The sequence below is a fragment of the Lissotriton helveticus genome, chromosome 3_1 (assembly GCF_964261635.1).
Source record: "Lissotriton helveticus chromosome 3_1, aLisHel1.1, whole genome shotgun sequence".
Taxonomy (NCBI): domain Eukaryota; kingdom Metazoa; phylum Chordata; class Amphibia; order Caudata; family Salamandridae; genus Lissotriton; species Lissotriton helveticus.
In genome coordinates, this window is record NC_136061.1 from 4,769,313 (window position 1) to 4,913,491 (window position 144,179).

The window sequence follows — 144,179 nt, forward strand, 5'->3', positions numbered from 1 at the left end:
TTTGTAGTAAAATGTTGAAAGTACCCATGTCATCAATAGCCAATTTTGACCCCGCCCCAAAAGGTAACACACTGGGCTGTAGTGTCAAGGTCTCAGTCTTCATGCTTTTGTCTCTATTAGCACAAATGACACATGTTTTAACATTGGCATCAATCTCAGAGTCCACACCAGGCCACCAATAACCCTCAAGTTGATCAAAATAATCTTGTGTCTTAACCCACTAGAAGGGAATTAACTTATCAAGTCCAATCAGCATTCCATTCTTTTCAACCGACAATTCATCAGCCACCTTGACCTACGTCCGTAATCCAACAGCAACAGACTTCCCTTTAGGCCGTCCTTGTGTCACCCATTTCCTTACAAATACCAGAACCTCATCTTCTGCTATGCTGTAATTCCACTCTTCCTCAGTGAATGTATTACCCTCGCAAACATCTGTACTCGCTATCAGGCGCTCTTCGTCCTCTTTACCCTCACATACATCTGCACTCGCTATCAGGCGCTCTTCATCCTCTTTACCCTCGCATACATCTGCACTCGCTACCAGGCACTCTGCATCCTCTTTACCCTCACATACATCTGCACTCGCTACCAGGCACTCTTCATCCTCTTTACCCTAGCATACATCTGCACTCTCTATCAGTCGCTCTTCGTTATCTTTACCCTCACATACATCTGCACTTGCTATCAGGCACTCTTCATCCTCTTTACCCTAGCATACATCTGCACTCTCCATCAGTCGCTCTTCGTCCTCTTTACCCTCACATACATCTGCACTCTCTATCAGTTGCTCTTCATCCTCTTTACCCTCGCATACATCTGCACTCGCTACCAGGCACTCTGCATCCTCTTTACCCTCACATACATCTGCACTCGCTACCAGGCACTCTTCATCCTCTTTACCCTAGCATACATCTGCACTCTCCATCAGTCGCTCTTCGTCCTCTTTACCCTCGCATACATCTGCACTCGCTGTCAGGCACTCTTCATCCTCTTTACCCTCACATACATCTGCACTCACTATCAGGCATTCCTCATCCTCTTTACCCTCGCATACATCTGCACTCACTATCAGGCACTCCTCATCCTCTTTACCCTTGCATACATCTGCACTCTCTATCAGGCACTCCTCATCCTCTTTACCCTCACATACATCTGCACTCGCTATCAGGCACTCTTTATCCTCTTTACCCTCACATACATCTGCACTCGCTATCAGTCGTTCTTCGTCCTCTTTACCCTCCCATACATCTGCACTCCCTATCAGGCACTCCTCATCCTCTTTACCCTTGCATACATTTGCACTCGCTATCAGGCACTCTTCATCCTCTTTACCCTCACATACATGTGCACTCTCTATCAGTCGCTCTTCGTCCTCTTTACCCTCACATACATTTGCACTCGCTATCAGTCGCTCTTCATCCAATTTACCCTAGCATACATCTGCACTTGCTACTAGGCACTCTTCATCCTCTTTACCCTCACATACATCTGCACTCGCTATCAGGCACTCTTCATCCTCTTTACCCTCACATACATCTGCACTCCCTATCAGGCACTCCTCATCCTCTTTACCCTTGCATACATTTGCACTCGCTATCAGTCGCTCTTCATCCTCTTAACCCTTGCATACATCTGCACTCACTATCAGTCGCTCTTCATCCTCTTTACCCTCACATACATCTGCACTCACTATCAGGCACTCTTCATCCTCTTTACCCTAGCCTACATCTGCACTCTCTATCAGTCGCTCTTCGTCCTCTTTACCCTCGCATACATCTGCACTCTCTATCAGTTGCTCTTCATCCTCTTTACCCTCGCATACATCTGCACTCGCTATCAGTCGCTCTTCGTCCTCTTTACCCTCACATACATCTGCACTCGCTATCAGGCACTCTTCATCCTCTTTACCCTCGCATAGATCTGCACTCGCTATCAGGCACTCCTCATCCTCTTTACCCTCGCATACATCTGCACTCGCTATCAGGCACTCTTCATCCTCTTTACCCTCGCATACATCTGCACTCGCTATCAGGCACTCATCATCCTCTTTACCCTTGCATACATCTGCACTCGCTATCAGTCGCTCTTCATCTTCTTTACCCTCGCATACATCTGCACTCGCTATCAGGCACTCGTCATCCTCTTTACCCTCGCATACATCTGCACTCTCTATCAGTCGCTCTTCGTCCTCTTCACCCTCCCATACATCTGCACTCGCTATCAGTCGCTCTTCGTCCTCTTTACCCTCGCATACATCTGCAGTCGCTATCAGTCGCTCATCATCCTCTTTACCCTCGCATACATCTGCAGTCTCTATCAGTCGCTCTTCGTCCTCTTTACCCTCGCATACATCTGCACTCTCTATCAGTCGCTCTTCATCCTCTTTACCCTCGCATACATCTGCACTCGCTATCAGTCGCTCTTCGTCCTCTTTACCCTCGCATACATCTGCACTTGCTACAAGGCACTCTTCATCCTCTTTACCCTCACATACATCTGCACTCGCTATCAGTCGTTCTTCGTCCTCTATACCCTCCCATACATCTGCACTCTCTATCAGTCACTCCTCATCCTCTTTACCCTCACATACATCTGCACTCGCTATCAGGCACTCTTCATCCTCTTTACCCTCACATACATCTGCACTCGCTATCAGGCACTCTTTATCCTCTTTACCCTCACATACATCTGCACTCGCTATCAGGCACTGTTCATCCTCTTTACCCTAGCATACATCTGCACTCACTATCAGTCGCTCTTCGTCCTCTTTACCCTCACATACATCTGCACTCTCTATCAGGCACTCTTCATCCTCTTTACCCTCACATACATCTGCACTCGCTATCAGGCACTCTTCATCCTCTTTACCCTCACATACATCTGCACTCCCTATCAGGCACTCCTCATCTTCTTTACCCTTGCATACATTTGCACTCTCTATCAGTTGCTCTTCGTCCTCTTTACCCTCGCATACATCTGCACTCGCTATCAGTCGCTCTTCATCCTCTTTACCCTTGCATACATCTGCACTCGCTATCAGTCGTTCTTCGTCCTCTTTACCCTCCCATACATCTGCACTCTCTATCAGGCACTCCTCATCCTCTTTACCCTCACATATGTTATGTTATGTTAAATTTTATTTCTATAGCGCACGGCTACTCAATAAGAGTGTCCCGGCGCTTTATTTAGGCAGCTCAGTGGAGAAGAACATAACACCGTAAAACAGACACCAACAAGGGAAAAAAAAGACATCCTAAAGGTTAAAAAGCCAGGTCTTGAGGCTCTTCCTAAACAGGAGCAGATTAGATGTGCGCCGCAAGGCCAGAGGCAAGGTGTTCCACAACTGAGGGGCCCTCAAACTAAGGGGACATGCATCTGCACTCGTATCAGTCGTTCTTCGTCCTCTTTACCCTCCCATACATCTGCACTCTCTATCAGGCACTCCTCATCCTCTTTACCCTCACATACATCTGCACTCTCTATCAGTCGTTCTTCGTCCTCTTTACCCTCACATACATCTGCACTCGCTATCAGTCGTTCTTCGTCCTCTTTACCCTCCCATACATCTGCACTCTCTATCAGGCACTCCTCATCCTCTTTACCCTCACATACATTTGCACTCTCTATCAGTCGCTCTTCGTCCTCTTTACCCTCACATACATCTGCACTCTCTATCAGTCGCTCTTCATCCTCTTTACCCTTGCATACATCTGCACTCTCTATCATTCTCTCTTCGTCCTCTTTACCCTCACATACATCTGCACTCTCTATCAGTCACTCTTCGTCCTCTTTGCCCTCGCATACATCTGCACTCACTATCAGTCGCTCTTCATCCTCTTTACCCTCACATACATCTGCACTCTCTATCAGGCACTCTTCATCCTCTTTACCCTCGCATACATATGCACTCGCTATCAGTCGTTCTTTGTCCTCTTTACCCTCGCATACATCTGCACTCACTATCAGGCACTCCTCATCCTCTTTACCCTCGCATACATCTGCACTCACTATCAGGCACTCCTCATCCTCTTTACCCTCGCATACATCTGCACTCTCTATCAGGCACTCCTCATCCTCTTTACCCTCACATACATCTGCACTCGTATCAGTTGTTCTTCGTCCTCTTTACCCTCCCATACATCTGCACTCTCTATCAGGAACTCCTCATCCTCTTTACCCTCACATACATCTGCACTCTCTATCAGTCGTTCTTCGTCCTCTTTACCCTCCCATACATCTGCACTCGCTATCAGTCGTTCTTCGTCCTCTTTACCCTCCCATACATCTGCACTCTCTATCAGGCACTCCTCATCCTCTTTACCCTCACATACATCTGCACTCTCTATCAGTCGCTCTTCGTCCTCTTTACCCTCACATACATCTGCACTCTCTATCAGTCGCTCTTCGTCCTCTTTACCCTTGCATACATCTGCACTCTCTATCATTCGCTCTTCGTCCTCTTCACCCTCACATACATCTGCACTCTCTATCAGTCGCTCTTCGTCCTCTTTACCCTCGCATACATCTGCACTCGCTATCAGTCGCTCTTCATCCTCTTTACCCTCACATACATCTGCACTCGCTATAAGTCGTTCTTCGTCCTCTTTACCCTCACATACATCTGCACTCTCTTTCAGGCACTCTTCATCCTCTTTACCCTCGCATAGATCTGCACTCGCTATCAGGCACTCTTCGTCCTCTTTACCCTCACATACATCTGCACTCGCTATAAGTCGTTCTTCGTCCTCTTTACCCTCACATACATCTGCACTCTCTATCAGTTGCTCTTCATCCTCTTTACCCTTGTATACATCTGCACTCGCTATCAGTCGCTCTTCGTCCTCTTTAGCCTCGCATACATCTACACTCACTATCAGGCACTCATCATCCTCTTTACCCTTGCATAGATCTGCACTCGCTATCAGGCACTCCTCATCCTCTTCATCCCAATTAATAGGCTGACCTTGATCATTGATGGAAGATTGCTATAAATTTTCTGCCTGGAAAGGTTTTCCCGGAGATGTGTTCTGTAATAAAAATCAATTAGCAACAATTTAGAAGTTAGGGGCATATTTTCAAGAGTTGCCACTGAGCCACATTTCCGTTGCTTAGCTGCATTTTCACAAAGAATTGTGGCTAAGTCTACAACATGATGCAGAATAGAGCAGCCAGAACCAAGTTCAGTACAAGTCAACCACTCACCACCCCCCCAAACAGTCAGGATGACCCACCAGAGTCCCAGGGGAAGAGGAAATGCAGAATGAAGGCCTCATTTATGAAAAGTGGCGTATCGCGGGGGAAAACAGCTATGCAGCACTTTTTATTTCACATCTTTGCGACACCCTGGAGGTCGAAGCCTGTAAGTGCAGACAGTCCCCAGTGGCTGGAGTCTTTACTAGGCCTGTGCCTGAGATGGTGGAGGCAGGCTGCATCAGCTCCAAGCCTGTGGGTCGTGACTGTAGAGATTGAGGCATCGGCGATTGTCCTTGGTGGCGAAGTCCGATAGTTGCTGACATTGCTGACCTGTGTGAGAAGACTGCCTGGTGCCCCTTGGAGCTGTGATCAGTGGAGACGCTCCTGTGCACCAACATGGAGAAGTCTGCTTTGTATACCCTGCACCACCACTACACCGGGGTGCACAGAGGAGATTGATGATGGTGGGAGTGCCTCTCTGTATCACAGGGCACAGGAGGTGGCGCTGACCAGATGCTGTGAAGGGTGAGGCCCCTAAGCTGTGGCGAACTTGTGTGGTGGGAGTGCCATGAATTTGGGCCTAGGAGGGACTTGTTGTATCACCTGTTTCAGGAGGTTCCCCAGCAGAATCGTTGGGAACTGCTATACCCAGGCTTGTGAAATCCAGCCTTACTGAGGACCGTGCCGGCTGAGTCACAGATTCGGAGAGAGCACAGTGTATTGAGCCCTGGTGTCGATGTACAGGTGAGGAGAAGGCGGGACAGGGTGGGGTAAGGCCCGGGGGTCATGTTGGTGTTGGGTCCAGGCCTAGCACCTATGGGTGGTGCACACTGTGCCATGAGCATTCCCTGCAGTGCAACAGACCTACATTGCTGAGGACACAGTACAAGACTGGTGAGGGACTCCACTAACTGTCTCAAGTCACTGATATCGGCTGTTGGTGGCAGCAGGTGCCAAAGGCACAGGGGTCGGTTTGGGCCAAGGCTCTTGGGTGTGCAGCTTGATCTGCAGTTACTCGCTGAGGCACTGGGAAACGGGGAATCTGGTCACCACTGTTAGAAGAGAGGAGGTGTCAGGGTGGTGCTGTCTTTCCTTGCCCTCAGGTAGTGATCTCTTCGGCGTATGGAGGATTTCCATTGGTGCTGCCTGAACGAAGCATATACCTGACTGGAGTAGAGGTGCTGGCTGGCCACGCTGCACTGCACTGCCTGTCATATATAGTGCCTGGGCGTCTGATGCAACGATGGCCAACGGCACACAGGGTTGGTGTCGACTAAGCATGGGCGGATCTAGCGGATCTCACGTACGCGAACTTGCGGATTTACGGATTCGCAATCCGCGAAGATCCGCGAACTCTAGCGGATTTGCGGATTTTTCCGTTTTTTGTGTTGGCGCGTGTTCGCGCCGATTTTGGGACAAGTTCGCAATTGCGAACTTACTTTTCGGCTCGCAACGGCCGCGACTATGTTGTTTCTACGTCTGGTTTATCATCACAGGTTCACAGCACCCTCTGTTTCACCACTGCCACCCTCTAGGACACCCATGCCACCCTCTGGTACATCCTCACTGGCACCTATTAGGTTTATTTATCACTGTAGATTATGGTGGTTGAAAAAAGCAAGCACACCTGCCCTTCTTCAACTGCCATCAATTAATTTGTGTTTCATTAATGTGTCAGTAATTTTGAAAGTTCCAGTCTGGCTGGCACCTGCTTCCTTCCTTATCTGTAATTTGCTTTTTGTTGCAGTGAATTTTTTTTTTCACAGGACCTTTATGGTGCTATTCTATGAGCCTGCTGTTTGGGTCATAGCAGGGTCATAGAATAGTTGCAAACTCTGGAGGGGCCCATCAGGAAGCACTACCTTGAATGTTACTAATGTTAAGTTTGAACTTTTGCACCTGCTCATTGCTTTCAGTTTAGCTAAAATCGTTTTTTCTGCAATTTCGCGCGTTTTTTGGGGCGCGAATCCGTGCGAGATCGATTTCGGAAGCCGCGAATACGTGCGAATACAAAATTGTTTTTGTTGCGACGTGTATGTTCGCGTGATCTTGCGTGTGTTCGCGAGGCGCTTCTAGCTATACGTTTGCCAAGTTACCCTATCGGTCGTACACGGGCGCGGCCATCTTGTTGGCGTGACGTAATTCCGTTTCCGCCCGCTATGTGTAATCTCGCAAAGTGTGCTGCTCGCTAGTACAATTTCGCGCGTACTCGCAAGGAAAATCTCGCGCGAACTTACCCACGCGGTCGTGAACGGGCGCGGCCATCTTGTTTCTCATTCATTGCTATGGTTCTGGGCATGCTTTCTCTATCCTCTCTCAATCTCTGCCATCCTTTGCTTGTTTGAAGTTTTTTTGATCTAATTTTACTTATTATCTATCCCTCTATTTTTCTACCTCTATATTTTTGTGTTTTCTGCAGCTTTTAGTTACTTTTAAACTACTTTTTTAAACTCTTTTCTTTTCTTCTTCACTATTCTATTTCTTCTTTATCATTTAAGTTTATTTCTGCCCAGACCATGGTAAAGGGAGCCGGGAAGCACCCTGAGAAGGGGAAGGGTCCCGCACCCCGTGCCCGGCTCCCGTGTGGGCGTTTAAGGGGGGAGCAAGTGGTCCCGAGGGAGATCTTCTGCGCGGAGGAAGTGGCGGCACTGATCTTCCACGTCCAGCGCCGCCTCCCCAAGACGATCCTGGGAGGCGGCAAGATCGCGACCGGCTATGGCATCCGGGAGCGTCGCAAGCGGTGGGAGAAGGTGTGCCGGGCCATGTACAAGATCTCTGGGGTCCGACGCACATATAACCAGGCCACCCACCGCTGGACCGATGTCATGGACCGGGAGCGGGACTTGCTGGACGCGCTCGGCGTAGAGGTCCCCGGGCTTGGTGAGTAGTAGTAGTAGTACATTTACTACTCTGTTTTATCCTGCTCTGTTATTTGCAAATCTTTGTTCTTTACCAAGAGCAATAATGCTGCCGATTACATTGAGGTAAATTATATTTCAAAATCTTCTATGCATTTCAGGTGCACTGCTCTCTTTCTCAGTAGCCTTGCTTGCTACTATGCTTCTTTGTTTTGTATGTTGTGTTCAGAAGCATTTCATTGGCCTGAGAAATTATGTATGAGTGTACTGTAAAGAAAAGAACTGCGTAATGCTAGACAGTAAGGGTCATATTTTCAATTACCGGCGCATCCCTGCAAAGTAGCAGGGATGCGGCAGTAATTGTGTGCCATGCCACCACCACCCATTGGCCCAAAACGTCACAGAAGCCTTACGCATCTGTGCCGTAAAGGCAGCGCATTGCTGGAGTTGCGTGGCAACGATGGCGCAGCTCCAGCAATGCTCTGGGGTACCCTATCTCCCCAATGCTGCATCAAGCCGTACGTCGGCTTCAAGCGCGCAGGGTTTGAGACATGCATCATTGTCCTAAAAGTGACTGATTGACATCTTGTAGATTTCCCTCAGCCACTTTTAGGATTCGTTCCTGCGCAGGTACGCCCTCCCTTGCGCCGGAACGCCCCCTGATGGCGCAGGGCTTTACAACGTGATGCATCGCCCATATGCCCATATGTGTTTTTTTTTTTAATATATACGCCGCACCAACACCATGGCGAGTCTTTTGTTCTGCCGCTGCGTCAGAAAAGGCACGCAACAATGGAGGAAAATCAGCCGCAACTTCCGCAAGGGACTTCTAAATCAGCCCCAACAGACTGAAGTCCAGTCCTTCCTTTAGACAGTCACATGGCTATAAGAAGAAATAGTGGCGGTGGTGGCGGGTGGATTGATAGTTTGAGTATTCACTGATCTGCAAGCAGGATGGACTTTGTCTGTCACGTGTTGCGCACTGCTGCCTGCAGTGCCAGGCCTAGGCAAACCTCTTTAGTAGTCTGTTTATTGAGTTACATAGGAACTTTCTAAGTCAACGTTCCGCAAATCAGGCAATACGAATAACGTAGTATACCACATGAGATAGATCCCGTGGAATAGTTGTCTATCTATTTGCTATTTTTCCAAAATATGTTGTTATTGTTCTTTTGAAATGTTTGATTTGGTTGAAAAATCTCATCCATGTTTTCTGGTTTTTCTTTCTTTCATGTTGTACATCAGCTCCCCCCAAGGGCAAGAGGACACAGGAGGAGGGTGCTGAGGATGCAGGCCAGGATCGGGCAGGCGAGGGCTCCTTTGCTGGCCCCAGTAAGTTTACATTTTAATAAACAGTACCTATTTTTTCCTAGCGTTCCTCATTCGATTTTTTCTAAATCGTCTTTGATCTTCTTGTAGACTGGATATAAATTCTTATCCTGCCTCGAATATGACTCCCTGTGGTATTACTAGACTATTCTTATTAGTCTGTCTGTGTAGCTAACTAAGATTGGACATTTGGCAATTCCATTGGACTCCCATTATATTCAGCAATACCTCTATGCACTGTCTCCTTACTGACTAGATAGTGTGGCAGAGTCATTCAGCTCCCGAAGTCACCGATTATAGATCCCCAATGATCTCTAGATTATCGTACGCAGGACAAGAGAGTAGTACGGAGTCACAGCACAGTCAAGAAGTGTCAGAGGCACTCATGCTTGCAAAAATTCCAAAACCTTTAGCTCATCCACTCTAGTCTAGAGGAACAAAAACCACAGAGTCTATTTAAGTTTAAAAGCTTTATTAAAAGTAAACACATTTATTAAAATCTACTTTGTCATAAAACTATTTAACTGTAAATGGAAAAGTGGTTAGTGCTGACGATTAATTGGACACATTTCTTGTGGTCGAGCCGAACTCTCACCTGGTTTGAACTTGATCCTGGTCGTGTTCTTAGGACTCAGGAGTCAAGCTTCTGTCTGTTAGGAGAAAAAGTGGTGCGTGTTAAAAATCAAAAGCAAGCATTCATCAGTTGTGCATAAAAGTGCAGCAAGACAACAGCCTTCCCTGGAAAATGGGACATTTTTACTATGGAGTAGACAGCCACAAATTATTACATTGTATTCTGTTTTTTTAACATTTCTCCTAGACCAAATATTATATAGTAGTGAGTGGTGTATTCTAACATTCTTAAATGTACTTTGTAGGTGTAACATCTGGTGACGGGGCCAGCGCGGAGGTGGCTGTGTTGGACCAGGACTCGGAGGCCTCTGGGGAGGAGGCGGCGGTAGAAGAGCTGGCGGACGTTCCTGTGGGGGATCAAACGGTGGTGGCGGAAACAGGTAAGCTATATATTCCTTACTTATTGAGATTGAAGACTGCATAGTGTGCTTTCTGCACGGGTGTATTACAATTACAAATCAACCAGGTAGTAGCCTCCTCGAAATGTACTTCGACTTAGCTGTGAAGTTTTTGGTGAGAAGAATCCCAATAAGTTCTTAGACGAACGTGATGGATGGGATGAACGAAAAGCGAAAGAAGGGTGTAAGTAAGTGGGACGCGAACTTGTATGATGGCTGGCAAAGAAGAACGATATGTGTTTGCTTGGCCCCCGAGGTGGCTGGGAAGGAAAGAATATGGTATGGTGCATGGCTGGGTCAATGATGAAGCAAGGATGGGTGGAAGGACAGCAGCCTGGGTGGGTGAAACAGAAACTGTATGTGTGCGTATACTTTGACTGAATGGATGCCTGGAGCATGGTATTCTCTGACTCTTAGATAGCACATGTGTATCTAGAGAGAGTAGATGGTCGCCAGGTGAAGTAAGTGTTACCTTGAAGAGCATGTACCACCGCACCCGCACGTCCGTTCCAGTGCAGGGAAGGCAAGGAAAAGAAATTGTAAATGTGTCCAATACTACCATGAATAGTAGCAGTACTTTGTATTGCGTTTGCATTCACAGCATATATCTGGTTATTACGGTGGACACTCCGTACCTCTCTTAATAACTTTAGTTTACTTGTAGTACGTCATTCATGTGTGGGTGTATCACTGTTCACTCAATATTAAGCAAAGCACCTAAAGTCATCTCATCTGTCATTAAATACGTCCCATGTGAAGTGATAGATAATCAAATTAGTTAGCTTCTTCAGTTTCCTTTTCTAGTACTCATTTGCACTGTAGGGTGAAAGGTAAATTAATTAAGCAGTAGCCCTTGTAACAGAGTATTCTCAGTGCCACCCGTAATAGAAAAGTAATAGCTTCACCACCTGCATGTACTGGACCGGTAAAGTAACGCAAGTCTGTCTCACTCATCATGGTGTGCAACTTTTTTTCTCGGGTGCAAGTTCACTGTGCTGTGTCCATGTCATTCTGCCGGCTTGCATAAGATAACGTACCCATTTCCCTAAACAAGAGAGAAGAAGAAGAATAAGACTGGTGTACTGTCATAGTCGACTGTAATGGAAGTCCATAGTGGTCGTAGAATTAGTTCATTAAACTACCACTACTGTTAGAGCAAGGATGCAGAAGTGGGAGGTTACATAGATACTGTCCTCAATAGTTATGTACTGTGCTTTCAATTTGCTACTTGTACTCTGTGACCCAACTTTCGGCTCAATCACTTTGTGTTATTAATAAGGAGCATTGGTTACAGACTATGTCTTTCTTTCTTCATATAGTTGCTCCATCCAAATCAACAACAAGGAGGGAGCAGGCTAGATTGGCCCGGCAACGGAGGCTGGAGGCCACAGTCGCCGAATATCGGCGGCTGGTGGCCCTGGAGGAGGAGGAGGACACGCAGTCGAGCGGGGCAACATCCTCGACTGTGACCACTGCATCCTCCTCCGTGACTAAGCCAGCGGGACCGAGCCGGGCTAAGAAAGACGACCGCCACCGCCAAGCAACCGAAATACCAGCTGCCACCCACAGGAGCTGCAAGGAACGCCAACGCCGCCTACGAGTCCGCATGTCCAACCTGGAGCAGGAGGTCCTGAGGTATAAGAACTTGGTTAAGGGCCTCCGCTCCGAGCTTGCCACCCTCCGCAAGGAGTATGATGCCCATGCCGCATCATGCACCAGCACCAGCACCCTCCAGTAGTGGAGTGTCCCTTGCCCTTTTTTTATAGACTTTTGGGGGGTGGGATTTGGGAGTTGGGATCGTTTTGGGACGTTTCAGAGACAATCGTTGGGGTTAGGGTGGGTGAGGGAGATTATTTTGTTAGGGCTAAATAAATATATTTTTCAACTTTATCTGACCATACCTGTTTTTTACTGCTTTTCAGTCTGGTGGGTGGGGGGCGGGGGTGTAACAGTAACTTTGTTTTCCTGAACAGTCGTAGGACTTTAGTAGTACAACCGTCAATCTCTTGTCTACTCCGAAATAATACTCCATTATACTACCTCCCACCAAACGCTTATCTTACCTGTAATTTGTGTTAGAAATTAGGGCTAGGCCCAGGGCTGGCTCCAGGTGAAATGGGGATTAACGTTGTCAATCCTGGGCGGGTGACATTTCCTCATTGCGGTGGTACTAGTGGTGTGACACAGTGGCAGTTGCATGCCTATGGAAAAAAAGAAAACGAAACCTTGTTTGTCCTCCTTACTGTAGCATTACAAATAGCAGGTGACAGTACACTAGAACAGTGCCATAATGTAGCCTAACAAATGGTAAAGTATTTGCTTGCAAGTATAACTACTACTTGTGTTGAATTTATTTGACATTGGCTACTACTACTAGAAGATATAGTACTGAAGCTGAGTAAGTCTAGAAGATATCCTCGTATTCCTTCACCAGCCTGTTGCTGCTATGACCTTATCCTCCCCAGCAAGTGTGTGGAATTATTGATGTCATTTTAGTCAGACATCAAGCAAAACAACACAGCCCGGGGGAAGAGGGTTAGGGTTTGTAAAATGGATGGAAATGGGGGTTTCTTTTTGGGTAGGTTTTGTTGAGAGAAGAAAAAAAAAGCAGAGCATGGACAAACAATAATTGAAGATACAGACAATCTTTGGTTACAAACTAAAGGTAAGCACATGCAGTCACACTCATAGAATAAAAGACAACAATGGATACTGTATCTGTATTGCGTATGTTGTTGGAGTTGTCCTGTTGAATTTGGTAAGTAAGTTGCATGCAGCAAACAATTCCTCTTATTGGCGGCACTCCTCCATTCCAGCTGACGCTTCGTCCATCAATGTGGTGACCACTGACAGAAGACACCCTGTCCACTGCCTGCCTGGCGGATGTTGACTGAAACCCGGCCTGTAATTATTGAACGGAAAACAGGAAGTGCTATTACAATACCACTGATAAATAAATAAAAGGTATGTACGCTGTGTGGTTCAAAAAGTTACACTTTGATTTCCCTAATAGACAGTACAATATTTTTGAAATTGCGTGCTCTGTCTGAGTCACCTTTTTAAGGATCAATAAGTATGGCCAAAATATTATAGCGGATCTTTCCCCTCAAGGTAGGTGTACTACTGTGTTTTAGAACAAAATTTGACCTTCCCAGCAATGCTCCCACCAAGACCCTTACTAAAGCCAGTCGCAAAAATGTAGAAGAACCCCAATCATATCTCCAAAAACGATGCCTAGCAGAAAAATGGTTACAAAACGTACTTTGAAAGTAACAGTAGGCCCAAATACAGACCGTGGATTGTATTCAAACCACTTGCAAGCAAGCAAAAGTATCCATAGCCAGCATCGCTCCAACAGTGCTCTACAACAACAGAACCGCGTTGCAATAGAACCCCCCGAAACACATGCAATCCTGCTGCTAGGGCTAACCCTAACGAACCCTAACTTACAAAAAGTGCCAAAACTGGTGTTTCCTTATGGATTTTGTCCAACAAACTTCTAGCCGGTATTAGACCTTCCCAGGAATGCCCCAGGCAAGACCCGCCAACCCACCCGCAAAAAAACACCCGACACAACACCCCCAAACAGCGAAAAAGCTAAATCTCATACTTACAATGTCTCTCGGCCTTCGGTCCAAACGCGGCGCTGTGCAGCTAGGTCGTCATCATCATCAATCATCATAACTCCTGTTTTCCACCACGGATTTCCTGAAAAGCAAATGCAATCAAGATTAGACTGTCGCAGCAGTGCTTCGACAGAGACCCCGGCCGCAACCCACCCACGAACAGCAGGAAGCCCCCCAAAACGCTACATTGAGCAAGATGTCAGAAGAAATAGCAAAAAAAAGGCTGTTCCTTATGGATTTTGTCCAAAACACTTCTATCCGGTATTAGACCTTCCCAGGAATGCCCCAGGCAAGACCCGCCAACCCACCCGCAAAAAAACACCCGACAACACCCCCAAACAGCGAAAAAGCTAAATCTCATACTTACAATGTCTCTCGGCCTTCGGGCCAAACGCGGTGCTGTGCAGCTAGGTCATCATCATCATCAATCATCATAACTCCTGTTTTCCACCACGGATTTCCTGAAAAGCAAATGCAATCAAGATTAGACTGTCGCAGCAGTGCTTCGACAAGACAGAGACCCCGGCTGCAACCCACCCACGAACAGCAGGAAGCCCCCCAAAACGCTACATTGAGCAAGATGTCAGAAGAAATAGCAAAAAAAAGGCTGTTCCTTATGGATTTTGTCCAAAACACTTCTATCCGGTATTAGACCTTCCCAGGAATGCCCCAGGCAAGACCCGCCAACCCACCCGCAAGAAAACACCCGACAACACCCCCAAACAGCGAAAAAGCTAAATCTCATACTTACAATGTCTCTCGGCCTTCGGGCCAAACGCGGCGCTGTGCAGCTAGGTCATCATCATCATCAATCATCATAACTCCTGTTTTCCACCACGGATTTCATGAAAAGCAAATGCAATCAAGATTAGACTGTCGCAGCAGTGCTTCGACAAGACAGAGACCCCGGCTGCAACCCACCCACGAACAGCAGGAAGCCCCCCAAAACGCTACATTGAGCAAGATGTCAGAAGAAATAGCAAAAAAAAGGCTGTTCCTTATGGATTTTGTCCAAAACACTTCTATCCGGTATTAGACCTTCCCAGGAATGCCCCAGGCAAGACCCGCCAACCCACCCGCAAAAAAGCACCCGACAACACCCCCAAACAGCGAAAAAGCAAAATCTCATACTTACAATATCTCTCGGCCTTCGGTCCAAATGCGGCGCTGTTCAGCTAGGTCATCATCATCAATCATCATAACTCCTGTTTTCCACCACGGATTTCCTGAAAAGCAAATGCAATCAAGATTAGAATGTCGCATCAGTGCTTCGACAGACACCAAAAATTACCCACAAACACCCGGAACCCCGCCAAAGAGCACCTCAAAGGCAAGCAAGTCAGCAAAAACGGCAAGAAATTTCCACCTCATATTTGGTCCAAAACACTTTTGTCCATTATTAGAGCTTCACAGCAATGGGCCCAAATCCGTCAACTCACCCGCAAAGAAGTACAACACCCCCACAAGTGCTGAGTCTTTCTTCATTGGGCGTAATCCAGCACTCTGCTTGGAGGGAAATCGCAGTCTGGAGGAGGAGGATAGAGGAGCATGTTCTTCAGAACTTGTGAACCTGAGGAATGTAGACTGCGGCACCTTCAAATCAATAAGCAAACAAGTGAAGACAGTTCTGATGATGGTCTTGTTTTTGGGATTAGGTGATTAAAGTTTGAATTAAATTAACTGTGCAAAACAAAGAAAGAGAGACACAAAGCACACAGGAATAAAAGTGAATAAGGACGAAAAAGAAAGTTCTTGATTGATTGTCTCATTTTCAGGGCTCGGTGTCAGGGAATAAGAACAAGATTTCGTCATCATACTCTGCGAATTCAGGCTGGATGAGGTCAGTGACACCGAACAGAGAACAAATCCCCTCATCTACGTTGCCGTCCTCCTCGTCTTCATGCGGCGTGCTTTCTCGTACTTTGTAATCTGGTGGTATGAGGTGCTGATTCATCTTGATCATTGTCAGCCGCTCCACATTTTTGGGCGAGAGGCGGCTCCGTTTGGGAGTTACAATGCCACCAGCAGCACTGAAAACACGTTCAGAAGACACACTTGCGAGTGGGCAAGACAAATAGTTTATAGCCAGGTTGAAGAGCTGTGGCCACAATTGTTTTTTGCCATGCCAATACTGCAATGGCTCATCATTAAGAAAGACCACTGTTGAGTCATTCAGATAGTCCTGCACCATCGACTCAAGGTCAGCAACGGTTCCTCCACTTTGCTTACTTTTTGCTGTGGCTGTGACATTTTTTCGAGAACCATACCCAAGCAAACTTAGCCAATCCTCTACAACAGCCACTGTTTTTGTTGTGTGTGGTGCAGATGATCCAGTTGCCGGTGTCTTTAACGGCTGAGAGGTCACTTGTGCCCCAGCCACAGGTGCAGAAGTGGATTCTTGTGACTGGGGATTGCCTGCTGATGCTGATGCTGATGTACTGGCTTCTCCTTCAATAACCTGCCGTTCTTTTTCAAACCTCTTGGCTGACCAGGCTAACCAATGTTTGTACTTTTGAACATCTGCATCAGCAAAAGGAAAGAATGCTTCGCCTGCCAGCGCCTTTTTGTAGCGTGGATCCAGAATAGTAGCACAAATGTAATGCTGATCTGACTTGATCTTTTGAAGACGTTCATCACCACGTAGGCGCTCTAATAATTTCTCAGACAAAATAAAATGGTCTTTTTTTTGTACATCTTTTTCAAACTCAGAAGACACCGCCATCAGTTGGTGCTCCAGCATGCACAACAATGGGATAGCTTTTCCCAAATTACAGTCCTCCTGGCTGACTGCACGCGTGAAGAACTCAAAAGGACGAAGCATGTCTGTAAGGCTTTTAACTATGTCCCATTGCGCCGCACTCATCCGCAGGTCCTCCTTCTGAGATGTACCCTCTGTGAAGAAATAGTGATCGAGTACCGTATACTGCTCATACAGACGCTCAAGCATGTAGAAGGTTGAGTTCCAACGTGTTGCCACCTCCTGGATGAGTGCTTTCACTGGCATTCCACGTTGAAATAGCAGTCTCCGCAGATGCTTCCGGGCCTTAAAAGAATGGCTGAAATGGTTGCACATTTTGCGGCAGGTGGCCATTACCTCGAACGCTGTACTGTCTTTATCACTCAAGAATTTTGAACTACCAGGTTGATACAGTGCGCCAAACACGGCACTCTAACATGGTCACCCTTCTGCATGGCTTTTACTACATTGGCGCCATTATCCGTGGAAACATAACCAATCTTGAGTTTCAGGGGGGATAGCATTTTCAAGACCTTTTTGTTAAACTCTTCCAAAAGGTTTTCTGCTGTGTGACTTTTCTCCAAGCCAAACATGGCTAGTGTTGCATGCTTCCGAGCAGCTTTGAAAACTTTGTCCGGGTCAACACCTGCGTTTAGCTTTGCTAAAACACCTGAAAAAGAGACCCAGTGTCCAGTGATGCACATGTAATCAGCGCCTGCGCCACTGGTCCACATGTCTGTTGTCAGATGTATTGTGTGAACAGCACTCTTCTGCAAAGCTGCCCCAATCGCCTGCAGCACATCTTCATGTAGTGCTGGAACCGCAACTCTGGCAAAATAGAACCGGCTCAGAACCTTCCATTTAGGGCAGAGCGTTGCCACTAATTCAAGAAAACCTACCGCTTCTACAAAAGAAAAAGGTAGAAGGTCCACAGCTAGCATTTTAGCCAGCTTAGTGTTATACAGACGCGTCAGTGGGTGGTTGCGTTCATATGGCACGTCTGAAGTAAGCATTGTTCTAATGTTGCCCTGGACCAAGCATTTACGGGCTGATAATGACTTCGTTGACCCAATTTTGCTCGCTGGTGAACTTTTGTGCGTTGGTGTCTCACTCGCTCCAACACTCTTAGTGTGCCTCACATTGGGTGTGCTGCTGACAGGGGTACTGGGTGTAAGGGAAGTGTTTGACACGTCTTCTTCCTGCTCGTCATCATCAGATGAAACATCAACGTTTCCTTGAATTTGGCCTTTCTTGATCGCATCTAGGTGCGCAAACCATTTGACAGTGTGCTTTCTCTCAAGATGACCTCTCTGGCCGCCGGTACCATAGTTGGTACCTGACTTACCACGACTAACTGCAAGCTTACAAAGGGTACAAATGGCAAACTTTGGATTTTTTGGACAAACAGTAAAGAAGTCCCAAACTGGGGACTTGAAGTGTCTGTGGGACATGGAGGAGGCGGCGATACTGGTGGTGGTGGTCATGAAGCTAATGCCAGATGAAGTGGAGGATGTGGATTGCCCAACTTTTGTACGTTTTGCACTTTCACCGCCACTAATTAAGGTCGAGGTTGACGGAGGTCTCTTCTTGCCAGAAAGAAATATGGAAGCGGGACGAGTTGGTGTACTACTTAACTCCAATGATTGTGTTGTTTCCACTGCCTCCTTATCGACAACATCATCATCACGCTCAGCAGCTCTTCGGGCTAGGGTCAAAATGTCTGTTTGCTGCATGCCCGCTGGGGCTGCAGTGACCTTTATGATGACTGGGTCGTCGTTGGCAGAGTCTTCATCAGCAGCAGTATCCGCCACTTCTTGTTGAGACTCATCACACTCCATAACTCTGAGACTTTGGACGAGCTTCCTTTTACGCTTAACTACCTTTGTTTGTTCCCAAGTTTGATCCGTATCATCAGAAGGAGGTGTGCTTGAAGAGGATGTAGACACCACCCTTGATCTCTTCCTTGCTAGGGGTGTGGAAGACAATGAAGGATCATCAGGAGGAGTGGCTTCCTCAAATGATACCTCGCCTTGATTGTCAATTTCCTGATGTGCCCCTACTTCGGGAGGAACAACTATTGTGGGCACTTGTTGTGACCCTCCATGCACCTCTGCTTGCGCATCTCCTTGCGCTGCCTCTCCTTCCACATGTACTTGGGCTTGTACTTGCACATGTGATTGTTGTTGCGGCTGTGGTTGTTCAACACTCGTCAGATGAGCTACAACAACCTGTGTTGATTGAGGGACATTGCTGCTGCTTTCTTGCGATGAGCCAACATCACTGGTCGATGGTGATTGAAGAAGTATACTGGCTGCCTCTGCAGCACTCAAGGGCTTGGACTTAAGTTGGTGTGGTGGTGGTGGTGGCACTGAGCCCAATGGAGCGGGGGTGCTGCTGCCAGCTTGGTCCCCAGCAGATCCCGCTGCAGCTGCTGCAGGCATACTTTTTTTTTTACTCCCAAAAAAAGGGGCGGGCGGCACACCAGTGTCCTTGGTAACTTGCTTCTTCTGCTCCTTACTGGCACCTTTCTTGCTAGAGGAGCTACGGGTTACTTTTTTTGGGGCCATCTTCTTCAGAGCAGGTCAGCAGGCAGCAGTTGCACGAGTTGCAGAGGGTTCTGTGTCCAGACGTGACGTCGCGTGACGTTATGCTGCACACACCGCTGCAGGACTTCTTCCTGGCACTGGTGGTTCTATTGAGTCTTCTTGTGCACCTAAAAGCAATGGAAGACAGAGGAACATCAGTTCAGTTATACACCCCAAAAAATCGACAAAACACAGAAAAATGAGCACAATCCCATGCCATCCATGATGTTTACATTGAAGACACCCCACAGAAAGACTAGGGACATGCAAGTATGCAACACTCACTACCCCTGGGCATAAGGGATGAAAAGTAGGCAAAATAAGTGCAGGCCACAGACACTGCCTCTCCTCAAAATGGCCCCCTTACACCCCAAGCACATGTTGCCTGTACCAGCCAGCACTCAAGATGGCCACCACCACCACCCACATGGCCAGTCCACATCAACAGTACACCCCCAAAAAACAGAAAAACAGCCAGAAATCACCACAATCCAATGCCATCCATGATGTTTACATCAAAGAGAGTGAGACCACACCACAGGCACACTCAGTCCATGCACCACCACCACCCCTGGGCAAGCAAAAGGCCACACCAGCAGCCCCCCAAAAACGACAAAAAACAATAAAATAAGCACAATCCCAGCCCATCCATGGCCTCAATTATGTTTAAATTCAAGAAGACACCCCACAGAAAGACTAGGCCCATGCAACACTCACCACCCCTGGGCAAAGGGCCACACCAGCAGGCCCAAAAAAACGACAAAAAACAATAAAATCTGCACAATCCCAGCCCATCCATGGCCTCAATGGTGTTTAAATTCAAGAAGACACCCCACAGAAAGACTAGGCCCATGCAACACTCACCACCCCTGGGCAAAGGGCCACACCAGCAGGCCCAAAACAACGACAAAAAACAATAAAATCTGCACAATCCCAGCCCATCCATGGCCTCAATGGTGTTTAAATTCAAGAAGACACCCCTCAGAAACACTAGGCCCATGCAACACTCACTACCCCTGGGCATAAGGGATGAAAAGTAGGCAAAATAAGTGCAGGCCTCAGACACTGCCTCTCCTCAAAATGGCCCCCTTACACCCCAAGCACATGTTGCCTGTACCAGCCAGCACTCAAGATGGCCACCACCACCACCCACATGGCCAGTCCACATCAACAGTACACCCCCAAAAAACAGAAAAACAGCCAGAAATCACCACAATCCAATGCCATCCATGATGTTTACATCAAAGAGAGTGAGACCACACCACAGGCACACTCAGTCCATGCACCACCACCACCCCTGGGCAAGCAAAAGGCCACACCAGCAGCCCCCCAAAAACGACAAAAAACAATAAAATAAGCACAATCCCAACCCATCCATGGCCTCAATTATGTTTAAATTCAAGAAGACACCCCACAGAAAGACTAGGCCCATGCAACACTCACCACCCCTGGGCAAAGGGCCACACCAACAGGCCCAAAAAAACGACAAAAAACAATAAAATCTGCACAATCCCAGCCCATCCATGGCCTCAATGGTGTTTAAATTCAAGAAGACACCCCTCAGAAACACTAGGCCCATGCAACACTCACTACCCCTGGGCATAAGGGATGAAAAGTAGGCAAAATAAGTGCAGGCCTCAGACACTGCCTCTCCTCAAAATGGCCCCCTTACACCCCAAGCACATGTTGCCTGTACCAGCCAGCACTCAAGATGGCCACCACCACCACCCACATGGCCAGTCCACATCAACAGTACACCCCCAAAAAACAGAAAAACAGCCAGAAATCACCACAATCCAATGCCATCCATGATGTTTACATCAAAGAGAGTGAGACCACACCACAGGCACACTCAGTCCATGCACCACCACCACCCCTGGGCAAGCAAAAGGCCACACCAGCAGCCCCCCAAAAACGACAAAAAACAATAAAATAAGCACAATCCCAGCCCATCCATGGCCTCAATTATGTTTAAATTCAAGAAGACACCCCACAGAAAGACTAGGCCCATGCAACACTCACTCACCACCCCTGGGCAAAGGGCCACACCAGCAGGCCCAAAAAAACGACAAAAAACAATAAAATCTGCACAATCCCAGCCCATCCATGGCCTCAATGGTGTTTAAATTCAACAAAACAGTTGTATCATGCACCCATAACCAACCCTGGTCCTACTGGATACTGTGGCTACCCACAATATAATGTATTTAATTTTCTGAAAAAGTTCAAAAATTGTACTTGCAGCAACTGTAATGCCCCAAACAAACTTACTTGTGAAAGTTGATTTCTAATCCAAAAGTGATCCAAAGACAGTCAAAAAGGCCTCAAATCCAAATATCCAGCAGCACCCACAAAAAGTAATCCTTCCAGCTCCAGATCCAAATGAAAGTGACCAGGAGATGGACAAAGCACTGGGAGGAGCCTGCTGGACAGGAACAGGAAGTTGGAGACTGTGGGGCACTTCCTTCCCCCCCCCCCCCCCAAAATGGACTCCTTGCAAAAAAAAAGGCCATGCAAATGTCAACCTGAGGAGTGATTCTGATAAAAATCATAATTTTCTGAAGGTTTATCCTGTTTGCTGGTGATTTTCTTGTGCGAAATTGCAAAATCTCTATTTCGCAAGTGCGAGATTGTTCCTTTCCGCCGCAACTACGTGTTCGCAATTGCGAACTCTCGCGAGGTGTGCTGTGCAAGGTGGCAAGCCGCGAGTACGTATTCGCGGGCGACAAACTCCCGCGGGAACACGCAGCAAGATCTAAAATGGCGCGTCACTCGCAAAGAAAAACAACTCGGCAAACGCTAAAATGACGGAAAGTGAACGCCGTGCACCACGCCGCGCGCCGCAACCAAGCAAAAAATCCGCCGCGAGCGGATTCACGGATTTTCGACAAATTCGCGAGAGTTCGCGGATTGCGAATTTGCCGAAAATCCGAAAAATCCGCGAGCAGAGCGGATTTTACGCCCATGCTTAGTGTCGACACCTGGCCGCTCCTCCTTGTCTGTGAACCTAGCAAATGGGAGTTGCTGGCTGCTGGAGCAGGTGGCAGCGAAACACCCTAGACTCCAAACTAAACTTGCAGCGAGTACCTCCCCCAAACAAACGCGTACTTCCCTTGATGGCCGCATTGACAAAATCACAGTTTTGATGCAGTTGCATATTCTGAGACATGGGTGCTTTACCTACTGCCAGCAGGTGAGCTTTCCCCATTCTTTGTTGTGGAGCGGGCCCATCGAGTGACAGGAGACTAGTGTACTGCCAGGGACAGGTCTAGATCCATTCTCTTCCGCCTCTCAAAGCAATAGTAACGCTGTCTTGAGAGAGGTACGCAAGCTGGGAAGGTGAAAGGGGTTAGCGCCGCAATACTTTTCTTCCCTGACTACCCCACAGGCTGCAGAATGGGTTGTCTCTAGTGGTTAAGCGACACCTCCGAGAGTTGGGCATAAAATACTCTCTTCCCGGCAAGGCTGCAAATGGTCCCAGATGGTAACATGTGATTCTTTGATGCTGCTGGACAGGTCTGGACCTGGCTGGAACAGGTGCTGCGGACAGGGAGTGAAGGATCTGCACAACAAGCTGTGATTCGTGGAACCAGTTGTAGGCGTAAGAAGAGCAGACGCCCCGGCCACTACTGCAAGCCACTCCAAATTTGGAACAGGTGATACAAGAGAGGTGGAAGGGGCAGCATGTGGTGGCAACGTTGCCCAAATGCACTCAGACATATAGGATTGCAACACTTCCACTGAACCCAGAATGCTCCCCCAGCGACGATGGCTCGACTGCGACATGGCCATCTGGGCCCCTGGAAGTGACTCCTCAGACGGCAGATGACCCTATTTAAGGTTGACTAGTTATACATCTCTCCTTCTTCCACTGTTACATTTCTCTTCTTTTTTTCCTTTTTCTATGTGTGCAGAATTCTGCAGCACAAATAGAAAGAGGAATTCACCTGGATTGATTGATGTGTGCATGAAGGTGTCCCTTCTTGCACAACATACATCAGCTCTGCAACGGAGGCAACGTGCCCTATGGTGCAAGGGTGTCTGTCTTGGTACTTTGCAGCCATTGGGTGCAACATAGGGGAAAAGACAGGACTGCCCCCTATCTAATTGATAGTGTGAATTCCTGCACTTTTGTTTTTTCGCAGGGCAGAGCAGCGAGGCTCCTTGCAGAGCTGTCCAGCACCAAAACCTCTTAAATGAGGCCCCAAGTGTGTGTGCACCCTTTCTAAGATTTACTGGTGTTGAAAACCTGCCTCTAATTGCACTTAGCAGCATTTTTTTCCCTTTAGCGACTTACAAAGAAATCCTTGTAAATATTGCGTTGTGTGTTTTGCGGGGCATTTTACCTGGGAATGCCTACCTTTCTTCTCACTTTCAGTAAGCCATGCTAACAGAAGTGGCACTAGGAAAAATTAACTTTAAAGCTAAAAAACATGCCGCTAACTAGAGTTACCAGCAACTTGTAATTACAGCGATAAAAAGAAGCTGCTGTAAAAATTGACGTTACAACGGCGTTAAGTCCTTGTAAATATGCCCCTTAGTCTGGCCAGTCTCGGTGTATGAACCCTGATGACGGTCCCACTGAGTATATTTCGTAATGGCTTATGATATGTTTTGAACGTGAATTTTCTCCCAAAAAAGAAACACTTGAAATGTTCCATTGCCAACAGCAGGCCAACAGTTCATTTTTGATGACTGAACAAACCTTCTAATTTGCCTTCAGAGACCTTGACACAAACCCCAAGGTAACTTCACTACCAGATCTATTCTTTTTGGCTAATGTGAGTCCCAACACTTCATTACTCACATCAACCATAACAATGCATTCCTTTAGGGAATAAAAAGGGGCCAAAAAGCCCTATGTTCCCATGTCTTGCTTAAGTGAAGCATATTGCTCCTGACATGCGTCACTACACTCAAACACCTCCCTCTTTTTTTGAGTAGGTCTCGCAAACATACAACTTGGGTGAGCCAACATCCATCTCTTCTCAAGGGTTCTCCTCCAATCTGAAGACATCTGTGTCTGCTGGATGCTGAACTCAAAGAGGCACCTCCTGTATCCGTCTCACTGATATGAATGTTGCTGCTCAACCAAGCTACCCACTGAAACCCTATTTCGGACACCATTTAGCAAATTCAAAGTAAGGACAACCCACCCTCCTTTGGTCATTTTTCATTAAGTTCGCAACCAGCATCCTTTCCAGTTAATGGTTGACATAAATCTCAGACCTCTGCTTCCAGTTGCTTTGCTTTGACTGGAAGGGATGTCAACAGAAGTGCACACTCTAAGAATAAACTAAACAACCCTTATTCTGACTGGACAATGATGTGGAAAAGAATATTTACTCTGCAAGGTTGGTGGGTTTATGGTATTTTTTATTAGAAAAATTCACTCATTTCAAATGGGCCACTAAATGTTAAGCATCTCAGTGGTTCCTCCCAATCTCCATATGTGGGATGTATGACATTACAACGCATGCTTTTACCACGCATGCCTTTTACAACGCAGTTTTTACAACGCATGCTGTTACAACGCATAGTGCTTTGGGGCGCTGGATAGTGAATAGTTTAATATACTATTCCAGCGCCCCCCAGCGCTATGCGTTGTAATGACATGCGTTGTAATAGTTGCATCGTAAAGGCACTGCGTGGTAAAAGTTGCGTTGTAAAGGATGTTTCCCCCATATGTGTAATGAGGTTACAGCAATTGGTTATGTCTGTGTAGTATTCTTGCATCTTGTTTATATGTATACATACTTTCTCCACTACCAGTCCAGCTTGTAGAATGTTGCAGCTATGATGCGCAAGAGACTGTTGGTATTCTGGGGGCTGAGGTCTTCAGTTGACATTGGGCTGAGCATCATGCTGGATGCTCCTGGTGGGGCTTTACCATCTTATCTACTTATCTGCTAATAAATATCTTGACATCATCATCTGTGTATGGACATGATTACTACATTATTTATGGCGACGATGGATCAACGAACCTACCACTTTTACTGCTGAAGTGCAACTAGACTCAAGCAAGTAACCAAAAGATACCTGTCAAGCAATAAACTTACGGAAAAAAAGTGTAAATATAGAAAGAGTAACCTGACAAGCAAGAGAGAGGTCACGCCTGTATGCCCCACCAGAGTCCACCACACCGGACAGCTCAAGAACAGGCGTGCTACATCATCTGGCAATTTGTTAACTAGCGGAAGCCTTCAAAGTCACAAGACACCCAATGCTACAAAAAGAAACGTTTACAGACTTAAAGAAAAAAAGGTAAACAGGGGCTGTGTGTGTGATATTGCCACTTGTCAAGGGTTAAAATTAGTTTTTGGGCAGAAGGCATCCACTTTACCAATTGTGACTGTACATTTAAATAGACTGTCAACCCGAGATCAAACAATAATCGAAAGCGTGTGAAGTAAAGTAAGGAAAAAGATGTAACTAAAGAATCTGAGCATAACTGAAGGCGAGTGATTTATCTTGACTGAAACAGTTAAATTATCACAGTTAAATACAACAATAACGCTCGAGCAGCCGAGTGTGAAAGGAATGAGCAAGCTGAAGGGAAAGGAAACTGTCATTGAATACATTTCTCGAGCAAACAAACGTAAGAGAAATGAGAGGCTAACCAGAAAGGGAGCTCGAGCTATCAAGCGTGAAAGTAATGGCTATGTGGAAAGGAAATTGTCATTTCATGTTTTTCACTATTTATAAACAATCCTCATGCTGCAAGTAATGAAGTGATTATTCTACTTAGTTTTTGCCGTTACTGAACTAAGGCGGTGAGTTTTTTGTCTTACGACACACAAACTGTTACATACGCCGGATGCCAGAATTTCAGCTTAACTTTGTGGGAATAATATATTTATCAAATTTGAGTCCCGATTTCTTTATTTGATATTTTTCCTTAAGCCCAATTGGAAATAACAGTTACTATTTGGATTCAAATATGAAATTGGCTTGCGCACCTCACCTTGTCAGTTGGGCCAGCCCTGAGTCTCTCATGACGTCTTCGTGTTTTCACGAACTACCATGCTGCCTAAGGATGTTTGGATGCATGAGCACGCCGAGAGCCACTCGGGATGCGTCTTCTGTACGTCCTGCCATTTTGTCTCCTTTTCTCTCAGTAATGTTATTTCTCCAGCGTCGGAAGGTGTCCAAAAGTCACCGGTCTTTCAATAACATTCTTGATTCATTCATCGCTCATTTAAAAAAAAAAAAAAACTGTATGTGTCGAGTTTTCATCTGTTTACTTCGGGAATGATGTGATCTGACCAGTGTTTTGATATACTGCAAGGTACTTTATTAATCTGCCAAGATCTTCGTTTTCAAACAAAAGTGGATATTGTGTGATTTTGAAATTGTTCTTTATTCCTTGAAGAGTTCTTCCTTTTGGCAGTTTAACATCTCGTGTTAAGTAAAGAGTAAAAAGTTTGGGGCAGATTTATGTTGGGAATGCGCCACGTTTGCTTCACGCAACTGCGGCGTAAACGTGGCGCATCCCTACGACCCATTTACAACGTGACGCATCTAGGCAGATGCGTCACGTTGTAAAGCCCTGCGCCACTTGTGGGCGTTCCAGCGCAGGGTGGGCGTTCCGGGCAGGTGCGCCTCGCAAAAGTGGCTGAGTGAAATCTATAAGATTTCACTCAGTCACTTTCAGGCCAATGCTGCATCAAAACCCTGCGCCTGCTTGAAGCAGGCGTAGGTCTTGACGCAGCATTGTAAAGATGGGGCACCCCCGAGCCTTGCTGAAGCTGCGTCGTGCTTGCGACGCAACTCCAGCAATGCGCCACCTTTACGGCACAGATGCGTCACGCATCTTTGCCGTTTTTGCCCCATGGTGCGCGGCATTGTAAATGCGGCGCACCATGGGTGGTGGAGCAGCGGCGCAAAATAACTGGCGCATCCCTGGGGATGCGCCAGTTATCATAAATCTGCCCCTTGATTTTTAAGCTTATGTGGTGAGACGAAGATTTTGAAACACAATCTGTTTACTATGCATAGAAAAAGGGTACATTGCCATCTAGTGTTTTAAATTGGTAATGGTGCATCATATTGCAAATATGAAATGTTTTCACATACGTAAAAGAATATGCTACATTTTAATATCTCGTTTTTTTTCCAACATGCCAACTTGGATAAATGTGTTCACTATTGATGTCCCATGACCCCAGGATGCTCCTGGAGTGGGTTGTTTAGTGATTAGTCACGTTTAGACTCATGTGTATGTATTTAGGGGGTTCCAGTCACACCCATGTAATTAGTATTGGGTGTTAGTCCCATATACTCAGTGTTTAGGGGGTGTTAGTCCCACCTACATTTCTAGTAATGGGTTTTAGTCACATATACTCAGTTTTCACATGGAGTTTCTCTACATGGGAAGCATCTTCACTGTCCCTCGTTGGGGCATGAATTGGGTTAAAGTCCCATTATCGTTTGTTTTACACTTACCGTCCCTCATTTTAGGGGCAGGATTTGGGTTACAGTCCCATTATCCTTAGTCTCACATTCACCGTCTCTTATTTAAGAGGCAGGATTTGGGTTAGAGTCCCATCATCCTCAGTTTCACATTTAGTGTCTCTTGTTTTTAGTGACAGTATTTGGGTTAGAGTCCCTTGTTTTTGGGGCAGGAATTTGGGCTATAGTCCCTTTTTCCCTGTTCTTACATGGAAATGTTTCTATCTATATGGTTATTATTATTTTTCTGGTGGGAAGATGGGTAATGTTGACATCTTTTGTTGTTTTAATTTTATCCATATTCTCATGTTTTCAAATTGTTCACTCTCGTGATATGGTATATTATTGTATATCTCTGAGAGTTGAACTATTTCGTACATTGGTTCTTGTACTATGTCTTTCCTTCTTGCATGCCTGTCTGGCCAGTAGGTGTGTCTGTCGGTTAGTCATCGGTATTTTCAAGCTTAGTTTTCCTCTTTGTTGTTTCTTTTTGTTAGGTTCTTGTTTTTCTCTTGTTATTAATGGAAAGGAGGATGAGTATGTTCTCCTGTATGTATGTTTTTCTTTTCTTTGGTTCTTTCTGACCAGTGTTCCTTCCTTTTTGTTTTCATTTTGGAAGAGAGGGGATAATGTAGTATTCTTGCATCTTGTTTATATGTATACATACTTTCTCCACTACCAGTCCAGCTTGTAGAATGTTGCAGCTATGATGCGCAAGAGACTGTTGGTATTCTGGGGGCTGAGGTCTTCAGTTGACATTGGGCTGAGCATCATGCTGGATGCTCCTGGTGGGGCTTTACCATCTTATCTACTTATCTACTAATAAATATCTTGACATCATCATCTGTGTATGGACATGATTACTACAGTCTGGTTATGACCAACACTGACCACACTGACCCATACAGGCAGAACCTAATGGCCTTCACTTCAAACAACAAAATACATATTTACATATTAATATAATATTAGATATCTACAGATCAAAACGTGCTATCCCTACCGGGTACTGATAGTGGTAAAAAGGAGCTGGGACCTGGTTACTCAGAAGCATGAGATCTCTGGAAGCAAGCTCCTGTTCAGGGTTCCCAGCTGCACAAATCTATAATCGTACCAGGGCGCCTTATATTGAGACTATCCGCACAGACAGGCGCTTGACTCTAGGCCAGAGAACCACTGATACTCCAGCTCGCTCGCGCCAACCTCGACACAGTGCAGCATCACCAGGGAGTCTTTGATACTATTCTCTTCTGAACTTGTAGTGTTTTATTGCACCTTCCACATATACATCTAGTTGTGAGATAATCCTTCTGCTGGTTCTGAATGTGGAGCAGTGACTGAAGCAAAGGTTGGGCACCGGCCTGGATGGAGGCTCGAGGCTTGGGCATTGCAAGGCAGAGCCTCATACATTTGGCGGAGTTTATGAATTCATTTCAAAACCAGTCCACAAAAACACATTTTTGAGGAAGCACAGTGAAGCCTGTAGAACAGGAGCTCATTCTCTCACTCCCTCTCTCCAAGCAGGACTTTGAATAAACAACAATGGTATAGGATCACTCTGAAAGGTCTGCTCCCAGAGGTCCAGAGGAAGGCAGGTCAAGGACTCATCCTTCTGACTGATCATACTGAGGACTCTTCCATGGTTCAGACTTTGGCATAAGGAGGATTTAGCCAGAGAAAAAGAAGGCAAAGCAGACGCCACAGCCATGCAGACTTTCGACATAAAGTGCCATTCTACACCCAATTGTCTCGAATTGGCGAAGATAGGCACATGGGGTACAAGAAACACTGCATTGTATGAATGGTTAAGCATGAACTACATCTCCCAGAATCCTCAGAGGAAACTTGCCATGGCACCTGACTGTGAATACTTAAGCCCGACCTGGATGTGTTAAGGGCTTGTCACTCGAGTATCTGATTTTTGAAAGAAGAATCTACACGCTTACTGCAGCGCTGAACAAGCTGCTATATCCTTGTGGATTCTTTATGGCATCCGCCTGTTGACGGCTGCCTAAATGCCTTTTATTTGTGCATGATATGCTTCGCTGCTTGCTCCGTGTCAGGGGAGAGAAATCACCGATGCGCAGAGACCTTCGCTCTCAACTGAAGAATTCGATCGGAACACCCTGAAGCGGTGTTTGTTTGGAAGTGCTGTACGCTTCTTTGTCTCTGGTCATTGGGCTACACTGAGTAAAGATTGCAAGGTAACAAACGGAGAAAGCGCTTTTCTTTGGAACTGCTCGAGTTCGAGTATTTAACCCCTGTTAGATTTGGGGGTCTCCAGTTGGCACAGGTAGGTACCTGTGACAAATAGGGACCCTATCCTCTAGTCAGGACACAGGGGATCACACTCCTAAGATAACCCCTGCTCACCCTCTAGTTTGCGTGGCGCGAGCAGTCAATACTTACTTCAGAGGCGTTGTAAGTTAAGCAGTTGTGACCACATACAGTAACCCAGGGGCATATTATCAAGGGGGTTTATCTCCGTTTTTTTGGCTTTAAAAGCCAAGAAAGCGGAGATAAAATTATCTCCCTATTACCTAGCTGTCGCTAACACCAGTTAGCGACAGCTAGTAGGAGATAGCGACCATCTTGTGCCCCACTTTGCATGTCAGTGATATTTATCACTAATGATATGCAAAGTGGGCGTGCCAAGATGCAAGATGTTAGCGACTGGAAACAGTCGCTAACATCGCTACCTCCTATTACCAACTTTTGGAGATATTCGCGCTAAGTGCGAATATCTCCAAAAGCTAACACCTGCCCTGAGCAGTTCTTAGCCATGTTATCCAATGGGAGGTGGATAACATGGCTAAGAGCATTAGCTCGGTAATGCATGAATATCACTGACTTTTCAGCGATATTCATGCATTGTGGCCGTTTTTTATCGCATTTGCGATAAACCTTGGTAATACCAAGGTTTATCTGCGATAAAAATCGCCGCAGCTTAGCGGTAAAATTTTGTCTCTAACCAAGCAATAGCGATAATTATCGCTATTGCTTGGTAATATGCCCCCCAGTGACAACACTACAAAGAGACACCACACAGTTTTTATATACAAAATAAGTAGACTTTACATAGAGTTACCATAAGACCATAAATGACAAAAATACACACTGTGATTACTTTAAGATGGTAGATTTAAGCTTAGTTCAGTTCTTGGATGCGTCACTCTGCGTCAATGTACCTTACGTTGCGTTGCGCTTCCACGACAAGCAATGTCGCAGCAATGGGAAATGCGGCAAAGAAATAAAGACATGAAGATCTTCCATATGCGGCACGCTTCTCGGGGATGCGAGAAGTACTCGGTTCAATGCGTGGACTGCAGCTGCCACATCCTTACGATGCGAAGGCAACAGCTCCAGCGGTGACGCTCTTCTCCCAGGATGCGTGAAGTTTCCGCTCGATGCGACAACTACAGCGGTGACATCCAAGATGCGATGGCAGCAGCTCCGATGGCGAGGCACTTCTTGGGGATGCAAGGTGCTCTTGGTCGATGCGGTGCAATGCGACAGTTCCAGCGGCGACACCCTCCTTCGGAGTTGCGACGGCAGGCAGAGCGACGGAGACACGCTCCGACCTCATTGCGAGATTCTTCTCCTGGTGTGTTGCAGTGCGACAGCTCCAGCGGCAACACCCTCATTCGGAGTTGCTACGGCAGCAGCAGCAGCGACGGCGACATGCTTCCTCTTCGTTGAGGCACGCTTCATTCCGGGGCGGTGTAGTGCGACAGTTCCAGCGGCGTCACCCTCCTTCGGAGTTGTGACGGCAGGCACAGCGACGGCTACCCGCTTCTTCTCGTTGAGTAGCTTTTTCAGCTGCTTGCAAAACGCAGTACCTCAGAAGGCACAAAACAGCAGCAGGCACTTCCAAAAGAACTCTGGGGAGCTGGGGGTGAAGTCTGCTGTCCCTAAGTCTTCAGCAAGAAGCAAGCTCTTTTCCAAGCCCTTGGAGATCCTTCACAAGTTTAAAGCAAAGTACACAAATTTCTTTTCCCCTTCCTTTGGCAGTAAGGCAACCACTGCAGGCCAATCCCCCAAGCAACACTTCAGCTTGGGAATTATCTCTCCTCAGTTTCTTCAGGTTCCTCTCCTCAGTAAAGGTGTCTTTTTGTAGTCCAAAAGTGATTTAATTTCATGGGATCTAGGTCCCAATATTTATACCCCTAAATCCTTTGTTCTCTTGAGAGGAGAGGGGCCTTTGCCAGCCGCGGGCCGTGGAGGGAGTAACGGTGGGGCAGGGAGGCGGGGAGGGGGAGGGGCAGGGTGGAGAGGGCTAAAAACCGGCACATGGATAATTACAGGTAAGTAAACAATTTAAATAATAAAACGAATTTCGTAGCGCGCACTGCATTGCAAAATGTGATGCAGTGCGCACTACGAAATTCGTTTTATTATTTAAATTGTTTACTTACCTGTAATTATCCATGTGACGGTTTTTAGCCCTCTCCACCCTGCCCCTCCCCCTCCCCGCCTCCCTGCCCCACCGTAACTCCCTCCACGGCCCGCGGCTGGCCTTTGCCCAGTCCAAACCAGTCCTGAAGCAGTCTGTTTACCAGATGTCTCCTTTCCTTTCACAGTGGAGGGCAGGCACATCAGACGCCCCGCAGGAGGTGGAGCCAGCATGGTGGAAGGCAAGTACAGTCCTGGAGCACTTTGTTTACAAGACTCCTTCTCTTCTTTCAGTGTGCAGGGCAGAGACATCAGCCGCTCCCCAGGGGGTGGAACTAGTATTGTGGAAGGCAGGCACAGCCCTATTAGAAGTTCAGGTGCAACTCCTCCCTTCCATCTAGATGCTGATCTCTCTATTCACCACTGGATGACTCAGCCTGTCTCCTAGAAATCCCCAGCCCTGTCACTCGCAAAACCAGACAAAGGAATACACAACCTAGCAGAGGCAGGTTTGAATGGTTAGACAAGCAAATACCTACTTTCAAAAAGTTGTATGTGCAACCACAGAATCTTCAAATAAACTTTACTAAAAAATGTATTTTATTATTCTGAGTTCAGGCATATTAAACTCGAATTTCTACCATGTTCTTTGAGACAGTTAGGATTATAAAATGTAGTAACTCTAACAGCCCATTCTGGCCTATGGAGAACAGGTAGCCTTGCAATAGTGAAAAACGAAAAGGGCTGTAATTCACTATTAGGACATGCCACACACATCAGGGCTTGTCCTACCTTATACTTACAATGCACCCTGCCCTTGGGCCTACATAGGGGTGACTGATATGAAGAACAGGGAAGGTGTAGTGACTGGGATGTGGGTGTACTTTCACAGTCAGCATGACAGTACCAGACTGCACGCAGGCTCTGCAATGGCAGACCTTAGACACATTTTACAGGCTGCTTCTGTGGGTGGCACAACCAGTGCTGCAGGCCAACCAGAAGCCTTTGGATTACACGTCCTGGCACACTTAGTGCACTAGACTAGGGTCTGACAAGTAAGCATGGGCGGATCTAGCGGATCTCGCGTACGCGAATTTGCGAATTTACGGATTCGCAATCCGCAAAAATACGCGAACTCTCACGGATTTGCGGATTTTTAAGTTTTTTGTGTTGGCGCGCGTTCGCGAGGATTTGTGGACCATTTCGCAATTGCGAACTTACTTTTCGGCTTGCAACGGCCGCGACTATGTTGTTTCTACGTCTGGTTTATCATCACAGGTTCACAGCACCCTCTGTTTCACCACTGCCACCCTCTGGTACACCCATGCCACCCTCTGGTACATCCTCACTGCCACCCATTAGGTTTGTTTATCACTGTATATTATGGGGGTGAAAAAAAGCAAGCACACCTGCCCTGCTTCAACTGCCATGAATTAATTTGGGGTTGATTAATGTGTCAGTGATTTTGAAACTTCCAGTCTGGCTGGCACCTGCTTCCTTCCTTATCTGTAATTTGCTTTCTGTTGCAGTGAAAGCAAGCACACCTGCCCTTCTTCAACTGCCATGAATTAATTTGGGGGTGATTAATGTGTCAGTAATTTTGAAACTTTCAGTCTGGCTGGCACCTGCTTCCTTCCTTATCTGTAATTTGCTTTCTGTTGCAGTGCAATTTTTTTTCACAGGACCTTTATGGTCTACTTGTAGCTATTCTATGAGCCTGCTGTTTGGGTCATAGCAGGGTCATAGAATAGTTGCAAATAGGCAACTGAACTCTGGAGGGGCCCCTCAGGAAGCACTAGAGTGAATGGTTACTAATGTTAAGTTTGAACTTTCGCACCTGGTGATTGCTTTCAGTTTAGCAAAAATCGTTTTTCTGCAATTTCGCGCGATTTGCGGGGCGCGAATCCGTGCGAGATCGATTTCGGAAGCCGCAAATGCATGCGAATACACTATTTTTTTTTTTGCGGCGTGTATGTTCACGTGATTTTTTGCATGTTCGCAAGGCGCTTGTAGTGATACGTTTGCGAACTTACCCACGCGGTCGTACACGGGCGCGGCCATCTTGTTTGCGTGATGTAATTCTGTTTCCGCCCGCTATGTGTAATCTCCCAAAGTGTGCTGCTCGCTAGTACAATTTCGCGCGTGATCGCGAGGAAAATCTCGCGCGAACTTACCCACACGGTCGTGAATGGGCGCGGCCATCTTGTTTCTCATTCATTGCTATGGTTCTGGGCATGCTTTCTGTATCCTCTCTGAATCTCTGCCATCCTTTGCTTGTTTGAAGTTTATTTGATCTATTTTACTTATTATCTATCCCTCTATTTTTCTAGCTCTATATTTTTGTGTTTTCTGCTACTTTTAGTTAATTTTAAACTACTTTTTTAAACTCTTTTCTTTTCTTCTTCACCATTCTATTTCTTCTTTATCATTTAACTTTATTTCTGCCCAGACCATGGTAAAGGGAGCCGGGAAGCACCCTGAGAAGGGGAAGGGTCCCGCACCCCGTGCCCGGCTCCCGTGCGGGCGTTTGAGGGGGGAGCAAGTGGTGCCACGGGAAATCTTTAGTGCGGAGGAGGTGGGCGCACTAATCTTCTACGTCCAGCGCCGCCTCCCCAAGACCATCCTGGGAGGCGGCAAGATCGCAACCGGCTATGGCATCCGGGAGCGCCGGAAGTGGTGGGAGAAGGTGTGCCGGGCCATGTTTAAGCTCTCTGGGGTCCGGCGCACCTATAACCAGGCCACCCACCGCTGAACGGATGTCATGGACCGGGAACGGGACTTGCTGGACGCGCTTGGCGTAGAGGTCCCCGGGCTTGGTGAGTAGTAGTAGCTATTCATCACTACTCTGTTTTATCCGGCTCTGTTATTTGCAAATCTTTGTTCTTTACCAAGAGCAATAATGCTGCCGATTACATTGTAGGTAAATTATATTTCAAAATCTTCAATGCATTTCAGGTGCACTGCTCTCCTTCTCAGTAGCCTTGCTTGCTACTATGCTTATTTGTTTTGTATTTTGTGTTCATTTCATTGGCCTGAGAAATTATGTATGAGTGTAGTGTAAAGATAAGAACTGCGTAATGCTAGACACTAAGGGTCATATTTTCAATTACCGGCGCATCCCTGCAAAGTAGCAGGGATGCGGCAGTAATTGTGCGCCATGCCACCACCACCCATTGGCCCAAAACGTCACAGAAGCCTTACGCATCTGTGCCATAAAGGCGGCGCATTGCTGGAGTTGCGTGCCAACGATGGCGCAGCTCCAGCAATGCTCTGGGGTACCCTATCTCCCCAATGCTGCATCAAGCCGTACGTCGGCTTCAAGCGCGCAGGGTTTGAGTCACGCATCATTGTCCTAAAAGTGACTGGGTGACATCTTGTAGATTTCCCTCAGCCACTTTTAGGATTCGTTCCTGCACAGGAACGGCCCTCCCTTGCGCCGGAACGCCCCCTGATGGCGCAGGGCTTTACAACGTGATGCATCTCCCATATGCGTTTTTTTTAATATATACGCCGCACCATGGCGACTCTTTTGTTCTGCCGCTGCGTCACAAAAGTCACGCAACAATGGAGGAAAATGAGCCGCAAGGGACTTCTAAATCAGCCCCAACAGACTGAAGTCCAGTCCTTCCTTTAGACACATGGCTATAAGAAGAAATAGTGGTGGTGGTCGGTGGATTGATATTTTGAGTATTCACTGATCTGCAAGCAGGATGGACTTTGTCTGTCACTTCGCGTGCTGCGGACTGCTGCCTGCCAGGCCTAGGCAAACCTTTTTAGTAGTCTGTTTATTGAGTTACATAGGAACTTTCAAAGTCAACGGTCCGCAAATCAGGCAATACGAATAACGTAGTATACCACATGAGATAGGTCAATATATCCCGTGGAATAGTTGTCTATCTATTTGCTATTTCTCCAAAATATTTTGTTATTGTTCTTTTGAAATGTTTGGTTTGGTTGACAAATCTCATCCATGTTTTCTGGTCTTTCTTTCTTTCATGTTGTACATCAGCTCCCCCCAAGGGCAAGAGGACACAGGAGGAGGAGGAGGAGGGTGCTGTTCAGGAGGATGCAGGCCAGGATCGGGCAGGCGAGGGCTCCTTTGCTGGCCCCAGTAAGTTTTAATTTTAATAAAGAGTACCTATTTTTTCCTAGCGTTCCTCATTCGATTTTTTCTAAATCGTCTTTGATCTTCTTGTAGACTGGATCTAAATTCTTATCCTGCCTCGACTATGACTCCCTGTGGTATTACTAGATTATTCTTATTAGTCTGTCTGTGTAGCTAACTAAGATTGCACATTTGTCAATTCCATTGGACTCCCATTCTAGTCAGCAATAGCTCTATGCACTGAGTGCAGTCCTCTGGGATTGTCCATAATCTCTTTTCAAGTCTTCTAAATGTTTATGCTTTGACAATTGCCAACAATAAAAAGGTGAATGACCACCAAGAAAGAATAAGATACTACTTTCTTTTGGTTTGGATAGGAAGACAATCCATTCTACTACTGTTGCAGGGACAAATCTGCACAAACCGAACTATGAACACTAAATAGTGCATTGTTTATCAATTATAATAGGCGCAGGTAGACTTTCTTTCCACATACCTCAGTGATATCAGACTTTGAAGAACCCCCAATCTCCTTACTGACTAGATAGTGTGGCAGAGTCATTTAGCTCCCTAAGTCACCGATGATTGATCCCCAATGATCATTAGATTCTCCTACGCAGGACAAGAGTACGGAGTCACAGTCAAGAAGTATCAGAGGCACTCATGCTTGCAAAAATTCCAAAACCTTTAGCTCATCCACTCTAGTCTGGAGGACCAAAAACCACAGAGTCTATTTAAGTTTAAAAGCTTTATTAAAACTAAACACATTTATTAAAATCAACTTTGTCATAAAAGTAAACGTTTAACTGAAAATGGAAAAGTGCTTAGTGCTAACGATTAATTGGACACATTTCTTGTGGTCGAGCTGAGCTCTCACCTGGTTTGAACTTGAGCTTGACCCTGATCGTGTTCTTAGAAGTCAAGCTTCTGTTAGGAGAAAAAGTGTTGTGTGTTAAAAATAAAAAGCAAGCATTCATCAGTTGTGCCAAAAAGTGCAGCAAGACAACAGCCTTCCCTGGAAAAAGGGACATTTTTACTGTAGAGTATACAGTTACAAATTATTACATTGTATTTCGTTTTTTTTTTATTTCTTTATTCCTCCTAGACCAAATATTATATAGTATTGAGTGGTGTATTTCTAACATTCTTAAATGTACTTTGTAGGTGTAACATCTGGTGGCGGGGCCAGCGCGGAGGTGGTGGTGTTGGGCGAGGACTCTGGGGAGGATGCGGTGGAAGTGCCGGCGGACGTTCCTGTGAGGGTTCGCACGGTGGTGGCGGGAAGAGGTAAGCTATATATTCCTTACTTATTGAGATTGAAGACTGCATAGTGTGCTTTCTGCACGGGTGTATTACAAATCAACCAGGTAGTAGCCTCCTCGAAATGTACTTCGACTTAGCTGTGAAGTTTTTGGTGAGAAGAATCCCAATAAGATCTTAGATGAACTTGATGGATGGGATGAACGAAAAGCGAAACAAGGGTGTAAGTAAGTGTGGAAGGACGAGAAATGTTATGATGGCTGGCAAAGAAGAATGATATGTGTTTGCTTGGCCCCCGAGGTGGCTGGGAAGGAAAGAATATGGTATGGTGCATGGCTGGGTCAATGATGAAGTAAGGATGGGTGGAAGGACAACAGCCTGGGTGGGTGAAACAGAAACTGTATGTGTGCATATACTTTGAATGGATGGATGCCTGGAGCATAGTATTATCTGACTCTTAGATAGCACATGTGTATCTAGAGAGAGTAGATGGTCGCTGGATGAACTAAGTGTTACCTTGAAGAGCATGTAACACCGCACCCGCACGTCCGTTCCAGTGTAGGGAAGGCAAGGAAAAGAAATTGTAAATTTGTCCAATACTACCATGAATAGTAGCAGTAGTTTGCATTGCAACTGCAAGCACAGCATATATCCGGTTATTACGGTGGACACTCCGTACCTCTCTTAATAACTTTAGTTTAGTTGTAGTGCGTCATTCATGTGTGGGTGTATCACTGTTCACTCAATAATAAGCAAAGCACCTAAAGTCATCCCATATGTCATCAAATACATCCCATGTGAAGTGATAGATAATCTAATTACTTAGCTTCTTCATTTTCCTTTTCTAGTACTCATTTGCACTGTAGGGTGAAAGGTAAATTAATTAAGCAGTAGCCCTTGTAACAGAGTATTCTCAGTGCCACCCGTAATAGCAAAGTAATAGCTTCACCACCTGCATGTACTGGACCGGTACAGTAACGCAAGTCTGTCTCACTCATCATGGTGTGCGTCTGTTTTTCTCGGGTGCAAGTTCACTGCGCTGGCATTCTGCCGGTTTGCATAATATAACGTACCAATTTTCCTAAACAAGAGTGAAGAAGAAGAATAAGACTGGTGTACTGTCATAGTCAACTGTAATGGAAGTCCATAGTGGTCGTAGAATTTGTTAATTAAACTCCCACTAATGTTAGAGCAAGGATGCAGAAGTGGGAGGTTAGATAGATACTGTCCTCAATAGTTATGTACTGTGCTTTCAATTTGCTACTTGTACTGTGACACAACTTTCGGCTCAATCACTTTGTGGTATTAATGTGAAGGAGCATTGGTTACAGACTATGTCTTTCTTTCTTCATATAGTTGCTCCTTCCAAATCGACATCACGGAGGGAGCAGGCTCGAATGGCCCGGCAACGGAGGCTGGATGCCACTGTCGCCGAATATCGACGGCTGGTGGCCCTGGAGGAGGAGGAGGACACGCAGTCGACCGGTGCAACCACAACATCCTCGACTGGGACAGCTGCATCCTCCTCCGTGACCCCACGGGCTGCCAGCCAGCGCAGTGCTCCAGCGGTACGGAGCCGGGCTAACAAAGCCAACTGCCACCGTCAAGCAGCAAAAAGACCAGCTGCCCCCCACAGGAGCTGCAAGGCACGCCAGCGCCGCCTAGGAGTCCGAATGTCCTACCTGGAGCAGGAGGTCCTTAGGTACAAGAACTTGGTGGAGGGCCTCCGCTTCGACCTTGCCACCCTCCGCAAGGAGTATGATGCCCTGGCCGCAAAATTCACCAGCACCCTCCAGTAGTGGAGTGTCCCTTGCCCTTTTTTTAGAGACTTTTGGGGGGTGGGATTTGGGAGTTGGGTTCTTTTTGGGACTTTTCAAAGAAAATCGTTGGGGTTAGGGAGGGTCTTGAGGGAGATTATTTTGTTAGGGCTACATAAATATACTTTTTTGAACTTTATCTGACCATACCTGTTTTTTACTGCTTTTCAGTCTGGTGGGTGGGGGTGTAACAGTAAGTTTGTTTTCCTGAAGAGTCATAGGACTTTAGTAGTACTACCGTCAATCTCTCGTCTAGTCCTAATACTCCATTATACTACCTCCCACCAAACGCTTATCTTACCTGTAATTTGTGTTAGAAATTAGGGCTAGGCCCAGGGCTGGCTCCACGTGAAATGGGGATTAAGGTTGGCAATCCTGGGCGGATGAAATTTCCTCATTGCGGTGGTACTAGTGGTGTGACACAGTGGCAGTTGCATGCCTATGGGAAAAAAGAAAACGAAACCTGGTTTGTTCTTACTGTATCATTACAACGGTTACGGTACGATCAAGAATATAGCAGGTGACAGTAAACTAGAACAGTGCCACAATGTAGCCTAACAAATGGTAAAGTATTGCAAGTATAACTAGTACTTGCGTTGAATTTAGTTGACATTGGCTCCTACTACTACAAGAAATAGTACTGAAGCTGAGTAAGTCTAGAAGATATCCTCAAATTCCTTCACCAGCCTGTTGCTATGACCTTATCCTCCCCAGCAAGTGTGTGGAATTATTGATGTCATTTAGTCAGACATCAAGCAAAACCACACAGCCCGGGGGAAGAGGGTTAGGGTTTGGAAAATGGATGGGAATGGGGGTTTCTTTTTGGGTAGGTTTTGTTGAGAGAAGAAAAAAAAAGCACAGCATGGACAAACAATAATTGAAGATAAAGAAATCTTTGGGTACAAACTAAAGCTAACCACATGCAGTCACACTCATAGAAGAAAACAATGGATACTGTATCTGTATTCTGTATGTTGTTGGAGTTGTCCTGTTGAATTTGGTAAGTAAGTTGCATGCAGCAAACAATTCCTCTTATTAGCGGCACTCCTCCATTCCAGCTGACGCTTCGTCCATCAATGTTGGTGACCACTGACAGAAGACACCCTGTCCACTGCCTGCCTGGCGGATGTCGACTGAAACCCGGCCTGTAATTATTGAACGGAAAACAGGAAGTGCTATTACAATACCACTGATAAATAAATATAAGGTATGTAAGCTGTGTGGTGCAAAAAGTCACACTTTAATTTCCCTAATAGACAGTACAATATTTTTGAAATTGCGTACTCTGTCTGAGTCACCTTTTTAAGGATAAATAAGTATGGCCAAAATATTATAGCGGATCTTTCCCCTCAAGGTAGGTGTACTGTAAACTGTGTTTTAGAACAAAATTTGACCTTCCCAGCAATGCTCCGACCAAGACCCTTACTAAAGCCAGTCGTAAATGTAGAAGACCCCCAATCAGATCTCAAAAAACGAGGCCTAGCAGAAAAATGGTGACAAAACGTACTTTAAAAGTAAAAGTAGGCCCAAATACACCCTTACCCACCGTGGATTGTATTCAAACCACTTGCAAGCAAGCAAAAGTATCCATAGCCAGCATCGCTCCAAGAGTGCTCTAAAACCCCAGAACTGAGTTGCAATAGAACACCCCGAAACACATGCAATCCTGCTGCTAGGGCTAACCCTAACGAACCCTAAGTTACAAAAAGTGGCAAAAGGTTTTGCCTTTTGGATTTTGTCCAAAACACTTCTATCCGGTATTAGACCTTCCCAGGAATGCCCCAAGACCCGCCGACCCACCCGCAAAAAAGCACGCGACAACACCCCCAAACAGCAAAAAAGCAAAATCTCATACTTACAATATCTCTCGGCCTTCGGTCCAAACGCGCTGTGCAGCTAGGTCTTATCATCATAACTCCTGTTTTCCACCACGGATTTCCTGAAAAGCAAATGCAATCAAGATTAGACTGTCGCAGCAGTGCTTCGACAGAGACCCCGCAACCCACCCACAAACACCAGGAAGCCCCCCAAAACGCTACATTGAGCAAGATGTCAGAAGAAATAGCAAAAAAAAGGCTTTTCCTTATGGATTTTGTCCAAAACACTTCTATCCGGTATTAGACCTTCCCAGGAATGCCCCAAGACCCGCCAACCCACCTGCAAAAAAGCACGCGACCACACCCCCAAACAGCAAAAAAGCAAAATCTCATACTTACAATATCTCTCGGCCTTCGGTCCAAACGCGCTGTGCAGCTAGGTCATCATCATAACTCCTGTTTTCCACCACGGATTTCCTGAAAAGCAAATGCAATCAAGATTAGACTGTCGCAGCAGTGCTTCGACAGAGACCCTGCAACCCACCCACAAACACCAGGAAGCCCCCCAAAACGCTACATTGAGCAAGATGTCAGAAGAAATAGCAAAAAAAAGGCTTTTCCTTATGGATTTTGTCCAAAACACTTCTATCCGGTATTAGACCTTCCCAGGAATGCCCCAAGACCCGCCAACCCACCCGCAAAAAAGCACGCGACAACACCCCCAAACAGCAAAAAAGAAAAATCTCATACTTACAATATCTCTCGGCCTTCGGTCCAAACGCGCTGTGCAGCTAGGTCTCATCATAACTCCTGTTTTCCACCACGGATTTCCTGAAAAGCAAATGCAATCAAGATTAGACTGTCGCAGCAGTGCTTCGACAGAGACCCCGCAACCCACCCACAAACACCAGGAAGCCCCCCAAAACGCTACATTGAGCAAGATGTCAGAAGAAATAGCAAAAAAAAGGCTTTTCCGTATGGATTTTGTCCAAAACACTTCTATCCGGTATTAGACCTTCCCAGGAATGCCCAAAGACCCGCCAACCACCCGCAAAAAAGCACACGACAACACCCCCAAACAGCAAAAAAGAAAAATCTCATACTTACAATATCTCTCGGCCTTCGGTCCAAACGCGCTGTGCAGCTAGGTCATCATCATAACTCCTGTTTTCCACCATGGATTTCCTGAAAAGCAAATGCAATCAACATTAGACTGTGGCAGCAGTGCTCCCAGACCCCAAAACTCACCCACAAACACCCGGAACCCCGCCAAAGAGCACCTCAAAGGCAAGCAAGTCAGCAAAAACGGCAAGAAATTTCCGCCTCATATTTGGTCCAAAACACTTTTATCCGTTATTAGAGCTTCACAGCAATGGGCCCAGAGCCGTCAACTCACCCGCAAAGAAGTAGAACACCCCCACAAGTGCTGAGTCTTTCTTCATTGGGCGTAATCCAGCCCTCTGCTTTGAGGGAAATCGGAGTCTGGAGGAGGAGGATAGAGGAGCATGTTCTTCAGAACTTGTGAACCTGAGGAATGTAGACTGCGGCACCTTCAAATCAATAAGCAAACAAGTGAAGACAGTTCTGCTGATGGGCTTGTTTTTGGGATTAGGTGATTAAAGTTTGAATTAAATTAACTGTGCAAAACAAAGAAAGACAGACACACAGGAATAAAAGTGAATAAGGACGAAAAAGAAAGTTATTCATTCATTGTCTCATTTTCAGGGCTCGGTGTCAGGGAATAAGAAGAAGATTTCATCATCATACTCTGCGAATTCAGGCAGGATGAGGTCAGTGTCACCGAACAGAGAACAAATCCCCTCATCTACGTTGCCATCCTCCTCGTCTTCATGCGGCGTGCTTTCTCGTACTTTGTAATCTGGTGGTATGAGGTGCTGATTCATCTTGATCATTGTCAGCTGCTCCACATTTTTGGGCGAGAGGCGACTCCGTTTGGGAGTTACAATGCCACCAGCAGCACTGAAAACACGTTCAGAAGACACACTTGCGAGTGGGCAAGACAAATAGTTTATAGCCAGGTTGGAGAGCTGTGGTCACAATTGTTTTTTCCCATGCCAATACTGCAATGGCTCATCATTAAGAAAGACCTCTGTTGAGTCATTCAGATAGTCCTGCACCATCGACTCAAGGTCATCAACGGTTCCTCCACTTTGCTTACTTTTTGCTGTGCCTGTGACATTTTTTCGAGAACCATACCCAAGCAAAGTTAGCCAATCCTCTACAGCAGCCACTGTTACTGTTATGTGTGGTGCAGATGATCTGGTTGCCGGTGTCTTTAACGGCTGAGAGGTCACTTGTGCCACAGCCACAGGTGCAGAAGTGGATTTTTTTGACTGGGGATGGCCTGCTGATGCTGATGCTGATGTACTGCCTTCTCCTTCAATATCCTGCCGTTCTTTTTCAAACCTCTTGGCTGACCAGGCTAGCCAATGTTTGTAGTTTTGAACATCTTCATCAGCAAAAGGAAAGAATGCTTGGCCTGCCAGCGCCTTTTTGTAGCGTGGATCCAGAATAGTAGCACAAATGTAATGCTGTTCTGACTTGATCTTTTTAAGACGTTTATCACCACGTAGGCGCTCTAATAATTTCTCCGACAAAATAAAAGGGTCTTTTTTTTTCATCTTTTTCAAACTCAGAAGACACCGCCTTCAGTTGGTGCTCCAGCATGCACAACAATGGGATAGCTTTTCCCAAATTACAGTCCTCCTGGCTGACTGCACGCGTGAAGAACTCAAAAGGACGAAGCATGTCTGTCAGGCTTTTAACTATGTCCCATTGCGCCGCACCCATCCGCAGGTCCTTCTGAGCTGTACCCTCTGTTAAGAAATAGTGATCGAGTACCGTATACTGCTCATACAGACGCTCAAGCATGTAGAAGGTTGAGTTCCAACGTGTTGCCACCTCCTGGATGAGTGCTTTCACTGGCATTCGACGTTGAAGTAGCAGGCTCCTCAGATGCTTCCGGGCCTTAAAAGAATGGCTGAAATGGTTGCACATTTTGCGGCAGGTGGCCATTACCTCGAACGCTGTACTGTCTGTATCACTCAAGAATTTTTAAACTACCAGGTTGATACAGTGCGCCAAACACGGCACTCTGAAATATGCACCCAGCGACATGGCCTGAACTACATTGGCGCCATTATCCGTGGAAACATAACCAATCTGGTGTTTTTTTGGGGACAGCCAGTGAAAGACCTTTTTGTTAAACTCGTCCAAAATGTTTTCTGCTGTGTGACTTTTCTCCAAGCCAAACATGGCTAGTGTTGCATGTTTCCGAGCAGCTTTAAAAACTTGGTCCGGGTCAACACCTGCGTTTAGCTTTGCTTTAACACCTGAAAAAGAGACCCAGTGTGCAGTGATGCACATGTAATCAGCGCCTGCGCCACTGGTCCACATGTCTGTTGTCAGATGTATAGTGTGAACAGCACTCTTCTGCAAAGCTGCCCCAATCGCCTCCAGCACATCTTCATGTAGTGCTGGAACCGCAACTCTGGCAAAATAGAACCGGCTAGGAACCTTCCATTTAGGGCAGAGCGTTGCCACTAATTCTAGAAAACCTACCGCTTCTACAAAAGAAAAAGGGAGAAGGTCCACAGCTAGCATTTTAGCCAGCTTAGTGTTATACAGACGCGTCAGTGGGTGGTTGCGTTCATATGGCGCGTCTGAAGAAAACATGGTTCTAATGTTGCCCTGGACCAAGCATTTACGGGATGATAATGACTTTGTTGACCCAATTATGCTCGCTGGTGAACTTTTGCGCGTTGGTGTCTCACTCGCTCCAACACTCTTAGTGTGCCTCACACGGGGTGTGCTGCTGACAGGGGTACTGGGTGTAAGTGAAGTGTTTGACACGTCTTCTTCCTCCTCGTCATCATCAGATGCAACATCAACGTTTTCTTGACTTCCAATTCGGGCTTCCTTGATCGCATCTAGGTGCGCAAACCATTGGACAGTGTGCTGTCTCTCAAGATGACCTCTCTGGCCTCCGGTACCATAGTTGGTACCTGACTTACCACGACTAACTGCAAGCTTACAAAGGGTACAAATGGCGAACTTTTCCCTTTTTTGGCAAACAGTAAAGAAGTCCCTAACTGGGGACTTGAAGTGTCTGTGGGGCCTGGAGGAGGCGGCGATACTGGTGGTGGTGGTCATGCTGCTAATGCCAGATGAAGTGGAGGATCTGGATTGCCCAACTTTTGTACGTTGTGCACTTTCACCGCCACTAATTAAGGTCGAGGTGGATGGAGGTCTCTTCTTGTGAGAAAGAAATATGGAAGCGGTACGAGTTGGTGTACTTAACTCCAATGATTGTGGTGTTTCCACTGCCTCCTCGTCGACAACATCATCATCATCACGCTCAGCAGCTTTTCGGGCTAGGGTCAAAATGTCTGTTTGCTGCCTGCCCGCTGGGGCTGCAGTGACCTTTATGATGACTGGGTCGTCGTTGTCAGAGTCTTCATCAGCAGCAGTATCCGCCACTTCTTGTTGAGCCTCATCATTACACTCCATAACTCTGAGACTTTGGACGAGCTTCCTTTTACGCTTAAATACCTTTGTCAGATCATGTGCCTCACTCTCAGACGGCAGTGGTGCTGGTTCCCAATTTTGATCCGTATCATCAGAAGGAGGTGTGCTTGAAGAAGATGTAGACACCACCCTTGATCTCTTCCTTGCTAGGGGTGTGGAAGACAATGAATGATCATCAGGAGGAGTGTCTTCCTCAAATGAAACCTCGCCTTGATTGTCGATTTCCTGATGTGCCCCTACTTTGGGAGGAACAACTATTGTGGGCACTTGTGACCCTCCATGCACCTCTGCTTGCGCATCTCCTTGCGCTGCCTCTCCTTCCACATGTACTTGGACTTGTACTTGCACATGTGGTTTTTGTTGCGGCTGTGGTTGTTCAACACTCGTCAGATGAGCTACAACAACCTGTGTTAATTGAGGGACATTGCTGCTACTTTCTTGCGATGAGCCAACATCACTGGTCGATGGTGATTGAACAACTAGACTAAGTGCCTCTGCAGCAGTGAAGGGCTTGGACTTAAGTTGGCGTGGTGGTGGTGGCACTGAGCCCAATGGAGCGGGGGTGCTGCTCCCAGCTTGGTCCCCAGCAGATCCCGCTGCTGCTGCAGGCATACTTTTTTTTTTACTCCCAAAAAAAGGGGCGGCCGGCACACCAGTCTCCTTGGTAACTTGCTTCTTCTGCTCCTTACTGGCAACTTTCTTGCTAGAGGAGCTACGGGTAACTTTCTTTGGGGCCATCTTCTTCAGAGCAGGTCAGAACAGCAGGCAGCAGTTGCAAGAGTTGCAGAGTTGTCTGTGTCCAGACGTGACGTCGCGTGACGTTATGCTGCACACACACACCGCTGCAGGACTTCTTCCTGGCACTGGTGGTTCTCTTGAGTCTTGTGCACCTAAAAGCAATGGAAGACAGAGGAACATCAGTTCAGTTATACACCCCAAAAAATCAAAAAACACAGAAAAATCAGCACAATCCCATGCCATCCATGATGTTTACATTCAAGACACCCCACAGAAAGACTAGGCCCATGCAACACTCACTACCCCTGGGGATAATGGATGAAAAGTAGGCAAAATAAGTGCAGGCCTCAGACACTGCCTCTCTTCAAAATGGCCCCTTGCACCCCAAGCACATGTTGCCTGTACCAGCCAGCACTCAAGATGGCCACCACCCACATGGCCAGTCCACATCAACAGTACACCCCAAAAAAACAGAAAAACACCCACAAATCACCACAATCCAATGCCATCCAGGATGTTTACATTAAAGAGAGTGAGACCACACTACAGGCACACTCAGTCCATGCACCACTACCCCTGGGCAAAAGGCCACACCAGCAGCCCCAAAAAATGACAAAAACCACAAAAAACAGCACAATCCCAGCCCATCCATGGCCTCAATTGTGTTTAAATTCAAGAGGACACCCCACAGAAAGACTAGGCCCATGCAACACTCAGCACCCCTGGGCAAAGGGCCCCACCAGCAGCCCCAAAAAAACGACAAAAAACAAGAAAATCAGCACAATCACAGCCCATCCATGGCCTCAATGGTGTTTAAATTCAATAAGACACCCCTCAGAAAGACTAGGCCCATGCAACACTGAGTCACTACCCCTGGGGATAATGGATGAAAAGTAGGCAAAATCAGTGCAGGCCTCAGACACTGCCTCTCTTCAAAATGGCCCCTTGCACCCCAAGCACATGTTGCCTGTACCAGCCAGCACTCAAGATGGCCACCACCACCACCCACATGGCCAGTCCACATCAACAGTACACCCCAAAAAAACAGAAAAACACCCACAAATCACCACAATCCAATGCCATCCAGGATGTTTACATTAAAGAGAGTGAGACCACACTACAGGCACACTCAGTCCATGCACCACTACCCCTGGGCAAAAGGCCACACCAGCAGCCCCAAAAAAACGACAAAAACCACAAAAAACAGCACAATCCCAGCCCATCCATGGCCTCAATGGTGTTTAAATTCAAGAGGACACCCCACAGAAAGACTAGGCCCATGCAACACTCACCACCCCTGGGCAAAGGGCCCCACCAGCAGCCCCAAAAAAACGACAAAAAACAATAAAATCAGCACAATCCCAGCCCATTCATGGCCTCAATGGTGTTTACATTCAAGAAGACACCCCTCAGAAAGACTAGGCCCATGCAACACTGAGTCACTACCCCTGGGTATAATGGATGAAAAGTAGGCAAAATAAGTGCAGGCCTCAGACACTGCCTCTCTTCAAAATGGCCCCTACACCCCAAGCCAGTCCACATCAACAGTACACCCCAAAAAAACAGAAAAACACCCACAAATCACCACAATCCAATGCCATCCAGTATGTTTACATTAAAGAGAGTGAGACCACACTACAGGCACACTCAGTCCATGCACCACTACCCCTGGGCAAAAGGCCACACCAGCAGCCCCCCAAAAACGACAAAAAAACACACAAAACAGCACAATCCCAGCCCATCCATGGCCTCAATGGTGTTTAAATTCAAGAGGACACCCTACAGAAAGACTAGGCCCATGCAACACTCACCACCCCTGGGCAAAGGGCCCCACCAGCAGCCCCAAAAAAACGACAAAAAACAATAAAATAAGCACAATCCCAGCCCATCCATGGCCTCAATGATGTTTAAATTCAAGAAGACACCCCACAGAAAGACTAGGCCCATGCAACACTCACCACCCCTGGGCAAAGGGCCCCACCAGCAGCCCCAAAAAAACGACAAAAACAACACAAATCAGCACAATCCCAGCCCATCCATGGCCTCAATGGTGTTTAAATTCAACAAAACAGTTGTATCATGCACCCATAACCAACCCTGGTCCTACTGGATACTGTGGCTACCCACAATATGATTTATTTAATGTTCTGAAAAAGTTCAAAAATTGTAGTTGCAGCAACTGTAATGCCCCAAACAAACTTACTTGTGAAAGTTGATTTCTAATCCAAAAGTGATCCAAAGAAAGTCAAAAAGGCCTCAAATCCAAATATCCAGCAGCACCCACTAAAAGTAATCCTTCCATCTCCAGATCCAAATGAAAGTGACCAGGAGATGGACAAAGCACTGGGAGGAGCCTGCTGGACAGGAACAGGAAGTTGGAGACTGTGGGGCACTTCCTGCACTCCCCCCCCAAAAAATGGACTCCTTGCAAAAAAAAAGGCCATGCAAATGTCAACCTGAGGAGTGATTCTGATAAAAATAATCATTTTCTGAAGGTTTATCCTGTTTGCTGGTTGATTTCTTGTGCAGAATTGCAAAATCTCTATTTCGCGAGTGCGAGATTGTTCCTTTCCGCCGCAACTACGTGTTCGCAATTGCGAACTCTCGCGAGGTGTGCTGTGCAAGGTGGCAAGCCGCGATTACGTATTCGCGGGCGCCAAACTCCCGCGGGATCACGCAGCAAGATCCAAAATTGCGCAGCACTCGCAAAATATGATCGAGAAAAACAACTCGGCAAACGTTTAATGACGGAAAGTGAACGCCGTGCACCACGCCGCGCGCCGCAAACAAACAAAAAATCCGCCGCGAGCGGATTCACGGATTTTCGACAAATTCGCGAGAGTTCGCGGATTGCGAATTTGCCGAAAATCCGAAAAATCCACGAGCGGAGCGGATTTTACGCCCATGCTTACTGACAAGTAAACCAAAGTAGCCAAACATGGAACCACTGACTAATGCATCAATTTACAATAGGGAGCACTTGCACTGTGGCACTAAACAGCAGTGGCACAGTGCCCAAAGCATACAACACCAGCAAAAATACATGAGGCAAAAGCAAAAAGAGAATTGAAACCCACGCCAATGGTGCCAGGTCTAACAACCCCTCATTGAACTTGCGTGTCTGTCCTGGAGTGGAGATTGAGTTTATTGCATGGCAGACAACAGGGGTCCGTGCTAAGGAAGCACTTTATTTTTGTTCATTAAAGCACCGGACTATCGCTCAAGGGAGCAAGGCGAAATTGGATGATTTATTTTATTAGTCCCCAGAGGGCTATTGCTTCAGCACCAGGAAGCACTTTGTTTTTTGTTCTTCAGTCACACTTGCTCACACACTCTGGAGAGTAAAACAGGCTGGACAATTACTGCAGTAGAGACCTGCCGTACTAGGGGGCACAGAACTGCCAAAAAGGATCGCAGAGTCACCAGCTTTGGGAAGATTATCTGAAGCGAGATAAGTACCTCATTCTTATAGTAGATCAGGGTTGTTGTTTCTAGAGAACACAAACAACTGCAAAACGATGGGAAGAGCAAGTAAACTTAGAGAAAGTAGGAATATGGCAAGAGGCACACAGAACACAACTCGGGGGGCTCCTAGGAGCTTTAAATTGCAGGGAAGGCCGCGCGCACAGGTTTGGTTTGCAGAGATTACAAGCTGCGCATTATAATGAGTGGTGTTTATTTTAGGTCCAAGATGCCCACATCTACACCAGTTTTCAGGCTATCCCCAGAAGATTTGTTACACAGGTTAATCTAGAGGGACATGGTTTACATAATCTGTGAATCAGAAATATTTTATATTTAGTATTTTTAGTGCCAGCAGCCCTCATTACATAGTATGTGTAAACTTACACATAAGAAGACTTTGAAGAACTTGCTGCCCGACAAGAATGGGATGCCACTAAGAGGTGGCAGCCCACTTCAGCTGTTACTGTACAGCTGGCACCGCCCTGCCGTTCCAGGTTCTGATGCCTTCTTGCATCTGTCATTGGGTGCAATCTGAGATCACACTTCAGACGGGGCATTGCGCTGATTACCACACCTTGATAGTCTACATTTATCATCGCCAGTGGTACTTTGCCCTCGCACTTTGTGCTTGCCACTTGTTGCTGTAGGTGGGATGGGGTGCCGGATCTGCGCCTTACCGGCATGTGCAGTGAGGTCAGCCGGCAGCTGACTGGCTTGTGCAGGCTCGCTTTATGATGCGCGGGTGTTTCTGATGTGGTATTTCTCAGGTGCGCGCAGCCCTGCATGCATCTCCTGCCCTCTCAGCATCAAAAGAACTTGGGGGCATATCTACATGGTCCCGCGATAAATATCGCTAATCGCGCTTAACGTTAATGAAATTATTGCCGGCTATCGCTGGATATTATCGCTGAGATAGCGCGTTATCAACAACGGCTATCTCCAAAGCAATAAAATATACTGCGATAGCGGCAAAATGCTGCAACATCGCTGGTAATCCAGCGATTACATGTCAGCGATAGGGTAGTCCTTGTTAATATGCCAAGGGGGATTCAGCATGATAATCCACCCCACATCGGGCAATATGGGTAAGTCAGCAATTAACCTGGTGTAAGGAACCAGCCTTAATCGGCTCTTTGCGCCACTTTCATGGTTGTAACGCAGGAATGGGGCATCCTTGTTGATAGCCCGAAGCCACGTTATTGATGTTCTGACATGTAGTGGATGTCAGGAACACCTACCTTGCATCTCATTAGCGATGAGATGCAAGGCGTTAGTGAAATGTGCGATGCCCCAAGGTAACACACGCTAAGGCCAATGAGAATGCCCTAGCTAATACCGCGTTAGCTTTACGGCTGATAACAGACACTAAAGCGGCGATAATCGTCTTCATAATATGCCCCTTGGATAGTGTGAGGGTGGACAGTAAACAGTGGGATAGTGCGAGGGTGGAGGGTAAACAGTGGCACCGAGGGCGGGAGTGACTGGTCTCTGGGAGGGGGTGCAAACTCGTTCTCTCACCAAAGAGGGCGAGGTCAGAAGATTAGGAATGCAGTCCCATTTAGAGTGAATGGAGAAAGAAAATCATTTTTGTTAGGTCATTACATGTTGTGTGGTCAGCAATATACCGCATCCCTGTTATCTCTGTCTCATTTATAGGGTATCACCTTCTTTTTACGTCTCTAAACAGCAGCATTCTTCCACTGACTTCCATATGGTCACTATTTTACAAAAGCTGCGTACCGTTACAATCCCATTGTTTTTTAGAGCCCGAACCTTACTAGGTGACGATATAACAGCATTCTGTATTGCCATAGGAAGCATCACTTTCCTAGACAGGTCCACTTAATGTATCGGACATTCCAGAGCTTGGGTCCAGCGTTGCGATCCGTTTAGGCCCACCGTGCGCATCAAGGCGCTTAAACAGTCAACATAAAAACAATATAGAAACCCATAGTCCAACCACTAAACAGTTCAGATTAAGCCAGATTAAACTCCTAAAAGTCATATATTGACAGTAATACAAAATATACAAAACAATGTAGTCATACATACATTTCACATAAAACAAATGCTGCCCACGTTCCCAATCAGTAATACTCATCCTATGTATGTGTCACTCTGTATATGAGCATTTATTCTCACTATGGATATGTACCTTCCTTTGGGTATTGCTTTGTATAAACATGTATAATAATTATGTTATAAAAAAAATCATCTTTGGTCTACATGAACTTGCTTCCATTGTGCATCTATGTCCCTTCCATGTACTTGGATCTGTGTGTCTGTTACTTTTCTCATCCTGTGCCTCTATCAATATCTTTAATCAATGGATACTTACCTCATTTTTGCATCTATATACATTCAATGTACTTATGGATCTATATATTTATCACTCGCTTCTAATTTAGCATTTCCAATGCACTACCCTAGTTCTCAGCCTATACTTCTCTCAAAAAATCTTCTAGCCCAACTTTCTGACGCATCTCAAATTTATGTCTACTACTCTTTCCAATGCACTACCCTATCTCTCACCCTATACATCTATCATTATATCCTCTACATCCACTCTCTCATTTATCCCAAACTCCATACCACTACTATGATCACAAAATAACCCTTTCTAGACTCTCTCCTACTCTACCCCTCCTTGCATCATCTGACACCTCTTTTACTATACAAATCCCCCAAAACAAACCTTTCTAAACTCTTCTCTCTCACTCTTTCCCTCCAAAAACCCTTTTTACTCATCCAAAGCCACCTCCTATTGCTATAACCACTGATATGACTTAAAAAAAGAAATCCTTCAATCTTCTATCCCTCCACTATCCTTTTCAATCTAAATAACAGACTAACATGTTCAATTCTCAAATTGCATATTCCACCATACTAATTCACCACTAATCCTTTATGGGTTCCAGAGTAGCGTGCTACTCGCCAATAAACCGTTTCAACACCCCATCAGGGTAATAAGCTCTATATATATGCAAACCTTGTTTCCCTTTTCTACCCCTCCCCAACCTTTCTCAATCCAAATAACTGACTAACATATCCACCACTCAACTTAATTTCATGTTTCACCATACTAATTCAACACTAATCCTTATGTGTTCCCTGAGTAGCGTGCTACTCTCCAAAATAGTGCTTCAAAACCCCATCAGGGGTAGCAAGCGCTATATAAATACAAACCTCTTTCCCTCTTCTATCCCGCCACCTACCTTTCTCTATCGAAATAACTGAATAACATATCAACCACTCAAATTACTTCATTTTTCACATACTAATTTTTCAACACTAATTCTTTATGGGTTCCTGAGTAGCGTGCTACTCGCAAGAAAAGTGCTACAACACCAATCAGGAATAACAGGTGCTATATGAATGCAAACCTTTCTTCCCCTTCTATCCCTCCGCTATCCTTCTCACTCCAAATAACTGACTAATATACACCATTAAAATTACTTTCATATTTCACCGTACTAATTCACCACTAATCCTTTATGGGTTTCCGGAGTAGCGTGCTTCAGCACCCCATCAGGGATAACAAGCGCTATATAAATACAAACCTTTTTTCCTCTTCTATCCTTCCAAATCCAAATAACTGACTAACATATACACGACTTGAAATGTACTTGCATGTTTCACTACAATAATTCAACACTAATCCTCTATGGGTCCCGGAGTAGCATGCTACTCGCCAAAAAACCTCTTAAACGCCTCGTGAGGGGTAGGAAGCGCTGTACAAATGCAACTATAATACAATACAATACAATAGGTACCCAAAGGCTTCCACGCAATGGTGAGTACTGTGCTGAGTAGGGCCTATGGTACATTAACATGGAAACAGGCATGTCTTAACTTTCTTCCATAAGAAAAGTTCATTTTCCAGTGCTTTGAGATTGGTTGGAAGATCGGTCCACAATTTCGGTACTATGGGCCCGATGTAGGTAAATCTTTTTTACCACTTCTTAAATACCGATTCATACTGAATCGGTATTTAAGAAGTGGTAAAAAAGAGGAGGGGAGATGTAGGTATTTCAGATTCGGTAAATACCGAATCGTTAAGATTCGGTATTTACCGATTCTGTAAATACCGAATCGGTAATGCCCATTGATTCCTATGGGCATTGAAGCCCATAGGAATCAATGGGCATTACCGAATCGGTATTTACAGATTCGGTAAATACCGATTTCAGCAAGGGTGCAGGGGGTGTCACTTTGACACCCTCTGGCACCCCAAAAATAGGCATGTGCACCATGTGGCACACAGACATGCCCTAAGGGCATGTCTGTGTGTCACATGGCACAGGTGTGCATGCACACATGTGCATGCACACCTGGATTCGGTATTTTATCACCCAATTGGATTCTGTAATTTTACCGAATCGGTAAATACAGAATCGGTAAAATACCGATTCTGTAAATGCATGCCCTACATCTGAAAACCCTAATACCAGTCGGAAACGGCCAAAATCGGCCGTTTCCGACCGGTATTAGGGCTCCTACATCTGGCCCTATGTGTGCAAACAATCTCCCTTCCAATCTCATTCTTTTTACCCTGGTTGAACTGAGGACATCAAGATGAGAGGATCTCAGGTGTCTACTTGGAACATAAATGATTACCAACTCTCTGAGCTTTACTGGGCCCTTGTAAACATACCCATTAGAAGTCAACTGAGAAGTCTGGATTGCAGTTATGAAAAAGAAGGACCCTTCCAAGAGGACCCTGAAGAAACCCTTTGGAGGATGGAAGGTTGAAGAGCAACCCCACCCGTGGACACCCCAGGAAGCAGGTTACATGCACCAGGGGAGTCGGGTGCATAGGGGTGAAGTGACGTTGGAATCAGCCGTAGAAGACAATGCGAGTCTCTGGAAGAAATGCATTTGAAGAAGCCTGTGAAGAAGTCTGGTTGAATCCAAGGGTGAACCCAAAAGGACTTGGGCTATGGGAACTTATAACGGAAGGACACAGCAACTACAGGAAAAACAACCATTATACATGCAGGGAAATATATGACAGCCAATAGAAATGGAGTAGAGGAAAGTGGCAAGCAGAGAAACCAATGAAAAGCCAGGAAAGCAAGGGGGCTGGATGTAAGTCCCTTTTAAGATTTATATAAAAAATAATTGTCAAGTGCAGTGCAAGCGCTGTGCCGGCGAAACCTAAAAATGTTAGCACATTTTTTTAAAAGCTGTTTCAAAAAACATTCGAAAAATGAGTTTGTTAAAACTATTTGATGGTTTGTATGAATGGTGGTGTTTTATGAACAAAGTGCCTGATTTAGAATCCAGCGGAAGTGTTACTCCATCACAAATGTGTCATTGAATATAATGCACTTGTAATACCGCAGGCAGGATACATATCATGTTTGTGACAGCGTAACCCGTCACAGGAACAATACATCTGGACCTAAACTGTTAAACCTGTTATGACATTGTAATAGTTTTCCTTCAGCACAGTCTGTGTGATTTTTAATGAGAGCTGCAAACGGCGCAAACTCATGATACGTTTGCTGGTGCCTTTAGAGTTGAATATTTGTGGTATTCACTGCCTCTTGCTTAGGATGTTGCCAGATTTTATTTAATGCTTATTTCACTCCTTTCTTCCTTGCAGATCAGCGACGGTGCTCAGATCCCTTTACTAAGTGACAGAAGAAGATTCCCAACCTTTTACCGGGTTGCCCCAAACGAGCTCTCCTTCTACGCTGGAGTTGCTCAGTTGTTAGAATATTTCCACTGGACGTGGGTGGGTCTTCTGACCACGGATGATGATGGTGGGGAGAGAGCGCTGAGGGAACTGCGGGCGGTGGTTGGCCGGGCTGGAGGCTGCATCGAGTTCTCCTATATGATTCCCTCATATATTACTGTCAATGACGCGGTGAACTTGCCCAATGTCATGTACGCCATCAGGATATCCACCGCTAAGGTGATCATTCTCCACAGCAGCCCAATGGCCCTAATGAGTTATTTCACAAACAAAGGTTGGAAAGAGCTACCTCATAAAATCTGGATTCTGTCAGCGTCTACCTGTAACGTTTTAGGCTCTTATCTAATCTCCAACATATTTAATGGAAGTCTAGCACTTTGTATCCAAAGAGGAGAAATTATTGGATTTCGAGAGTTTCTCGATGAAGTTACTCCATCAAAGTTTCCAGATGATCCAGCCCTGAAACTTCTGTGGGAGGTGAATTTCATGTGTGTCCTAAATGATGGAACCTATGAAAATGTGGCAGACACATCTAAATATTTTTGCTCAGAAAACAAGACGTTTAGGATGTTGAGTGAATATCAGCGCATGTACTTCAGAGAGACATACAGTGTTTATAAGGCCATCTACACATTGGCTCATGCCTTACATGACATGTATTCATCAGATCCTGGGCCAGGAGCTGACCACAAAGGCTGGAGCTCCAGGAAGGACCCATGGAAGGTAATAATGGATCCCCTGCAAAAGTGAAATTTATCACATTTACAATTATAAAAGGAAAGTGGTTTCTGTGATTACCAGGTTATCTGAGGATGGTGTAGATTGCAGATTTCAGAGTTTGGTCTGGGAAAAAAACATTGCTACTTTACTTTTTGCAGAATGTACAGATATTTATTAATGGATAATGTTTGACCAGTTATCTGGAGCCAAGGAAACGTATGAGGAAATAAACAATTCTGTAACAAATATTCCTAGTTGTACATACAATTATGATCTCACTTAATTAGCAGTGTCCTTTGAGGTGACCGACTGTCTGCTAAAGTAAATACAGCTGCAGAGCCTGAGTTCTCCTGGCTCAGTTATAAAGTAAAATCACTGTAGTGGTGGGCTAGGTTAAGTCCTCCATTGTTCATCTAACACATCCCCTTTTGGACACAACTGATGGTCAAGGCAATTTAAGAATGGTCCAAGGAGTCCCCTCCTCTCGGTTAATAACATTTTACACTTTTGTGAGAAAGTGTGTGGTGGAGTCTTGCCGGAATAGGCCTTTTGTACTTGGTAAATCCAAAGCAGTTTCTTGTACAGGATTGGACGGGCTTCTGCCTGATCTTAGGTGTCCACCACCGGGTCTTTGCATTATGATGTTCGCCTGGAAGTCCATGACATGGGACATTACGTTGACTATTTCACAGTCCGCATCCCTGGGTGTGACGGGGTGAACCATGGTTGACTTTGTAGGAAGTCCCCCTAGTGCAGCATCTTCATGCTTCTCTCTGCGCTTAGGCCCAGATAAGCAGCAGCGGGCAGGCTACCTGGGGAACCGAACCCTAAAGTAGATTAAAACATGGCGATGCTTCAGCGCCCATTCTTTCCACTCTATATCTTTGGGGTCCATCCAAAGTCTCTGCAGCATCTCATGGCTTTCCATCAAGGCATGTTCATTTTTTTGTTTTATGCTTCAAGTGTACAAAATACCACTTTGACCATTTGTTGGGGGTGTGAGAGTGAGTGTAATGCCGATAGCCTTGTGGTCCCTTATAATTCGACTGATCTACAGTGCTGCAGACATCATTGCATGAATAGTATTGGGGCAATAATTTAATCAGGCTAGCACCCTTCCTATCCGAACCCATGGAAATCAACTGCGGAATACCCCAAGGATCATCGCTCAGCCCCACGCTCTTCAACATATACATGCTCCCCCTCGCCACCATCGATGGACATGGGATAGGGGATGGGGCGACGTTCTGGGTGATCATGAATAGAGTCAGGCAGGAGGAAAAAAGATACGCACCATCCAGTTCCAATAAATCTAGAGAGCGTTTCAGCAGTTTTGCACAAGGTCGTAGCCACTGTCGATACTGGGGGATGAGGGACAGTGATGTGCAGAGGGATAAGGCAGGGATATCACGGTAGGCCCTTGATGCTGCGCACATGCCTCTGGCAGTCAGATGGAGCATCACCTGGGGTGGAGGAGACTCCCGGGATGAGTCAACGCATGGCACGTGAGGCACATAGCAGATGAGATGCATGCATATGGCAGTCAAACCGTGAGAAGATAATGGAGGGGCGCTAAAGAGCCTGAAGCAAGATGGCCGCACGTTAGTTCAGCTCTGCCGGTCGGGGAAATAATCTGTTCACTATCCTGCACTTCTCCTAACCGTCTACATCGGAGAGACAGCACTTTGGAAACCGCTTCATTTGCTGCATCAGTTCTAGTGTTTTCTGGTACTTCTGCGGCAGGTGGACGCTAGAAATGACATTTGTGTCCTGGAGGACAAAATGGCGGCCCTCGGGTACTGAGCCTGGTGACGCGGGCCGCTCGCTGAACTGCCACTGGTCATGCCTGCAGACTGCGGGTTCTGTGCCGCAGAGCGGTGACTGTTACTTGAGGGACGTGCTGGCAGGTCGAAACACTGCTTTGACCTGATCGGCGAGTGTCTTTCACTGAACAACGTAGTGAGTCGGATGGCTGCAGCGCGAGAAGTGCCTGAGGGAGCTACGATCTGCAGGTACGGCCGCTTTGCACAAGGACGGACGTACAGGTGCGGCTGCGGTCGTGGGGGGAGTGTTTGAACGTGCTGGAGCTGCCAGCAAAACGTTAACCCCTGACTGAGCGCACACGGAGACCCGGCGGCTGGAAGGTGCACATAGGCCGCAACGGCCGCCATATATAGTTAGGCCCTGTGGAAGCACGCCCAGATATACAGGGTAGAGATACCAGACACCCTTTCAAGCCCATGACGATTTGTGGAGGCACCCCGGGTTTAATAAAGGGCCTGGCCTGTCTGCCCTGTGTTAGACCTGGCACCTTGTTGTGAGTTTCCCTTCCACTTTTTGCTGATGTGCCTCAGATGTTTTTGCTGGTGTCTGCCGCTCAGGGCACTGCGCCACGGTCAACCCATGCCGCAGTGCAAGTGCTCCCTATGAAAAGTATCACTGTGATTGGTATACCTGATTGGTTCATTGGATTTACTGTCAGTCCCCAGTAGAGTGCACCAGGAGTGCCAGGGCTTGTAAATACCAATACTGCTAGTGGGCCTGCAGCGCTGGTTGTGCCACCCACAGAAGCAGCCTTAAAGTGTGTCTAGGTTCTGCCATTGCAGAACCTGCGTGCAGTCTGGTACTGTCATGCTGGCTGGGCAAGTGCACACACTTGCCAGCCCCTAAACCTTCCCTTAACTCCATATTAGTCACCCCTATGGTAGGCCCAAGGGCAGGGTGCATTGTAAGTGTAAGGTAGGACATGCTCTGATGTGTGTGGCATGTCCTAATAGTGAATTACTGCCAAATTCGTTTTTCACTATTGTAAGGCTACCTGTTCCCTTTAGGCCAGATGGGCTGCCGGAATTATTACACTCTATAATCCCAGCAGGCTCAGGGAACATGGTAGAAAATAATGCCTGGGACCATCCATGCCGCTACGGCTAATCGACCACTGAATATTGTAAAGGTTCAAGCCGACTGATCCTTTATACATGGTCAGGAGGAGGAAGCGACACGACTTCCCTGGCAAGAAACCTGTATAAATATAGGAATCGCCGGACACAAGTGGGTGAAACTACACTGCCCCCCATACCAGACTAATTTGAGGATCCGTTTTATCTATAAAAAAGAGAAAACACTATTACTGAACCCACATTTGAAGGATCCACACTACGTTTCCGGTGTACTGAATTTATTTTGCCCTGAAGAAACTCCTTGGAAGGGAGTGAAAAGCGTTGGCTGATCATTTGTACTTGTATTTTAAAGGAATGGATATAAACAAATAAAGAACTTTTCTATATATACAAGAACCTATCTCATTGGACTTCTTTTTGTTGCGCCCCCATATAAACTGAGTAAAACCGAAAATAATGTTTAGTATGCCTGAACTCAGAATAATAAAATACTTCTTTTAGTAAAGTTTATTTTAATATCCTGTGTTTGCAAATGCTACTTTTAGAAAGTTAGCATTTGCTTGCCTAACCATTTCAGCCCGCCTCTGCTTGGATGTGTATCTGACTGTCTGGGATGTGTGAGTGACAGGGCTGGGGGATGACAGGTGGTGAATGCAAGGATTACACCTTAGTGGGAGGTAGGAGTGCCCCTGGACTCTTCATCAGGCTGTGCTCGGCCACCACAATGCTGGCTCCGCCCCCCTGGGGGGCGACTGATGACTCAGCCTGCACCTGGCCCAGGAAGGGCGAAGCACTGTCAACAAGGTACTCCTGGCAGCCCCTGTCCCCACAATGCTGGCTCTGCCCCCCTGGCGAGCGTCTGATGTGCCTGCCCTCACACTGAAAGCAACAGCAAGAGTACACCCAACAAGTGCTCAGAGACTGAAAGGAATTATGCAGAGGCCCCCCTGGCCTGAAAAGACAAAGAAACTGGTGTATAAAAGTAGGAGCCCTGCTCCTTGTAAATTAGATCCTGTTTGCGCAAAGAAGCTCTGCCTGAAGAGAAGGACCCTGGAAGCTGCATGGAGAAGTACTGACTCTGACCCCAAGAGACTGGCCTGTGGTGGGTGCCTTGCTGCTGAAGGAGAGCAGGAGAAGAAAGACTGAAAGACTTTGCTTTATTTTGAATTGTGCCAAACTCCTGAAAAGATCTCCAAGGGCTTGTGGTGGAACTTGCCCCCTGAACAGCGCCCAAGGAACATTGGGCGCTACCCCCCTGAAAGAGGAACTGCTGTGAGTGCTTCCTTCCCCTGCACTGCCACTTGGGAACAACGGAGCGCGTCGTGATCATTCGCCGTGCCCCCTGAGAGGCCCAGGGCACTACCGTCCCTCCAAGCACTGTGACTGCCGCCTGCCAGGGCCCCAGAAGCACCACAAATACCAGCCTCACTGGCCCAAGCACCGTGACTGTCGCCCAACCGAGCCATAGCTCGCACCGTGAGTAGGGGCCTCGCCCTGCACCTGCTTGCCCCTTCGTGACCTGTGCCCGGGAAAGCGCCTGCCGCTGTCTGTGAGCGGCTGCGGCGCGTTGTGCAGAAGAAGCCCGTCTTGACCCCCTTGACGTGCCCTGCAGTTCGCCACCCCCAGCGTGTGCCCCCTCTTTCCAGGACTCGAGGCGCTTTGTCTCCCTGACCCGGCCCGCGCCGCAACGCCAACCTTCAAGCCCGAGCCGAGCCGCCGCTCTGACTGGCCCAGGAAGGAAGACACCGCGACGCGGGACACCGAGCTGACCTGTGACCTTGCCGCCTCGACCCCCCTTCAAGGATCTCTAAGGTACTGTGTCCCCGCGGTGCGAGCGTCCTACCTTCCAAGCTCGCACCGCCCTCTGTGACCCTCTGTGCCCCGGAGCCCCGCAGCTTCAGTCTGCACCTCGGCACGAGCCCCCCTCTCCAGAGAGGCTCGCACCGCTCCTGGCCCCCCGATGCCCCCCCTGACACTCCCCGTGGCCGGCGCCCCCTCTGCGTCTAGTCCCACACAGCTGTGTGACTCATTCTGAGAGCCAGACCCGGTCGTGCCTTTCGCCGCTCATGCGAGAAGCGTGAGCTTTGGCAGGCCGGGCCCGATTTTCAAGCAGGAGGTGCACAGAGGCGCTGGGGAGCACCCAGAAGCGCTAGAAAACATTGTACCTTGGAGAAACTGGGCAGAAGGCCCCAAAGAATACCTTTTAAGGCTATAAGAAGCTGATTAAGAACTGTGGCAGCCTAATCACAAGCAACTGGAACCATTGTTCTGTACTAAGACCGTATTTACAAGCCTGCTTAAAAAAATATATATAAAGAAGATATTTTTACAGAAATACAGTCTAGTGTCATTGTGTGGGGAGGTGATGGTTATTGTGTGTGATACTGTAAATGTTTAACCCTTTGTACTCTAGAGTTTAGCCTAGACTGCTTGTGCCACACTACCTAGAAGGTGAGCAGGGGTTATTTCTGGGAGTAATCCTTTGCCCTGACTTAGAGGGTCCCTGCTTGTCCCAGTGCTGCACTGCGCCAACCAGAGACCCCCAATTCTAACACCCTGCCTAGATCTTGGACTAGATTTCATGGACTGCTGCCTCAGATGCACCCTGGATGTTAGTGACTCACACGGTGTGAGTCTGCTAACAGTTGTGAATACTAGCGCTGAGGGAGGCAGCAAACAACTTTGTGCCTAAAATGTTTGGAGTGTGATAGCTGCCTGATCTGGATGCAGGGAAGCGGCAGCACCACATGGCGGATCGGTGGCCCTGCCTCTGAGCTGGGTGGAAGGCGCTGTGTGGGAGGGGTCCGAAGTGGGCGGATGTACCATTGCTGCAGGAGAGCTACCGAAATTGCGGTGTTGGGCTAGCGCATTCCAACCAAAGTGAGACTGTGTACATATCCCTGACCACGCTACGGTGTTTGGCTAGCTGGACTGTGTGGTATTGTGGCGGGGTTTCTGGCCTTCAACTACTTGGTACCAGAGTTGGAGTCTGCTGAATTGAATTGCCCGACTGCTGGAGGCCGTGGTAAAGGGGTCACAGTTGCAGTATAAGGCTTGTGACTGGTAGTGGCATGATGGGTAAACCTGACAAGCATTTGCAGTCCGCGCTCTCGTTTGAGTCTAAGCGTCTGAAGAAAACGCAGATGGAGGCAGCATCCAATACTGAGACAGATATGGAATATGGCAATAGCACAAAGTTGGAAAAGCTGATGCTGGCAATGCAGCAAAGTCTGCATACTATGGATGGTAAAATAGATAATCTGAATCTGTGCATGGACACCATGTCAGCGAAACTGGACAAGCATGGGATGCGTCTAACGGAGGCAGAACAACGCATCTCAAATGCTGAGGACAAGGTGGAAAACATCACAAAGTCATGTACTGAGGTGGAGAAGATACTGGAGGTCATAAGGGCCAAGAACGAATATTTGGAGGCGAGGTTGCGTCGCAACAACCTGCGCATCACAGGAGTGCCTGAATCTACCATCACGGGCAAATTGGAACTCTATGTGGAAGACATGCTTGAAACCAGGCTGGGTGCGGAACATTTCTCCAATGTACTGGTGGTGGAAAGAGCGCACTGGTCCCTCGCTCCATGTCCTGTCCCTGGGGCGCCTCCGCGTCAGATCATTGCGAGACTTCTTAATTACCGCGACAGGGATGTGGCCCTCCATCTTGCGAGGGAGATGGGTACTACTAAATACCAGGGGTTGGAGGTAGCGTTGTTCCTGGATTTCACGGTAGCGGTGCAGCAGGTCCAGCATGAGTTTCAACAAGTGAAGAAAAAATTGCAGGATATGAAGATCCAATATGCTATGCTGTACCTTGCTCGTCTCAAGAAAATGTATGCGAGCAAACCGTGAATCTGCATGACTCCAAAGGACGCTAGGCAATTTGTTAAGCAACTGGAGCAGCGGGACGCGACTAGAATGGCTGGTGATGATGCAGACGATGAAGATTAGCATGCAACTGCAGGTCGTAAGCTGGCTCTGTTTGATATAGATGTGTATAACCACACTGTAGTTAATTTGCACTTTTGTCACATCTTTACATAGCCAGAATGACTTCTACCTGAGCCATTAGTGGAGGACTGTCGATATAATATTAGTATGTGGAAGGGGATGTATTGGAGATGTTGTGTATTGTTAGGACATATCTAAATGAACATAAACACGCCTGAAATACTATGCTGGTGGAATTGCTGGACATATACCTGTAAATGCACCTAAAGTGTTAGCTGTGTCATGGGACGTTGGTTGGGTGGCATGGGGCAAAGTGATGAACACTGATTGGTTAGCTCGTACTACAATGTTTAATGATCCTTTCGATCCCTGGCATACATGTGTGAGAACACAATATGTATATGGAATACAGCTGAGTGTTATGTCATGCTGTCTCTGTTCATAGTTGCTGATTTGTAATCAGATTCCGTGCAATGGCTGCCACTGTCTCATGTCCCCGGGACTCTTGCTGGATGAGTTAGTATAGGACGCAAGGAAGTTAGATGCAACAGGGCAAATAATAGACTTGCCCTGACCTCCCCTGGTACCAACATGGGGGTCGATGGGCGGCTGCTGTCCTCCATGAGGGTACAACCCAAGCAGTTTCTGGAGAGTTTGTAGACTGTGAGCGGGCTAGCTACTCACGGCGGGAAGGGGGGGTGACTTTGTTTTTGATGTTTTTTTCATTGGGATTCCTTAGCATAATTGGGATGCTTAAGTGGGTGGGGGGCTCAGTTGGCGTATTGTTCCAAGGCTGCGTTGTACAGAGCAGAATACATGGAAGTGCAGAGTGTGTGGCAAATAGCACAGGTACAAAGTATATAGATACTACTACGGTAATGAGCACCATTGATGTCATTGGGGGCTGGTAAGGTAACATGGGTAGCGTGGAATGTCAGGGGTCTTAACAACCCAAAGAAAACAAGGCAGGTATTAGCCTACCTGGATCGGCACAACGTACAAGTGGCATTGTTGCAAAAAACTCACTTAAACAAACAAGCAGCTGATAAAGTGGCCACTAGATGGGCGGGGGTGAAATTGGCATCGTCTTACTCCTCCTATGCGATGGGGGTTATGATCTTTGTTAAGATAAATCTTCTGTTTGTGATATCACATGTGAATATAGATAACGCTAGTTGATATATAATAGTGCAGGGGAAACTGTGTGGTATGATGATGACTATTCTTAATATTTACGGCCCCAATGTTGATGACCCTGATTTTTATGAGGCTCTATGGTGCAAGGTCTATAGACTGCAACCAACTGCCATTGTCTGTGGTGGATATTTCAATGTCATACTAAACCCAGCACTGGACCGCCACACTAGTTCGGACCCTTCTGTTAAAAAGGCTACGCAGGCTATTAAGAATGGCATACAAAACGTATCACTCATAGACATTTGGAGACTGCGGCACCCAGGGGCGCGAGAAGGTAATTGTCACTCCATCGCACATCAATCGTGGTCCTGCTTGGACTACTGGTTGACTACCACTGGCATGAACTTGTTACTTACGAAAGCTACCCACTTAGCCAGGACACTTTCTGACACCTACCCATCGTTATTCACTATGATTATACCTTTTAACGCACCGCTGCTGATCCAGTGGCGATTGCAATCTTCTGCTCTACAAGATCAGGTTTTCTGGGAGGGTGTCCGGGAAGCCATTGTGCAATACTTTGAGGTCAACTCAGGCTCAGTAGATAGTTTGGCAACTTGTGGGAAGCGTTCAAGGTGAAAATACGTGGGGTGTGCATAGGAATTCAAGCTGGGGTGCTCAAATCGCTTTGGGGTTCTATGAAGAGCCTTGAACAAGAACTAATAGGGCTCGAACGTCACTATGACAGTGTGTCGGATGCTACTATGTTCGAAAATTACTGAGTATAATGAATTTGCAGAACTGGAGGTGAAGCATATGTCCCGACGCTGGACTGCTAAGTACTATGGAGAGGGAGGGCGACCTGGAAGAGCTTTGGCGGCTAAAATAACGCACCAAGGGCAAAAAACAGCATAGTGCAATCAATTATTGAAGGGGAAAATAGACACTGTGACAACAAGGGCATCATGGCCTCCTTTGTAAATGACTATACGGATATGTATAGCGGGAGACAAATGGCTGAAGAGCCTGAGATAGCACAAAATTTAGAAGATGTGGCCCTAGTATGGTTATCAAAAGGATAGCAAGACTTTTTAATGCATCCTCTGACATTAGATGAAATACGTGACTCTATCAATGCGCTGCCAAATGGCAAAGCCACAGGCACAGATGGACTCCCAGCAAAGTTCTACAAAGAATATCATGACATATTGGTGCCTCACCTTAATGCCATTTTCGAAGATGCCTGCAAACAGCAAAAGCTACCTGACACACTCCGTGAGGCGCTAATTATAGCCCTGCATAAACCGGGTAAGGAACCTGATCAGTTCAAATCATATCGGCTGTTGTCGTTAATGAACACGGATGTAAAGATCCTAGCAAAGGTGCTCGCAACGAGGCTGCAGTTACTACTGCCTGTGATGGTGTTACCCGATCAGTCGGGATTTGTCCCTGCCCATTCCACAGCGCCCAATTTGCGGACACTTTTTTGCAGTAATGCATCTTCTGGAACCCACTTTGCCTGCTGCGGCGGTCCAGCTGGAAGCAGCAAAAGCATTTGACTCTGTCTCCTGGCGGTATATGTTGGCGGTGTTGCATAGGATGTGGGTGCCGTTTATATATACTAACTGGATCAAGCTGTTATGCACGGATCCAGTGGCATGTGTACGTATCAATGGTAGAACATCTGACACATTCCCACTTGGGCGGGGGACAAGACAGGGTTGCCCCCTGTCACCTCTTATATTTGCGATAGTGTTGGAACCACTGGCTTGCATATTGCATCAGCGACATGCCCAAGCAGCGCTCCGCTTTCAACAGCGACCATTAGCGGTGTCCACGTATGCCGACGACATGGTCTTGTATGTACGTGAACCGGAGATATATTTGAGGCTACTTATAAGGGAATATATTAGATTTGAATGGCACTCAGGTCTAGGTATAAACTGGAACAAGCCGGTTGTGTTCTCCTTAACAGAGTGCACAAAGCGGGTGCAATTGGAATACCCAGTGGAATGGATTGATGAGCCTGTAAAATATCTGGGAGTCCGGGTTCACAAAGACCCGCAAACTGTTGTACGCACAAACTATGGAACTGCGGTTGCCCGACTAGAGGAACAAGTCACTAGGTGAATACAGCTCCCGTTAACGTTTGCAGACAGAGTGGCTTTACTTAAAATGGTGGTCCTCCTGAAATTTTTAAATGTATTTGTCAATATACCCATCATTTTGCGGCAACATTTTTTTACTACGCTGCGTGGGATATTGATAACCCTGGTTTGGGGAAGGAAAAAACAGCGTATTAAATGGGAAGTGTTGACATTTCCATATGAAAAAGGGGGTTTAGAGTGCCCGACATGCAGTTATACTACTTGTGCGCGCAAGCCCAATATGCCTCTTATTGGCAGAACACGCCACCATATACGCCACATGTGGTGTGGAGGCTGGTGCGGTCCACCCAGTACCACTGAAAGCAATGGTAGTCAATGACACTACGGTATTTGAGAAAGATGAAATTGTTACAGTACAATGTTCAAATCACGCCTGGAGGGAACATGGGAAACGTGCCCAGCGATTGCCGCTATTCGCGCCAGCAATGCCATTGCTCCACCATGGGAAGATATCTGTGACGTGTGAAGTTGAAGCACTAAAAATTTTGCAAAATGCGGGTAAGCGCACTATGGGGGATATATATCCAGGTGGTGCATTCATTGGACTCCAAGCCTTTTTGAATGATGGGGACAGGTCTGTTATGTCAACCTTTATATACAGTAGGCTGCGAGCAGCGACTAAGGCTTTTTACCCTTGTTTTCCCGATGAGTCCCCTATTTTGGCGGCTTTACAACACATCTACATTACACAATCCAGAGCTAAAATAATTGCACGCTTATATAAAGCCTCGCAGGCAGACGAGGTGGATGCGAGTGTATGCCCAGTGGGTAAATGGAATAACATATTGCCGCAAGCACTAACAGAAGATAAATGGGAAACATGCTGTAAACTAACTTGGCAGTTCACTGCCAATGGAAATCTGCACTTGATTCACTATCAATATGTTCATCAGGTGTGCTATACGCCAGCGCGACTTTGTAAATATGGGTTGAGGGACTCGAATTGCTGTAGACGATGTGGTGCGGATGCTGCAGAATTTAAGCATTTAGCATGGAGCTGTCTTAAAGTAGCGGAATTTACAAGTAACAGAGGCGTAAACAGATATGGTGGGAGAACCGGTGGTATATAATATAAATATCTGCCTTCTAGGAAACTTACTGCACCTTAAAGCTTGTATTTGCAAACTGGTTGCTTTGGCATTGTTATTGGCAAGCGCAGGGTCTCAATACATTGGGATGGTAGACCAGCACCAAGGTTTCCGCATTGGCTGAAAGATATTGCCTATTTCCGAGATCAGCTCATCTGCTATGGGGAAGAACTGCCAAGAGCCTCCAGACCACGTGATATTTGGGGACCGTTTACTGCTAGATCGCCTGACCGATGGAATTTCATATATTGATGATGTCTTTTAATGTGCAACTCTATGGTCTGTGATAATAGTATATGCTTGTGATGTGACTGTGCCAACTTGTTGCTATGACACTGTACCAACTTGCTGCTCTGTATTCAGTACTACAAACATAATAAATCTGATTTTTGATGTTGTTATACAATGAAAAATGTATAAATAAAATAAATTTAAAAAAAACATTGAGAAGATAAACATTAAAGTATGCAAAGAAACAGTCTATGAATAAAGTAAGCTGGTACTCAGTGTCTGGCATGTTAGGGCTGCTGTAGTTCATCAGGTCTTTGAATGCACTCTCCTCGACAGAGATGGGCTTCAGGGGGAGCGTGGCTTGTCCCAGTTGTGCTCCTTTTTGAGTGCGACCACCGCTTGAAGAGCCTGGGTCCTGTCAACCGGGGAGTGAGCAATTATATAACGGTCCCTGTCTCTGTATTGGGAGCCTCCCAAGTTCCGCCAGAGATCACTGGATGGGGTCAGGAAGGAGAGTGATGGCAGGGTGGAGCTGTCCCCAGAAGCAGAGGTGAGAGTGTCCATATCCTGAGGGAAGAGACCTTCCAGGAATTGAAGGAGATTCTCTGGGTTGAAAAATTCCTTTGAGACACCGTCCCTGGTGATCTGGAGGCATGCGGGTTTGAAGAGGCCATACTTAATGTCCAATTGCCAGAGTACGGGCCTAACAGAGACGAAGGTCTTGCTCTGTTTGTTGGTTTCCTTGGAGAAGTCCACCACTGTTCAGATCTCATGTCCCTCAAATGTGTACTGGCAGTGGGTGCGGGCTGCGGTTATCAGTTTCTGGGCCTGTTTGTGGTGTAGACAGTAGGCTATATATGGTGATGGGCATGCGGACGCGCCCCGTCAGGGAGGTCCAAGATGGTGGGCCCTCTGCATCTCCAAGGGGTGGTCAAAGTTTAGTCCTGTGAGTTTCTAGAGTGTAGTCCCAAGGAAAGATTTATTGTCAGGGCCTTCCATGGTTTTGTGGAAATCTGAAAAGCGGCAGCTCCTGTCTTCCAAGTCTATTGGACTGATTCACAAAGTTAGACTTCCATCTCAGTTTTCCTTTGTGACTCAGGCCCTATGACTTTACTGCATAGGAATAGGAGTTCCTGGTTTCGTTCCAGTGGGATGTTGAGGTGCTCCTCCAGCACAGAAACATGCTGGGTCAGGCAGTCCATGCAGCTCTTTAAACTGGCTATATCCATATGGATGCACTTGGTCTCGGTGGTCGGGGCGGAGATGGTTTTCTGAAAGACCTCCAGCCTACAGCCCAAGGCCCACAGCCTACGGCCGAGATTTCCTACAGTATTTGCTTCATGGTGCAATTCAGTGTGGCAGGCATAGTGGGAGGAGAATTCCCGGGCTCTGATGAGAAAGCCTTCTCGGTGCTGTTTGTGGAGCGACCCTGATTAAGTGCTGTTAAGTCAACAAAGGAAGAGCCCCTTGAGCAAAAAACCTTGCGCAATGGTAATATCTAAAAACAAACACTCCTCATTCATTCCAGTGTCAGAAATCAGAATGTTCCTAAACTAAACATAGCATAAATTGGGTAAATATAGTAAAAATTAACTCATGTTGAGTTTGTTTGTGAATTTATTATACAATGATAGTGATATACATTTAAAAATAAAGGAAAACATAAAATCACAAATTCATAATATTAAAAACAGAATATCCTCAAAAATATACACAATATAAAAATTATACATAAGAGACAAAAAAGAGTGAATCAATTGAAAACCATCATAAAGTATTAATCCGATTAGAATCAAATTATTGGTGCAACTTATATCACCTGATAACACCCTCAGTAGTTCCTCAGATTTAATGGTGGAAAATTGTGTGTCGACGCGTTTCGGTGTTGTTGCTCAATATTGCACCACCTTTATCGAGACAAAACTATATGTTGTCTCTTATTCAACAAGTACCTCTAAAAAGCAATAAAAACCACACAATAAACCCAAAAATCAGAGTGTATACACAATATTATGAAACATATTATTACAGATTCCCATTATAAACTTCTTAAAAAATCACCCTATAAGTGGGCTTCTATTAAAAACAAGAATGGCCCTCATCAGATGTATGTATCATGATTAATAAACAATTTCCTATGGCTTGTTCCTGTAATAAAGATGTGCAATCGATAGGCATTCAGTGTATTTCAATCTGGAAACACATATTATTAAGTATAGGACCTTTGATTATCCTAATTTGAAAAACAACATACGTCATTATATTACATATTATATACATATTGTTTATAATTCAGCTGCTGGTTCAGTACAATTGTCATTGGACGCCGTGTAAGCTTCACTGGGCTCCTATGTCTGCCACTGACGAGGGCTGGCACAACTGGACGCATTGCAGTAACATATTACGGGGGTAATTTACTAACATTTTGCACTGGGTTTGCATCAAAAAAAGTGATGCAACCCAGCACAAAAAGTAGTCTTTATTATCTACTTTCTAGCGCACAACTGTTTTTGGCTCTGGAAATAGACTAGAAGTAACACAAAGTAGGGCAAAGCACTGCTTTGCATTACTTAGCAACAAGGAGGCGTTAGATGGCCATTCCCGTGCAATCACCCACCCTTTTTGATGCAAAACACTATCTACCAAAATTATGAGACAGGGTTCTGCATTAAAAAAAACATCTTTTGAAAGCAGGTGTTAAAGGGACAAATGTTTTCATTTCTCCTTTCTTTTCCGACTGTGCATGTGTGCTGCACTTTACAGCACACATACAAAGTAGGAAACTTTTAGAAGTTGTCTAGGCATAGCATTTTGCACTGGAAGGAAACCATTCCAGTACAAAACCTATGCTAGACTCTTGCACACTCTCTTGCACTTTGGTGAAAAGGTGTGTTCATGGTTCACGGCACCAAAATTCTCAGCTTGCACTATGGAGAGGGGAGGAGAGTGCCATATGTCCTCGTCACCGAATGCAGCACATTTTTGCTGGTACGCTGCTTTGGGGGACAGCTCAGTAGATCTGCCCCAACTTATCTTTTGGTCTTGCCACTTATTCCAGCCATATTGGGGATGCACCATCAAACCACAAGGATACTTTAATTTCACCCCTTACCAGCATTGGGTATTGTGCACGATACAGGCAATATCCCTGTCTTAACCAACCACAAAACGCATTGGATGGACTCAGCCCTGGCAACAGCAAAACGTTGCTTCATTCAGCCATGGAAACCTCGTTTCTCTCCTACGCCCATTGACTGAATAGATGTGAAGGTCATGATGGCAGCTCATGAACAGATGATATGTAGACTGAATGATCAAGTCCAGGGTGCACTGAGAGCTGGGGTGCGTTCCTGACATGACCTGCTACCCTTGTGGTTGCTACTTCCATGACGCTAAACTGCACAGAAATGCCTCACTCTGTACTTGATGTCAAACACTGCAGGCAGTATATTTAATTTACCCCTACACCAGGCCTTACAGCCCAAGGGCAGAGTGCATTGAATTACGTGTGAGGACATATCTGCATGATCATATATGCCCTGTGATGTCTACGCCAATCCCTAAACATTGCAAGTGAACAGGGAAGCCATCCGAAGTATATGTAATGGGCACTGATGATTGCGATATCCACAGGTACATGATGGCTTCACTGGAACCAAAGGTGTTTGGTATCAAACACCTCATATTAATAACCCCGCACGGAATCCAGTGACAAATTCAATAATACATGCACCAAGAGGGTACTTTAGAGGTGCCCTCCTTGAACCCTACTGGTATTCTAGTGTGCTGGCTGACTGGTACAGCCTAGCCTTCCACACAGATGTGCTTCTGACCCCCTCAGAGGTGACAGTCTTGCTCTCAGAGGTCAGGAACAATGCCTGCTCTGGCAGAAGGTGTTTACACCTCTTCCAGCAGAATGTATAGTAAATCATCACACCATGGTCAGAGGCGTCAAAGCCTCTACTGTCTTTGATATGGGACCCTGGCATCCCCCAGACCTGGGAGATGCCACCACCTGCCCTGAGGCCCATTCTGAATCAGGACAGATGGTAAACTAGTTATGCTAGGAGGTGTGAAGCACACCCATGTCAGACACACCCCTACCCTAAGGTGAGCTGCCTGATGTGCCCCATTCTAGAAAAATTCTCCCATATTAGTTGTGGCAGAATTGGGAACAATTGGTCAGGGTTAAGACCACATCCAAGAGTGGTCATATAGGAGGTGTAGTGACCCCAAGGGTAAGTATCCCTGCTTTACTACTCTACACTCCCCTAAAACCCAAACATTGAGTATTTAGAAGGCCCTCTGACACCAGGACTTTACATTCACTTGACTAAAGAAGGAGAGGACACCGAAGAGCCAATCAACACGATAACTGAAGATTGCTGTGGATGTTTGGCACCAAACCATTCCTGCCCTTTCCAGACTAGTCATTTGCAAAAACACAACTCGTCCTACAGCTGTGCATCCTCCAAAAGCCTCAGAGGGATGCCAGTACTTCAAATAGCAGCCAGCATCTCCCTTGGAGTGTAGGAGCCACTCCCCTACTTCCTGCAGGCACAGACAGCAACATCTATTTCAAAGAAGCTGCTGGCCACCGTGTCCACTGATGCAGTCACTGCCGAGGAGAAGGTCAGCATACTCAAAGAGGTCAGATCTGTCACCCCACCAAGTTTGGAGATGCCAGGTCCCCTATGAGCCTCACTGCACAAATACCAGAGGTCCAGGACCCCTTGCCCTGACCAAAGCTTGTTTAGAGTCCATTCCAGATTTTAACAGCACAAAGACTGACCAGTCAATGAGGGACATGAGCACCGCAGAGTCCAGCACCAAGATCGTACCAGCTGTCCTGTTTTATCCACCTTAGCACGTCCAGACTAAGAACTGTGACCACCTACAACACAAGAGGGCCAGTCGATCGAAACCTTCTGCATCTGAGCTGCCCGGCCCAGGCTCACAAGCACCGACTGCTCCCCCTTGCTCCCAATACCCTCACAAACCAAGCCCTCCATTGGGAGCTCTTGGACTTGTCGCCAAGTCCCCCTTTGCAACCTATTCCTAGGGGGCCACCCTCTTTGCCTTCAGTGTGTTGCTCAAAGCTACTGTTACAACTGGAGGTCTCTGGTTGGCAGAGGTAGGTACCTTAGTCCAAATAGGGACTCTTGCTTCTAGTCAGGGGAAGGGGGATACGCTACTAAAATTACCCCTGCTCACCCTCTTGGTAGGTTGGTACGAGCAGACAGGCTTATCTCAGAGGCAGTGTGTAAAGCATTTGTGAAAACAAACAGTAATACAGTGACAACACTACAGATGGACACCACACAGGTTGTATTATAAAAATAAGTATTTTTATATAGACTTAACACAAGACCAAAATAACAAAAATTTACAATAGAGTACTTAAAATATGCTGAAAAATAGGTTATTCACTTAAATGCAGTCTCTAGTAAGAAATAACTCCACCTGAAGATATTACAACGTTGTGACAGAGGAAATCCCAAAGTTCGGCACCGACTGCGAGGTGTGCGGCGTCGGGCCCGGAGTCAAACAGACCCCCAAAGAACAGTACCTTCGAAAAGTGATGAAAACAACGACAGCTCACTGCATAGGGGAGGTGCAGCTTCGTTGGCGCAGTGCAGCGTCGGTTTCTTAAGACCACAGGGGAGGTGTAGACTCTGTTCCTTACTTCAGTGCAGGGAAGTTGAGGTGATGGTTCCTAACTGCTTCAGGGAGGTGACATCACGATGGCGCCGAGACCACAGTTCCTTATGATGTTGCGATGTCGATGGATTCTTGGTCACACAAGTCGAGGATTGGCTTCGCGATGACGATGTCGGCTTCAGGATCGATGCAGCACAGCAGCAGGCATCGGGCTTACGACACAAGTCAGAGCAGCGCTCACAGCTTCGGGCAGGTTACGGCTTCGGTCGCTGGCATCAAAGGGGCATGGTGGTCGGTGTCAGGTCTACTTTGCAAGCCTGGAGCAGCGCTCATTGCTTTGGTGCAGAAACCGGCATCGTTTGCTGGCCTCGGTGTTGCAATTTCCTTCTGCAGCAGCTAAAACAGCAGTTCTAGATGCAGGCAAACAGAAGGGGTGAAGTGTTGTATCCCTGAGATTTCAGGCAGGAAGTAACCCCTGCAGGCCAACCCCAACAGCACACAGCATAGGGGTAGTCTCCTCCTTCTGTTTCCTGGTTCTTTTAACCAGCAAAGGTTCGTCTTAATTCCCAGAAGTGATCTAAAGTTCTGGGTTCTGGGTCCCCCTTTTTATACACACAAATCATTTGTCTCTGAAGGCAGAGAATGTCTGTACCTAGTCCAAACCAGTTCTGGGTGCATTCTGCCAGTGCATAACTTCTTCCTTTCTCAGTGTGGGCCCGGGTCATCAGACGCACCACAGGAGGTGGAGCACTATTCAGTCCCAGGTGCTACTCCTCCCACCACTCCCAATGCAGATAGGTCTATTTAGCCTAGTGCTGACTCACCCTTTCTCCTGGAGCCTCCCCAGCCCCTGTCACTCACAAACCAGACATGTAATATACAAGCCAGCAGAGGCAGGCTGGATGGTTAGGCAAGAAAATACATACTTTCTAAAAGTGGTATTTTCAAACACAGAATGTCAAAACCAACTTCACAAAAATATCTATTTTATCATTCTGAGTTCAGGCATACTAAATTTGCTTTTCACCATGTTCCCTGGGCCAGTTAGGAATATAAGATGTTATAATCAAACTGCTCATTCTGGCCTATGGGAGCAGGTAGACTTGCAAAAGTGAATAACGAAAATGGCTGTAATTCACTATCAGGACATGCTACACACATCAGGGCATATCCTACCTCTTAATTACAATGCACCCTGCCCGCAAGCCTATTTTAGCGGTGACTAACATGCAGAAAATGGAAGGTTTGGGGATTGGTAAGTGGGTACACTTACCAAGTCGACATGGCAGTACCAGACTGTACACATGATCTGCAATGGCATGCCTGAGCCATAGTTTACAAACTGCTCCTGTGGGTGGCACAATCAGTGCTGCAAGCCCACTAGCAGCATTTGATTAACAAGCCCTGGGCACACACGGTGCAAGGTACTAGGGTCTGACAAGTAAACCAAATGAGCCAATCATGGAGTCACTAATCCATTGCATCACTTTACAATAAGGAGCACTTGCACTTTGGCACTGATTAGCAGTGGCAAAGTGCCCAAAGCATCTAGACCAGCAAAACATATAAATAATACAGGAGGCAACAGCAAAAAATGGAAGGGAGACCCACGCCAATGGTGCCAGGTCTAACTGCTACCAACCCGTCCAGCACCTCTGCACTCGGAAACACTACGGCAGATAAATCCAACCTGCTGGTGGAACATAGGACCTTGCCCCCCAGTCCCTCATGACCTAATGGGGATCCTTGTTATCCTATTGCAAATACCTGTGTGCAGTAAATGTTTCTTTTCCCATAGGAAAGCATTACAGCATAACACACTATTTACTAACTTTGCTAAAATCTGTAAAAGGGATAACTCAAAAAAACTTACCCAGTTAGGAAATTCTTGGTATTACATATATCTATGGTGCAGCGATATATCATGTATTGATGAACAATTATCGCTTTTTGGGATTTATCTATGAAATTTTGATGAAAGTTTGATGAAATTTTGATGAAATTTGAATAATTGATTATGAAATGTATTTATTCATTAATTGCCCTTCAGATTAAGTGTTTCTCTCCTCCTAGTGTCAGAGACCTGGTAGTTTTCGCTATACAATGGTCATTTCACTTTTCGCAATTATTTGTATAATATGAAATGTGTTGAACATTCCTTTGCAGTTCAGAGTATTATATTGTCTGCATATGTTTGTTACATGGTACGCATCTGTATAGGGACACATGCCGATCCACGGCTTCATTGTGTTTATGCCCTTCTTTTCTTGTGAATATTCCGATTTTCAGTGATATTTTGCATTAGTTTCCATTATAGGAACATGTTCAAAGATGGCGCCCATGTTGGTGTCTGTAGGGCTGGTCCCTTGTTGATGTCTACCCCTGTTAACAAATCTTTATTTAACCGGAACTGTTTGGTATTGGTGAGAAACACTGACGAAGGCTAACGCTGATGTTGTTTTGCTGCTGAAATAAATCGCTGTCATCTGCTGCTGCCGGAGTGCTGTTTCCTTTCTTTATGGGAGAGGATTTTTGAGCGGGATATATATATATATATATATATATATATATATATATATATTTATTACCTACTGGCGGTCGCCAGTAGGTAGTTATAGTTAGGACCTAGTTTCCATAGGAAATCCACAACATTCTATTTGGAATAACTTTGGCGTCGATTGGGGAATTTGCGTGTAATTTTCAAAAATGTTGGCCCGTTCCGCTCAGCTCTTTCCCTGAAAGTCTCGGGGGGATTTATCAAGCGGGGGTCAAGAAAAAAGGGGGGGTCCCAAAACGTGTTTTCCCCATGCAATTTTCCATAGGACGATTAGACACAGCTACAGCCCGAACGGCTGAACGGAATTACAAGAAATTTGGCAAAATGGTAGAGTCTGATTTGCAGCTCGCCCTTTTGTTTAAATGGTGTAAATCCTTCTAGTAGTTTTTGAGAAAATCGAAATATATATATATATATGGGCGGCACACCGTGCACGCACCTGTGCGCGGACCCTAGCTTGCGCGAGCAGAATTTTGATTGGCTGTTGGACATCTGTCATTATTCCAGTCAGTGGAAATCATGAAGCGCTGTCCGCCATCTTGTCTCCGAGGCAGAAGCTAGCTGAAAACAAAAGTCTAGAACCTGGAAAGGGGGCAGGTTAGAGACTCCTTGACCCCCTAGGCTTTGTCAGGGGGTCTCTAAAGGACCCCGAAGATCCTCCCCGAAGGACCCCGAAGATCGAAAAAACATTTTAATTTTTTTTTAAATTGCGGGGTCCGCGCACGGTGCGCAGATGCAGGCAGAAAAAGACAGGTTCAGATAGGTGTTTTGTGGAGACTTACTATGGTAACAGGCAGAGAGCAGTGGGGGTAGGTTGGATATTATGTGAGTTTGAAATTCTTAAAAATTAAGAACCAATTAAAATGTTACTTTGGTTTTGAGAAAAAAAGACAGGTTCAGATAGGTGTTTTGTGGAGAGTTACTATGTTAACAGGCAGAGAGTAGTGGGGGTAGGTTGGATATTATGTGAGTTTGAAAGTGATGACATTTTGAACTAATTAAAATGTTACTTTGGTTTTGAATTTGTGTGTGAAGTAATTTGATTGGTTATGTACGGGGATATGTGTGAAAAATGAGATGGAAACACGGCCATTTTGTGTTTGTAGGGTCTGAGGTACATTTGTGAGGAATTTTGGGATTTCAATTTCTGGTGTGAGATTCACACTACTAAATTTTCTACAGCATTCTAAAAGGTGAGTTGTTAATTTGTAAGGGGAACTATGTTGTACACTTTAAGTTAATAAGAATAATGTTTTTTAATGTGGAAGTTTATTACTCTCACTGTCTTTCTGTCTCTCTCTTTTTATACTACCCTAAAAGCAATGGTGGATCTGAATGAGGAGTCAGTTGACATCATTCTTGACATTTCTGCGACTTTTATTGAGGACTTGATTGTTCCTGTTGACGACAGTACTCATGATGAAGACCTTTTTGATGGAGGAGATGGCATGGGGGATTTTTATGATCAATCTTTGGATTCTTGAATTAATTGAATGTTTTGAGTTTATTGAGTTCCAGGATTCTTTTTGGGAGACTTTCCATGAGGAAATTCCTGATGATTTAATGTTAGAAGTTCCTTTAAATTTCGAAAATTCAGAAGAATAAATTTATATTTAGTAATTAAAAATTGTTTGAGAAATTATACTTTTTTAAATGTCATTTATGAGCTAGTGGCCAAGTGATTGTGGTATAAAGTGAGACTTGTAGTATAGAGTGCAACATTTTTGTCTAACATAGTAAGTTTACTCATACTTACTCCCCTTCTCACACTATACTTTCTCCTGTGTGTATCTGACATCTTTTCATTTTTACGTATTTTTTTCCATCACTCTACCTCACTTACTGTCCTTTTCTCATTGAAATCCTGAGTTCCTTTTTTTCAATCCAGTTTTGTAACTCTCTCCATCCCCTCACTGCTCTTCTCTGAAGGACTTCAAAGGTTAAAAAAAATGTTTATTTAAAAAAAATATATATATATGCTAGGTCTGCGCACGATGAGTGCTCGTAGAGTGCACGGTGAGTGCTCGGAGAGCGAACCCTATTGCTGCCATTTTGTGGTTTCAGAAGAGAGTGAAAAATAAAAGCTGCGCGGAACTCTAAAAAAATTAATTTAAAAAATACAGTTAAAAATCATATTTGTGCTTTTAGATGTTAGTTGGCTCTAAAAAGAGCCGCTGTGTTCATTGTGTGTTTTTTTGTACCTACAAGTAAGTACCAATGCAGAGTCTTAAGTTACAGAGGAAGATTCTGTTCCCCTCATCTGTGAAATGTACACCATCTCCTCTATAAATGCCTTGCATGTTGTAACGCAAGTTGTTGTGGTATATAGAACCCATGCCATAGTCTCTGAGGAAAGCAGAAACAGACTTATTCACATGTTTCCTTGCTTTCTCAATCTGTGGACACAATTGGTTGGACCATTTCCATTTTTGCCTTTAGCATATATTAGATTATACGAAGGTAGTTTTTGGAAAAAGTGACATCAATTGTCCAAAGGTGTTCTTTAAAAGCATTTCCAGACCTACCCCAGTCAAAGTGCCCAGGTCATTGCCACAACAGTGCACAATTATGAGGTACGGGTGTGGGAGATGCATCAAGGATTTTACCAATGGCATCAATTGGTGACATCTCAATCCTCTCTGGCCAATCCACATAATATCCACATTTGGTAAATCAAGGTTGTGAAAGCATCTATTTGCTACTTACCTTTCACTCCAGATAACATAGCTATGTCCTACTATTCAGACTTTCAGCATCTTGAAGGCAGATGTGGTTGTACTCAGATGAGTTGTGGAAATGAAATGACAGTTTGAAAGTAGGAGTTTAGAAAAAAAGTGGTTGAGATTCAGTGCACTTGAAAAAGAAGAAATGATTGGTGGTTTCTGATAATTTAAGATTGAAAACTAGGGTGCATCCTACTGTTTTTTTAAAGTAATAATACTATTGGTTTAGAAAAAGTCATTGAAAAGAACATTGCACAGGATAAGCTGGAATATTGAGAAGTCAAACACACTTGCTGGTTTGGTTTGCAACATTGAGAGATGAACTTTTAACCTTTTGAGTTCAGATAGGTGTTCTATAGAGAGTTGCCATGGTAACAGGCAGAGAGAGCAGTGGGGTGATGGGTGAAGAAAAGGTGAGATTGAAAGTGTTTCAATGTTTAACCAATTAAAATGTTAGTTTGGTTTTGAATTTGTGTGAGAAGAAATTTCATTGGTTATGTTCTTAGATATGTGTGAAAAATGAGAGGTAATCAGGGCCATTTGGGTTGCAGTGTCTGGGGTACATTTCAGAGATTCTGCTGAAGAAAATCTGGTGTGTTTTTGGCACTGTTCTCAATCTTCAAAAGCATTTTTAAAGGTGAGTTATTAATTTGTGAGGTAATATATGTTGTGTATTTTAAGTTAATAATAAAAATTAGTTGCAATGTGGAAGTTACTCACTCTCCCGCTCTTTCACTGTCTCTCACTGTCTTCCTTTCTGTCCAACAGTGTTCTTTTTCCTTCTTCAGTTTCTCTATAAATCCTGCTGGCATAAAGTAATGCTGCAAATTGGAAATGTATTTTGAAAATGACACAGGTTTCTGCACTGTATTGTAGCGCTGAAACAGATAGGATGTGTTCTGTCTCTTAATTGTTTTAGTGTGGTAAATGAGTTTTGGTAAAAAGTTTGGTTTTACATTTTTTGTCCAGGATCACACAGAGTGTCTGTGTAAATTAAAGAATTATATTTGCACCTTTTACTATAATCTCCCCTGTCTCTTCTCACAGTCTATCTCTCTCTGGTTATACTGCTTTATTTATGAAAATATTTTGTCTTTTGTTTGGATGTAATGCTGGCAAAAAGTAATGCTGCAAATTGGAAATGTATTTTGGAAATGAGTCAGGTTTCTGCATTGTAATGTAGTGGTCATTTATATTGCGCCATCTCACCCTCTGCCTCTGCCATCTCTCCCTTTGCCTGTGCCATCTCACCCTCTGGCTGTGCCATGTCTCTCTCTGCCTGCACCATCTTACCCTCTGCTTGTGCCATGTTTCTCTCTGCCTGTGCCATCTCTCCCTCTGCCTGCGCCATGTCTCTCTCTGCCTGCGGCATCTCACCCGCTGCTTGCGCCATCTCACTCTCTGCCTGTGCCATCTCACCCTCTGCCTGTTCCATCTCTCCCCCTGATTGCGCCATCCCACTCTCTGCCTGCGCCATCTCTCCCTCTGCCTGCGCCTTCTCTCCCTTTGCCGGCGCCATCTCTCCCTCCACCCGCAGCATCTCTCCCTCGGCCTGTGTCATCTCTCCCTCGGCCTGCGCCATCTCATTCTCTGCCTGCGCCATCTCTCCCTCTGCCTGCGCCATCTCACCCTCTGTCTGCACCATCTCCCCTCCGCCTGCATCATCTCTCCCTTCTGGCTGCACCATTTCACCCTCTGCTCGCGCTATGTTACCCTCTACCTGTGCCATCTTACCCTCTGCTTGCGTCATGTTTCTCTCTGCCTGCACCTTCTCTCCCTTTACCTGCCCCATCTCTCCCTCCACCTGCAGCATCTCCCCCTTTGCCTACACCATCTCTCCCTCCGCCTGCAGCATCTCTCCCTCGGCCTGCAGCATCTCTCTCTCTGCCTGCAGCATCTCCCCCTCGGCCTGTGTCATCTCTCTCTCTGCCTGTGCCATCTAATTCTCTCCCTGCACCATCTCTCCCTCTGCCTGCATCATCTCACCCTCTGCCTGCACCATCTCCCCTCCGCCTGCATCATCTCTCCCCTCTGCCTGCACCATTTCACCCTCTGCCTGTGCTATGTTACCCTCTACCTGTGTCATCTCTCCCTTTGCCTGTGCCATCTCAGCCTCTGCCTGTGCCATGTCTCTCTCTGCCTGCGTCATCTTACCTTCTGCTTGCGTCATGTTTCTCTCTGCCTGCGCCATCTCTCCCTCTGCCTGTGCCATGTCTGTCTTTGCCTGCGCCATCTCTCCCTCTGCCTGTTCCATGTCTGACTTTGCCTGCGCCATCTAACACTCTGTCTGCGCCATCTCTCTCCGTGCCTGTGCCATGTCTGTCTTTGCCTGCGCCATCTCACTCTCTGCTTGCGCCATCTCACTCTCTGCGTGCGCCATCTCACCCTCTGCTTGCCCCATCTCATTCTCTGCCTGCGCCATGTTTCTCTCTGCCTGCGCCATCTCTCCCTCTGCCTGTGCCATGTTTGTCTTTGCCTGCACCATCTCACCCTCTGCTTGTGCCATCTCTCCCTCTGCTTGCACCATCTCACTCTCTGCCTGCGCCATCTCTCCCTCTGCCTGCACCATCTCTCCCTCTGCTTGCGCCATCTCACTCTCTGGCTGCGCCATCTGTCCCTATGCCTGTGCTATCTCTCTCTGCCTGCGCCTTCTCTCCCTTTGCCTGCGCCATCTCACCCTCTGCCTGCACCATCTCCCCTCCGCCTGCATCATCTGTCCCCTCTGCCTGCACCATTTCACCCTCTGCCTGCGCTATGTTAATCTCTACCTGTGCCATCTCATCCTGTGCCTGTGCCATCTCTCCCTCTGTCTCTGCCATCTCTCCCTCTGCGTGCGCCATCTCTTCCTCTGCCTGCGCCATCTCCCCTTTGCCTGCACCATCTCTCCCTCTGTCTTCGCCATCGCTGCCTCTGCCTGCGCCATCTCACCCTCTGCCTGCGCTATCTGTTCCTCAGCCTGCGCCATCGCTCCCTCTGCCTGTGTCACCTCACCCTCTGCCTGCGCCATCTCAATTATTATCATGTATTTTTATTGGTATACAGCTCCTTTCTAAGAGAAAGGATGAGCAGAGTGTCATCAGCATACCACATGATGTTGAAATTCTGATAGCTTACTGGTTGTTGAAACTACCAAGACTCCCCTTTTCACTGTGTATTGTGTCTCATGTTTGTATGTAATGCTGGCAAAAAACAAATGGTGCGTATTGGAAATGTATTTTGGATATGAGTCAGGTTTCTGTATTGTAATTTAGTGGTCATTTATATGGCGCAATGTCATCCTCTGCCTCCGCCATCTCTCCCTTTGCCTGTGCCATCTCACCCTCTGCCTGTGCCATATCTCTCTCTGCCTGCACCATCTTAACCTCTGCTTGTGCCATGTTTCTCTCTGCCTGCGCCATCTCTCCCTCTGCCAGTGCCATGTCTGTCTTTGCCTGTGCCATCTCGCTCTCTGCTTGCACCATCTCACTCTCTGGTTGCGCCATCTCACTCTCTGCCTGCGTCATCTCTACCTCTGCCTATACCATCTCTCCCTCTGCCTTCACCATCTCTCCCTCTGCCTGCGTCATCTCTCCCTCTGCCTGTACCATCTCTCCCTCCGCCTGTGCCATCTCTATCTCTGCCTGCGCCATCTCTCCCTCTGCGTGCGCATTCTACGAGCTGCCTGCACCATCTCTCCCTCTGTCTGCATCATCTCTCCCTATGCCTGCACCATCTCTCCCTCCATGTGCGCCATTTCACCCTCTGCCTGTGCCATGTCACCGTCTATCTGCTTCATCTCATCATCTGCCTGTGCCATCTCTCCCTCTGTCTGTGCCATCTCTCCCTGTGCCTCCGCCATCTCTCCCTCTGCCTGTGTCATCTCACCCTCTGCCTCCGCCATCTCTCCCTCTGCCTGTGCCATGTCATTCTCTGTCGGCACTATCTCTCCTTCTGCTTGTGCTATCTTCCCTCCGTCTGCACCATCTCTCCCTCTGCCTGTACCATCTCCCCTCTTCCTGCACCATCTCTTCTTCCGCTTGCACCATCTCTCCCTTTGCCTGTGCCATCTCATTCTCTGTCTGTGCCATGTCTCTCTCTGCCTGTTCCATCTCACCTTCTGCTTGCGCCATCTCACTCTCTGCCTGTTCTCTGTCTATCCTCTGTCTGTATCAGTTTAGTCTCTGCCTGCATTATTTTATTTTCTGTCTATACCATCCTTCTTCTTTTGTCTGCACCCTCTGCCTGTATCTTCTCATGTACATCTGGAGAGGCCTATTATGATATGGCTGCTGGTGTGTATTAGAAAGCACGACCTTGTTACATTTTTTGTTTCTCTGTGTGTAGTTTTGCACCCTCTGCTTTTACCATTTTATCTTTGTATTCACTATCTCCCCCTGTTTGTGCTTTTAATTGCCTCTGCATTTAGCATTTGTTTCACTGTTTCCAGCATATTTTCTTTGTTTTACCACTTTATCCTCTGTGTGTACCTTGTCTGTGTCTGCTTGCACTATGTGTTTGTGTGATTGAAGCATCTCACCCTCTCTCTGCACCATCTTTTTTGTGAGAACACCATATGTCCCTGTGTCTGCAGCCCTGTACCATGTATCCTCTGCCTTTAGTAGTTTAGTCTATGCATGCATTATCTTATTTTCTGTCTATGCTATCCCTCTCTCTCTGCCTGCATCCTCTGCCTGCACCCTCTCATGTACATCTACAGAGGCCTATTACAATATGGCTTCTGGTGTGTATTAGACACTGCTATCATGTTAAATCTTTTTGTTTCTCTGTCTGTAGGTTTGCACCCTCTGTTTGTACTATTTTATCTCTGTCTGCACTATCTTCTCCTCTGTGTGCTCTAATTTGCTTCTGCATGTAGAATTTGTCTCACTGTATCAAGCTTTTCTTCTGTGTTGTACCATTTTATTCTTAGTGTGTACCATGTCTGTGTCTGCTTGCACTACATGTGTGTCTACTTGAAATATCTTACCCTCTCTCTGCACCTTCTTTTTTTTACTACACCATTTGTTGCTCTGCCTGCAGCCCTGTACCATTTATCCTCTGCCTATACCTGTTTAGTCTATGCATGCATTGTCTTATTTTCTGTCTATGCCATCCCTCTCTCTCTGCCTGCATCCTCTGCCTGCACCCTCTCATGTACATCTACGGAGGTCTATTACAATATGACTGCTGGTGTGTATAAGACACTGCTATCATGTTAAATCTTTTTGTTTCTCTGCCTGTAGTTTCGCATCCTATGCTAGTACCACTTTATCTCTGTCTTCACTATCTCCCCCTCTGTGTGCTCCAATTTGCCTCTGCACGTAGCATTTGTCTCACTGTTTCAAGCATTTCTTCTCTGTTGTATCATTTTATTCTCAGTGTGTACCATGTCTGCGACTGCTTGCACTATCTGTGTGTCTGCTTGAAATATCTCACCCTCTCTCTGCACCATCTTTTTTTCGGACTACACCATCTGTCCCTCTGCCTGCAGCTTTGTATCATCTCTCCTCTGCCTGTTCCAGTTTAATCTCTGACTGCGTTATGTTATTTTCTGTCTATACCATCCCTCTCCCTCTGCCTGCACCCCCTGCCTACACCCTCTTATGTACATCTGCAGAGGCCTATTATGACATGGCTGCTGGTGTGTATAAGACAGTGCCATCATATTAAATCTTTCCTGTCTTTGTGCCTGTAGTATTGCATCCTCTGCTTATATCATTTTATCTCTGTTTGTACTTTCTTTCCTTTTGTGTTGTAAATCACCTAAATCATGAAGTTAGTCATGAATTACTAGATGTACTTGTACAAAGTTCTATGCAGTATGTGTCTTAGGCCTTTTAATTTCCAAATTGTAATTATGTTGTGCAAATTAGATACTGGGAGTGCTGAACCCTGAAATACCATTCTCAGCAAATTACTCTACAATGTTGAAACACTACTGCACTGCTAAAAACTCATAAACAGCACTCACTGCCTGATTTCCTTCTCTGGTCAGACATAGTTGCTGTGCTTTAAACTTACTTATGAAGTAAACCAGTGTTTATATCAGTGATTCTAATTGCTATGTAGTATGTTAGTAGTGGTCTATAACATGTTATTTTTTCTTCACAACAGATTATAATTATCTACAGAAAGAAAAAGGAATATGCCTACGAAGGAGGCAAAAGGAAACAAATATAAACAGGCTTTCTTCTCCAAGAAAACACAATTAGAAGATTTATCCAAAAAACAATGTTCAGAGAAAAAGAAGAATGCTTCTGGTAAGCCAACTAAAGATTTTATAAGAAATTAACCCAATGTAAAAAAATTGTGGATAATGTGCAAATGAAGACAAATTCATCTGTAACTAAAAAGAAAAAGCAGAGCCCCTAAAAAAATGTTGGAAATGTACATGGAGATGATTTGGTCTATAGTAATAGACACAAAAATCAGTTCATTGACATTCGTAGGGGAATGTTTTATAACAGAGTTGTTTTAAATGTATCAACAAGTGTAAAGAATTACACATTTTACAAGAAAAAGAAAACTATAGAGATGATAGGCAGGTTGGACGGGAATGAGGCGACAAAAGCTATATGGACTTCTCCTGACATAGTCAACAAAATCCTCAAGGAGCAAGGTCTCCTTAAAGCATGGGGGATCGACATAGCGGCCCACTACAACACTGGATACCCGCTGCCCCTACTTGAGCGGCCCCAGCAGCGACCAGACACAATTTCAACAACTAGGTCCGTGCTGAGGGGTGCACTGGGTCGCGCAACTACACACTAGTACCACAGGCGATACCCACGCAAAATATCTCAAGGCCTACTAACACGTATCGCACAATTGAACACCGGCTCATCAGGATATGTAATTCACAAGGACCTTTTCAATCACAAGGAAATTCTCTATGACAAGGTTACCAAACAGAGAGAGATCCGCGTATGGAGGCACCGCACATGGACCTATGCTCTTGGAACATCAATGGGCTCTACAACAAAGCAGCAGAAACTGATTTCCTACAATATGTCAAATCATTTGACATTATCCTCCTACAGGAAACATGGCTGGAAGAGCCTATTCATTTAGAGGGTTATACTTGTCATCATTCCCCAGCCGCAAGGAAAAGCAAGTTTGGTCGTCTGTCAGGAGGCCTAGCAACCTATCTCAAAATATCAACGATTGGTTATGCTCGGGCACTCAGCACAACTTCCTTGGCCATAAACACAGTGGAGGTACTACTTAACTTCGGGGGCAAGAAAAAAGTGGTACAGCTGACTAACACCTACATCAACCCTAAAAACAAGGGAAAGGAGGGGAAAATCCTAACAGACCACTTATACAACGTCATAAACACCCGAACATCCCCAAATTTAATTTTGTCTGGAGACTTCAATCAGTGCATTCTGGGGACTTCAGCAAACAACGATATTCAGGCACAGTCTTATCATTGGGATATCCCGAACCAATTATTTAGCAGTCAGTGCAAGGCTTCAAAGGCAGCAAAGGCACTACTGGAAGACCTAGAACACATGGGCCTGAGGGTCTTAAACGGAAGATTCGTAAAGGATTCACCATCTGTGGCCTCATTCATCTCAGGCACTACTACCTCTCTTATTGATTACACGTTAGTCTCCCTCACGCTATTTCATCACGTTTTGGGCTACAACTTAGGAGACAAGGGTGAAAGCGACCATCGCCCTCAAGAGGTCAGTTTAGGAGCCTTCCCAGACGATATTCTTCTAAACGCTACTGGGCCGCAGGACAGTTACACCATCAACCTTAAACGTATTAAAACGTCAGTAGCAAATACTGCGGAGGTACTTCTAGCGGCAAAACCCCAACTGACCGCCTCAAACTATCCTTCCGGCAATATAGTAGCAGGCTGGGAACAATTTACGATGGAGTTTGGGAACAATTATTCGACAACTGTACGGCATTTTCCACAACCAGCACAGGGTGCTACAAGGAAGATCTCGGGCACCCAGAAACTGGCTATGAAATCATACAAAAAAGCGATTAATAAAGCTTTAAGATTGTTAAAGAAAAGTCCGGGGGATGTAATGCTGCTATCACGGATTCGCAAGCACCGAGCGGATATCAAAAAAACTGAAATGGGCAATCAAAAGGGCTAACGACGTCGACTTCTGGGCCAAACTCCATCATGCATCCATGGGCAACAACAGCGCCCAGTTCTGGTCGATTATAAACAAACTGCTAAATCCAAAAATCAGCGGCATAACATCACACATATTGAAATCTTCTTGGGAATTATTTCTTGATGAACATTTTAATTGCCAGGACAGGAAAACAAGGGGGCCTCTCAATTTTCTGGGTGACAGACAACCGCAAATTCGCTCACTAAGTGAAGACTTCATTCTATTATGCTCTGCGGCTCAAATCAGGAAACTAATCTCCAAAGGTAGAAAAGACGGCGCAGCCGGACCAAATGGTATTCCCCCGGCCCTCTTCAAACTTGAACCTGATTACTGGGCCGACAAATTGATCCCCCTCTATTCATTTGTCACCAACTCTGGGTGCCTTCCCGTTTCATGGAGGGGCTCGATCATCTCACCGATCTATAAGGCTGGGGACAGACTTCTTCCAAAAAACTACCAATTGATTGCACTCCTTGACGTTGAGGCCAAATACTTTGCAGGACTCCTATTGATCCATCTGCGAGAATGGGCTGCAAACCAAAGCTTAATACCATCCAGCCAAACGGGGTTCTGCAAAGATATGGGGACAACATCCAACTTGATCGCCATCTAGTTGCTCATTGACAAGGCAAGAGCGACCAAGCAGGCTCTCCACCTCTGCTTTGTGGACTTTAAAGCGGCCTTTGACAATGTCAACCGAGAAATCCTATGGCAAAAACTGGCCTCCTGGGGGATTCCCTTGCCTCTTCTAAACCTTTTGATTGAGTTGCATACAAACACATGGGTCCAGGTAAAGCTTGGGAACGGCTCGCACCTCTCTAGGCGCATTCCGACCACAAAGGGCCTAAAACAGGGGTGCGTGTTAGCTCCAACTCTTTTCAATCTTTTTACAGCCGACCTGCCACCCGCCTTAGATGCCTGCAATTCGCATGCTCCGCGGTTAGGAGGCAAAGGGCTGTCCAGCATCTCCTACGCAGACGACGTGGTTCTGGTCAGTCACACGAAAGTTGGCCTTCAAAACCTTATCAACACGCTTCATGGTTATGCCGTCGAAAACCAACTAGAAGTGAACATTAGTAAAACAAAAGTTCTTTCTATAACCAGAAGCAAAAAGTCGTACACTTGGACGCTTGGTTCGGATGCAATCTCAAACTGCTCTGAATACAAATATCTTGGGATCCAAGTCGATAAAGGTGGCCGCTACCAAAACCAATTAGAGGCCATCAAGAGGAAAGGCATGCTAATAGCGTGACATTGAAACAGCTAAAGACCAATCTGACCGGTGAGACTCTACTTCCACTATTACGAGTAGCCAAAACTAAAATAGAGTCATCAATCACGTATGGCAGCGAGGCTCTAAGAGGAATTGATGCTAAACTTCTGGACACAACCATTTCAAAGGCCTACAGACTTCTTTTTAATCTACCATCCTATACTTCGCAGGCCCAGATTCGGCTGTAATTCGGGCTGACGTGCCAAACGCTTGCTCGAAGAGCCTCATACATCAAGTGCTGGCACAAATTAAAGAATTCTCACGAAAAAACCCTGAACCGACAGCTCTGGCAAGACATGCTTACCACACCACGAATGCCCGCGAAAAAATACCTAGAGGAGTCCTTGTCCATCACAGGACTGAAAGACCTTTGGGAGACCCCTGTATCACATGCGCAATCCAAGCGCATAGTGAACAAGAGTCTAAAGAGACAATCGCATGTGGTGGACAAAGCTTTGCTCTCTCATAGGCGTCATGCCTGGATGACCTTGTGCACATACAGATCACCGGGGTTCCAAGCATATTTTGGTCTGGGGTATGGCTGGAAAACAAAAGAGGCCTTTTTTAAACACAGGCTGGGGATTCTACCCGCCATTCCGCATCTACCACCATGGTTGAGGCAGAACCATGGGACCAAATGCCGGCTCTGCGGAACAGGAATTGAAGATTTGGAACATTTATTGTGCATTTGCCCGAGGCTGAACGAGGAAAGAGTAGCTCTGCTGTAAACAGCTTTCAACGAACTAGGAGTCCGCTCATGCAGACAAGCTGTCCTCGCTTGTTTTGATCCTGGCCTCCCGCCACTAAACGGGAAGCTAGTTAAATTTCTGAAACTAGCGGATCGGAAACAAATAACCCAGGCACTTGCCTAAGTGGAAACCGGGGACAGGACCAAGTGCCTTGAACATTTTTCCCTGCGGGGCCTTACTGTTTTTTATCTTTACTATTCGATTAATCATGAATTTCTGCTTTTAAGGTCTTTTAAACTTCTTATGAGATTGTTTTATTGCTCTTTTTGTAACGGTTTTTATTAACCTAAAACAATAAAGAATTACTTACTTACTATAGAGATGATAGTTGATCAGGCTTTTGCAGTGCAAAAAAATTATATATTTTAGTAATCAATAGAATTCGTACACTAGACAAGGCAATCAATGTTTTGAAAGCAAAAAGTAAGTGGAAAAGAGTAATTAATAGGAATACATTCTGTGATGTTTTTTCTGGAGAATGGAAGCATAGTTCAAGTTGTGAGCCATTTTTTAATGAAGAGACCTACTTTCAGACTAATGATTTGTTGCATGCAGTTGACATCAGTGGTCGAGCATATGAGGTGAAGGACAGTTGTCCAATTGAAAAAGAAAAAATTGTGCCTAGAAATGCAGAAGAGGTGTTAGCTGATGAAGTTTTAGGGAGACGTCTTAAGGTTCAGGTGTACACTTGGAATTGTAGTAGTATTTGTAGTGTGCGACAGGATTCAATTGATTTATTTCACAATTTCTTACGTAAATATACTAAGAAAAGTCTAAAACAAAAGATTAAGATATTGCAAGAATTAGATCCTGGCAGATTGAGAGAAAAAACAGGATTGCATGGGCATTCACTGGCTTGTCTTTCTAGAAAAGTATGACAGTGTTTTTCATCATTTTAGGATGTTGGCAGTGCATCATACTGAAGTGAGGTAAATTAGTGAGAAGGTTGTATTATACAAAAAGTCCAGCACTTAAGCTAAAACAGTTAAACAGTGCTCTTTTGCATGGATCTGTATTAGATGTAAGAAATTGAGTTTTGTTATTTTGGTGAAAAAGAGGACAGTGCAGAAACTGATGCAGTAATAGAAGGTAATGTGGATGAAAATATACAGAATTTAAGTACAGAAAATTGGACCAAGAAATTACAAAGTTTAAGGTCATTTCAAGTGAAAGGCCAAACTGTTCTTGTGTGTGTTGTCGACGAACTCATTATAAGAATCAGACTAGGTTAGTTGATTTATATGTTAAAAGTGGAAAGGAAAATAATAATGAGTGGAAGGATTTTGCAACTTATTTGTTGGAAGAATTGTTTTGATTTGGGTTCTGATCAAAGTATTTGTAAATATTGTTATAATAAATTAAATGATAACAAAATGCCTGCTAGATCTGTACATAATAATCTTGAGTTGGTAAATATTCCTTCTGAATTGATGGATTTAAATACCTATGAGTCTATTTTGATTCAATGTGTGCATCCATTTCAGGCTATTGTTCGCATGGAGCCTAAGACAGGGAAATTGCCTCCTTCAGATTTACAGAGAGGATTAAAGGGAAGAGTTGTTTATTTGCCTCTAGATTTTAAGACAAATATTGACACAATTGGTGTAGAGAAAGTGGAAGAGGAACCTCTAGTTATTCTAGTTAATGGCGTTCATACAAAGAGTAAGAAAATCTGGCAAGAATTAGTGGATTAGGAAAGTCAAAAAGGCAACGTTGTATTTGGTAAAAAACAATCAGTACTATAAAAATGTGTATGTAGGAGAAGAGGAAACAACAGTAGAAGAGAACAGTGATTTGCCAGCTGGGCAAATTGAAAAAGTCGATGTGTCCAAAAGTGAACAAATTGATGAACATTATCGTGTTCATCCTCTGCATTCCAAAGACGTAATGGGGAATGCTATTGAGTTATTCCAAATGAAATAAACAAAGGGAAGTCCTATAAGTGTATGGGAAGAAAGCTTGGAAGCTCGTTGTTTTCCTCAGTTATTTCCAACAGGTGTAGGTGGAAGATATGATGACCGACCTGTGCAAATTCCTGCATCTGAATACCGGACGTCAAGATTATATGCAGAAGATACAAAGTTTCGCCAATGCATTCCATAGTGGTTTCATCTTTCTTATGCAGTGAACCATATACTAAAAAGTGGAGTACATCTGCAAATTGTTTCGGCAAGGGACTTTATGGAAAAAGTCCAACAGAAAGACACTGTTTTGGATTCTCAGCTAATTAATCTCATGGCTTGTCAGCATGGTACTAACGAGTATTGGTTCCGTCGTCATGGGGAATTGAAATATATGCTAAGAAACTTAGGAACTCCTAGATGGTTACTTACTCTTAGCTGTGCTGAGTATGCTTGGGAAGACTTTTGAATTTCTTCGAGAGGCAAATGCAAACATAGAAAATATAGAATTCAAGAAACCTGGAGAACTGTGCTCTTTGGATCCAGTTAATGTATGCAGGTATTTCAATCATAGATTTGAAGCTATGATGTCTTTTATCATAAACAAAAAAAATCCTCCTCTTGGAGAGGTTTTGGATTTCTTTTAGAGAAAGGAGTATCAAGCAAGAGGTGCTCCTCACATACATATGCTGCTATGGATCATAGATGCTCCTAAATTTGGAACAGATTCGGATGACACAGTAATGAGTTTTATTGAACAGTATTCTACATGTGCTGTTCCGAAAAGTACAGAAGAAAACAATTTAAGACATCAAGTCTTACAGTTTCAAAGCCATTGTTGTGGAAAATACTGTCGTTGAAAGTTCAAATCCAAGGACAAGTTCTACACAAAATGTCGTTTTCGATTTCCACGACCAGTATTATCAAAAGGAAGAGTTAACAATTTCATGTCTTCTTTGCGACATACTGTGACAAGAAAATCACCGAAAAATAACTACAACTTAAAAAGAAATGAAGAGTCAAAATACATAAATGACTATAACCCAGTCATTTTGTCCATGTGGAATGCTAACATGGATATTCAATATGTTGCAGACAACTCCATTGCTGTGGCTCGATATGTAACGTCTTACATCACAAAATCTGAGAAGACAGAACTAAAGGAAATGTGGGAGGAAATTTCTCCGGAAAAGAGCCTAAGTAAGAAATTATACAGCAACAGTTTGAAGATGTTGTCTCATCGAGAAATTGGAGCATATGAATGTTCAGATCGGTTATCATCTGCAAGTCTGTATGCCAAATCTAGAACAATAATTTGGGTGAGTCTAGGTCTTGCTGCAACAGGAAACCGAGTTTTGAAATCTGTACAAGAATTGAGTATTTAGCAGAGAAAGAACCAAACAGTACAGATATTTTTAAGACAAACATGTTGGATACATACTATCCAAATAGAAGTAATCATCTGGAGAACGTTTGTCTCTATGAAGTACTGCAAAGCTATACTTTTAAGAGGAATATTACAGAAGATATCAATAAAGGAGTATATGCTTTGATTGGATGTGAAGGATGTCTGGTGAAACAAAGAAAAGGACATTTGATTAATTATCGAAAATTGAGTTGCGAAACTCCTGACAAAAGGGAATTTTACGATTTATGGACTGTTGCCCATAGGCAATGAATTGGTTGCAATGAATGCAACGAATCATTAGGTTCCTAAATTCATGATGATGTTTGGAATCATGGTAGATGGAAGTGGTGGTGGTGGTGCTGATGAACTGCTTAGAGCAGAGCCCTGCTCCTTCTCCGACCTTCGCACTACAGCTCTCGCCCAATTGTTGGGGTGGATGTTCTTCACATGGCGTTCCATGCTGTAAGTGCCAAACTAATATTTCTTATTCGGATTACCCCTAGATAGTAGTGCTTCACAAATCTTACATGTGACAAGTGGAGCGTTCACTTTTTTTAAACCTTCAGGCAAGTTAAAAATTTCCATACAATGGATTCCTTTTTTTTGGTAGGCCGTGGCTGTTCTTCTACACAGTCTTCAGATGAAGATGAAGAATGATCAGATTCCTGTGGAAGTTCAGCCATTTGGAGTTGTTTCTCTGAAGCCCAGGAGCTAAAGAAAAAAGATGCTCCTTCTCTGAAAGTCAAAGAAGAATGATTAACATTCAATTAATCAATCCATTTACAACATGGGAGGGGTCTTTCAATAATTGGAGTAGGAAGTATTATAAACCAATAGATTGTCTTGTTTTAAGGTCACATGGTTGGACGTAATCTTACGGTGAGCTCACGGAGCATTTACGGAGCACTTACGTAATCTCGGGATGCATTTACGATTTATTTACGGAGCGCTTACGTCATCTTACGATGCACTTATGTGGGACGCACCCTAGCGAGATTCGTAATTGCTTTAATAAAGTAATATACGGTCTTTAAATGTTTAAAATAAACATTTTCTTTATTATCCAACATAATATATACCTTTACATTGTACAATAAATACGTAGATATAAAGTTTTTAAGTTTATAAAACTTTCGGGGGTAAGCGCTCGAAGCATTTACGGTGCGCGGACGGAGCTCTCACGATGCGTGCACGTGCGACGTACCCTCGCCAGATTTGTAATTACTTTAAAAAGTAATATATTGTTCTTAAAAGTTAAAAAACCCCATTTTCTTCATTATAGCAGATATTGTCTACCTTTAAAATGTACATTAAATCATAGCTATTACGTTTTTGGAATTAAAAAACTTTCGGGGGGAAGCGCACAGAAAGTTAACGGTGTGCTTGCGGAGCTCTCATGGTGCGCGGACCTTGTAATCATATTAAAAAAAAAAAGTTCGAAAAAAAAAAACATTATTTTTGAACTTTGTTTTATAATTATTTAACTATAAAATGTGAAATATAAAGACGGGAAAAATAATATGTAAATAGTATTTATTAAAAAAAAGAAAGATTAGTATAAAAAGAAAAAAAATTAATAATTAGTAAATTTAAAAATTATCTTTTACAAAACCTTTGAAATTCACTGAAAAAACCATAGGTTTCACACACGTTATAGTTAGGAATTAGCATTTAAAAAACCTGGCAAGATGGCGTCTGCGAGTCAGACGTTCGTGTGAGAGGCTCCGTGCTGCTCGGGTACCTGGCGTTTTTCCCATCGGAGGTTCGTATTTCTGGCCCGGATCCAGCTACGATAAACTCCCCAGTCATTGGTCGAGTGCCTGCGGCTCCCTCAGGTTGGGGGGCAGCCGACGGTGAGCAAGGCGAGCAAGGCACTGATTGCCGTTGTAGTTTCCACCGCGGCTCCCGGCAAAGCTGACAGTGGGTGTAGGCGGAGACAGAGGCTGATTTGCGGGACGCTGGCTGAGAAGCAGGCGGCGGACAGATCACGCCGGGGAGCTGCGGCTGAAGTCATATCCTCGATGCCATCGGATTAAAACAGAACATCGGGTACTTTTGTGACTTTTCTTTCGCTCTTTCCTGCTGGATGTGACTTTTGTAAAAAAACAAACAAAAAAAATGTACTTTCTTCGTAAAGAGCAAGGAATGCTAGTCAATATATTAATAGGGATATGTTGCAAAGATCTCTAGCTGGCTTGAAACTACCGTGAAAACTACCGTAGTGCTACGAATACGGTGTGGGCTCCTCCATTGCTGCCCTTTATAAAGATACCAGGCTCACTCCAGGTTCACTCCAATTTTTTCGCAATATGGGACCAAAAACGGCTCGGGGTGGAAAAACTGGGGCCAGTGGTGAGAGCCAGATTGGAACACGTGCTGCTCTTGCTGCTCTCGCTGCGAAGGCAAAGGTGGCTGGGTGTGACAAGGGTGCTGGTCGTGCGGGACCAGTGGTAGATATACCAGCTACCCCCAAAATCTCACAAATGTTTCAAACAGCCTCAGCTTTAGCGAGGAAAACGACGAGTTTAGTCGTTAGACCTTCTGACTCTGGGGATATGGATGGCGATACTACTCTAGTTAAGTCACTTGAACAGCTGGTAGTCTCCCCTGGCTCACTACAGAGTTCGATGACTGCATCGTTACATGGCACAGCTGTAATGCTCGCAGAGTATGGAACCAGTAATTCGGCACCTGTGACTAACTTGGCAGATGTAACTGAGGATGTAGCTGGGGCCACTGGGGAAGAAATGCTGGAGCCCGCGAGCAGTAAAGACAGTGAGTTCTACTCCCTCTCTGAGCAATCAGACGGTACTGACATTGATGGTGATTTAGACGAGGAGGGGGAGGACGGTTCAATGCTTGAAGGGTCTATAGAGACATCACAAGATAATACACCTAACGTGAAGGCTATCAACCTGAACCAGGATAATCTAGGTGATGTAATGGCTGACGCTGATATTAGCAGGCAGCTGGGCACTCCGGAGATTTCTAAGTGGGCAATATCAACAGCCGATCTTACACCAGAGACCCTGGACACATCTGAACAGGCCTGTGGACTTTTGGGGGCCACTAGCCAGGTGTCATTGGAGGCGATATTTAAAGCTATCTCGGAGCAGCGGCTTGAGGCCAGGGCTGAGCACTTAAAAACTCATACTGCCTGTCGTAAGCTCCAAAACACTGTTCGACGTTTGGCAAAGTCTTGTAATGACTTTACGGACAGAATGGTAGAAGCAGAAGGTCGCATCTCGTCATTGGAGGATCAGGTGGCAAGCCATAAGGTCGAAATTGCTGAGATTCATGCACATAGGGAAGATGTACATGGAAAACTTGTCGATATGGAGAATCGATTACGCCGCAATAATTTGCGGGTTCTTGGAATCCCGGAAGGGGTTGAGGGCCAGGACACGCAGAAGTTTGTAGTAGAGCTATTTGAAGAAGCATTCCCCGAGGTGAAAGACTGGAACTGGGCCCAGGAAATTCAGCGGGCACACCGATTCCCGTTTCGTCAACGACCGGCTCGGACTGGGCAAGATGTACAACACTCACACGCCATATTGATTTCTTTAAATAATTTTTTGACAAGGCAAACATTGTATGACTTAGCTAGGCCTGAGAAAAAGAGATCTGGGAAAGGAACTACATTTTTTGTTCGCCCCGATTACTGCCATGCGACTGTAGAGAACCACTGGCGGCTTCGACAATTAATCACTCCATTTCAAGCTAAGAGTTTACAGGCTTTTCTTTTACAACCAGCTACTTTAAAAACAGTGTATAAAGGGCAGAATCGATTTTTCACTTCTGAATCCTTAGCTAAGGAATACCTCAATTCCTTGGGTTGATCAAATCATGCAGTGTTTATATGGGGAATGCTTGATTATTGTTGATCACTGCTTAGCTTTTCTCATTTCTGGTTTTTGTTTTCTATGTGTCTTTATTGATCTTGTACGGGTTACCTGAGCACAGAGACTTTCTCACACTCATCACAAGGGCGATAGGCCCTATTACCTCTGCTGTTGGGGAGGGTCACCTCTGTGGGGGGGTGGGAAGTTTGGGGAGGGTAGGGGGTTTTGGGGTGGGGTCACGGGGTATAGGGGTGGGTAGTTTATGGGTTAAGGGTATAAAAGGAAAAATGTCAGTTCATAGCAAATGCTACAAGGATGCTTGAGCGAGCTTATATTATATGCTAGTCTTCCTGATCAATGTCGACCTATGTCTTAATTTTTGGCTAAATGGCGAGTAATATGTTGCGGATATGTTAATTCAATGTATGTGGTCTGAATAATGTTCCTAAGCGTAGACGGGTGCGGCAGGAAGTGCGGTTAATTAACCCGGACATCATATGTCTTCAGGAAACTCATGTGCCATGGTGTAATCGGAAGATTCTGAACGAACTGGGGTATACGGTATTTGTTACCTCTCGGCAGGCCATTAGGAATCGGGGGTGGCAATTTTGGGACGTCAAACAATAGCTACCACGGGTAAAATTAAAGCTGATAGCTTAGGTCGCTGGGCAATTGCTGAGTGTATCATCGGGGGGGTCACAACTACAGTATGTACAGTATATGCGTCGAATCAGGATGAAAACGAGGTTCTTGATTTTCTCAATGTAGAGCTGGTGATGTGGGGTACTCCTTTATTTTTGTTAGGGGATTTTAATATTCATGGTGAGGCCTCTACCTGGGATCCCCAATTTAATAGATATACTGGCCGCAAACCACATGTTTTTAGAGCGCTGCAGCAGGTATTGATTCAACATGGTCTGGTTGATAGGTGGCAATTTGTTAACCCGGCTGACCCTGGATACACTTTTTTTTCCTCCCCACATAGGAAGTTCGTTCGACTAGATTACATTTTTTTGCCTAGACCATTCGCCATGGGTGCTCGTATGCGGGTAATACCACGGATTACATCAGACCATGGTCCTGTGGTTATTGATCTGCCGCTTTTTAACATCCAGCGAACGCAGCGGGCATTTTTTATTCAATAAGAAGCTCATATTTGATGAAGAATCTGCATGTCATATCCAAGATTGGGCCAAGCAGTATTTAGAATTCAATAGAGGTACAGCGTCTCAGGCGATGGTATGGGACAGCTTTAAGTCTGGCTTGCGGGGTGAAACATATAGCTTTGGGTGGGCTCAACAGCGTAAGAAAAAAGCTGAAATGAACAAATTGCTGGTTGACTTGAAAAACGTTAAATATGAACTTGTATTGGCCATAAGCGTACATCAAGACATTGAAATGGCACAGAATAAGGTTGTGTGCGCTAAGGCTAAGATCAATGGGGCTTAGAGTCATGATATTGCAATCCAGTATAAAATTCATCGCGCTGAGCGATATGAATATGGTGAATCGGTTGGTAGATGTCTTGCGCAAAGGCTTCGGGGACGACAATGTAGCGTATTGAGACTTTAGAGAACGATCAGGGCCACTTGGTTGGGACAATGGATGGTATATTGCAGGTTTTTCAACAATACTATACTTCATTGTATACTCAAGAATATCTATCCCTCGAACAGATCGACCAGTTTGTGGCCAGATTTGATTTATCGGTGATTGAACCTGGTGCTAGAGAAGAGCTAGAAGCTCCTATAACTATGCCAGAACTTGAAAGCACATTTAAGGACCTGGCGCTTGGAAAAGCTGCTGGTCTGGATAAACTGCCGTTAGAAATTTACCGCTTGCTATTTGCCATTATTAAAGACGACATGTTGGCCACTTTCCTTGCCGCTCAAGCTGGAGCTCCTCCTCCATCGTGGGATGACGCAAACATAGCGGTATTTAAAACAAGCATTGAAAATGCAATAGGTCTCGCAATAGAAGAGTTTGACCTTTTGGAGTTGCAAATGTAAAACTTTTTTTTGGTTTATATTTTTTCAAATTATAAAAGTATTAATTTTGTTTTTTGTAAAGTGAATAGTTATAAATCTACCAAATGTTAAATTGATAGCATTAGTAAAGTTACATGTTTAGTTTTGTCCTTGTTTACATGTATTTGATGTGTAAACTTACAATTTTGTGTAAAATGTTATAAATAAAGGATAGTGACCTAATGTTGTTTCTAATTTTTAATGCTAAAACTTTTTACATGTAAAAAAGTAAACATGTAAATTACCTAAAGCTATAAAGTTAACATTTGGTTGAATTATAACTATTCATTTTACAAAAAAAAAGTAAGTCAGTTAAATAAAATGCACGGCTAGGATGGGATCATATTGCAATGTATGTATGAGCATAAACATCTTTGCTATGCAGCAGCGCAAGTGGGCAAATATCGGTATGCAACCATGCTAAGCGCGCTGAGACGTGCACCTACACTCCAACGTGCACACTGGGTAACATAGGCCTGGAATGTCAGTGTGGCATATCCTAACACCAGCACACACATTGTGAAAGAGGAGACGTATTATCTTTGCACTGGTGAAAGTAGATAAAGTGCATAAAGCGCAATGAAGAAGGTGGTACGGATGTCAAACCCGGAAGATGGACAAGAGAAAACCATGGTACTGTACATGCATCTTCTATACTTTAACTGCACGATAATGCACACACCGGGACAGGTCTCATGGAAAGGTTGGTGTTTTTTTAGCATTTTATATAGCGCAAACTTGACTCAAAGGTATAGAGTATCAGAGCGCTTTACATAGCACCAGTAACGTTACAAGAGGCACATTAATTTTTATTAGGCGCGGGGAGATTAAGTGATTTGCCCAGAATCACAGGGTGTTGCGCGTCCTTGCCGAAATGTGTTCATTCCTGCATATGTGTATTCTGTAAACACGGCTCATTCTGTGAGGCCGAGGCTGCTGCAGAGAAGTCTGGATTTGTTGATCGCGCCAAGACACAAACGTGAATGAACCGATGAGCTTACGGGTTGACAGACACACCACCGGCACAAGCTAGATCCTCAAAGAGCTGAACACACACACACAGATGAAGACAGGTAATCAGCGTGAAGGTGCGACTCACGGAAACAGACACAATAAACAGACCATTCTCTAGACGTGAAAAGGAAACAGAGGCACATGGAGACACGCACAACACATGGGCAAACAGGTAAGTGTGAGTGACAGAGAAATGACGCTGCAAACGGACCCAGCGACACAGAGATATACTTTAAGCACACAGCAGACAATATAAGTAAAAGCCAGTGCGCACTGACAGATACATTAAAACAGACACAGTGACTCACAGCGATACACACAGACACCAAGACTGGGGAAGCATGGCTACTGATGAGATTGCTTAAGGGTGGTCGTTAACTAAAGTCGCTGTCACTTGCGTTTGCTCTGCCTGTGATGCACACACACCACTTGTTACACACAAGGCGCAGCTCTACCAAGAGTGGAGGGTGAGGAGAACGTAGTGTAATACAGCTGTAGCAGCGTCACATCAGCATGTACATGTGTGCTGAGAACCCCAAAGCTGCGTGTGGAGGGCTCCTAACGTGCAGCTGAAAGAGGGAAAGAGCAAATTAAAAAGAAACAGCGATGGAAGGGAAACGTTGCATGCATACTATTTGTACTTGCAACAGTTATAAATGTTTTTAGATACGCTCGCTGATGCTCCATGGCGATGTCTGTGCTGTAGGAGATTAGAACCCACATCCGTCGGTAAGCAACCCAGTGGGCAACTGAGCACCGGAATGTGATCTGAGGCGGAGTGGGTGCCCGGGCCTCATGCTGCCTAACTTGATGCATTCAGAAAAGGTGGGGGAAGGGAACCAATGCATTTGTGCTCGAAAGGTGGGAGGGTGAAAGCAACAAATAAAACAAAGGACTGCGTTTGTGCTTGAAGTGTCGGAGGAGGGCTCCTAACGTAAAGCAGAACGAGGGAAAGCCAAAATTAACAAGAAGAAAACAGAACGATAATTATTTAGAGAAGACATGTCTAAATTGAATGAAAAATATCTTAAGGCTTTTCGAAATCGCTGGATTTGCCGTGGCCACGGGCGGAGGTGGAAGGCGAGCCATGGGCAATCAGGAAAATTAACCCAGTCTGCTTATTACCTGCAGAGCCGCCCAGTGCAACGTATGACTGCACGGCCATCACCACAAAAAAAAGTGTCAAGCAAAAAAATACTTATTTTATGGTGGAAAATGGGCTAAAAAGAAAAGGAGACACGGCCGGCCGGCCGTGAAACTGAAAGCACGGCCGGCGGGCCATGAAAAAGCCTTTGATGCAGCAGGGGGTAATTAGGGGAGGAGAATGGCTGGGCTGAGGCGGAGCGGGAAGAGCTGCTGGCGGCACCAAGCTGACGATTTGATGCTGTGCACGCGCATTTTAACTAATTGCGCTTGCGCATTGAGTTAAAAGTGCACATGCACTTCATCAAATCGCCAGTGAATCGCCAGTGTAGGTAAGCTCTGTTTAAGCCTCGATAGTCTTGCTCTGCTCAATGCGCATGCGCATTGACAGGCGAGACCTAAAAAAGGATAAGCCCTCACATCTTCCGGGGTCATATAGACCCATTTCATTAATAAATATAGACATTAAAATATATTCTAAAATCCTCGCAAGCTGCTTAGTTAAAGTTGTACCACTATTAGTGTCCAATCAACAACATGGCTTTCTTCCGGGCCGTAGTACTGTTAATCATCTACATCGGGTGATTGCTGTTCTAGACTATGCTGCTGTACTCCACAAAAATGTTGGATTGGTGTTTTTAGATGCTGAAAAAGCATTTGATCGGGTATTGTGGGCATTTTTATGGGCTATAATGGGTAAAACGGGGTTTGGACCGCGGTTTTTGCTAGCCCTGCAAATTATGTATAAACGACCAAGGGCTAAGATCTGTGTGATGGGCCAGCAGTCCGCATTTGTTTATATCACTAGGGGTACACGGCAGGGATGCCCATGCTCGCTATTATTTGCTGTCTACATTGAACCATTGCTGCAGATGCTAGAAAGTTCAAAGGGTATACAATCTATAGCTATCGGGGTTAACTTTGTGCGTGTCTTAGCTTACGCGGATGACATCGCGGTTGTGACATCTGACCCGGAACAAGCGTTGGGGGAAATACAAACTTTAACACGTGAATTTGGTAAAGTTTCTGGGTACAATCTGAACATTGCTAAAACCCAGGTGGTGTGTACTAATGGGCTATGTCCTAATGACATGAGTGTTACTACTGAAGCAAAGTATCTTGGAATCAAAATTAGGATGTCGCTCCTAGAATTAGTCACTGTGAATTGGACTGATATTTTACAGTCTGTTAAGCACCAGTTGGAGAGGATTGAATGTTTACATTTGACACTAGTAGGGCGGCGAAATGTTTTAAAAAATGTGTATTTTACCCAGGGTACTGTATTATTTCCGTACCGTACCGCTTGAGCTGCCACGTCCGCAATTAATGAAGCTTCAATCTATAACCGATAGATTTTTATGGAGCTGGAAATCCCCTCGCGGAGCATCCAAATTCATGACATTGCTGCTCTCAAAAGGTGGTTTGGGAGTCCCGAATTTTTGATTTGTGGGGGTGAGACACAGGTATTTGATAGCCCTAACATTTACTCAATGCTATTAGGCTGTCAATCTCGACAATTGCTGCTACGCTTTCTTGAACCAAGTTATTATAAAAGAACAAGATTTAAGATTATATTAATAGCATTTAAAGGATGGAGGGCGGTTCACAAAATAATTCCCCTTAATCGCATCAATCCTTACACACCTTGTGATTCAACAGAACTACTACCTTCTATATTTTGGGATAGTAAGATGAAGGCGTGGGCGGATAAAGGTATTAGATGTTTAGGAAATATGATATATGCTGGTACTATGGTTACATTCGATGATCTAAAGGTAAAACATGGGATACCTCAGAGTGATTTCTTTAAATATTTACAAGTGCAACATTTTATTTTAAAACATCGGCTTATGCTATCCAATGGGACAAATACCCTGCTAGAAGTTTTGAATAAACCGGTTAAGATAGGGATTTTATATAACTGCTTGCTGAGTCAACAAAGCGATGATATTGCTATACAAGAGGGGAAATGGAATATCAGATTGGGTATTCCTGACCAGCTGATTCAAGTATCTATCTACATGGCTGCAAAGATTACGCTGACAGCTAATTTACGTTCTCAACACTATAAAATGTTATTTAATTTATATCATACACCGGCCAAGATGATGAAGTGGGGCAATATATATAATGGGAAATGTTATTGGTGCCAAGCTGATAAAGCAGACATTGTACATATATTTTTGGATTGCAGAGTTTTGAACTCTTTTTTCACTTCCATTGCCCAATTTTTGTCAACTATTTTAAATTTTGATGTGCTGATATCTAGAGTAATGATGATGTTTGGACTCTGCAAAGACATGGCCAGTATGCCACTTTATTATCAAAATCGGTATTTCTTGTTCATGGCTATGTCAGTTGCTCGATTATGTATCGCTTCCATGTGGTTGAAAACTGAGGCACCGTCATATGAGATGTGGCGGGCAAAGTTTTATAACATATTTAATTTAGAATTTAATTTATATCGTATTAGATCAGTGAAGAAAAAACAACTGGGGTATAGGATCTGGCAGCCTATGATTGATCATTTAGCCAATGATAGCCCAAGTTAGGCTGTAATATTTGCTTACTCTCTTGGTTATGATATATATGTACTTTTGAATAGGATTAATGTATATACTTTTCGTATTTGTTTTGATCGTGCTATGAACTGCATAATAAATATAATTATAAAAACAATTCACTGAAAAAACCATAGCTTTCACACACGGTATAGTTAGGAATTAGCATTTAAAAAACCTTGCAAATTCAGTGAAAAAACCATAGGTTTCACCCATAGTTAGATGGACATTTCACTCATACAAAACCATTGAAATTCCCCTGTTATAGTTAATCCAGCTAACTATAACTCGCGCGTCCGCAATGCACTGCTGATGACGTCACATATTACATCACTCATGACCTTCTCAGTGACATCACTCATGGCATCACTGATGCAATCTCAAATGACATCACTGATGACATCCAGTGAATGGGTGTTTTTCTGAAAATTAAATATGTTTTATATATGCATGTCTCAAGGTTCATGGCAGAAGAAATGGGTATATAAGTGTCTAAATGACTGATTTTTTGGTGAAAAATTGATTGTATAACTGACTGATTAAGTGAACTTCAGAGAATACATGGGTTAGTGAGTAATGTTTATAAATATACATTTCTGTTTCAGTCTCTCACTTTGTGTATAAGTGGCTATATGTGTTGGTGAGTAGCTACATGAGTGATACATGAGTGTCTGTATAGGTTAATGTTTGATTGAGTATCAGTAGGAGTGTCTGAGTGTCTGTATGCTTCGTTAGGAGGTCTTCCGTACCGCATAGATGCATGAATGAATGACTTACTGCTTGTATGTGTTTAAGGCACCATGTGTATAGGACTGTATGGGTGGTTGAGTGTGTGTGGTGAGTAGCTACATGAGTGTCTGTATAGGTTATTATTTGTTTTTTGACTGTACGGGTGGATGAGTGTGTATATGGGTGTGTTAGTGAATGAATGACTATCTCAATAGTGTATTTATGAATAAGTACATATCTTTCAAACTAGTACATATGAGTTATGTGTCAGTAACTCTATGGATGAGTATCGGTGTGTAACGGGATGACCAGGATGTATCAGTGTATGAGTACATATGATGAGTGAGTACATGTATGAGTGACTGTATAGGGCTGTTGATGAATGATTGGATGTGTGTATAGATCTTGGAATCACTAAATAGGTGTGTTGTAAGTAGCATTGGTATATCTATTGTATTGAAAATGTTACTTTCTATTTTTGAATGTGTGTATCATAGGTTACATTAAGCTGAGAGGAGGTCTGCCACTCTGTCACAAGGATGATGTCATCAGTGATGTCACATGAGATGTCATCAGTGATGTCATGAGTGATGTCACTGACCATGTCATGAGTGATGTAATATGTGACGTCATCAGCAGTGCATTGCGGGCGCGTGAGTTATAGTGAGTACAACTAACTATAACGGGGGAATTCAACGGTTTTGTATGAGTAAAATGTCCAGCTAACTATAACTGGTGTGAAACCTATGGTTTTTTCAATGAATTTGCAAGGTTTTTTAAATGCTAATTCCTAACTATAACGTTTGTGAAACCTATGGTTTTTTCAGTGAAAATATATATATATATATAAAAATATGTGTTATTTTTCTACATTACTGTGGCTCTCCTTCTTGAGTGCGAGTATCATTTATTGAATCTGTGCATGCAACAAATGTCTAACACTCCCCTCTTATAAGCCTAAGGCTACTCAACCAAACTATTACAAATAGAGCTCCTTCGGACTGTTAAAGTAACCTTCGGTCCCCTTCTATGGGCTATCTGGAATCTTTACACAGCCTACCTCTTTTTGGTAAACTATAAAAAGAGTCATCTTCCTACAACACTTAGATGGACACTTTCCTGTGAGTAAAATGAAGCAATAAAGTCAATGGAAACAGATAAATACCAGTAGTTACACTCATATGAGCACTTGAGAAACTGTAAGAAGATTGTGAACCCGCTGCAAAATCACCTAACTAGAAGAGCACTAATCTCTCTTTCATGTGTTTCATTTGTTTTATAGCGCTCCTTATACAGGTATAGGGTTTCAGAGCACATTACATCAAACACACAATATACAGAGACACCAAATCATACGAGTCTATAGGAAATGTCACATAAGAGAGTGAAGATGACAAGTTGTCGGAATCGCATGGTCTGAAGGAGCACAAACTCAGTATTTAAAACATACCACAGGGGTATTTCTACAAAAGCTAACCCCTTTAGCAACATTAGGATCATGAAAGACTGGGGGGAAATAATGTTCTAACGCATACCGTGCACTTTCAATTCAGCTCCTCATGGCAGTTCATATGTATATTAGGATTGTAACTTATCAACTGCAAGCAACAAACGTATCTCTGTGACTAAAGCAGAAACCCACTGAGCTAGCCACATAAAATGAAGTTTAGTGATCTATCTGGTACAAGTGCTTTGCATCACGCGCAATAACCCTCTGCGCTACCTCATGATGAGTGAAAGCTGCCACTGACGAGACAAAACACTGCTCTTGCTCCAGGATTGCTGTGCAGATGAATATATCTATCACACTAGAACCAAACTGATCCATATGGTGTGCTTATCCTGCTTTGCTCTCCCTATCGCTTGCAGCCACTGCTTTTTTCACTGTGTTACTGAAGGGTTGTGCTCCTATATAAGGCGTAGAAGAATGAATGAATAAATGATGAGCTTAGAATAGACGCACTCAAAGCAAAGTACTAAAACACCCTTACAGCTTAACCTATGTGGACAGAATAATCCTGATCCCGTTCTTAGGGATAAGGATGCGGTCGGATCTTTGGCATGCCGTGTGGGTTTCTGAAATCTCCAAAGTGTTGAGTTTATAGGAACTTAGGGCTTCATTTACAAGCCTCGTGCACCACAGGAATGTCACTTTCAATGACGCTCTGGCGGTGCACATTGCAGAGCCATATCTTCAAGGCCACGTAAAGTCACCCTGCATGGCTTTTCATGGCTGTGTAGATATGGAGTGAGGCAATGCAGCGCACGTTGTTACGTTGCCTCACTCTGTACTGGAGAGGCGTGCCATGGGCATTGCAGGGGGTGTTCTCATGTAACACCCATGGCGTATGACACATTCACAGGTTTACAACATTCTGTAAACCTGGGGCTGCGTCAAATCCCTGCTTAAGGGTTGTTTTTGTGAAGGAAGGTGTCTCTTTCCCCAGAAAACAACTTGATTGCAATGCAGGCGCCCTTGCGCCGTGGGGCAAGGGTGCTTATGTTGGCGCTGGCCACCATTTTGTGCACCAGTGCAGTGGAAGAGGACAAGAATGCACCGTATTCCATAGAGATGGCTCATTCCTGTCCTTTTATTTTGACATAGGGTAGCTCAGCGAGAAAGCTTGCAGCACTGCCCTGCGCCAAACATTAGTAACTGAGGCCATTTGAGCTTTATTTAGAGTTTGACGGACAAGTTATTCCATCAAAATTAGTCTGACCTCTTTTTAGAGTCAGGTGGGCCATGATGGCTCCACCACAGCACAGCTAACTCCAACAGCCCAATGACGCAGGAGTGATCAGATAGGGACATCAGGTCACCTGCCCTATTCAGTATAAACAACCTGATGTCTTTGGTATCTGGTGGTCACAGCCAGAAAAGATATCATGGTGCCCAGATCCTGGGGTTAGTTTTTTTTTTCAGAAACGAACTACTATTAGGGATGGCAGCTGGACACATATTTGTTGCACCTTCAGAGTTACAGCTGTTCTACCTGAGAGACAGAGTTCACTGTCGTCCATAAGGATGGCAGAGGTAATGCCCTCTGCCACCCTCACATACAGCGGCCGGCCTGTCAAAATGTAAATCAGATGCTCAGACTGCACCAGGGTCCATGCATTGGTACTTCCAGGGTTTAACTTCCTACTGTTTGCATCTGATCTTTGCTGCTGATTGCAAGTTGTACTTCATCTCATGGCTGAATGGCCAACTGGACAAAGGTTAAGCCTGTCAATAAAGGTTTGACTACATGTATCTATGTTTTTGGGATGAGAATCATGCTTTCCTCTGCCGGCTGTTGATGTCCAGATATGATTTTGCACCTACTCTGAGAGAGGATCCCAAGTAGCCAAAGCCCAGGGGGGGATTTGTGTTTAATGCTCAGAGTTGTCCACAGGCCTGCCCTCAAGTCAGCCAAAGATCTCCAAAGGGGCCTTTCCCAACCTTCTCTGGTATTTTTGAGACAGTCATTTACCCCTGAATACCAGCCTTGCCCTTCACTCTGGTCACAGTTATAAACACACTGGATGCCGCATGCCTAGTCCTCCACGTGCCACAGCTGAGTATTCACCCGCACTCTGTGCTTAAAATTGATCAACTGACTTTGTACTTTTTATTGTTTTAGCTGAACAGTTTCCTCCAGAAGGTGCATTTCAAGACAGCTGCTGGAGATGAAATATATTTTGATGACAAAGGGGAGATACCAGCAAAGTATGACATTATGAACTGGATTTATGAAGGCAAAGCTAGTTTTATGAAGTCCTATGAAATTGGACATTTTGATCTCTCCGCTCCATTAGGGGAACAACTTCTCCTCAACCAGAGCGCTATCCGGTGGCATTTTGATGGTGACTATGAGAACCAGGTCAGTGAAATATGATTAAGATCTTCATTTTGAGGCCTTCAGTGGCATCTTTATATGACCTAGTTTGGTGCCATATTAACCAGAGCACCATGAGTAACACTGTGACCCTTTTAAACTTGTAAAGTGCATAACACGTGTATTCTGCACAGGTGCAAAGTGTTTCAAACGTTAGGGAGCAAACATCTGTGTACTTCTAGACACAATTCTTCAGGTGCTAAGTGAGAAGCTGGTTCGCACACAATCCAAGTAAAGTCTCAGTAGGCACCGAGGACGCTGTTTAATGAATAGGAAGATGAGGAGCACACACAGGTGTGTAAAGTGACGTTGAAACAAGTGAGTGGCCACAGGTCACACACATCTGAATATATTCTGCACAGGTCTTAAGGATGTTGTTTAAATCAATGAAGCTGTAGAGATCAAAGGGCTGATTAATATTTAAATGACAACAAAGAATGCTGTGAGTATTATGGGGTGGTATGAAGTGGAAAGGCTCAGGAAGGGGAGGTATGAGAGGATAGATGGATGGTGGGATTTCTCAGCCTAAGGTGCACTGACACACCCTCACTTTGTGCTCACCTGCTCACCTGCAGCTCTGCATTTTTGCCTTGTAGCGCACTAGCCGCAGTAGTTGCATGGCTCCTTGTCCCAGTCGGCGGCCATCTTAGGTTAGCCCCGCTGGTTTTAGTTTGTTTATGTTTTTTCTTCTTCACTATTTCTTTGTCATTTTTTCTTTTAGGTGCAACATTTTGCTTCCCTGTACTTCTACCTGTGAGGGTAGCCTGCCAGGTAGGGGTGTAGCTATGGGGCTCCAGTTTGCATTTGTTCTCGGCTCTTGGCCACACCTTAGTCTCACCCTCCTGTAGGTGGGCCACTTAAGCATGACAGCTGAGCAAAAGTGCAGCAGAAGCACCAGAGTGCACGTTGCTGGTGGGGCAAAGATGCACCTAAGACAAGCGGTCTGCACCCATCCGGGGCCAACTTCACCTGTTTGGTCCTATCCGTGCCTGTCTGTGCCCGTCTGCACCGGTCCTTGCTGGCCCGCGCAGTGGTCAGTACCCAATGTTATTCTACGGAGAGAGGCTGACTTCAGTGGTCCTCCTTTATCATACTCCCTGACTTTGGATTTACCGTGAGCAGTGGCCTCAAGTACAACACACACAAGAGCATTCCCTAGCTCTGCTTAAATGGATAAACCACCTAAATACAATTGTCATGTTTTCTCTACATTTCGGACGTTAATAATACTCATTACGCCAACATGACTGTCAGCCCCCTTCCCCTCATGGGGTGCCCGGCTGGGTCCCATGTGCGTGCCTCTCCCAGATTACACTTCCTTGTGGTGTTCACTTTACACTCTGACAGTGGGTTTACAGTTTCAGGTGTCCCTCCCTTTTCTAGATTAATTTGATTATGCATTTATATAAACAGCTTATATTCGCAAGTGTCTTGTTGTATGATTCTTTTCTTCTCTCTCCCCCATCTCTTTACCCATGAATACTACCATCGAGCTAACTGCTGTCATACATTACACACATTGTCCACAGGGACTGCTGTTCCTCCTTATATAGTAGATACCCTGGTACCATGTGAGTCGGTGGCCCTGGTTTTCCTGTACACGGCTCTGTTGGATCAGAGTCAGCGGTCTTGCGTTATTCAGTAATTAGATTTTCCAACTTGCTGCTGCTATTCTTGAGAGATGTAAATACTCTGTGGAAGATTCCATGAGTGCAACCGATTGCGGTAAGTGTGGGTTTGTCTTCTCCAGTCTGACCTCGGAGGGACCTGATGAAAGTAGAGCACGACACACCTTACACGTAGCATGTTGTTATTCACTGAATTGCCACTTTTTACCGAATCACACGTCAGAAATGTATGATTTCCTGACAGATTATCAGCCAGACGCACTCTTTAGGTCGAGCATGCACTGCTCTGCGAGCCATGCTGTATTGGAGTATATACTTGAAGCCACGCCGATTCTCCGCCCTTAATTGTGATTGGCTTTTTTCATTGTTCTTCCTAAATGCTGGCTTCTGATTCGTTACTAGGCTTGTCATTCCCTTCTTAGTACCACCTTGTCTTCGTTTGTAACCTACCATGATGACTGGCTGAGAAGTGTGGCTCACTGGTTAGAGGAGGCAGACCCGGACGCTGAGATCAGACCCGGGACCAGGGTTCAATTCCCGACGCGGCGGGGTCTTGAGCCCAAAATATCCACGGACTCGGTAATTCTCGCTTCGGTGCCTACTCGAATCACAGGTTCACACTCTGCAACTCTGGGCAATAGCTTGCTTAATCTCCACTACGGCCCCCCGCGGCGGGATGCCTGGCTTTCACCTTGGGGACACCCAGTAGGGGCTATCTCACAGGGAAAAACCTGGACGGGTTCCCAATGCAATCCATCCATCCATCCACTGGCCCATTTACTTCGGTTGTTACAAGGAATGTGTTGTTTAGTCTGTACGCACTATTTTCTTTAATGCGTTTCTCTTGCTGCAGGAGGGCAGTAGTGTCTCTCATGCACAGATGTGTCCACCAGCTGCTGAACTCGTAGCACACGGGGAGCTCTTCAGAGGCCATGGGAGACAGAAGGGGACAACTCAGCGATGCCTTTAGGGGGGTCAAAGGTTTGTGATGTAAAGTCTGATAGATCTAGTGTGTTTTCTGAACAAACATCTATGTTGAAAATAAATATGCTTTAGGTTTGCTCTTTCGCCCACTTGCTGAAAACCATGGGGCAGATTTACAAGAAAGTGACTCAGTGCATTCCGCAAGCCATTAGGATGCGCTGCACTGAGTCACTTTCAGAGCACAGGAATGCAAAATATTAACATTTATATGTTGCATTCCTGTGCTCTCTCCTGCACTGGCGCACAAACAGCTGCCATGCGCCGGCGCAGACACCCTTGCACCATGGTGCAAGGATGCTGCTTCATGGGGACATTGTTTTTGTGGGCACCTTCCTGCACGAAAACAATAACTACTGGCATTTTCTTCTTTCAATGTGTGCTGTAGAATGCAGCACACATTGAAAGAGGAAAAAAACAGGAGAAATGAAAAAGTTTCTCCTCGCTGTGCCTCGTTACGCCACCCCTAGTTTGGCATAGCATACTGACCCATTTCCAGACTTACAATTCCTCGTAAATCTGGAAATGTGTCTCGTTCCATGGGTGTTGCATAGGAACACCCATAGCAGCTCCCATGGAATGCCACTTTCACACAAAGTGCTGCGTGTAAAGGGGCCATATTTACAAGGAAAGGGTGGCTTTTCCTGTCCTTGTAAACATCGAGCAGTGGAATACGCCATCAGTACGTCACAAAAAGTGCCGTACTGGTGGTGAAGGGGGCTTGTAAATCTACCCCAATGACTTCAAGAAAGGGCTCTATCCCTCTTTTCTTGATTTGTTCCTCTGTGAAATGGATCCAATAGAGAAAGAAACGATTTGGCTGCAAATGTCTCTTTGGACACACTTTTCCGCAACCGCAAGAGTGAAACCAACCTGAAGGTATTGGAGAACTTTACTGAGCAGTTCTCCAGTTCCAAAGTGGGAGCTCACTGCGCTATGCTCCTCGGCTCAGATTACCTGTAAAGAGTATGATTTCACCCCAGCTGAATGTTGCTTTTGCTCATTTGCTTATCTCTCCCTGCCACATTGCACTGTCTATTGTTTACTTCCCTATGCCCTCTGTGTCTCTTCCCCACTGCTCCATCATTTTTGCTTCTGCCCGCCCACACCCTCAGTTTTGCTTCCCCACATCTGTGTTCCTTCTTCTACCTTCTAATTGCACCCCCCCCACAAACACACTTTTAAACATGCATTTGGAATGTAATAGGTCTGCCTTTGTGAGAGTTTAAGCTATTGGCATTGTAAGTGACAATGCCTTTTATTTTTGTTTTAACCCTTTCCGTGCTCCCGTCGGCCAACGGTGATCGCAAGCATTACCTCGCTAGTGCTGCGCACGTCCATTGGCCAACGCGGCCCTGCCCACTCATTGGAACTCCCGCTCCGTGGCAGAATTTGCACCTCAGTTAAGGAGCTAAAAACCAAGACAGAAATAAAAGGCATTGCCATTTAAAATGCCAATGGCTCAAACTACTGTAAATATGAGACCTATTGCATTACAACTGCTTGTCCTTGTTGAAACCAGCTGACTGCATTACCAGCCCCTGACATATTTGAGGCTTTTCCACAGGATTCTGAGGGGGGACAGACCTACTCAAAGGGCAGGGAGGATAGCGGTGATCTTTAAACAGCACATCCTGTGAATGTTTTCAGAAGTAGAGATTATGGACTGTGAGGCGCCTTCCTTCTCATTATCTTTATCTTTAGCAGGATTTTTGAATTAACACCCGCCCGGCTCAGCCACACATTTCTCAACTGCATTAGTGGATATTTTACCGGCCTATGCACTACGCTATTCTAATTTTTTAAATTTAGATGACATCCTCAATTTGCATGTCGAGGATGCTGCATGGCATTCAGCTGTGTCTCCTATTGAAGACGTTGACATATAGAATTTACTCAGTTGGTCCAAGCCCCCACTCATAAACGCATCCATATTTTAGATCCCATTTTTTTTTATTTTATTTTTTTAAGGTTTTTATTGAAGAAAAACAAGAGAATATACATAAATCAGGTATCATACTCCAAAACGATACATCAATAGGTGAGCGTGGATACGTTGCATAGAAAACAATTTTTACAGACGGATGCAATTGTGGCAACGATATGTACTGCAAGGGAAAAAATAAACGGCAATCCGACAAACAGTATTCCACAAAGCCCGCCCACCCACGATACAGGATATGAAGAGCCAAGCAGACCCCCGACAAATAAGCAAAACGACCCAGGATGATCAACCCGTCTCTTGTAAAGAAGAAAGAAAGAAGAAAAAAGGCCATAGAACTAAACTAATAGAAAACAATAAACCCCTCCCCAATCCCCCCACCCTACACCTCTGCAATGGCTACGGCCCATCCCCACTAGCAGCGTGCCTGTCGCCCCGGAACTCGTACCTAAAAGAAGGAAAGAAGAAAGTGGAGGAGGGAATATCGAACATGCCCCCCCGGTCCCCCTTACCCCCCGCCAGCCGCAACCCACCCCACAAGCCTCCAGGAGAAGAAAACGTAACAAATAGGATCCAACAGGGGGAAGCGTGTAGAAGACCCACCCCCCTCCCGTGCAGTCATGAGGTACAATCCCGTTGCAAATGAAGTCTGTTCCCAAACCCATATGGTCAAAGTCAACCCTGGCCGCTACGATTCTTCATGCTAGCCCTGGCCGATCGAACCGCCATCACAGAAAGGATATCCAGAGACAGAAAAGTTTCAAAGTCCACACGAAAGGAGTGATACCAGGATAGACGTGTACAAAGTCCAAAAGTCAAACAAAGTTCACTGCCCACCGGCAATAAGTCAGCAAACCGTTTTGAGCACTCAGAAAGAAAAGGGGCGAGGTATCAATCCGAAAGTCATTCGAAAATGCACACTGAAGTACAGAAATAGTCACATCCATCTCGGGCGATATCGGCATAGGGCAAAACACACATCCGATAGTTTCGGGCTCGCTCGCTGGCATCTGGGGGTCGGAAACAATTTCAATGTCCGACTTCCGCGCAGGGTCCTCGGTAGCTATCGGAGCTCGCTCCGCGGGAAAGGCATCTTGGTCCAACACCAACAGAGGGTCGGAGTCCGGTCTCCGGCAGATGTTATCAACCGTCACAACCATCCTCTGGACGGTGGCGGAGACTCGTATGTGGAGCTCCCCAATGGCGGCCATTATAGTATGCAGCGACGATGTACTTTCGGCCCGCTCCATCGCCCCTCAGTGAGCGACCGGGCGGGTATCTGAACCCCGGAGGTCCACTACTACGGGGCACCAGGCATAGGCAATGCAGAAGACAACTGCGAGCACTTCAAAAGCGAGATCTCAGCACCATCGCCGCCTGCGAGGAACCGAGCCCATCGACCCCGGAGTCTCAACAGGGCCTCCGGGCCGCGGATCCCCGACCAAAGCAGTCAATACGTCTAGTCGCCGCAGTTGCGGGATAAAGCTGCCACCGGTTCACCATCCAAAACGGAAAGATAGACACCAATTCGGGAGACCGGAACCACCCACGTCCCGCGGCCGATGTTGTTCAACTACAACCCGGCTGGGTTGGAACTCGAGGCCCCGGCTTCAACTCCGGGTTAGGCCGAGAATGGCACACGGCGTATCTTCATCAGTGAAGCAGCTAGAAATTCCGGGATTGCACCTTTAGAGTCAGGCGCACTTCAGCTGCACTGGAGTCCGGTGGGAAATCAGGATAAAAGTCAGGATTCATAAGCATCTGGCGGAATTCGCGGAGCCGGGAGCTTATGCGGCCATCTTGGTTGCTAGCGTAGCTCCTCCGTCTAGATCCCATTTTTGCTAATTCCACTAACGTATGGGTGGCCCCTCCTAAGCCGGCGGACTGGTCAGACCATTTCCCCTTCCCTTCCAGATGTCTAGGTTTGTTTTGGCTCTTATTGCATCTGGAGACCGGTGCCATAAAACCCTGAAATAGGCCATGGTCTCTCATGCTGCATTTACGGCAGCTCTGAGCGCTAATCGCCCTGCTCTTAGAGATTGTGCTAACTTAGCCAACTCACAGTTGAAACCTGGATTAGTGATGCTCTGGGTTGCAATGCGCCCATAAACAATTGTAGTGCTACCTACTCTAAGCCTTCAGAAGGATGGTTCAATGATGAACTGTTGGCTGCAAAGAAGTCCTGTAAACGTGTTGAATGCCTCTGGCACACCTGACAATGCTAAATATATCTCAAGTCCCTAAAATAATATCATAGAGTAATTAGGCATACATGTAATTAGTACCAAGCTCAAAAGATTGCGCTTGCTCACAATTTCCTCACAAGAGCTTTTACCCTATCTTTTTTTGAGTGTGTTTCTGCCTCAATTACTTCTTGTGCTGATAATAGCAACCACATTGCGCAATTTTTCTCATGGAAAGATTTATGCTTCCTTCCCCAAAGAAGATAGGGAGGTTCTGATTTGTAACACATGGTTTGTTCCATCTAATTCGACGGGTGATCTCCTTACTATAAATACTTTGTCATTGGAAGAGCTAGGTGCTCTGTTATTTAAGGTGAAATTTGATTCACATTGAATCCTGCCCCGCCTGCAATGCTGCAGCGGGGTGTGGAGGCCGCTCTCCATTGGATCCTGCCCCACCTGCGATGCTGGAGCGGGGTATGGAGGCCACTCTCCATTGGATCCTGCCTCGCCTGCTATGCTGGAGCGGGGTGTGGAGGCCACTCTCCATTGGATGCTGCTCCATCTGCGATGCTGGAGCGGGGTGTGGAGGCCACTCTCCATTGGATGCTGCTCCATCTGCGATGCTGGAGCGGGGTGTGGAGGCCACTCTCCATTGGATCCTGCTCCACCTGCGATGCTGGAGAGGGGTGTGGAGGCTGTTTTCAATTGGATCCTGCCCCGCCTGCGATGCTGGAGAGAGGTGTGGAGGCTGTTTTCCATTGGATCCTGCCCCACCTGTGATGCTGGAGCGGGGTGTGGAGGCCGTTCTCCATTGGATCCTGCCCCACCTGCGATCCTGGAGCGGGACGTGGAGGCCGTTCTCCATTGGATCCTGCCCCGCCTGAGATGCTGGAGCGGGGTTTGGGGATCGTTCTCCATTAGATCCTGCCCCACCTGCGATGCTGGAGCTGGATGTGGAGGCCATTCTACATTGGATACGGCCTGGCCTGGGATTCTGGAGCGGGTTGTGGAGGGCATTCTTCATTGGATTCTGCCCCCCCTTAGATGCTGGAGCATGGTGTGGAGGCCGTTCTTCATTGGATCCTGCCCCGCCTGAGATGCTGGAGCGGGGTGAGGAGGCTGTTCTCCATTGGATCCTGCCCCGCCTGCGATGCTTGAGCGGGGAGTGGAGGGCGTTCTCCATTGGATCCTACCCCGCTTGTGATGCTGGAGCAGGGTGTGGAGGCCGTTCTCCATTGGATCTTGTCCCTCCCGCGATGCTGGAGCATAGTGTGGAGGCCGTTCTCCATTGGATCCTGCACCGCCTGCGATGCTGGATTGTGGTGTGGAGGCCACTCTTCCTTTGTTATGTGAATTGCTCATTCTAGCTTTACTGACAGGCCAGACCCCTTTCAAGTGTAAACATGCCACTATTGGACCGCTTCTGAAAAAACCTACACTGCATCCTGCTGAGCCTGAAAATCTATGGCCTATATCCCGGCTTCCGCTTGTTGCCAAAGTAGAGGTAAAATGTGTTAACCAACAGCTGATGAGGTATATTGAGAATATAGAGAAGTTGCCTGAGATTCAACCAGGGTTTTAACCTCAATACAGCACCGAATGAGCGCTACTGCTCGCATCAGAGTCGAAGAGACTCATGGCTGATGGGGGAAGGTGGCCACGCTGATAATGCTGGACCTGATTGTGACTTTCGACTCTGTGTCCCATGGTCTTCTTCTTGGACGGCTCTGAGGGTACGTTGTCAGGGTCTTATCGCTGAGATGGCTGGTGTGTTTTCTCCAGAATTGCACTTTTCAGTTGTTACAAAGACCATGTGTTTCTGATGTTTTCCCACCGCAGCAGGGAGTGATACCCTGAGCCCACCCGTATTTAATTTTTATTTGCATCCCCTCACTGACGTGATTGAGTGCTACGGCATTACACTCATGCCATACACTGATAATGCTCAGCTAATCATCAGCTTGACACAGGATGAAGGTTTTGCTGCAGCCAGTTTAGGATGATGACGGCTAGGGCTAGCAGAATGGATGGACCACAGCTGTCTTAAATTGAACGCTGGAAGACTGAGGTCCTGGGTATAGGGGTAATAACCCTCTATCTGGTACACCACATGGTGGCCAGATGTTTTAAGGTTGATTCCAACTCCAAAATTGAAAGCTAAGAATCTTGGTATCTGGTTCGACAATGCTCTTCGTTTGACAGCCAGATAGCCTGTCTTGCTGGGGTCTGATTTGGCATTTTCCATATGCTGCGCAAGATCCTGGATTATCTCTTGATGAGGCCAGGAAAACAGTAGTCCAAGCATTACTAACTTCTACCTTGGACTATTGTAAAGAGATTTATCTTGGGCCACCAAAGGCACGTTGAGAAAGCTTCATAGAGTACAGAATGCTGCCGCACGGATGCTGCTGAATATTTCTAGATGGTGTTCAAGGGGTTCTGCCCTTGAAAAAATTCATTGGCTTCCTAGCAGTAAATGAGTATTTTTTACAACTCTATGTTTCTGTCAGAAGATCTAAAAACCAGAAAGGACCCCAATATATCCATTCTATGATTAGGCCATATCATCCTAGCAGAAGTCTCAGGTTTTCCGGAGCAGCACTCACTGTGACTCCCGGGGTGGAAAGAACTCAAATGGGAGGTCGCTCCGTCAGTTTTTTCATTGTTAAACAGAGGAACGCCCTTCGAGCCGATCTGAGAAATGAACACACAGAAGTGATCTTTTGTAAGAAGTTTAAGAGCTAGCATTTTAGACAACATTAAAACGTACCTTAGTTATGTGTATTGGTCCATCTTGGTTCTAGATTCTTAGTGTGGGACACTCCGAATTGAGCTACCAGGCACTTTATAAACCTTTTAACATAACTTAACATAAAATAACAATTATGGCCATCCTTTGGGAGTATACTTTACACCATATTGAGAGCAATCAATTCATCTCATACTCAATGACATTGGTTTGTATCTATTCAACAGTCCCTGTTGTGCCAATAAAGACAGCATTTCTGGACAACTTTTGTAATATTCCATGTAGGCATGACTTTATACCTTTATCACCTTTGACAATAGAGGAGGGCTACAAACAGTCATTGATTTTGGACAAAGGACACCACCGTCTCAAAATTGATACTTGATCCTTTTTTAATGCGTGTTCATTTACCCCGATCACAAACTCACTACAAAGCGGTGTGGACTGGACTGGTGCTTCGCAATGCTGACCATAGACTCATGACCCGTTTACATGTGTCTGTACCAGCAGGCCTCCTATTAAGGAAATCCTTTCCGTTTCATTGCCACATTCTGCTGGGCCAGCCCTCCAAGTAAAGTGGAACATCAGACTCTGAGTGATGATTAACTACTCAACGAGCACATGTTTTCATCAGACTCTGAGTGATGATTAACTACTCAACGAGCACATGTTTTCATCAGACTATGAGTGATGATTAACTACTCAAAGAGCTCATGTTTTCATCAGACTATGAGTGATGATTAACTACTCAACGAGCACATGTTTTCATCAGACTCTGAGTGATGATTAACTACTCAAAGAACACATGTTTTCAACAGACTATGAGTGATGATTAACTACTCAAAGAGCACATGTTTTCATCAGACTATGAGTGATGATTAACTACTCAAAGAACACATGTTTTCATCAGACTATGAGTGATGATTAACCACTCAAAGAGCACATGTTTTCATCAGACTATGAGTGATGATTAACTACTCAAAGAGCACATGTTTTCATCAGACTATGAGTGATGATTAACTACTCAAAGAACACATGTTTTCATCAGACTATGAGTGATGATTAACTACTCAAAGAGCTCATGTTTTCAACAGACTATGAGTGATAATTAACTACTCAAAGAGCTCATGGTTTCATCAGACTATGAGTGATGATTAACTACTCAAAGAGCTCATGTTTTCAACAGGATATGAGTGATAATTAACTACTCAAAGAGCTCATGTTTTCATCAGACTATGAGTGATAATTAACTACTCAAAGAGCTCATGGTTTCATCAGACTATGAGTGATGATTAACTACTCAAAGAGCTCATGTTTTCATCAGACTATGAGTGATAATTAACTACTCAAAGAGCTCATGTTTTCATCAGACTATGACTGATGATTAACTGCTCAAAGAGCTCATGTTTTCATCAGACTATGACTGATGATTAACTACTCAAAGAGCACATGTTTTAATCAGACTATGAGTGATGATTAACTACTCAAAGAACACATGTTTTCATCAGACTATGAGTGATGATTAACTACTCAAAGAGCACATGTTTTCAACAGGATATGAGTGATGATTAACTACTCAAAGAGCTCATGTTTTCATCAGACTATGACTGATGATTAACTACTCAAAGAGCTCATGTTTTCATCAGACTATGAGTGATGATTAACTACTCAAAGAGCTCATATTTTCATCAGACTATGAGTGATAATTAACTACTCAAAGAGCTCATGTTTTCATCAGACTATGAGTGATGATTAACTACTCAAAGAGCACATGTTTTCAACAGACTATGACTGATGATTAACTACTCAAAGAGCTCATGTTTCCAACAGACTATGAGTGATGATTAACTACTCAAAGACCACATGTTTTCATCAGACTATGACTGATGATTAACTACTCAAAGAGCTCATGTTTTCAACAGACTGTGAGTGATGATTAACTACTCAAAGAGCTCATGTTTTCATCAGACTATGACTGATGATTAACTACTCAAAGAGCTCATGTTTTCATCAGACTATGAGTGATGATTAACTACTCAAAGAGCTCATGTTTTCATCAGACTATGAGTGATAATTAACTACTCAAAGAGCACATGTTTTCAACAGGATATGAGTGATAATTAACTACTCAAAGAGCTCATGTTTTCATCAGACTATGAGTGATGATTAACTACTCAAAGAGCACATGTTTTCAACAGACTATGACTGATGATTAACTACTCAAAGAGCTCATGTTTTCAACAGACTATGAGTGATGATTAACTACTCAAAGAGCACATGTTTTCATCAGACTATGAGTGCTGATGAACTACTCAAAGAGCACATGTTTTCAACAGACTATGAGTGATGATTAAGTACACAAAGAGCTCATGTTTTCAACAGACTATGAGTGATGATTAACTACTCAAAGAGCTCATGTTTTCAACAGACTATGAGTGATGATTAACTACTCAAAGAGCACATGTTTTCATCAGACTATGAGTGCTGATGAACTGCTCAAAGAGCACATGTTTTCAACAGACAATGAGTGATGATTAACTACTCAAAGAGCACATGTTTTCATCAGACAATGAGTGATGATTAACTACTCAAAGAGCACATGTTTTCATCAGACTATGAGTGATGATTAACTACTCAAAGAGCACATGTTTTTAACAGACTATGACTGATGATTAACTACTCAAAGAGCTCATGTTTTCAACAGACTATGAGTGATGATTAACTACTCAAAGAGCACATGTTTTCATCAGACTATGACTGATGATTAACTACTCAAAGAGCACATGTTTTCAACAGACTATGAGTCATAATTAACTACTTAAAGAGCACATGTTTTCAACAGGATATGAGTGCTGATTAACTACTCAAAGAGCACATGTTTTCATCAGACTATGATTCTTTTTCCAGCTTTATTTCGCTTTCATCTCTTTCACTCAGTATGTGATTTACCTGCTGTGCCTTGTGACGCCAACTGATGAAACCGAGAAGAACTGTCACAATCTTCTGATTGTGCTGCGCGGTGACCCAAATAAAAGGATACCTGCTGAGAACCATTACAACCCCCTTATGTGAAACCTACCAGGAAGCGATGGAAATTCCAGCTCAACTCCTGAACAAAGCAAAGCAGAGTAAGATTAGTAAAGAATAAAATGGAAGCTGTAATCAATATAAGATGTCCCAGTGATCAACCAGGTCACATGACATTCCCACTCCCAGGATGATTATGCAGCAATCTCATCATAACACGCCTACCTAAAAACGAATGTAAATGTAGAGAATATGGAGGTAAACACCGAAAAGTGATCACAAACGTGTTTGTACAGATAGGAAAATTAACAGAAAGATACATGCATTGGACAAGAAGGACCCATGCTTAACCTCAGGGACAAGAAATGCTTTGGTGGGCTGCTCAGATTTAAAAAGTAATGATTATATTAAGCCAGGGTGGCGTACTCGGCTCCCATAGCGAAGTTTGCAGAGTTTTACCAACTCCGCGCTCCACTGGGAACGTGAAGTTGAATTAAACTCCAATTCCATCGCGAAGCTGAGTACACCCCTCAACCGCGGCCCAAAAAAGGGTAAACATTTTTTTTACAAAAACACACTTATCTTCTCTTCTGTTGTCTGCAGGCTTCCCTCCTCCTAGCCGCGGTGTCTCCTCTTTGCCGTTGTCCTCCTCCTTGCTTTGCCACCCTATGTTTTACGTCTTGCATGAACTGAACATGCGCAGTTCACGCAAGACCATGAGTAAGGTTGTGCAGTGCAAATTGCTGTGTCTCCTTGGTCTGCACTCAGGAGGTATTCCACAGGCTTTGTGGTGGCTTTTCCCACACAACACCCCCATGGTATATGACACAGCCCCGTGAACGTACACAAAGGCACGGAGCTGAAAAACAAAACAATGTTGCTTCACTTAAGCAGTAAAAGAAATTATGCTAGGCAGCGCAAAAGTGTACACAGACACCACATAGCTGATTTAGCAACACCGAATGGAAAACAAAGGAGAAATGTAATCCAGCCCCAACTTTTTGTCACTTCCAAGCTACCCTTATCCAAAAAGTCAGCGTTAAGAAGAGATCCCCAAAAAATCAATGCAGCATCCCCAACAGTAAAAACAGTTGAAGAGGTCGAAAAAAAGGTGGCACAACTTCAAGATGTATTTATCAAAAAAGAGGGAGAGTGATCTATCGATCAACGGACACTAATTACCACTCAAAGGGGTGGAAGGTCCAGTAACAGCATGTGCCCGTGTCAAGTACAAGTAATTCAACAAAGGGGTTGCTGAACTGTTCCTAAAGAAAGAGGGAAGTTAGGTAAAGCTGGCGTGACCGAAGGTGTGGATATTACACCTTTGGGCATCCATTTTAATGGATGTATTTGCCTCACACACCCAGAAGGGTGTCATGCTTCATCATTGGCGGTTGCTCCTCGTCGGGAAGGCGGTGCAATCCCCGACGGGCTCACCTCAAGGAGGGGCTCTTTGGCGGAGATCTTTTGTATCCAACTGCCTTATGGTGAAGTGCGGGTGTGTGGGCGGGATAGCTAGTTGCCTGGTGAAGTGATTAAAATGTAGCAGGGGGTGCCGGAAACCACTTTATTCTGGAGGTCCCCCTACTGCAATTAAAACCGTGAAGATAGCTCGCTAGGTGTCAATCCATTAGGTAGAGTGACCCTAGAAGAGACTAGCAGAATAATTGGTCGACATGTTTCTCGCAATGGGGTATATTCACCTGCGATTCATCAGGACCTTATAAAAGTGAATGAACTAAACAACATGCTAGTGTCATGTGTGTAGTGTGGGTCAAAATTACCTCTGTGGAAAGTCCTATGCCTATACAAAAAGGGGAAAAAAAGAGATAAACATTAGTGGTATTATTTCTCTTAAACAGCATGGAAGGTCGACGCCAGGGCATGAACATGGTGGGGCATGCTGGTGGTAGTGTTGGCCAATGTGCATAGCCTGCGCATGCCTAAGTGGTTACAGCGTGCAGTGTAAGGCTCACACACTGACCCTATGAATGTGAAACAAGGTGATAATTAAAAAAACAGTGATTTAAAAACAGCAGATATATAGATCACACCATCTATGTCACAATGTGGCAACTCAAACGATGATTGTATATGTGACACCGTCCATACCTCAATGTGGTTTGTCAAACAGGGGTGCAGAAATTGACAAGCTCCTAACTCACCTAATGGTCAGGGACTACGAGCCACATGAGTGGTCGGCGGGTCAGTACATCGGGGTTGAACCTTCAGGTGTAGCTACAGGGGGAACATGAGTATTATCCTCAAGGTGGCTTCTTAAGCAGTAGGGTTAGATAAGGGCACGGATGACTAAGACACCCAGTGGATCGTTTGGGTATCCTATCTTACCTCAATCTGCCTGTGTCCGCGTGGAAGCACCTACCCATCTCCGCCGAGCTCGGATGGATGGGTGGGTATGGCGGCAATTGTTATTTAAGGAAACCGGCAACCAGAGATCGTGACCGTTTCCGCCCTTCCGTGTATGTCACGTGATGTGGTTGGTGTCTAAGGCGGCCATGATGTAGTGTGCAAACGGTACAGTTACTGGGACCGTAGTGGCTAACAGACAGGGTCCATAGTGGCTGGGACCGTAGTGGCTAACAGACAGGGTTTGCTGAAGTAAAAATGGAACGCGACCATGTAGTCAACAAAAAAACCGGAAAGTCAAGGATTGTTAAATTGCTAAGTTAAAACCGCTCAGTGGCGTTTATTACTTAGAAGAGCCGGAAATAAAGGGTTGATCCCGGGCTGACAGACAGAGTTTGCTGAGATAAAATGGAACGCGACCATGTAGTCAAAAAAAGGGGGGAGAAAAAGTCAAAGAATGTTAAATTGCTGAGTTAAAACCGCTCAGTGGCGTTTATTACTTAGAGAAGCCAGCAATAAAGGGTTGGACCCGTGGCCACCCCTCAGACGGGTCACGTGATGAATTAAGCAACTATGTCGGCCATGATGCAAGGGGCAAGGGATCTTGTGTAAGAGCCCAGAATGTTGAACAGATCAATGTATGTGTAATGGTATAGCTGAGGAATTATGAGCAGATCAACAGATGGCCAGAGGCTTATTTTAAAGCGAGTGCCAGGGGATATCCTCATTCAGTCCACGGCTATCAGAGGATAGGCGGTGGACCCATCTTTGTTCCTTCCGAAAGAGTGCATTTTTGGGGCAATTAGGACTTGATTCCAATACCACCCATTTCAAAGAGTCTGCATTATGGTTGGATTCCACATAGTGTTTACACATTTTAGTATGGGTTTTTTTATAGCGGAAATTGCTGCGATGTTCAATGATGCGGGTTTTTATTGGGCGGGTTGTCATCCCAATATACTGTAAATTGCATGGGCAAGTAAGCAAGTAGATGCAATGTGTCGTATTGTAATTGGTATGGTGCCTGAGTTCCCAATTGAAGGTCTCGGAGAGTTTTATAGTTTTGACTGTCATGGTGTATCTACAAACCCCACAGGAACCACATGGGTAATGGCCCATAACGGGGGGTAGATGCCAAAGGGTTTGTTGGGTCTCTTTCCTTGCTCTTTTAGGTCTGGTGCTGATCAGGATATCTTTCAGGTTATGTGATCTCTTAAAGGCGAACCTTGGTTGTTCCAGGTCCAGATCACCTGTGTTGAGGATTCCCCAGTGGCGTTTAATGGTATTTTTGATTTTGTTGGACAGGGGGGTGAAGGTGGTGACACACGTGATCGGTTGGTTTTCGACCGGTGTCCTCTCCTGCCTCTCTAATAGAGCTTCTCGGTTATTGTTCCTTGCCCGTTTTCTGGCTTTAGACACATCACTTTTTGGATAGCCTCTGTCAAGTAAGTTCCTAGAAAGGATAGTAGATTCCTTCTTATAGTCGGCCACGTCGCTACAATTGCGTCGTATTCGGAGAAATTGTCCGAATGGAAGGTTTGAACGTAGGGCCTTGGGATGATGACTCTTATAATGGAGTAGACTATTACGGTCTGTAGGTTTTCTGTACATTGTAGTGGTGAGGGTCCCCTCTTCTAGTTTGATTGTCAGGTCAAGAAAGGCAATTTCCTTTGATGAAGAAGACATGGTGAAATGTAAGAAAGGGTTCAGGCTGTTAACCCATTCAAAGAAAGCCTCATGTGATGTCAATGGGCCTGTCCAAAGAATTAGGACGTCATCTATGAATCGTCTCCACATTTTAATGTTGTCTCGGAAGGGATTAGACTGATGGTGTATGTGCTTGTCTTCGAATTCAGCCATATACAGACATGCCACCGAAGGAGCAAAGGTACTGCCCATCGATGTTCCTTGGGTCTGGTGATAGTATTGTCCTTTGTACTCGAAGTAATTCTCGGTGAGTGCTAGGGTGGCGCACTCCATGACGAAGGTTTGTGGCGTATTCGAGTTCCAGGTTTCTAGGCCCAATCTTTCCTCTATTACTTCTAGGGTGGCCCTCTGGGGAATGTTCCTATAGAGGGCCTCCACATCTAGAGTAATCAAAAGATCAATCTGTACTGTGTCCTGGATGGAACTCAGGATGCGTAAGACATCTGTTGTGTCTTGAATATATGAGGGGTACATTTCACAAGTGGTTGCAGAAAGTGGTCACAAAATTGTGAAAGTGGCTCCAGGACGGAGTCGATCCCTGACACTATCGGCCTCCCTGGTACTGGTCTGGTTCCTTTATGGATCTTGGGCAAAATATAGAAATATGGTACCCGAGGGTCCTTTTTCGTTAGAAACTCTGCCTCTTTTTTAGTGATCCATTCTTCGCTCTCTGCACTCACCACCAAACCTGTAATTAAGGTCTGTAAGCGTCTGGTCGGGTCACTGGGGATGGGTGTGTAGTACCGACGATCATTGAGTTGTCTGGTGCATTCCAGATCATAATCCACAGTGTTCAACAGAACTGTGGCCCCACCCTTGTCAGCCTGCTTGATAGTGATTAAAGGGTCTTCTGCCAGCGATTTCAAAACCATCATCTCATTCCGGGAAATGTTAGAGTGTTGTGTCTGATGGTCTAGTTTATTTATTTCTTTCAATACAGCTTGTTCAAATGTCAAGACTTCGTTTGGAACCATTCCATTATGGGGTGTGAAGGTTGAAGGGTTATGTAAACCAGAGTCTTCAGTTGGTTCGCAAGGCTTGCCTTCAAAGAAGGCCTTAAGTCTTATTTTCCTGAAAAATGATTGAATCTCTCTAGTTTGTTGGAACAGGTCAATCCTCGGGGTAGGGACAAAGCCCAACCCTCTTTGGAGGGCTTGTTCCTCTCCCTCAGTGAGGCGACGATCTGACAAGTTGACCACTAGGCTTATTTTGGTCCTGATCGGTTCGTGCTCCTCGTGTCCATCCCTTGGGGGCGTGTATCCTCCCATTGTACTCTCTTTTCTGGCGCGTTCCCTCTTTTTTGCCCTCGCCCTCTGCCCCAGCCTCTGCCTAAAAAAGGGGGGTGTGTAGGGTTTTGGGGGGCATAGAACGGAGGATATTGTGGAGTTAGTGGTGGTTGGAAATGGGGGAATTGTGGAAATTGCCAGAAGGGGGGGCCCATCTGTTGCCCTTGAGAAGGGAAATTTTGGAAGTTGTATTGACCACGGCCTCTTCCCCTTTTGGGCCTTGGTGGCATCAAAGGGAGAACATTGCTCCCACTACTGTCAGAGCCACTATTCGACCCTCTTCTTGAAGAAGTATCGCTTGAATCTGAGTTATAATTTGTTCCAGGGGGGACATAGTCATCCTTTAAATAAGGGTAAACTTTTTCCTTTGAAAATCTTTTGATATCTTTTTGCAATTTAGCTATTTTTTGATTCATGAGGTACTCTTTATGTTCCACCATTTCCTTGTTCAACTCAGCCAATTTAGTTTTAAAGCCTGGGTTGGGAGCCGCAGTCTTCAAGGCAGCCTCGGCTGCTTGAATGCGGACTAGGAGTGCATCTGCTAGTCGTTTTGCCGTGTTTACAATGAGGATGAGGAGGTCATGGGTGCACTTCCATGAGACCTGAGACCATTCGATCTTAAATTGTCCGTCTTCCCAAAAAATTCTGGGAAAATTCTTAACAATCAAGCCGTTGGGAGCAATTTTGGCTTTAAAATATTCAGCCGTCATAGTCCCATGTATTGTTATTCTTATCCACTCTCGTTTAAGATCTGATAAGGATTGCCACTCGGCTGTATTACTACCCGAGGCCGGTTCTGCGTCAATGCCAAAAAGCGATGGTGTTCTCATAATAGCTGCTGCATCCTCTTCACCGAAGCTCAGACCCTGACCCTCCATTGTGGAATAGTCAGGGAACGTGTTCCAGGTGCAAGAGAGCCTTAAAAAAGAATGTGGGGGAAAGAAGTTCAAAGCCCTAATGCGGGTCTGAATCGTGGCTGACCCACCAAAATGGTATTGGGTCACTAGGATGGGGGATCTGTCAAAACGAACCCACCGGATGTAGACTCCCACGGCAGGCGCCGTGCAAAAGTATTTATCAAAAAAGAGGGAGAGTGATCTATCGATCAACGGACACTAATTACCACTCAAAGGGGTGGAAGGTCCAGTAACAGCATGTGCCCGTGTCAAGTACAAGTAATTCAACAAAGGAGTTGCTGAACTGTTCCTAAAGAAAGAGGGAGGTTAGGTAAAGCTGGCGTGACCGAAGGTGTGGATATTACACCTTTGGGCATCCATTTTGTTGGATGTATTTGCCTCACACACCCAGAAGGGTGTCATGCTTCATCATTGGCGGTTGCTCCTACTTTTGTATCCAACTGCCTTATGGTGAAGTGCGGGTGTGTGGGCGGGATAGCTAGTTGCCTGGTGAAGTGATTAAAATGTAGCAGGGGATGCCGGAAACCACTTTATTCTGGAGGTCCCCCTACTGCAATTAAAACCGTGAAGATAGCTCGCTAGGGGTCAATCCATTAGGTAGGTTGACCCTAGAAGAGACTAGCAGAATAATTGGTCGACATGTTTCTCGCAATGGGGTATATTCACCTGCGATTCATCAGGACCTTATAAAAGTGAATGAACTAAACAACATGCTAGTGTCATGTGTGTAGTGTGGGTCAAAATTACCTCTGTGGAAAGTCCTATGCCTATACAAAAAGGGGAAAAAAAGAGATAAACATTAGTGGTATTATTTCTCTTAAACAGCATGGAAGGTCGACGCCAGGGCATGAACATGGTGGGGCATGCTGGTGGTAGTGTTGGCCAATGTGCATAGCCTGCGCATGCCTAAGTGGTTACAGCGTGCAGTGTGAGGCTCACACACTGACCCTATGAATGTGAAACAAGGTGATAATTAAAAAAACAGTGATTTAAAAACAGCAGATATATAGATCACACCATCTATGTCACAATGTGGCAACTCAAACGATGATTGTATATGTGACACCGTCCATACCTCAATGTGGTTTGTCAAACAGGGGTGCAGAAATTGACAAGCTCCTAACTCACCTAATGGTCAGGGACTACGAGCCACATGAGTGGTCGGCGGGTCAGTACATCGGGGTTGAACCTTCAGGTGTAGCTACAGGGGGAACATGAGTATTATCCTCAAGGTGGCTTCTTAAGCAGTAGGGTTAGAAAAGGGCACGGATGACTAAGACACCCAGTGGATCGTTTGGGTATCCTATCTTACCTCAATCTGCCCGTGTCCGCGTGGAAGCACCTACCCATCTCTCAAAGAACACATGTTTTCATCAGACTATGAGTGATGATTAACTACTCAAAGAGCACATGTTTTCATCAGACTATGAGTGATGATTAACTACTCAAAGAGCTCATGTTGTCATCAGCCTATGAGTGATGATTAACTACTCAAAGAGTTCATGTTTTCATCAGACTATGACTGATGATTAACTACTCAAAGAGCTCATGTTTTCATCAGACTATGAGTGATGATTAACTACTCAAAGAGCTCATGTTTTCATCAGACTATGACTGATGATTAACTGCTCAAAGAGCTCATGTTTTCATCAGACTATGAGTGATAATTAACTACTCAAAGAGCTCATGTTTTCATCAGACTATGAGTGATGATTAACTACTCAAAGAGCACATGTTTTCAACAGACTATGACTGATGATTAACTACTCAAAGAGCTCATGTTTCCAACAGACTATGAGTGATGATTAACTACTCAAAGAGCACATGTTTTCATCAGACTATGAGTGATGATTAACTACTCAAAGAGCACATGTTTTCATCAGACTATGACTGATGATTAACTACTCAAAGAGCTCATGTTTTCAACAGACTATGAGTGATGATTAACTACTCAAAGAGCTCATGTTTTCATCAGACTATGAGTGATAATTAACTACTCAAAGAGCTCATGTTTTCATCAGACTATGAGTGATGATTAACTACTCAAAGAGCTCATGTTTTCATCAGACTATGAGTGATAATTAGCTACGCAAAGAGCACATGTTTTCAACAGGATATGAGTGATAATTAACTACTCAAAGAGCTCATGTTTTCATCAGACTATGACTGATGATTAACTACTCAAAGACCACATGTTTTCAACAGACTATGACTGATGATTAACTACTCAAAGAGCTCATGTTTTCAACAGACTATGAGTGATGATTAACTACTCAAAGAGCACATGTTTTCATCAGACTATGACTGATGATTAACTACTCAAAGAGCTCATGTTTTCAACAGACTATGAGTGATGATTAACTACACAAAGAGCTCATGTTTTCAACAGACTATGAGTGATGATTAACTACTCAAAGAGCTCATGTTTTCAACAGACTATGAGTGATGATTAACTACTCAAAGAGCACATGTTTTCATCAGACTATGAGTGCTGATGAACTACTCAAAGAGCACATGTTTTCAACAGACAATGAGTGATGATTAACTGCTCAAAGAGCACATGTTTTCATCAGACTATGAGTGATGATTAACTACTCAAAGAGCACATGTTTTCATCAGACTATGAGTGATGATTAACTACTCAAAGAGCACATGTTTTTAACAGACTATGAATGATGATTAACTACTCAAAGAGCTCATGTTTTCAACAGACTATGAGTGATGATTAACTACTCAAAGAGCACATGTTTTCATCAGACTATGAGTGCTGATGAACTACTCAAAGAGCACATGTTTTCAACAGACAATGAGTGATGATTAACTACTCAAAGAGCACATGTTTTCATCAGACTATGAGTGATGATTAACTACTCAAAGAGCACATGTTTTCATCAGACTATGAGTGATGATTAACTACTCAAAGAGCACATGTTTTTAACAGACTATGACTGATGATTAACTACTCAAAGAGCTCATGTTTTCAACAGACTATGAGTGATGATTAACTACTCAAAGAGCACATGTTTTCATCAGACTATGACTGATGATTAACTACTCAAAGAGCACATGTTTTCAACAGACTATGAGTCATAATTAACTACTTAAAGAGCACATGTTTTCAACAGGATATGAGTGCTGATTAACTACTCAAAGAGCACAGAAGAGACTAGCAGAATAATTGGTCGACATGTTTCTCGCAATGGGGTATATTTAGGCTGTCCTGTTTTCAGTTTCTATTTTTGGTAAATTCTGGTGGGGTTTTTTCAGTGTTTTCAATATCTTAAAAAACAGTTGTTATCAGTGGTTACACATTTTCACGCCACTCAAAAAAACAGAAAAAGTGTTTTTCCGGTGTTTATGGAACGTTTTGCTTTTATCATTGCTTGCATTCTACATTAAAAGAACATGGTCTATAGACAGTGTACGTATAGTGCATATAAGTGCACCAGAATAGACTAAAAAGTCAATAGCATCCCTCATTAACTCTGAAGATTGTTAAGATGCTTTCAGCATACCATCTAACAAGTGGCAAGGATCTCCTACGGGGAATCACTTCAGCTCGGGTATCAATTTTGAAAGGTCATCACACAAATGTTTTATATACCTAGCTGAATCACTACAAATAAAAACAATATCACTCCAATCTTTGTTGAACTTGGAAAGAACCTTTTTTGCAGAGCATAACAAGTGACACTGCGTTCCATGTTATCCAAAAGTCTGGTGTCACGTTTTCACCACTATCCCAGATGCTTGGTGATATATATACTTGTCACTATACTTTGCATTTAATGTTTAAAGCCTGAGGTGTTGGCAATTCACCTACTATCAATACTGACCTACTAGAAACTATGGTCTGATGTATTAAGGGTTTTTACTCATTCTCTGTGGGCAAATGTGATGACACATATTAGGAAAGATTTTTATGAAACTAGCCATTTTACCTATCAGTGAAAGAATATAATGCAGACAAAATATCAAATGTGAGTTTGATATGTCCTGATTCCCTACAGTTTATAAAATAATTAAACTAAACCTAAAACGTGAAACTAAACCCTGCATCTTTAGACCAAAGGCCATAAAACTGAAAAAAGTAAAAGGAAGAAGAAACAATATTTTAGTGGCATCCCTAAAGAACAAAACTCAAGCAGAATAATGTTGGCCAGTCTTTCTTACTGCTAGCTTGTATAACAAAGTTACATTTTATTGATCCCTTCAGTAAGAACAAAATGTCTCTTTCCCTTTCTTTTTCCTTTCTTTGAATGGCATTTAGTTTGTGGTTGTGCAGGTGTTTTTTCAGTGTTTATATGTTTTCACCGGTGAGGGCTATTTTTCTTTCAGTGGGGTTTTATCAGTTATTATAGGTTTAAACCTAAAACCCCACCGCCTAGGTATATTCACCTGCGATTCATCAGGACCTTATAAAAGTGAATGAACTAAACAACATGCTAGTGTCATGTGTGTAGTGTGGGTCAAAATTACCTCTGTGGAAAGTCCTATGCCTATACAAAAAGGGGAAAAAAAGAGATAAACATTAGTGGTATTATTTCTCTTAAACAGCATGGAAGGTCGACGCCAGGGCATGAACATGGTGGGGCATGCTGGTGGTAGTGTTGGCCAATGTGCATAGCCTGCGCATGCCTAAGTGGTTACAGCGTGCAGTGTAAGGCTCACACACTGACCCTATGAATGTGAAACAAGGTGATAATTAAAAAAACAGTGATTTAAAAACAGCAGATATATAGATCACACCATCTATGTCACAATGTGGCAACTCAAACGATGATTGTATATGTGACACCGTCCATACCTCAATGTGGTTTGTCAAACAGGGGTGCAGAAATTGACAAGCTCCTAACTCACCTAATGGTCAGGGACTACGAGCCACATGAGTGGTCGGCGGGTCAGTACATCGGGGTTGAACCTTCAGGTGTAGCTACAGGGGTAACATGAGTATTATCCTCAAGGTGGCTTCTTAAGCAGTAGGGTTAGATAAGGGCACGGATGACTAAGACACCCAGTGGATCGTTTGGGTATCCTATCTTACCTCAATCTGCCTGTGTCCGGGTGGAAGCACCTACCCATCTCCGCCGAGCTCGGATAGATGGGTGGGTATGGCGGCAATTGTTATTTAAGGAAACCGGCAACCAGAGATCGTGACCGTTTCCGCCCTTCCGTGTATGTCACATGATGTGGTTGGTGTCTAAGGCGGCCATGATGTAGTGTGCAAACGGTACAGTTACTGGGACCGTAGTGGCTAACAGACAGGGTCCGTAGTGGCTGGGACCGTAGTGGCTAACAGACAGGGTTTGCTGAAGTAAAAATGGAACGCGACCATGTAGTCAACAAAAAAAACGGAAAGTCAAGGATTGTTAAATTGCTAAGTTAAAACCGCTCAGTGGCGTTTATTACTTAGAAGAGCCGGAAATAAAGGGTTGATCCCGGGCTGACAGACAGAGTTTGCTGAGATAAAATGGAACGCGACCATGTAGTCAAAAAAAGGGGGGAGAAAAAGTCAAAGAATGTTAAATTGCTGAGTTAAAACCGCTCAGTGGCGTTTATTACTTAGAGAAGCCAGCAATAAAGGGTTGGACCCGTGGCCACCCCTCAGACGGGTCACGTGATGAATTAAGCAACTATGTCGGCCATGATGCAAGGGGCAAGGGATCTTGTGTAAGAGCCCAGAATGTTGAACAGACCAATGTATGTGTAATGGTATAGCTGAGGAATTATGAGCAGATCAACAGATGGCCAGAGGCTTATTTTAAAGCGAGTGCCAGGGGATATCCTCATTCAGTCCACGGCTATCAGAGGATAGGCGGTGGACCCATCTTTGTTCCTTCCGAAAGAGTGCATTTTTGGGGCAATTAGGACTTGATTCCAATACCACCCATTTCAAAGAGTCTGCATTATGGTTGGATTCCACATAGTGTTTACACATTTTAGTATGGGTTTTTTTACAGCGGAAATTGCTGCGATGTTCAATGATGCGGGTTTTTATTGGGCGGGTTGTCATCCCAATATACTGTAAATTGCATGGGCAAGTAAGCAAGTAGATGCAATGTGTCGTATTGTAATTGGTATGGTGCCTGAGTTCCCAATTGAAGGTCTCGGAGAGTTTTATAGTTTTGACTGTCATGGTGTATCTACAAACCCCACAGGAACCACATGGGTAATGGCCCATAACGGGGGGTAGATGCCAAAGGGTTTGTTGGGTCTCTTTCCTTGCTCTTTTAGGTCTGGTGCTGATCAGGATATCTTTCAGGTTATGTGATCTCTTAAAGGCGAACCTTGGTTGTTCCAGGTCCAGATCACCTGTGTTGAGGATTCCCCAGTGGCGTTTAATGGTATTTTTGATTTTGTTGGACAGGGGGGTGAAGGTGGTGACACACGTGATCGGTTGGTTTTCGACCGGTGTCCTCTCCTGCCTCTCTAATAGAGCTTCTCGGTTATTGTTCCTTGCCCGTTTTCTGGCTTTAGACACATCACTTTTTGGATAGCCTCTGTCAAGTAAGTTCCTAGAAAGGATAGTAGATTCCTTCTTATAGTCGGCCACGTCGCTACAATTGCGTCGTATTCGGAGAAATTGTCCGAATGGAAGGTTTGAACGTAGGGCCTTGGGATGATGACTCTTATAATGGAGTAGACTATTACGGTCTGTAGGTTTTCTGTACATTGTAGTGGTGAGGGTCCCCTCTTCTAGTTTGATTGTCAGGTCAAGAAAGGCAATTTCCTTTGATGAAGAAGACATGGTGAAATGTAAGAAAGGGTTCAGGCTGTTAACCCATTCAAAGAAAGCCTCATGTGATGTCAATGGGCCTGTCCAAAGAATTAGGACGTCATCTATGAATCGTCTCCACATTTTAATGTTGTCTCGGAAGGGATTAGACTGATGGTGTATGTGCTTGTCTTCAAATTCAGCCATATACAGACATGCCACCGAAGGAGCAAAGGTACTGCCCATCGATGTTCCTTGGGTCTGGTGATAGTATTGTCCTTTGTACTCGAAGTAATTCTCGGTGAGTGCTAGGGTGGCGCACTCCATGACGAAGGTTTGTGGCGTATTCGAGTTCCAGGTTTCTAGGCCCAATCTTTCCTCTATTACTTCTAGGGTGGCCCTCTGGGGAATGTTCGTATAGAGGGCCTCCACATCTAGAGTAATCAAAAGATCAATCTGTACTGTGTCCTGGATGGAACTCAGGATGCGTAAGACATCTGTTGTGTCTTGAATATATGAGGGGATACATTTCACAAGTGGTTGCAGAAAGTGGTCACAAAATTGTGAAAGTGGCTCCAGGACGGAGTCGATCCCTGACACTATCGGCCTCCCTGGTACTGGTCTGGTTCCTTTATGGATCTTGGGCAAAATATAGAAATATGGTACCCGAGGGTCCTTTTTCGTTAGAAACTCTGCCTCTTTTTTAGTGATCCATTCTTCGCTCTCTGCACTCACCACCAAACCTGTAATTAAGGTCTGTAAGCGTCTGGTCGGGTCACTGGGGATGGGTGTGTAGTACCGACGATCATTGAGTTGTCTGGTGCATTCCAGATCATAATCCACAGTGTTCAACAGAACTGTGGCCCCACCCTTGTCAGCCTGCTTGATAGTGATTAAAGGGTCTTCTGCCAGCGATTTCAAAACCATCATCTCATTCCGGGAAATGTTAGAGTGTTGTGTCTGATGGTCTAGTTTATTTATTTCTTTCAATACAGCTTGTTCAAATGTCAAGACTTCGTTTGGAACCATTCCATTATGGGGTGTGAAGGTTGAAGGGTTATGTAAACCAGAGTCTTCAGTTGGTTCGCAAGGCTTGCCTTCAAAGAAGGCCTTAAGTCTTATTTTCCTGAAAAATGATTGAATCTCTCTAGTTTGTTGGAACAGGTCAATCCTCGGGGTAGGGACAAAGCCCAACCCTCTTTGGAGGGCTTGTTCCTCTCCCTCAGTGAGGCGACGATCTGACAAGTTGACCACTAGGCTTATTTTGGTCCTGATCGGTTCGTGCTCCTCGTGTCCATCCCTTGGGGGCGTGTATCCTCCCATTGTACTCTCTTTTCTGGCGCGTTCCCTCTTTTTCGCCCTCGCCCTCTGCCCCAGCCTCTGCCTAAAAAAGGGGGGTGTGTAGGGTTTTGGGGGGCATAGAACGGAGGATATTGTGGAGTTAGTGGTGGTTGGAAATGGGGGAATTGTGGAAATTGCCAGAAGGGGGGGCCCATCTGTTGCCCTTGAGAAGGGAAATTTTGGAAGTTGTATTGACCACGGCCTCTTCCCCTTTTGGGCCTTGGTGGCATCAAAGGGAGAACATTGCTCCCACTACTGTCAGAGCCACTATTCGACCCTCTTCTTGAAGAAGTATCGCTTGAATCTGAGTTATAATTTGTTCCAGGGGGGACATAGTCATCCTTTAAATAAGGGTAAACTTTTTCCTTTGAAAATCTTTTGATATCTTTTTGCAATTTAGCCATTTTTTGATTCATGAGGTACTCTTTATGTTCCGCCATTTCCTTGTTCAACTCAGCCAATTTAGTTTTAAAGCCTGGGTTGGGAGCCGCAGTCTTCAAGGCAGCCTCGGCTGCTTGAATGCGGACTACGAGTGCATCTGCTAGTCGTTTTGCCGTGTTTACAATGAGGATGAGGAGGTCATGGGTGCACTTCCATGAGACCTGAGACCATTCGATCTTAAATTGTCCGTCTTCCCAAAAAATTCTGGGAAAATTCTTAACAATCAAGCCGTTGGGAGCAATTTTGGCTTTAAAATATTCAGCCATCATAGTCCCATGTATTGTTATTCTTATCCACTCTCGTTTAAGATCTGATAAGGATTGCCACTCGGCTGTATTACTACCCGAGGCCGGTTCTGCGTCAATGCCAAAAAGCGATGGTGTTCTCATAATAGCTGCTGCATCCTCTTCACCGAAGCTCAGACCCTGACCCTCCATTGTGGAATAGTCAGGTAACGTGTTCCAGGTGCAAGAGAGCCTTAAAAAAGAATGTGGGGGAAAGAAGTTCAAAGCCCGAATGCGGGTCTGAATCGTGGCTGACCCACCAAAATGGTATTGGGTCACTAGGATGGGGGATCTGTCAAAACTAACCCACCGGATGTAGACTCCCACGGCAGGCGCCGTGCAAAAGTATTTATCAAAAAAGAGGGAGAGTGATCTATCGATCAACGGACACTAATTACCACTCAAAGGGGTGGAAGGTCCAGTAACAGCATGTGCCTGTGTCAAGTACAAGTAATTCAACAAAGGGGTTGCTGAACTGTTCCTAAAGAAAGAGGGAAGTTAGGTAAAGCTGGCGTGACCGAAGGTGTGGATATTACACCTTTGGGCATCCATTTTGTTGGATGTATTTGCCTCACACACCCAGAAGGGTGTCATGCTTCATCATTGGCGGTTGCTCCTCATCGGGGAGGCGGTGCAATCCCCGACGGGCTCACCTCAAGGAGGGGCTCTTTGGCGGAGATCTTTTGTATCCAACTGCCTTATGGTGAAGTGCGGGTGTGTGGGCGGGATAGCTAGTTGCCTGGTGAAGTGATTAAAATGTAGCAGGGGGTGCCGGAAACCACTTTATTCTGGAGGTCCCCCTACTGCAGTTAAAACCGTGAAGATAGCTCGCTAGGTGTCAATCCATTAGGTAGAGTGACCCTAGAAGAGACTAGCAGAATAATTGGTCGACATGTTTCTCGCAATGGGGTATATTCACCTGCGATTCATCAGGACCTTATAAAAGTGAATGAACTAAGCAACATGCTAGTGTCATGTGTGTAGTGTGGGTCAAAATTACCTCTGTGGAAAGTCCTATGCCTATACAAAAAGGGGAAAAAAAGAGATAAACATTAGTGGTATTATTTCTCTTAAACAGCATGGAAGGTCGACGCCAGGGCATGAACATGGTGGGGCATGCTGGTGGTAGTGTTGGCCAATGTGCATAGCCTGCGCATGCCTAAGTGGTTACAGCGTGCAGTGTAAGGCTCACACACTGACCCTATGAATGTGAAACAAGGTGATAATTAAAAAAACAGTGATTTAAAAACAGCAGATATATAGATCACACCATCTATGTCACAATGTGGCAACTCAAACGATGATTGTATATGTGACACCGTCCATACCTCAATGTGGTTTGTCAAACAGGGGTGCAGAAATTGACAAGCGCCTAACTCATCTAATGGTCAGGGACTACGAGCCACATGAGTGGTCGGCGGGTCAGTACATCGGGGTTGAACCTTCAGGTGTAGCTACAGGGGGAACATGAGTATTATCCTCAAGGTGGCTTCTTAAGCAGTAGGGTTAGAAAAGGGCACGGATGACTAAGACACCCAGTTGATCGTTTGGGTATCCTATCTTACCTCAATCTGCCCGTGTCCGCGTGGAAGCACCTACCCATCTCCGCCGAGCTCGGATAGATGGGTGGGTATGGCGGCAATTGTTATTTAAGGAAACCGGCAACCAGAGATCGTGACCGTTTCCGCCCTTCCGTGTATGTCACGTGATGTGGTTGGTGTCTAAGGCGGCCATGATGTAGTGTGCAAATGGTACAGTTACTGGGACCGTAGTGGCTAACAGACAGGGTCCGTAGTGGCTGGGACCGTAGTGGCTAACAGACAGGGTTTGCTGAAGTAAAAATGGAACGCGACCATGTAGTCAACAAAAAAACCGGAAAGTCAAGGATTGTTAAATTGCTAAGTTAAAACCGCTCAGTGGCGTTTATTACTTAGTAGAGCCGGAAATAAAGGGTTGATCCCGGGCTGACAGACAGAGTTTGCTGAGATAAAATGGAACGCGACCATGTAGTCAAAAAAAGGGGGGAGAAAAAGTCAAAGAATGTTAAATTGCTGAGTTAAAACCGCTCAGTGGCGTTTATTACTTAGAGAAGCCGGCAATAAAGGGTTGGACCCGTGGCCACCCCTCAGACGGGTCACGTGATGAATTAAGCAACTATGTCGGCCATGATGCAAGGGGCAAGGGATCTTGTGTAAGAGCCCAGAATGTTGAACAGACCAATGTATGTGTAATGGTATAGCTGAGGAATTATGAGCAGATCAACAGATGGCCAGAGGCTTATTTTAAAGCGAGTGCCAGGGGATATCCTCATTCAGTCCACGGCTATCAGAGGATAGGCGGTGGACCCATCTTTGTTCCTTCCGAAAGAGTGCTTCCGAGACAACATTAAAATGTGGAGACGATTCATAGATGACGTCCTAATTCTTTGGACAGGCCCATTGACATCACATGAGGCTTTCTTTGAATGGGTTAACACCCTGAACCCTTTCTTACAATTCACCATGTCTTCTTCATCAAAGGAAATTGCCTTTCTTGACCTGACAATCAAACTAGAAGAGGGGACACTCACCACTACAATGTACAGAAAACCTACAGACCGTAATAGTCTACTCCATTATAAGAGTCATCATCCCAAGGCCCTACGTTCAAACCTTCCATTCGGACAATTTCTCCGAATACGACGCAATTGTAGCGACGTGGCCGACTATAAGAAGGAATCTACTATCCTTTCTAGGAACTTACTTGACAGAGGCTATCCAAAAAGTGATGTGTCTAAAGCCAGAAAACGGGCAAGGAACAATAACCGAGAAGCTCTATTAGAGAGGCAGGAGAGGACACCGGTCGAAAACCAACCGATCACGTGTGTCACCACCTTCACCCCCCTGTCCAACAAAATCAAAAATACCATTAAACGCCACTGGGGAATCCTCAACACAGGTGATCTGGACCTGGAACAACCAAGGTTCGCCTTTAAGAGATCACAGAACCTGAAAGATATCCTGATCAGCACCAGACCTAAAAGAGCAAGGAAAGAGACCCAACAAACCCTTTGGCATCTACCCCCCGTTATGGGCCATTACCCATGTGGTTCCTGTGGGGTTTGTAGATACACCATGACAGTCAAAACTATAAAACTCTCCGAGACCTTCAATTGGGAACTCAGGCAGCATACCAATTGCAATACGACACATTGCATCTACTTGCTTACTTGCCCATGCAATTTACAGTATATTGGGATGACAACCCGCCCAATAAAAACCCGCATCATTGAACATCGCAGCAATTTCCGCTGTAAAAAAACCCATACTAAAATGTGTAAAGACTATGTGGAATCCAACCATAATGCAGACTCTTTGAAATGGGTGATATTGGAATCCAGTCCTAATTGCCCCAAAAATGCACTCTTTCGGAAGGAACAAAGATGGGTCCACCGCCTATCCTCTGATAGCCGTGGACTGAATGAGGATATCCCCTGGCACTCGCTTTAAAATAAACCTCTGGCCATCTGTTGATCTGCTCATAATTCCTCAGCTATACCATTACACATTACACATACATTGGTCTGTTCAACATTCTGGGCTCTTACACAAGATCCCTTGCCCCTTGCATCATGGCCGACATAGTTGCTTAATTCATCACGCGACCCGTCTGAGGGGTGGCCACGGGTCCAACCCTTTATTGCTGGCTTCTCTAAGTAATAAACGCCACTGAGCGGTTTTAACTCAGCAATTTAACATTCTTTGACTTTTTCTCCCCCCTTTTTTTGACTACATGGTCGCGTTCCATTTTATCTCAGCAAACTCTGTCTGTCAGCCCGGGATCAACCCTTTATTTCCGGCTCTTCTAAGTAATAAATGCCACTGAGCGGTTTTAACTTAGCAATTTAACAATCCTTGACTTTCCGGTTTTTTTGTTGACTACATGGTCGCGTTCCATTTTTACTTCAGCAAACCCTGTCTGTTAGCCACTACGGTCCCAGCCACTACGGACCCTGTCTGTTAGCCACTACGGTCCCAGTAACTGTACCGTTTGCACACTACATCATGGCCGCCTTAGACACCAACCACATCACGTGACATACACGGAAGGGCGGAAACGGTCACGATCTCTGGTTGCCGGTTTCCTTAAATAACAATTGCCGCCATACCCACCCATCTATCCGAGCTCGGCGGAGATGGGTAGGTGCTTCCACGCAGACACGGGCAGATTGAGGTAAGATAGGATACCCAAACAATCCACTGGGTGTCTTAGTCATCCGTGCCCTTTTCTAACCCTACTGCTTAAGAAGCCACCTTGAGGATAATACTCATGTTCCCCCTGTAGCTACACCTGAAGGTTCAACCCCGATGTACTGACCCGCCGACCACTCATGTGGCTCGTAGTCCCTGACCATTAGGTGAGTTAGGAGCTTGTCAATTTCTGCACCCCTGTTTGACAAACCACATTGAGGTATGGACGGTGTCACATATACAATCATCGTTTGAGTTGCCACATTGTGACATAGATGATGTGATCTATATATCTGCTGTTTTTAAATCACTGTTTTTTTAATTATCACCTTGTTTCACATTCATAGGGTCAGTGTGTGAGCCTTACACTGCACGCTGTAACCACTTAGGCATGCGCAGGCTATGCACATTGGCCAACACTACCAACCAGAGGGTTGAGGGCAGGTAAATCGAGGGTTGGCCTGCACCTCACCCTGACAATGAGTGTGGTTTCTGCTTGACCAGGGCTCCCATCCCAGCCAACCAACAGCACATTTCACTCACAGAGTCATCACATTGTTAGTAGCAAATTCTAGAGACAGACCTTGTGCAACATATAGGTAAACTATGTTACATAGAAGGGTAAATATGAGCACGGTGCTGGTCCATAAATGCCCACTCTGCTGTGAACTTGCACTGCAAATGTATCCGGGATATTTAAAACATCGCATACTTTTACTCATGCAGAAGGTGTACAGATGGAAGAACATAATAATGTTTCATGTTCTTCTTTGTGTAGCAATTCCTACTGTGCCTGACCAACCATCTCATGATGATCATGCAAATGAGGATGTGTGTGCCGACGTGGCTTCCCTAGATGTTGATACCTTCTTCATCATATTAAATGATTTAAAAACACCATCACTGCAAACTGTTGGCCTAAGTCACTCTGTGGAATAACACAGGGTGAAACAAAGCCCAGTCCTGAAAGAATATGAATGACATGCAGACAGAAATCTAACCGAACGTTGGAAGTGGATGAATTTGAAGAAAAATGCACAGATCACCTGATCCAGCACATGAAGCAGTGTGAGAAGGATTCTCAAAGTGGCATGATGGTTTTGAGGACTTAATAGAATGTCTAATTCCAAGCAAGTCAGTGCCTGACAAGATAGAAGGTCTATTCCTTCTTTAGTGGTATGGACAAATCCCTTTTGGATATATATGAAGATTTACTTTCGATTAAGAAAAATCTGGATGTTAACAATCAAAATGTCATGCAAGATCCAATTCATCTTCCTCAAGTTATTATTATTTATTAATAAGGAGTTGTATATAGCGCTAGCCAGACCCGAATGTATCGGAGTGCTTTACAATACTTTGTAAAGAGAAAAACACATATTATAGTAGTAGTAAACAGGAAGCCACAAGGTGCAGTAGAGGTCTTTGCGCGTTGTACAACGATGGAGGGGAAGTTTTACACAGTCTTGTAATAGTGAACACAGCCGTTCAGGCCACGCATCCTTCCTAGCGGGGGATAGTGGGGAGGAGTCGGGCTAGGAGTGAAGTAGAGGTCTTAGTTTCAAAGTGTCATTGTGCCATAGTGTGCACGCTTGTGAATTTTAATTGCAATCTATCCATTTGGGAGAGTACTATTGAGGTAGAGGTCTTTGAGCTGCCCTTTGAGTTTTAGAAAGGAGGGGATGGTCCTGATATGGTCTGGGATGGAGTTCCATATTTTGGGAGCATTTCCAGAGAAGGATTGGGCTGTGTTTTTTTGTTTGTGGGTTTTCGGTGGGGTGAGGAGCAGAGTATTGGAGCTCCTGAGGCTCCTTGTCTGATGGGCCTTCCTGAGTTTGGAGGCCAGGGAGCCGGATTTCCCTGTGTGGAGGGCTTTGTGTGTGATGCAGGCAGCTCGGAAACTGGCTCTTAATTCAACTGGGAGCCATTTCAACTCTCTGAGTGCGGGCCAGATATGGTCATATTTTTTTGCTCCCGTGACCATGCTTGCAGCTGCATTAAGAGTTGATCGGAGGGGGCTAGGTGTGATTTTGCTATGCCTGCGAGGGTTGCATTCCCGTAGTCTGTTCTGGAAAGAACCAAGGATTGAGTCGGTTGTTTGAGGTCTTTGGTCGGGAGGAAGGATTGTGTCTTGTTAAGCAGTTTCTGGTTGAGGAAAGCGCCATTTGCAGTGTTCTTGATGTGTTTCTCCATGCTTAGTTTAGGGTGCAGGGTGATTCCCAGCGATGTTCCCGCATTGAGATCTCTTGCTGGGAGAGATAGAGGGGGCCTTATGATCTTGGTCTCTGTGAACATAAGGGGAAGAGTAAAAAGGGTTGACTGTGCTTCCCATAACTTTCTTATTTTGGAAATAAGTTTGGAGAATAACACAAAACTAATCCTGGTGAATTGTTATAACTCGCAGCAAGGGGATTCTCCTAGTGAGCATCTTAATTTGTTGTCTGATTTTTTAAATTCCTATAAGGAAAAGCAAACCACTTTTTGCCATTATATTTTGTTGGGCGATTTTAATGTACATCCTTGTAGTCTAAATTGTCAAATTATTGATATTGATGGACCAGATCTTACATGCCCTCAGCATTTTGAGCATAATTCTCAGGGGGAAGCCCTGGAGATACTCCTGTCCAACAATGATTTGTTTGAGGCAGGGTTCTTCGATAAGAGTGTTCGTACCCCGACGTATGTAGCTAGGGACTGTGAGTCAATAATAGGCTATATATTTCTTTCCTCTGGACTTTTAAAATATGTACTTTTTTATAATGCTATACACTCCATGTTCAGTGACCACAATCAGGTGGTGATTGAATTGATAAATGGATTTTCCTTATTAAATAAAACTGATTTGCCGCAGGTTGTAGCTGAGGTAAAAACCAAAGATCAGGTAGAAGATTAAATTGGAGTAAGGTTACCCCAGAAGACTTCTTCCATATTATTACGACAAAGGCTGCGCAGGAACTAAACATATGTGCGGACCCACACTTCTGTGGGGGGGATGTAATTACCTCATATGAAGCCATTTGTTCTCAAGTGGCTAAAGAACTTACAATAAATAGCAAAGAAGGGAAAAATTAACCTGTACTGGGTTGGTTCAATCATAAATGTACTAAAGCACATAATCTATTAAAAAAGGCTCTAAACGATCGACCAAGGAATAAAGGTTTAGTTGCTCAGCTTAGGAAGGAGTACTCAAGAGTTGTCCTGGCACGGAAAAATGAAATAAAACAAGAAATGTGGGCTGATCTAATGGATAAGGCGACATTGAAAGATAGCGCCAAGTTTTGGTCTATAATTCATACTCCCCTGTTCTCTGGCAATCTGAACTCTGCATTGGAATTAAATATTGCAGAGGAGGATTGGTTAAGCCATTTTAAAAAAATTATGGGAGTGATTTAGAGCTGGAAATGAGGTTCCATTCACCGATCCACCAATTATACCTGTACATTTTAATATAGCAGAAGTTGTTAAAGCAATAGAGGGCACCGCGGGGCGTAAGGCACCAGGCCCTGATGGGGTTCCCTCAGATATGTAAAAGGCTAACTCCACTTATTGGGGAAAAATTTTGACTAATGTCTTCAATACCTCGGCCATTTCAGGATTTCCTAAGTCATGGTCTCGATCAACTATAATGCCCGTGTTCAAGAAGGGCCGAAGGGGAGATCCCAGATGCTATAGGCCTATATCATTACTTGACTCCTCCTTTAAAATATTGGGAAAGGTTATATTAGAAAAGGTATCAGATTGGGCTCTGGAAAAAGACATTCTGTCTGACGCCCAATATGGTTTTAGAGCTGGGAGGGGCACGGAGGACCAATGCCTCAATTTACACCTAATAATATCCAAATATACGAGGGCAGCAAGGGGCTCCATTTACCTGGGCTTTATGGATTGGTCCACGGCCTTTGACCTAGTTAACAGGTCTAGGCTGTGGACCATGCTGTTGGAAATGGGCCTTGACCGGCCCCTCGTGTATTTTTTGGCCAAGTTACATAAAGATCTGAATGCCTCAATAAGGATGACGCAAGAGGGGAAATGTACGGCTAGTTTTAAGTCCGGAAGGGGGGTGCGTCAGGGCTGCATCCTGGCCCCCATGCTGTTCACCTTGTACATACATTCACTGGAAGCTAATTTGTTAACAGCTACACTCGACATTCTGCGTATGGGAGGATCACCGGTCCCGGTGCGATGCCGTTTTATTGGCAAGGACTCCTTTGGGCTTACAAAGACTGCTGGATTCATTTGGGAACTTTATGAACTCTCTGGACCTAGTGGTCAATAATGGCAAATCACATATTATGTCTCTAGGGGCTGGTAAAGGCACCGCTAGATCTTTTTATTGCGGGGAAGAAGAAATCACCAGGGTGAAAGTGTTCACCTATTTGGGAGTTGTCTTTGACGACATGGGAACGTGGTCACCTCAGCTCTCTATAAAGGTGAACGCTGTGAGAAATTCTTCAGCCGCAATATCAGGATTTGCAAAAAGATTGGGGGGGAAACCCTTTGAGGCTATTTTGGCTATATATAAAGCCAAAACTATCGCAATTTCAAAGTACGGGGCGGCTATATGGGGGTACATTAAACCTGACTGTATACAGACAGAAGAGAATAAATTCTTACGTGCCCTCCTTGGTCTCCCACAATCCACTGCGACCCATTCTGTTCATCTCGAGTTGGGCTTAGGATATATTTCCGATATAATTAAAATAGCCCCAATCTTGTTATGGATTAGAATCTGGTTGAATCCGAAGCTTACCTTAAATCATAGGATTCTAAAGGACTGTATTAAACTAGATAGAATGAAGGATATCCAGTGGCTGTCGTATGTAAAAATGTCATCTGAGAAACTGGGGCGGCCCGAGATTTACCTTCATCCTGAATCCTTGTGTAAAGCTGACTTAGAGTGGGTTAAGAAAAATGTTGTTAGGCAAAGC